Source organism: Podarcis gaigeae (assembly GCF_964106915.1).
Source record: "Podarcis gaigeae genome assembly, chromosome: 7".
Lineage (NCBI taxonomy): Eukaryota > Metazoa > Chordata > Lepidosauria > Squamata > Lacertidae > Podarcis > Podarcis gaigeae.
In genome coordinates this window covers 51,761,055-51,905,233 of record NC_139683.1, presented here as the reverse complement: position 1 = coordinate 51,905,233, position 144,179 = coordinate 51,761,055, and the positions used below count along the sequence as shown (strand labels likewise).

At 40.8% G+C, this 144,179-nt stretch overlaps 1 protein-coding gene across 5 annotated transcripts; it reads left to right on the top strand.

Moving 5' to 3' along the window:
* The first annotated feature begins 73,268 nt into the window (after nucleotides 1-73,268).
* Nucleotides 73,269-143,031, top strand: LOC310848190 (cadherin-19-like). 5 transcript variants are annotated; one of them, XM_083746935.1, is made up of 14 exons: nucleotides 73,332-73,560; nucleotides 94,796-94,928; nucleotides 95,359-95,428; nucleotides 96,224-96,451; nucleotides 99,300-99,402; nucleotides 103,715-103,816; nucleotides 104,796-104,954; nucleotides 114,985-115,169; nucleotides 116,253-116,506; nucleotides 118,388-118,524; nucleotides 121,635-121,756; nucleotides 134,145-134,262; nucleotides 140,240-140,491; nucleotides 141,671-143,031. In XM_083746935.1, exons 4-14 carry the CDS (start codon nucleotides 96,254-96,256, stop codon nucleotides 142,162-142,164), a joined length of 2,124 nt encoding a protein of 707 aa, XP_083603061.1. In that variant the 5' UTR covers nucleotides 73,332-73,560; nucleotides 94,796-94,928; nucleotides 95,359-95,428; nucleotides 96,224-96,253; the 3' UTR covers nucleotides 142,165-143,031. The 5 variants fall into 5 exon arrangements, with proteins under 5 accessions (XP_083603059.1, XP_083603061.1, XP_083603063.1 ...); XM_083746937.1 differs by having other exon boundaries at nucleotides 95,359-95,452; XM_083746934.1 differs by lacking the exon at nucleotides 94,796-94,928 and adding an exon at nucleotides 84,283-84,366.
* Nucleotides 143,032-144,179: the final 1,148 nt, after the last annotated feature.

The following is a 144,179-nucleotide window of genomic DNA, read 5'->3' as shown; positions in this document are numbered from 1 at the left end:
TGTTTGTCTTTCACCCGCTTGTGAAGATTATCAGAGATCACAAAGAAAGGAATATATGATAACAACAAGAAGATGAAGAAAATAACAAAAAGACTATCTGGACAGAACTGGATAGAACTGTTTAATCAAAGCAGCAGCAAGAGTGATGTTTGGACCCCTTTCGGAGCATGAAGTATGGGTACCCCCAACAAAAAATTTTAAAATCAGGCTGTATAATTTGGAATTAATGTGATATGGAATTAATGTGATTTGATTGGCCTGTTAATAAAATTATATTAAAAAAGATTAAGTGAGAATGTATCTCTGCTGACTCTGTCATGTGTCGAGGTGTTTAACTTAGATCACATGAAAAGAAATCAGTCACAGGTCTCCATTTTGGGTGTGTTAGTGGTTTTTGGTTCTGAACCACCAAAGAGAAAGGATGTGCTAATGATATTTCCCAGGAAGAACAGCCTCAGGTTGGAATGCAGACAGAGCTTTGTCTTTACCTCGGGATAAAGAAATCCATATTTCTGGGATCAGCACATGATATTATGCAACTATTTGGATATAACTTTATTTGTTTTAAATTTGTTTTGGAGAAAGTTCTGTTAGTAAAGCATTGAGCCATATTTTTGGACTGGACAATTTTTATTTCAAGAAGAGTCATGTTTTTCCGTCCTATTGCTTCCAAATGTGAAATATTAATAACCTCCATAGAAACTGTGTGCCCTTCTTTTAGCACCACCCCTACTGACCTCAGTTTTAAACCCCAATTAATCATTAAATTGCTTCAAGGCCCAGATCCAGGGTCAGGTCAGTCCCAAATTGGCCTAGATTGGGTCTTAGGTCAGGTGGGGGCCATGCACTGTCCTACAGTATACATTTACATATGTGTAAATCTCCTCAGAATCAATGTTACTGTCGTGCGTACAACTCTTATTAATCCATAGCTGTGTTTGTGTAATAAATGACAGTAAGCAGTAAAAGAGTATCCTTCATTTCACATCTTGCCGACCATGGGCAAGTCTCCAGAGAATTATATCCTAGCACTGGGGGTGGGGGCGGGGAGGTCCTGGTGGTACTTAAATTCTAACAAGGAAAATAATTCTTTGGTTAAAATACCTACAACATGAAATATATAAGAAGTTACTGGATACCTTATAATAGTTTGTTCTGAGAAGTAGCACATCACTCCTTGGCAAGCTCTGAAGTGAGCTATTCTGAGATGTCTCCCAGGAATATATCTTTGTGACTAAGAGGGTATTATATTCACCCTAGAGATGCAAAACACTTCCTATACTGATATGTTGAAACATAAGGATAACTGCAGTTGCTAAGGTGCCAGTACTAGATTCTTATTACACCACAGCAAAGTGAGTCAATAACACTGAAGTAACCTTCTGTCACCTGGCATATGGTTAACACATTCAGGAATGCATTTATGCCCCCAAGTGAGCTTACAGCTCTTCATCTTATGTTGCACTATCTAAGTACCTTGCATCGTGTGTCTTGAAGAAAAGATATTTTCTCCTTCCAAATGCTAGAGCTCGGTTTTGCATTTTATAAAAGGTGTCCATCTGCATGCACCCCCCCCCCCCTGAGCAACAGACATCTATTAACTTTTCAGGCATTTTTTTAAACAGAAGTGTTGTTAATATAAAGTGTCCTGTGGAGCCTCAGAAGTTGTGATAAATAACGCCCGACTCATCTTATTTTGTGATTTGAATAAAGACTATTAACTGCAATGTGAGTCTGTGCAGAACTCACACTATCTTGAGGAGAAGAGTCTATGAGAAAACAATCACCTCATTTTAGAGAGCTCAGAGGCTTCAAATATTTGGCTCGTGCTCTTGGATTTTCTTTCTCTTAGCCCCCTTTATCCCAATACACAGGGACAGAAAAATGAAATGAGTGAAAAATTAGATCCATGCTAAGGCTTGCTTAGAGTAGGCTCACTGAAATCACTTAAGTTAGTCATATAACTAAGTGGTTTAAGTGGATTTAGCCTAGGCATGGTCCTGGATTCTATCCACTGAGCTCAATCTTCAGCAGATTTCCACTCACAGTGATCAAAGGGATCAGGAAGGTGAGTTCAACAATTCCTCTTTCTACCCACAGCCCCTTGTGTCCGACCCACAGGGATACAGGAAGTTTCCACAGGATCCGGCTTGTCTCCCTAAATGGAAGGAGCCTTTCTGTTTATGGAGAAGCAAATCTGGATCTAACCGAGTATACTTATTCTTCTTTGTCTCTCTTTCCTCAGCCTTATACCATGAGCATTGGGGCATTTGCACATTCTACACCTCCAGTGCATGGTAAGAGGATATCATCATTGGTAGATCACACCTTATAAAGCAGGAATGGTAGGACAGTAGTGAACACATGCTGACCCCACAATGGAAGAGGCAAACATTTGCACTAGCGGCTGCAGCAATTGCCGATTTGCTCCCATTGGAGGTGCAGTGCTGGGTAGATTCCTCAAACGTACATGGTTGAAACTGAGGCATAACTGACTGCCATGTCTTGCCCAAATAGTAGCAGACTCCTCCAGAGTTTGACCAGTCTCCTGTCCTGGAGGTCTAGCTTTTTCTCCACTTCTGGCTTAGTGACCACCCCAGAACCAGAGCACGGGTGGACACCGATCGGGAAATTTGTAACATGGAAATGCCATCTGACTTTTCCCGCATCACCACAGTCATTGTTTTCAGATCATAATCACTGTATTTACACAGGATTTCCCAGATGTTTGGCAGTATAACCCCCATCTTTCCCAGTCAGCGTGGTCAATGGTCAGTGATTTTGGGAGTCATAGTCCAAGAGAGCTGGAGGGAACCAGAATGGGGAAAGAAGTATCTTTCAGCGATATGCTGACTTGTCTAGAGTCATCCATAGGTCAGGGTGTCTTTTGGATGTCCCCAATCTAAGTACCAAAAACGAACAAGGCTCTCAGTGTTTGCATGTTTGCTCATACCAGAATGAATGTGATGCCAGAAGCCACTCCTTTTACAGAATGTTCTCAGCCTCCATTCCAGCCCCATTTTCACCCTCGAAAGGAGAGGGAAAGTTGTCAGACAATGAAGATGTCATCAGTATTAGGATGAATTATGGGTATTGGAATTGTGCTCTGTTAACATAGAAAATGACCAAAAACAAAATTAGTAATTGTAATGCTTTTTTCTTTTCTTTCTTTCTTTCTTTCTTTCTTTCTTTCTTTCTTTCTTTCTTTTATAACAGACACTTTTCCAAATAAAATAAGACAGTTAATAAGGATGTTTTCTGACCCTTCTATTTAACTCGTCAGCATTTCATATCTTGTGAACGCCTTTGAAATGATAAACAGTTAGTGAAGAACATGATAATCATATTGATGATTTTTTAAAGTTGGATGCCACCAATCTGAAGTACACACATATTCCACAGGCTGAAACCATCACAGTAACTTTAGAGGGGGATACAACAGCTGCAGTCTGCAAGCTACTAGCTTTGCACTGCCTCCATTTATTGCAATGGGCTTGAACAGGGTTCCTCTCCCCCATTAAGGTTGTTAGCTTTTACAATGGCCTTTCCCCATGCATTTAAGAGCAGCATGTCACATGGAAATGTAGCAGGCAAAGATTTCCTAGGGATCTAGATGTGACAGTTAAAGGTGCAGCTGTGCAGTTTCTTCATCACCAGCCCCAAATATTTTTTAGACCTTTAGCTCTATTTGGGCATTCATTCTCCTTGCATGTAAGCAAACACGGGGGAGGCCGTCCCAAGATGGGCCCAACTCCAGTGCACCACTTTCCTCCTTTAACTGTGTAGGGAAATTTCCCATTTAGACTTTCACCATTAGGCTGCATACACACTATCCTGTTTATAACAGAAAAAATGCAGTTTTCCATTCATGCTTGTCCTCAGCAAGCTGCTTTCAGTCTGGATTGATTCTAGATCCTGATCCACAAGGCGGGATGCCATTCCTTGATACATATTTGAACATGCACACGCCCTCAATATGCAACATATGCAACATATCTAGATTCTGTGTCCTACATAGTCCATATGGATGCATGCAAATGTAGTTCCCACAAACATTTCCCCATAAGGATGGATACAATTATTCTTGTATTCATGGATTCTCTGTTATGTTATATGTATGTTGAGGAGTGATTGTGTGATTCTAGTGCCCCGCTGAACATTGAGAATTACTGGATATGCAAAAGTGCATAATTTAGGTGACCATTTTTTTCAAGCTGTGGACAATTAGCTGATGGCTTTCAAATACCCTGTATCTCTGTTTACTATGAAGATTTTTAAAAATAACCTAACCAATGCCCACACACTACACTATGTAATGGATGCATCTAAAAACCAGCCTTTCTACAACTTGCTGCAAATTTTCCTTGCTTGCTAGTAAAATCTAAAATGACCTGGAGCCCAAGTGTGGCCTGATAGTAGTATTTAGGTTGCAATGATAGTAGTATTTAGGTTGCAATGCAGACAAAGGACAATGCAAAACTTAAGAGAGGGTATGGAGCACAGCAATATTAAAGGAACTTCAAATTCAAGGTGAATAAATAATTTTAAAAGAAATGTAGTAGTATATACTCAGCTGAAATAGGATGGTGAACATGATCTAAAATTTCAAAGCAAGAATGTCTTTCTTGCTGTGAAGCAGGAAACTCGGAGGATGTCATTATATTCCCCCTTTGAAAGAAAGATGCAGCCAAATAGAGAAAACTAATGTAATTAGAGATGCAATATTGAATAACTGGTATAACTTCAGATCATTATTATCTCCAGGTATTTCTCCATCGGTATCTTCATTTACTTTAATTTACTTTCAACAAGCAAGAATATATTATAATTAGGATTTATGGGTTCAAAATGGTTAGCTGACCAAAAGATTTTATGAAGGAAAGAAAAATCATTAAATACTCAGAGTTGGTTCGGCAATGGATTCAGATCCGTGTGTTCTCCAACCCTGTTATACAGTGTAACAATGAAGAAACAGGCCTTAGATTTCTTATTTACTGGAGTCTAGATAAGCATTTATCATGACTAGTATAATAGGCATGAATGCAACAGATGGATTCGGATGCTGTTTTAAAATAAACGCTAGCTTTAAATTGTACAGCATGATCATACAACAGGTTATCTCTCTCATAAACACATATATGCACATCAACACAGGCGCTCATGAGGACAGTTTCATTAAAGTTCACCTTGGCTTCCCTATTACTGACAAAAATTAAACACATTGCCCTAGCCTTGAAAAATTCAGGTTCTTCATTCTCATTAAAAAGCAATTTGCACATAGACCTTGAAGTGAGTGGACCCAGAGCATGCAAGACAAAGCAATCTTTTCCTAATGACATGATGGCACACAACTTAACATTCTCCATTTACCTTTGTACCCCAGAGCTTCAACTTTACATCGATGGCATCAATTGCAACAACACAAACAAGCCTAAGAGCTTCTCTGAGAGGTCCAAGTCAACCATTGATTCATCATTCAAAGAAATATTTCTCCATCGAGCTGCACTATTAATAATGAACAGAGTTCAGTAAACTGTCAAGGCTTGAAAAGCACTGCTAGCCTCAGTGCCTTTTAAATATATTGGCGGATCCAGCTTGTACATAAAATGCTGGAGCTTTGAAAAGATGAACTGATTGTATTTGCCATGTTCTGCAGGTCTACTCATTAATTTACAAGGCTAAGAACATTTCCATCACTTTCACAGTTTTTAAAATATCATTTGAACTTTACCATCAATAGGGCAACACACACACATACACAACAAACAGATTTGAGGAAGACAAAATTGACAATGAACACCATCCTGGTTTTCTTTAACAAGCATGCAGGTTATATCAGTTCTTGGGTTCCAGTACTTTGCCAAACCAGCCCCTTTGTCCGGGCAACAGTTGTGACTGACTGTATGCCATAGGGCACATGTGTGGGCCTCCCCGTGCAGCTGGTAGGCAGGGCAACAATAGCCAGTGTGATGTGTAAGAGCTGAGCTGGAAAGTTGGAGACACAGAGACATGCGTGGTCTGGGCTGGACCCAAGGATGAGACTGATGGAAAAGCAATATCTGTTGCGCCGTTATTGCTGTGATCCTCTCCAACTCATCCTCAGCTTGTATATATGTGTAAATAAAACCATATATCAGCTTGTATATATGTGTAAATAAAACCATAAGCATCTCAAACCCCTGCAATCACTCACTGCTTGGAGAATGGGGTGATGTGTAACAGTATCATACCAAACAATATGTACCTCTGTAACTGATTTTTATTTATTTTTTTAGAATTCAGTGTTGCTGTATATATCCCAGCAACTTGATTGACTGAAAGTGTTTAAAAAAGAGTATTATCCAAATACTTCTTACAGACCACATACTCTCACCTAACAAGTGCAGGTTTTTAATGAGCCAGAACCCCTAGAAGGGAATGAATACGCACCGGGAAGTAATTCAGAAACACCAGTTAGCAGAAACACCAGCAGGGATGTGAAACTGACTCTAGCTTCTCTGTTTTCTGTCACTGGTTTCATGCTTCTTTGCAAGGAAAAAAAAAGATGTCAGTCTGATAGGATTTTGTTTTACCTTTTGGCAGAGATCTATGAAATGTTCCTGGCTTCCATCCATTGCTAGGAGAATCTACACACCTCGGGTGCAGCACTTCCATTCTCCTTGTCCCTCCCCACCTACCATCATTGTTGTAAGCTGCTAACTACAAGCCGCAGTAGACACAATCTGTGTATTTTGCTTCTCTGCTTTGTCATTTTTACTTTATGGACACGATATCCCACAAACCACCAGGAAAATTGGTAATAAATCTAAGGTCCAGTGTGGCTTTTAAAAGTCCTTAAATCCAGAAGGTGAAAATTGGCTGTGGAAGTTCCCACTTTATATTTTATTTTACAAGATTTTACTCTGTGTGTGTGTGTGTGTGTGTTTCTGGACGGGGTGTGCAAGGAATGAGGTCAAGCACTTCCCTTATGCACTAATTTTCAGTATGTGTCGGGTTTACATGTGCTAATTCATAAGTCTGTTCCATCCGGTTTCCACGTTAATTTACATTAACATGAAAATCTCTACTTATAACGAAATACACACACACAAATCTAAATGTAATTCATCATAAAGTATGCATTTTTATAGGAGGGAATTTCACAATTGGAGTGCCATTACTGAGAGGGTACTCCCTTCGTTCCAGTGTTGGGTCGCTTGCTGGTGGACCAGTTAGAGAAGCTCTGCTAAAGATTACTTTGATACAATGTATTGCTTGTTTATTTCGGTACCTTCTATACTGATTCATATTTCAAATGACTCTCTGAGTGATTACCATTTCATATATATTACACACACACACAACTCATAATTTTTAAAATACTATCAAAAACATTGATTTAAACTAAAGCAACTAGCATATGGGGTCTATAATATCTACTACCAGATTCAAAATACAGAAATACAACATAACCAGCCCTATCCACCAAATATACAATTATGCACATATGAGTTGGATCCTCATTCCCACTTATGCTCTCTCGCCAACCTAAGCACACACTAAAAATTAAGGCAAAAGTCTCACACTCCTTGTCCACTGGTACTCCCTGATCTCTCCAGAGAGCACCCACAATCATTCTTCTACCTCATAAGACCAAGATCAAGAGCAGTGTGGCATCCTTGCCCTTGTTGTAACCCAAAAAGGCACATGGGTATGACAGCACATGTTCCTTCCTGTGCCTGGGCTATTGTAAACAGTATAGGGCACTAGCACTTTAAATTATCCTTGGAAATGGACAGGGAAGCCAGTGAGGTTATTTCAATATTACCAATATATGTTCCCACTGACTGATCAAATAACCACAGAGAAAAGCTACTGTATAAAGCAACAAGAACTCATACAGATCCACTTCAAAACAGGGACAGATTCAGCAAATAAAACAAGACACTTGGTAAAACATTATCTTTCCAGTAAAGCAAAGACCTGTTGAATATATCTTATATCCTAAAACTGTCACCTGAAGTTCTTAGATAGGTACTCACAGGTTTGTCATCAGGGTCCTTCTGCTGAAGTTTAGCTATGCATCCAACTGGCAGCATAAGACCAGGATCATATTAATCAACAGAAGCACAAGGTCCATGGAATTCTAAACCTGATTGGGTGAAGGAACGTCCTCTGCATGTGGTCAAGGGTGTTAAAATCATGTGGTGTATGACCACTTCACATGAACTCCCCATGGGGCTTGAAGCCCATACAGCTTGTACTTCCATCAGGAATCATATCACCAGTGTCTGAAGCTCTAGCTTCCCTTGGAGCTGTCCAGGGTCCTGTCTGAAACCTGAATTCTGGCTTGGACATGAACACCCATCTGATTGTGCCCACCACCCAAAACAGTGTAGAGGAAAATCCCTGAATGTACAGGAAGATGTTTAATCTTTTCCTTCATTTTATGACTTGGAGACCTTTGGGGGGGGGTGCTCTTTGAGACTCAAAAAATTGGATTAGAAAGGAGCATGTGGATGTGTTAACTGAGATTCCATAAGTCTCATAAGAAGAAAGGAAATGACTTCCTTCTGTACTTAAGGCATGAACAGCAACGAAAGTGGTTCTTGTACCAGCCTTTGTACTTATGGAAATGTGCATATGGAAGTGTTTGAGTTCCTCAAGGGAAGACAATTGCATGCTTCCCAGTGGGTAAGAATTCTGGGGGCCAGAGAGAGAAGACAGGAGTGCCACAGGAGGGTGACAGGAGTGCCCCTGGGCCTGATGAGCTCCACAAAGAGTTCAAAACTATTTGTCTTGTCACAACAAGTCTCTAGTTCTTTGACTAGCTCCAGCGTACAGAGCCATAAGCCAAGAATCTCCTGTGCTTTCTTCACTGCTGCTAGGTGGCAATTACTGCAAAATAGAATTCACAGGAATCTATGATCTCTAATATCACTTTCCTGGAGGCATATTATCACCTATCAACAGGCCCTCCCTATAGCTGTGTTCTCCATTGTCACCTAGTGTATTGAAATGCAAGTAATTCTCCAAATCCCCTCTGCATTCTGTCTATTTTTACCCTCAGGCTACAAAGTGATTGGCTGAGTGCCTGGACAATGATGCCCAACTAGAAATCTCTCCCAGGACCATTATCAGCAGTGTAAGTGAAATTGTGTTCCCCCTGCTAGAGACCCCTTAACTGCTGCCAAGAGGCAACTTTCCATAAATTTTCAAAGGGGTATTACTAACGTGGCTCTGATTCATAAACAGCACATCAGAAATTGATGCAAATTATATAGTACGGTATAATCATAATCTCTTTTGATACATATGTAAAGGTTGGGGGCTGACAGCCTTCCAGCATAAATTAAATACTTATTGGCACATTTAAATACAATTAATTTGGATGGTAAATTTTCAGTGGGCTCTAAAATGCCCTATGCACATAAATATGATTATTAGCATTTATGCCATTATTTTAACATGTTAGAAGAAATAAATAGTGTCCTTTTTCCACTTTCCTGGTGACTTAAACAAAGTCATCAGACATATGTAGAAAGTGTGACACAGAATAGACAAAGGTAATTTTTAAAAAATGATGCTCTGGACAAACAATCTTGCAATCAATTGGAACAGCACCATGCTACAGACATCACAAGACAACCCAGTACAAAGAAATGCATGATTTGCCTTAGAACGAAAAAAATCCCAAAGTTCCAGATCAATTCAAAATGATTAGAGGACTTGGCTACATTGTACTTAATACATGTCAGATGATATACTTAATAATGAGGCAATCCAAAAAAAGGTAGATGCCATGTCCAAGCATAATTTCTTTGGACCCAGTACAAACTGTTAACATGAATCCCCTTCTCTATCTTCTTTCCACACTGCATGAAAGATATCCACAAATCCATGTTCATTTGGAGACTTGGTCAGGTCACTATGAATTCTAGAGACCAGAGTCCCATTTAATTGGCTGCATATGTCATGAGCACTGTAAATCATATCAGCAGCTCTCAGTGGCACTCTCAGAGCAGGTATCTGGAGCAGACATCCCAGGCACCAGTAAGTCTGCAAAGCCTTCTCTGCTCCCACAACCACAGAATGACATACCAGACATATTTTAAATTAATACACACTATTATATACATAAATACACACCCAGGAAAACTATTAAGCCCAAAGTCTAAAAATACCTCTCAACACCATTTGCAGCTGCTGTTCCTAGAATGCTTATTATGATGTTTGTCCCTTCTTGATGCTGCAAGTTGGATGATTTGTCCTACTGGCTCCTTCTCCTATCTGTGCAGAGGAAATGGTTGTAGGAATGGAAGTACTCTGGAATCTGTTCTTCAGAAGCTATGTCATGTACGGTGGCACCCTTCTATCTGCCTTTCAGAGTGCAAGTTGTACTATTTTTTATACAAGTCTGCTCTCCTTCTCTTTTCAGTCTAGGGAAAGGTCTAACCGTGCAGCTCCCACTTGAGAATATTGCTTGGTTCTGTCCTAACACTGTTTCTGATTGGCTTCAGAAAATACCACAAGTTCTGAACATCCCACAGGGAAAGGTCTGCATTTGTATCTTCAGACACAAGCTACAATTTAGCCTCAGTCCAGGAAAGAACAACCGGATAAGTGATTCATCATCATCCTGGAAAAAAGTGATGAATGGGATGCTGCAGGGTTCTGTCCTGGGCCCATTGTTTTCCACCTCCTTATAAATTATTTGGATGAAGGAATTAAGGGGATTCTCATCAAATTTTCAGATGACACCAAACTGGGACGGGTAGCTAATGCCACAGAAGACAGAATCAGGATTCAATATTACTTTAACAGATTGGAGAACTGCCCCACCAAAAAACACCGCAACAAATTTCTATAGGGCCAAATGTGGGCTTGTACACTTAGGCAGGAAGAACCAGTTGTACAAAAAAGATGAGGGACACCTGGCTTGCCAGTAGTATATGTGAAAAGCATCTAGGGGTCTTAGCAGACCACAATTTGCATGTGAGTCAACAGTGTGATGCAGCAGCAAAAAAGAGAGCAAATGCTATTCTAGGCTGCATCAACAGAAGTATAGAGTCCCGATCTGCCTTGGTTGGACCACACCTGGAGTACTGTGTCCAGTTCTGGGCACCACAATTTAAGAAAAATATTGACAAGCTGGAACATAGATAAAGGAGGGTGACCAAGACAATCAAGGTTCTGGAAGCCAAGCTTTATAAGGAACGGTTGAGGGAATTGGGTATGTTTAGCTGCATAAGAGGCTGAGAAGAGATATGATAGTCATCTTTAAATATCTAAAGGGTTGTCACATGCTCTGGAAGGTAGGATCTGAATTAATGGATTCAAGCTACAAGAAAGAAGAACCTGATAAGACATCAGGAAGAACTTTCTGATGGTTAGAGCTGTTTGACATTGGGATAGACTCCCTCCGAAGGTGGTGGACTCTCCATCCTTGGAGTTTTGGATGGTCATCTGTCATGGATGCTTTAGTTGAGATACCTGCATTGCAGGGGGTTGGACTAGATGACCCTCAGGGTACCTTCCAATTCTACAGTTCTGATTCACTGATTCTAAGAAAAATGTCACATCTTCCCCATCCTTGGGATGTGCTTAGATGTGCTTGAGTTCCTTAGAAATCAAATACTTCTTTAAAACTCAAAACTGGCATAGGGTGACATCTGACTAAGCCATTCCAAGCACAGACCCATTTAAACGAATGGATTTTAGTAATTTAGTGGATCGACTCTCGAGTATGACCTACATTGGGTATCACCTATATTTTTTTAAGATAGATAGGTGGCTGATTCTTAACTTATGCTTTTTCCAACCCCCCGAGTAAAGGCAAAACAAACAGCAACCCTGAAGACACATAAAATTCAGTTGAAACTCTCTGAAATATTCAGAAGTAATTGGCAAAGGTTATCAAATTGCCTCCATAATACAGGACCTTAAATTAAATAATAAAATCCACTGAATATTGAAAAGGATAACAAGGTGGGTGAACAATTAAGTGGAGGAATAACAAACACCTATAATGCCTAAAACATTTCTGTGCATTCTTGTGCTTTGAAACAATTCATTCAGCCATGAATTAGTTGTTAATCCAATCATTCAAAGAATGAAAATCCAATAAATTCAAAATCTGCTCGAGATATTTGTTTCAGTGCTAAACATTCCTAAGCTTCAACGTGTAAGAGTCTACCACATGGCAAGGAGAGAAAGGAGTAATTTGGCAGCGACTGCTGGTTTTTATTTCTGAATTGTTAGCTAATTTCCGAGGCCCCAGAAGTATTGTGACACATGCCAGAGGTAATGATCTAGGAAAACTGAAAAGTGTGATACTGATTAGGCAAATAAAGAAAGATATCTCTGCTATGCATGAGTCATTACCAAAATGTTTGATAATGTACTTAGGCATCATCCAGTGACAGACTTTTAGCAATGGACAATTAGAGGAATACAAATAGTGGAACAAACAGACCTCATAATTGGCTAAAAACAGGGATAGGTTCATTCTTGAGGAGAAAGAATTAAAGTAATTCTGGCACTTCGTAATTTCAGCGGCATGGATCAGAGCTTCATTTGGAAGGATGATGTGCATGGGAACTTAAATCGATACTGAAGTTTTGCTCAGAATTTCAAACAATAAAATGAGAGAGGCTCATCCTGCTTTCTAGGCCATTTATTCTTTCCTTTTGCCCTTCATGGTTCCCACCCAAATCTCCTTTTCTTAAGAACTGTTACTAGAAGCAATTTCTGTGATCACACGTATGCACCACTCCTCCTCTTACGATGCCAGGTTGGTGTGCATCAAATCATCCCTTTTTCTCTTTACACAAAAACCCAGTGGAAAAAAATTCAGGCCAACCACTGAGCTGCCTAAATTTGAACCCAGGTTTCTCCAGTCTGACGCCAAGCTAGGAAAAATGTACACTAAATATATCCACCATCCATTGTCTTTATCGGGCATTTGGCTTGGAAATACAAGAACAAAAGGATGCAGAGATTTGCTCCCACAAGAAGTGTTTGCTCCCATTGGAGGTACAGATGGCCACCAACTTGAATGATGAGGCAAACTGAAGGAGATGGCTACTAGCTGTAATGGTTATGGTGTATGTACCCTGTCGGTGTGCCTTTGCATATCAGTTGCTGAGGATTGCAATTAGGTAGAGTGCTGTTGCACTCAATTCTTGCTTGTAGGCTTGTAGGTTGGCCACTGTGAGAACAGGAAGATGGACTAGATGGGCCTTTGGCCTGGTCCAGCAAGACTCTTACATTTTTAGAGCAGGAATGAGCACCCTGTGGCCTTCCTGATGCTGTTGAATGCTGTGCATTCACCTAAATGGCACTTACAAGGTTCCTCATGATTGGCGACCCTGATAAAGCAGGAGCCCCAATCTCAAGAATGCTTGAAAAGCAAAGACATATACAAACTCCCTTCACACCTTCATGCTACATCCATGAACATCAGGCATGGTGAGGGTGCACTGTTGGAGGAAGGGGTCTAACACACTTTCCCCCACTATAAACCTTTGCATTCATGCGTCCAGGCTGAAGAGGGCTTCAGTCAAAATTCAAAGACCTCTGCAGCTGCTTGTAGCTGAAAATAAATATGTCAGATACAGGTTTGACCTTGCCATGCAGTAAGGCTGATGCCAGGAGAAAACCCACTGGAGTGAAAGGGTAGGTAGGCAAAGTCTCCCTAAAACAATAAGATTCCTTTTTTATTAATAGTAGTTTCATTAAGGAGTGCATGACTGTATACATGAGATTATAATCTCATATTTTCATAGTATTCCCTTGTAAAATAGATAAGGCTGACAGACAGTGATAGGCCAAGATCACTTCATGGCTGATCCAGGAATTCATGCCAGGTCTCCCTAATCCAACACTGCTGCTCCACAACAGGGTTTTCTGTTGCTCAGAGTATAATCCACACACACTGAGGGCTGGAATTTCATCTCTCCTACTTTAATAAACCAGTTCATTTTTAATTAAACCATAAGACATGGAGGGACATAAACCGCAGGGCCTTAATTCATTGCCTACTATACTGCTGCTAGTTGTGAGACTGAGGATAAGTCACTGCCTGTGTAACTATGCATGAATTAGTGGCACCAGGGAGCTCATGTGGCAGAACCTTATTGCCACTGTAAACTACATACATACAGAGATTCCTAATGAAAGGTGTGCAGAAATGCAGCTTCATCTTAAGTGCACTTCAGCTCATATGCAAAACCTTGGCTTATACCTACACATACACATATCTTCCGTTAAAGTGGAATTGCACTCATCGCTGAGAACATTCTTCATGAGAGCACCAGAAATTAAATAAATTGTAAGTACAACGAATAGGTCAATGTAAGTTTTCTAACTGCCACCCAGACTGATAGAGATGTTTTCACAGAATCATAAGAATGGTAGAGCTGGAAGGGACCCAAAGGCTCACCTGGCCCAATCCCCTGCAAAATAAAATAATAAAAATAATAATTTATTTATACCTCGCCCACCTGACTGGGATTCCCCAGTCACTCTGGGTGGCCTCCAACAAAAGATTGAAAATACATTAAAATATCAGTCATTAAAAACTTCCCTAAACAGGGCTGTCTTCAGATGCATTCTAAACGTCAGATAGTTGTTTATTTTTTTGACGTTTGATGGGAAGGTGTTTCACAGGGTGGGCGCCACTACTGAGAAGGCCCTCACACGAATCACAGATAATACCAAAGAATCCATTAAGAAGGACAGATTCAGTGTGGATATTAATTAGTATGGTTTTATTTAATTAGATGCAAAGAAGATAACAATTTGAAGTTAGTCAATGCAAGAAAGTTTGAACAGTATGTATCATTTTATCGTGAGCTTTACGATAGACTGCCTACTATTCAAAGATGGGACACTGTATACTATTTATAATATTAATAGTGAGTGAGAGGAAATGTAATGATTTCTGTGTAAATACTGAAAGTCCTTTATATTATATTGTAGTAATACATTGCCTTGAGCATAGTACATATATCTAGCAGAGCAAATTCAAATTATCAAAATATTTATAGCTCTTTGTGTAATAACTGAAAGTACTTCTTAATCCAGTCTTTTGTTATATTATTGTTAGGTGGGGTGAAGCATGTTTAGAGGTGTCATGTACAGAAGCTTGCATATGAATGGGTGTCTGTGGATGGGTATGTATGAAAGATACAGTGAGTAGCCTCACTACTTTTCCCCTTGGCGCTTCCCTTTAGCCCAAAGCATATTGTCCCTGGAAGGTCATTCATGGGGAAAGGTAGCCCCAAAGCTGAGAAAGGGCCTCAGCCAACATTTTAGGTCTTCTTTAGACTATCTACTTTTCTTTCTTTCTCTGATGTTGCCCTTTTTTACTCTATGGCCACATCTTTTTTTAAAAAAAAATGTGGCTAAAATATATATATATTGCACAACTCAGATATGATGTGTGGCCCAACTATCTTATATTTGTTTTTCCATACCTGAAAGTGCCTTCTGTGAATTATTGTACTGCCTCCACATCCTCCTACCCTGTGCACTGAGATCATCATACAAGCCTTCTTCTGCATATCTCCAGTGTCAGATATGAAATGCAAGGTAACTGTTTATGGAATTATCCACTCTTTCCTATCTTTGAAGTGCCAGATCACCCCTTTTTTATTTTCTCAGCCTCCTTACTGGTTCAGATGTGATGCTTTTACCACAGCCAGCCTTTGTATGTTGTTCTATGACTTTCAGTGTTGTTATTAACTCTTCGTGATTTTTTTTCTTTTTTACTGGATAACCCTGAGAAAATTATATTGAAGGGCATAATATATATGCTTAATAACAATAATGAAAAATCTGATTGTAAGCAGCCCTAAATTATCTTTTTTCCCTTCTACCACCAGATGTTGCCAGCTGTAGTTTCTTTCTACCCTATGTTTGAAAACAGATTTACTTACATTTACTTTACATTGAAGTATCCAGGAATTGAGCTGAAGTCTGTGCTGAGCTTCAACACACTACAGCATCATGTTTAGTGATCTCACTTTATCAGCCTGTGCCAAGTTAAATGACCACAGGAAGGACAGTAGCAATCCACAGGGAGTTGAGGAAGCATCCCCCAAAACAAGCTCTACTGCAATTTATGCCGCTATTATAATTCAGTCAGAGCTAGTGTTAAGAACTGCAGTGCTCTTTAAAGGCTCATGACCTCAGTCTTTGCCGGATGCTGCTTAGTTCCTATCCTAGAGCCTGCAGATCCTAAAGGCTCCTAGCCAGTGATTCACCTTGTAGATCCCCTCAAGCTCAGCCAGGAATCTTGATATGTCCTAATTCCACACTGGACAGTTCTTTCTTCATTCCCTTCTATGTACATCTAAGCATTGTAAGTAAATCAATAGATGGTCTTAATAAGAAATGTGTAGCATCTTACTAATGTAATGGATTGTGCCAGTGGCCATCTAGTCCAAAACCTTGTTCTCACAGTGGTCAACCAGATGTCTGTGGGAATCCTGCAAGAAGGACCTGAGTGCAAGAGCACTCTCCCCTCCTGCTGTTTCCAGCAACTGATACAGTTGGACCTCGGTTTTCGAATGCCTCCATAGTCTAATGTTTTGGAACTCGAATGCCGAAAACCCGTCAGCAAACGCCTTGGTTTTCAAATGTGCCTCGGAAGTTGAACAAGAAACACAGCTTCCGTTTTGAGTGTTCCATGTCGAGGCTTCCGTTTTGAGGCTTCCACTTTTCGGTTTTTGAACGTTTCGGATCTTGAACGGACTTCCGGAATGGATTACGTTCAAAAACCAAGGTACCATTGTATTCACAAGCCTACTGCCTCCAGCAGTTGGCAGAGAACATAGACATTTGGGCTAGAAACCATGTTGAAAGTACAAGGACATCCACTCTTAACTACAGAGCAACAAGTGGGAGCTCTAAGGAAATGCTGCTGTTTATCTTGACCCTACTAACAGAAATGCTCCTGTTCGGGATTCCAGTCAGCCTGTCATGCCTCTCCCAGGATATTCCATTCCATCTCCCTGCGCCCATTTTCTGTTTTTGCTTTCCTGCTATCAGTGCTTTTTTTCTGGGGGGACGCATACCCCTAAACATTTTGTGAATCTAAATTTGGTCTCATTGAGGGGCAGTATTTCAATATGAGTAGGAAAATGAGAGCACCCCTAAACATTTTTTTAAGAAAAAAAAAGCTGCCTGCTGTCATTCAGCATTCTGTGACCGCAAAGTATAGCAGATTTTTCTTGGGCTTTGGATCTAGAAGTTTGCCCCATAGGATATATTTTTTTAAAAAAGGTTTCCTTTGTCCTTCTGCAAACTTCTCTGGAGGATGCTGATATCTTTCCCTTCTTCTTTAGTGGCTCTTTTTTCTGTTGGCACTTACACCTGAGTTTTCTATTAAGGGGAATGATATAAATTTGTTCTGTGCATTTGTGCGTGGTTTGTTGTTGTTGTTTTAACTTACTAAAATAAAAAATGAAGATCCTGTGTGCTACACACAATGTATAGAAATATGGTACCTAAACCAGAACACGTATACATTTGGTTCCTGAATCTAATTAGCTACCCGCTGGGATATAAAACATGCCATCCTTCCTCACTCCATATCAAATAAATTATACTACCACTTCTGAACATTATTTCAAGGTGGTTTCCCCTCCATGCAGTACATGAAAGAGTGTTTTTGGCCAGGATTCATCACAAAGTCTGCCAAAAGTACTCTTTGGTAAGCAGTAATTCAAGAAGCAGTAAGTTTTTATGGATAATTAGCTGATTGAATGTCCACGCGAAGTAGGTACCTTTTAATATTCATTGCTAATTCACATCTATGAATATCTTATTAGCTTTCATTTTTCTGACAGTGATATTTTCCCTGTTAATTTAAAGCAGACTTATCCTTTACCTCAACACTGTCAAGGAACACAGATCAATATACAAACAGTAATGAATGAAACAACAGAATATTACTGTGAGGCCAAATAAACGGAAACACACTACACAGGACTACCATGGAGTTAAATGATCCATTAGTTCTACAGGAAATTAAATGATAGAAGTAGGAACTTCATAAGTATGATAGTGCTTACCCTCTCTTTCATGATGAAATGGGACTGCAAGAGTGTCATTATCTCCTACAAGGCTTCATCTGTACAGCAGGTTTGATCTGTTGACCCAGATTTAAACTGACACTGAGACTTGAGCTAGACTACATGTACACTAGACTTCTAAATGATTTAATCTCTTTGCAGGAACCCATAGAGTGGAGCCTTTGAAGATTCTGTCTTGTAAGAAAACTAAAAAAAAATAAAAATCAATGACAATGCCTGCATAGTTCAAAGGTATTTCAAATCGAATCCAGGTATGTGTCCGTAAAGTATATTTCCTTCTGCACTGTTTCAAAAATCTTAATTTCTAAACAAAGGCTCATGATTTATTAAAAATAGGCAATTGGAAGTGAAAATATGTAAGGTAATTTAGGATTTCTGTCTCTCGGCCTTAGAGAATTGCTGGTTCCAGAGCTGTGCTTGTGGTCCATGGACCAACTTAATTATCTCCTTTCTATTTTATTTTATTGGTCTCTGAATACATTTCAGCTACCTTTTTCCATCCTGGTTAAAATCCTGGTTCTGATTCTGCACAATGCTGGAATGTGTGCAGAAGAGGGTGACCAAGATCATCAAGGGTCTGGAAAGCAAGCCTTCTAAGGAACAGTTGATGGAACTGGGTAAAGAGGAGACTGAGAGGTGATATGATAGCCATCTTCAAATATCTAAAGAGCCAGTGTGGTGTAGTGGTTAAGAGTGGTAGTCACGTAATCTGGTGAACCGGGTTCATGTCTCCGCTCCTCCACATGCAGCTGCTGGGTGACCTTGGGCCAGTCACACTTCTTTGAAGTCTCTCAGCCCCACTCACCTCACAGAGTGTTTGTTGTGGGGGAGGAAGGGAAAGGAGAATGTTAGCCGCTTTGAGACTCCTGAAGGGGAGTGAAAGGCGGGATATCAAATCCAAACTCTTCTTCTTCTTCTTCTTCTTCTTCTTCTTCTTCTTCTTCTTCTTCTTCTTCTTCTGTCACAAGGAAAATGAAACATGCTTGTTTTTTCCTGCTCTGGAGGATAGGACACAAACCAATGGATTACAAGAAAGGAATTCCAACTAAATATCAGAAGTGCTTTCTGACAGTAAGAGCTATTCAACAGTGGAAAAGAGTCCCACGAGAGGTGGGAGGGTCTTGCCTTTTAAACATTTCATTTATGAATCACTGTGCATAAAAATCTCAAATTTAATCTAACAATAAATGAACACACACACACACCAGTGTCTTTTTCCTTTCTTTTCTTTGCCCTTCCATTTACAGTGTGTTTGTTTTTATCCAACTGTATTGCTGCCAGCTCTGGTGGTGTGGGGCAATAGCAATGGAGCTTTGACCACCATTATTTTTCTTTCCTGGAAGCCTCCCTGCTATTAGCATTCTACCCAGAGGCATTCTGGGAAGGGAAGGATGAATGGAGACATTACCCAGAGCTCTGCTGCTGCCACACCAGAACACCCAGCAATGCCAACAGCTTAAAAAAAAAAAAAAAAACTTTCCCACTTTTGTATTTCTTTATCCTAATTTATGGATTTTTTTAAAATGGTGGAGAGAAGTCATATGAAATGTGAAGAAATGTTAGCTATTTTCTTATGTAATTAATAATAATTACAGGGAGAAAAGGGGGGGGGGAAAGAAATGCGATGAACACTTTTTTAAAAAAGGGAAAAGAAAACCATACTCAACACCTTTCCACGGCTGATCAAGTATTTCATCAATCAAAAAACAATTGCCTTCAAAGAACAACAAAATAAAATAAAAAAATTCCCGTTTACAACTAATTTACTCTGGGAGTTGTTTGGAGGTGGTTTTGCACTTCAAGTATACACTGGTGGATTCTTTTCTTTTGGTTCATAATGCTGTTGAAATAAAAAGTACAGATGATCACTAACCTTTTGATACTAATGACCAAATGGTCCCAAATGCCATCTGGAGTCTTTATTGCCTTATATTCCTTTCACATTCATTGCTATTCAGTAAAGATGTGTATAAAAAGACAATTGGATTAATAATAACTCCTAAATAACAAGAATGGTAGAGGAGATAGAAAGTGAAGGAAAAACGAGCCCTGCAAAATTCAGAAGCGACCACCTGAATTTCAATCAAGGTGGGAAGGGACTAATGTAGTGAGGAATCTTCACAGACCTTTTAGCTTTCAAATTAGGGGGGTGCATCCAGCATGGTGCCCTTTTAGAAGGCTGCAGAATAGACACATTAATGGCCCCACATCTTCCAAAATTCAAAAGTCTGCAAAATTATTCGCATGCCATGCATATTGAATATTAATGGCATCTAATACTGTAGTTTATTAACCTTTTCCGTTAGTGGTCAGGAATGAAGCATGCTAGGAACAAATGCATGACAGAAGGGGGAAATGTTTCTGACAGCAATTGGGCTTCATTTGACAGTTAATAAAAACCATCAAGTTCGTATTATGTTAGATTAGCCAAGATCTGGATTCCATATGACAAGTCATTATTATTAAAGGCAAGTGGAGGGTATTTTCAAATACACCCTGGAGTGACGCATGCTGAAATATGTATAGCAAAGTCTTGAATGTCAAGGACATTTCTGTGCAGTATGTAATGGGAAGTTGCATGTAATGTGCAGTTTGGGATCTATTTTATGTGCCATTGAAGGCCTCATAGCATCATAATGAATGTTTTATTGAAAGCCGTTATGCTCAATTGAATGGCAAATATTTGTAGATAATCATCAGTTTGATCATTCACAGAAAGCATCAATTTGTTCTCCTGAACAACAGGCTGAATTTGTGTCTAACTAGAGACTAGGGGTATGCACTGACCTCAAGATTTGCTTTTTATCTTTATCTGTGGGTATTAATTTTTTAACAGAAAAAAAAAATCTGATCCATTTCTAACTCACTCTGTGCTCACTCTCTTTGGCTGTGTTTTATTCTAGAATCAATGAAGACTGAGTACTTATGTTTTGCAACCTATTACACACACATTCTAGATCTACTGCTTTTTCTTTTTTCTTGTGGACAGCAGGATCTATAATCTAGATTGAAAGTTGAGGAAAAACATTGACAATTTCAGGGGTGGTTTTTTTTTGGGGGGGAGGGGGGCTACATTTTCTGCTGTCAACAGTTTTGTGTGTAGGCAGCCTCTGCTTTTTCCTGTAATATGCGCCCCAAGCCATTTTTTATACAAAAGAAGCTCTGTATGGGAAATACAAACCAGTTACAACTTTGCCCTCCTTTTGACCAAAGTAGATAACATTTACATGCACAGAAGCACCCCCAGAGTGCATTAAGCCCTCAAAGTGACATACACATAGGTCCCAGGGGCTTTTGTGGAGGAAGTAAAAGGGATTAACTTTCTTCCTGAACATGTGGGCGAGGGCCTTTAAATATTACAGCACTGCAGCAGAGTAATCCAATGAAAAACAATTTCTCAATGTGATATCACATTTAATGGGACCTAAGTGTGCCTCAACACGGCAGTTCATTTTGAAATGAACAATGGGCTATAAGAATGCTTCCTGTTCTATCTATCTGAGTGGCTGGGGAAAACCAGCCAAATGGGCGGGGTATAAATAATACATTATTATTATTATTATTATTATTATTATTATTATTATTATTATTATTTCATCTATCTATATATATGGGAGAGGAACACAATCAGTCAATGTGAACGGGTTGTAATCAATTAATTTTAATCAGGGTAGACCCACTGAAATTAATGACCACAACTAAGGGCACAATCCTAATCTGAGATCCACTGGGATGAGTGAGTTGGGATGATAGTTTTGGGGCAAACACAGTCCTAGGTATAAATGGTACTTGGATCAGCAAGCAATAGAACAAACTTGCTCATTTAGATACCTGGGTGTACACTTCAGTGAAGCTCTCTCTTTGAAGCAGGGCTTTTCCCTCCAGAACTCGGTTCTGGCACCTCTCAGGTGAGCGCCATTGCCATTATAAGAAAACAAGGGAAGCACATACACCAATTAACAACACCATAAAAAGTGAGATGTTCCCAAATCCAGGAGGAGGAGAGGGGGGGGGAGAAACTGTACCATGTCAGGCTTCCACTTTTCTGAATAATATCCCCATCTGTGGGGTTGCAGAGGGCAGATGGTTTCAACAGTGTTTTCATCTGCATTTCCCGTTTGTTCTACTAAAGGTTGTCACCTGGCCAGAACTTTGTAGGTCTGAGCAAAGGCTTTCTTGCCCTTTGAGTTCTTTCTTTAGCCGCCAAAAATTCCATCAGCTTTCCCTTTCAACTAAAGAAGCAGGAAATAGCAAGGGAATAAGCAGATAAGAAGAGCACAGAAAGTGTTTTTTCTTGTAAGTCTGCTAAAAACACATTGTTGGGTTGATTATAGGAGGCCTTTTTTTCCTGCTTATCCTCCCCTAACTGTCAGACAGAAATGGAAGCATTCATAATCCACCTCCCTGATGTAAAAGATCTTTCATATCAACGACAGCCTGGGCTTCTGTTAAACATTAATCCATTTATCTACCAATCTCTTGTTCTCACCAGATAGTTGTGTCTGCCTTTTCTTTGAGATATAGTAGCCTTTAAATTTCTACTTTAAGGCAGTAAAGCTACCACCAGTGAGTCTCTGAAGTTCGATAACAAGGGAAAATATCAAGCAAACAGCTACTACAAGGAATGTTACATTAAAACAGCAACTTGTATGTCTGTCCTTCAAATGATCCTAGCTGCCTCTTTTGGTCTTCGATTTTAGAGAGCTGTTGCAGTTCTGTGCACTTCTATTAAATATCTTATTTCCACATGTTATTCATTCAGCAGTGACCTTTGTAATAAACCTCTTAAAATGAGAAATGTATCTCATATTGAAATTACAGAGCTGTTATTCGTAACACTTCATTTCTTGTGCTGAGGGACTTTTAAAGGGGCAAAGCACTGTTCAGATAGTCAGATAAGGCAGGGAGGACAAGGCTTGGGGGGGGGATAGTATTTCAGGGACAGACTTTCCCTGAGGGTAGAAAAAAGGACTGTTTATCTTTATTCCACAATTTGGGTATTTGATGTTTTGATTTCATAGATAAAACCCCCCACATTAATCCAAAGAAAGAGAGGTTTGTTATAAAGTGATGTGTCATTTTATTCCAAATGGCAGTTAATTTTTTAAGTGATGCCTCTGTGCAATAAATTAATATGACTGATTTAACAGATTTGCCTCGTTGCTTCAAAATCTATGTTGACATATCTATCTATTACCTTGATATCCCCCTTTTTGCAAAGGGGCACAAGATAGGGTACATGACCACCCGCTCCTATTTTATTCTCACAACAATCCTTTGAGGTAGTTTAGGGTGACAGTTGGTGACTTAACTAAGGCCAGTCAGTGAGTTCCATGATTGTATCTGTGACTTTGAAAGCTTAGTCGGACATGCTAACTAAGCACTACACCACACTGACTCTCAACTTCTTTCATGGTTGAACAGCATGTTTTTGAAGATATCAAAGGCATACTCTGACTTGTCTAAAAGAAAATGGCACATTCCAAGCCTTGGTAAGATTTTTCGATAAGGACAGGATCACTTGAGAAGGGAAGAGACTACAATTCCCCTTTTCCTCATTATCCTAAAGCTCATATGCTGCAATGTTCCAAAGCAGCTTCTCAGTTCTCAGACAGATTTTGAAGCAGGCTCCTCACTGGCCCGATCAATTTTGATGTTTTGGCGACAATTCCACCCTGTAGTGCAGCTGGCCAGAATCTCATTGGCTGGCCAAGCTTGTGATTCATGGCTGCCAGGGATGGAGTCAGACTGAAAGGGGCCGCAAACTCTGCCCACCCAGAAAGGGGCAAGCGGCCATTGCATCATCAACAATCCTGGAGTTGCATCCAATGTTCATCATACTAACGGACCTAAGCTAATGCTGTCCATTAAACTCTCACTTTTGGTGAATTCGCTTTACATAAGGGTCACAAACTGAGGCTGTCATGAAGCCACATTTAATTTCCTAAGGTATCTGGCTTGATTGATGCCATAGCTCATATCCCTAGCTAAACCAGTTGTAGAAGGGAAATACAGTGGTACCTCAGGTTACATACGCTTCAGGTTACAGACTCCACTAACCCAGAAATATTACCTTGGGTTAAGAACTTTGCTTCAGGATGAGAACAGAAATTGTGCTCTGGTGGCGCAGCAGCAGCAGGAGGCCCCATTAGCTAAAGTGGTGCTTCAGGTTAAGAACAGTTTCAGGTTAAGAACGTAACTCCAGAACGAATTAAGTACTTAACCCAAGGTACCACTGTATAGGAAATATGAGTATATTTAAGATAGGAGAGGCTGAGCCAGTTCATACAGGAACTGAGCAGGAAGAGCAAACAGTCTCTCTGTGGATTTTTAAGGGGATATTACTGTGACCTTTCATTGACACTACAGGAGATACTTAGCGTCATATGGGTGACTCCTGTGTTATATTATTCACCAGAATCTTCTACCTAGCAAATATGCATAGAATCCATGTAATAGCTTTCCATGTTTATCAGACACAGAAGCTATTCACAGCGGATGTCAAGTCCTCTTCCCTGATCAACTTTCTTGGCTTTTTCTTATATTTGTAGAAAGGGTTGGCATAAGAATGGTATGGCATGAGCGAAAAACATTATTCTAAAAATGTTTCTAAAGGTCCCTTCATATGAACAGGACCTGCATCTAGCCTCATCTGTTAGATGACATTTCGGGGGAAATGTATTTTTCTCTCCAAGGCTTTCCTGTGTGAAACAATGAGAGCATCTTCTCTACTGGGAGCCTCAAATGTACATGTTACTGCATTCTCCATTGCAAAGGGCTTTGGAGAATCATTATATTGATATTTCTCCTTCACAGTCATAGTGTGCAAAGCACTCTTCACCAGTTGATCAAATGCTAAACCATTGTCCAGAAACTGCTAGAAGTAAAAGATTGGGAATAAAATTACAGCTTAAATTTCTTGACCATCTTTTCATTTATTATAAAGGGCAAATGACCTGACCTCTTGAGATTGCATTTTTTTATGATAAAAGTGGGACAGTTCTTTTCTCACATAACGATCTGGTGAGTGCCTAATACAATGAATATCTTCAAGCACATTTATCATCTATCTGAGATATGAACCTCTTTCCAGCTGCACTCTTAGCAAACTGTAGATTAGCTGGCACTTAAAATCCTCAACAAGTTACGGATACTTTTATTTTCACGAACACCTGACTCCATATTCTCCTGCTTACAAAAGGTGAATATGCTGTTAGCAAGCTGGGCGAGAAAATGTCAGTTTTATCATTTTTATTCAGAACACCTCTCCTTTTATTTATGAACACTTTCTTCTGAAGTCATTTGTGGACTTTACTGCCTGTACAAGATGTTGGGTTGTTTTAAGATGACTCTGTAAAAACAGCATAATTGGGTTCCTTGTTTATCGCCATGCAAACGCTTTAGCACAAAATATGCTCTGTTTTTTTTTGGGGGGGGGAGAGAAAGAATAAGCCCTAGTGTAGAATTTAGAGGATTTCAACTAGCTCTCAAGGCCCAGCTGAATGTCTTTGTCTTGCATGTTGTGTGGCAAGGCCCATAGCTCAGTAATACATGCTTCACAAGCATGTGGTCCTAAGCTGCATCGCTAGTTCAAAGCATCTTAGCTAGTCAGGCTGGTAAAAAATCTCCTCCTTGAATCTTGAGCAACTGCTGCCACTAATGGTACATGGTAACTAGGCTAATGGCTGGCTATTTACCTATATCTATAGATATGAACTTGCATGGCATAAATTTCAAGATCCTTTTCAAGCTCTCCTAACTATAAATCCACTTCCTTTTGGGGCAGTTAGCACACCTAACAGTGTATGTACTGGTTCAATTAATTTACACTGGAAATAATAGGTAAGGGGTAAAAGTAAAGGACCCCTGGATGGTTAGGTCCAGTCAAATTTGACTATGGGGTGCAGCGCTCATCTCAGGCCAAGAGAGCCGGCGTTTGTCCACAGACAGCTTTTCCGGGTCATGTGGCCAGCATGACTAAACTGCTTCTGGTGCACAACACCATGATGAGTGCCATAGTGCATGGAAACACTATTTACCTTTCTACCTATTTATCTACTTACGTTGGTATGCTTTCCTGCCAACTGCCAGGTTGGCATGAGCTGGGACAAAGCAACAGGATCTCACCTAGTCACAAGGATTTGAACTGCCAACTTTACAACCAGCAAGTCCAAGAGGCTTGGTGGTTTAGACCACAGAGCCACTTGTGCCCTAATGTGGAAATAATAGTGACAACAGTACCACTTCCTTACCCTATTTTGTTTTGGGGACGATAAAACACATTCCACCAACCAAGTCCAAACATTTTTCTATAATCTCCCGCAACGTTCAGTTGCATGAAATTTATATCCATATTAAATGCTTGGGGTGCACCTAATTTCTGTGCGCAGCCAAAATTGCAATAGGGATAATCCATGTGAGATTTTCACATGCCTGAGTCAGACCGTCCCAGATCAGGGGTTCTCTAAAGTCCTGAGTCACTCTTTGGACTTGGGTGTCATTTGAAATAAAGGGATCGCTGCATTTATTTTTTTTAAAAAAGCAAAGCCAAGTTGACTCGGAAAACATTCTGATCTGAGCATCATGGACGTGGAGGTTTCCTGCTTGGCAGGGGGTTGGACTCGATGGCCCTTGTGGTCTCTTCCAACTCTATGATTCTATGAGGTGTAGGGGCAGTTTTCATTTTGATGGACAGGTCTAGGTTTTAATCAATCTGAATTATTTTCCCAGAACACTTCAATTGCTGTGAATTGGGGGAGGGATTTTGCAGTAACCTTGTTTAGCATATGTCCATTCTTCCTTTTTGAGTTCTGTCTGGGAAAGAATGGTGTTTAGAAGAGCAGTGGGCTATTGTCCTGTTTCCAAACAATTGAAACCAGTACTTTAGTCTACTTGTCTCAGTTCAGCTGTTTTTGTAACCTCCCTAACCCTATTTGCATGTCATTGTTATTAGTGTGAATCAGCTTTCCTATACTTTCCTCTTCCCTTGGCTGAGTGGTAGGGCATTTCATCCAATTTAGTTGTTTCTTAGAAAACAGAAAGATATTTGAATAAAAATAAACTGAGATAAGAATAAGAATAAACATTAATGATTCATTATTCAATTTGTTTGCCTTCTCTTATTTTTTTCCCTTAGGTTTACGTAGCCTTTTAAGAGTCCTAGCTACTGTGTGTTTATTAAAATGAATGGAAAGAGTGCTACAGCATTGTGGTAAGTGTTTTTTTTTTGGGGGGTGAGTATTTTTAAAAGTGGGGAGGGGGCTTAGAACATTTTCTAGAAGTATTTTCAATCAAATTTCAGAAATCCAGTATAATTAAGCTGTTAGACTAACAGGCTAAATTTGAACCATGTCTGAATGTCCTTCAGCAACTCATTATTTATTTTACATTTTTACCTGAAAATAATATAATTTGTAGTTACGGGAGACAAGAATTATACAACTCTTTTGCTTAGTGAATCTGTTAATGCTCCTGACTGTGTGCAGCATTTTGCCTCCAACCCTTAAAGGGCTGGAGACATGGGACACACTGGCCTGGTGATGCTGCCACATTGCAGCCTGGCCAATGAAAGTTAGACATGTCCACCCTAATTTAAGGCAATGAGGCTTCATCAAATTTCCTGTAGCAGCAGCCTGACCACTTAACTGTAAGACTCTTTTATTGCCTATTCTACTTTTCTGGGTATTAAGGACTCATTCATTTGGATCAAACCATGTACAGATCTCAACTGGCAGGTGCAGTGGAGTTGGGAGTAAATGAAAGCAGATGGGACTTTACTGAAAATGAATAATTATAATAATAAAGAAACCTATGAACTGGTGCTGTAAGAAAGCTTATCCTAAGCAACCTTGTCACCCTATAGAATCTTGGAGTCCTGAAATAGCATCAAACAGGCTTAAAGCTAATGACACTCCCTCTTCTTTTACAATTAACCTTGACTATAATATCAGTCTTTTTTGCCCTAGTCATTCCTAGAGGAGTTCTCATCAGCCTCAGCTAATTTCATATAGTAGGTCCCATCTCTTTCAGCGTCTCTCGCCCCAAGGAGAGTTGCTGAAAATGAGGGTTTGTAGCTCTAATCTTGGAAGCCAGTAGGATAATTATTTAGCCTTAACTAGTTTAGTTGCAGATATGTAAGGAAATAAAGATAAGATGGTTAAACCCACCAAGTCATTTCTGTCTTCATTCATGCAGTGTAGGGTCAATGAGAATTTATCATCTTTAACTAGTGGTTTTATTCTCACTTGTTTGAAATAATCTCACTGCTTGTTTTATTGCCTGAAAGCTATCTTTTTGAAACATTGACCTATTTATAAATCAAATAATGCTACAAGCACTGAGATTATCCAATACACTTTCCTGCAGAAACCACTTATTTCACTGCAGCTAGGAGCATCTTATTATAGAGTTGGAAAAAAGAATACTCAGCATTTAACAAGCCTTATAAAATTAAATAAGTCCTTATGGGCATGTAATAATTGCACCATATATATTATTTGCTCATATTCTTACAGTATTTTTGCATATAAAAGTTTAATCAACGAATGTGCTTAATATTATTTTATTACTAGCAATTAACCAAAACAATCAATTTTAGAAAAGTGTCTACAATACTTTATGCTGAATTCTAATTAAACAGTTACAGTTCCATTGCATAACTTTATGAGGCTATAATTTTGTTCCTAAGAAGATAAACTATGAATACAGAGGACAAACAGACCATCCTCATGAGTGTTTTTAAAAGCTGACATCCTATAAAACAGTGAAGATAAACCTCCATCTATTCTTTCTTTCTTTCTTTCTTTCTTTCTTTCTTTCTTTCTTTCTTTCTTTCTTTCTTCTCTCTCTCTCTCTCTCTCTCACACACACACAGCATCCATTTTATGTTGTTGCACACTGAAAGTATTGAGTTGTCCATTGTTTTCTCACTTGTCAACTGGCCAGTGCAATCTTGCAGAACAGCAAAATGTGACACAGCCCTTGCCATTTGTACAGTAGAATTACCATGGAACCAAATTTATTTGAAAATCCAAAACCAGCAGCAGATCATTTTAATAATCAGCCTTGAATAAGAGGCAGTGCAAGTCACTTCATTTGAGGATGATGTTTGCTTAAACACAGAGAGAAAATAAATGCAGATTATAATAAATGCCAAGGCCAATTCTTGGAATCAAACTGAGGATGAGGCCTGAATGGATCTGTGAAGAGTTCAACATGTGGTAAAGTGGTGATGAAATAGATTTACCATTGCTGAAATGCCCTCCTCTGCATTACTGCTAAAGGTACATAAGGCAATTTTAAGTGTCACAAGGCTTCGCCAATGTCTCATGAAATCCCACCACAGGCTTGGTGACATCACATGAGAATTTGGCTTTTCTGCCCATGACATTTTGCTACCTGAAGCTGATCTCAAATGGCACTACACATACAGGAGAACACTTTACAAGCCTTCCTGCACCACACAGATATCAATTTCTGCCTTAGGGAGCAATCATATGCTGAAGAAGCTGGCATAAAGCACACCGGTGTTAAGTTAATGTTACACCAGATCCAAATGCCATCTAACAGCAGGGCAGCTGCTGTTGCTCTGTCTAAGCCTAACAGAGAGCAAACAAGCCTTTAAAATAGTGTGCTTTGCTAAGTTTCCAGTACACATAACCAAACTGAACTTAGGATCCAGCCTAAGTCTTCTTTTGTTTCACCCCCATCACATCCACTGGGGGGGGGGGGTTGCACCAACCTGAAGTCAGCCTGTCTCAGCTCAGCTGGTTAAGCCCTGACTCAGTAAGTTACAAAAGTGCATCTTCAGCTGTGCCCGGGTTTGGAGTTTAATGGGCTGGGAATCAGCAAGCTGAACTGGATATCCACTGTATCCTAAGCTGCCCAGATTTTGCCCACTAAATTGACCACCACCATTCTGTGTTGTTGTTGTTGTTTAGTCGTTTAGTCATGTCCGACTCTTTGTGACCCCATGGACCAGAGCACGCCAGGCACTTCTGTCTTCCACTGCCTCCCGCAGTTTGGTCAAACTCATGGTGGTAGCTTCGAGAACACTATCCAACCATCTCATCCTCTGCCATCCCCTTCTCCTGGTGCCCTCCATCTTTCCCAGCATCAGGGTCTTTTCCAGGGAGTCTTCTCTTCTCATGAGGTGGCCAAAGTATTTGAGCCTCAGCTTCAGGATCTGACCTTCCAGTGAGCACTCAGGGCTGATTTCCTTAAGAATGGAGAGGTTTGATCTTCTTGCAGTCCATGGGACTCTCAAGAGTCTCCTCCAGACCATAATTCAAAAGCATCAATTCTTCGCGATCAGCCTTCTTTATGGTCCAGCTTTCACTTCCATACATCACTACTGGGAAAACCATAGCTTTTACTATACGGACCTTTGTTGGCAAGGTGATGTCTCTACTTTTTAAGATGCTGTCTAGGTTTGTCATTGCTTTTCTCACAAGAAGCAGGTGTCTTTTAATTTCATGGCTGCTGTCACCATCTGCAGTGATCATGGAGCCCAAGAAAGTAAAATCTCTCACTGCCTCCATTTCTTCCCCTTCTATTTGCCAGGAGGTGATGGGACCAGTGGCCATGATCTTCGTTTTTTTGATGTTGAGCTTCAGACCATATTTTGCGCTCTCCTCTTTCACCCTCAATAAAAGGTTCTTTAAATCCTCCTCACTTTCTGCCATCAAGGTTGTGTCATCTGCATATCTGAGGTTGTTGATATTTCTTCCGGCAATCTTAATTCTGGCTAGGGATTCATCCAGCCCATTCTGTAGGGCTGCCTGAAGTTGCTTCATCCCCCTGGGTGACAATGCAGACTCCAGTCTCACAAAGTACTTTTAGTGGACTTTATTCATAATCAAATGTGCACAGGTATGCCTCTAATTTGAGTGATGAAGGATGCCCAGTAAAAGGTTGTAACCTCACATACTTTGCCTCATTTCTAAACCCATTTAGCTGAATTCAGTGGAATAGACTTCCATGAGAGTATTCTTAATAACTCAGCTTTCATCAGAAAGTGTCACTTTAATCCGGGCTGTGAAGAAAACTGGAATCTATGAAAGGTGACAATGACAGAATTCTTCTGGGCTTTAGACTGAGCACTTTTAACTAGATATATAATAATATTCTAAACTTTGTACCATGTGCATTTCCCCCTAGAATATGACTGGTGAGAGCATTATTACTTTTCTCCAGTGGGCACTTTGGAAAGCAGAGCATGTTAGTCAGTACATGTTTACATCAAAAATAGGGTGACAAATATTTATATGATACAACATCATAGTTCATCATAGTTCATCAGTCATAACCAATGAGGTTTGGATCTGGACTTCAAAATACTATGAATCCTGCTGGGGAACCTTCTTAAATTCACCAGATTATAAAAACCATTTGATTCCACGGCAGTCTATTGATATCTTCGATGGTATGCTATTTGGTGTAGATGGATTGCACCACACTGAAGTGGGGGAAATGAAACATTTCTAAGAGAAGGAAGGCTCAATCTTCTTAGAGCTTGATTTATACAGGTTGGCCACCCAACCTGTATAATCTTATACATATATATATATATAGTGGGAAAAGATCAATTTCTGCTTGCAGCTTTAAATTTTTGGTTGGTTCTTTTTTCCATTATGCCGTTGAATTCAGCAATGAGAAATTCTAGAATTAAGAATTAATTCCCCTGATGGAAAAAGCACTCATGCTTTTTGGCCATGCCCATGGCTTGCATGCTTCTATTGGAGAGATTAGATAGTGACGATGAAAAGAGTACAGGATGCAGCATAAGCCCATTCCTTCCCTATGCTGCCCACATTTCCACCCCATTTCAGGTGGTCCTCTGTACATCCTTGCTGCATAATAGCTCCACTGGCAGAATCTCCACTGGTGTATTTGTCATGCTAGTGTGTCAGGGGCAGGCAGCAGTGGGAAGGGGCCAATGATTTATGGGGTTCTGAGGTGGGAAAATAGAAAGAGGCTGGGCAGTCAGAGACAGGAGAAGACAACTAGGTGCAGAAGAGCTGGAAGAAGGTACAGAGGTGGAAGAGACAGTCCCTCACAGTTTCCAATGGTGAGAAGGGGCTTAAAGCAACAGGAGTAGCTGGAGATGACACACAGGAAAAGTTGCTGGTGGCTTGAACACACTGCGTCAGAAGAAGGGGTTTAAATGTGCTGATGGAGGCATGGTCATGCTGTTGCTCCAACTGTTGAGTCGGAGAATACTGCAGAAGGAGATGCCTAGCTATTTTGCAGGAGCAGTACATGTGACTCTTGCACCTTAGGAGCTGATGTCATTGAGTGCCTTGCCAATAAAGAACTATGATTTTATTTGCATGTCCTCCTTGGGGGGCTGAGTATATTTGGGGTATAGGAATCTATATTGTACTGTAGTTTGTTTGTTTTCTTAAACTGATTGAATAAAGTCAATTTTATGGGAAAAGCTGAAGAGTTTCTTGCCACTAATTTCCAAAGGAGGAAGAGTTAACCACTGCTTCATGTCTTTGCTGTAAAATTCTCTTTGATGTATTACATAAAGAGAAATCATATTACTTTACTTTTTGGCTTTGAATATATGGAAGATAACTGGCACCCCTAATTGTCTGTGTACTCCAATCTTATCTTCAGATTTGACATGTTAAATGGTACAAAGCTCAATTCAGAAGCTTATCTTGATATTTATGACTAATGGCATTTTCAGTGAACAAAAAAGAGAGAGACTCCTGCTTCTATCCATTGCTGAAACATACAAATAGCATAATGCAGAAACAGAAGAATCTGAAGTGTTCTGTAGATGAAGTGAAATTTAACTTGTTTTTAAAACACTCAAAAATGCCTGACTTCTTCCTGATCCTCTCTTTTTCTCTCTTTCCAGACTGTATATAAACATGGAAAGAGCAGTTTTAAATAGAAGCAACATATGTCCAAATGACAGTTTTATTCATAAACGCTTTGGATTGAGCTAGTTTTTCTTCCTCCATATGCTAGCTAGCAATAGCAGAATTCTAAATGTCAGTCAATCAGTCCTCTTTTGGTTTTGATCACTAATATTTGGCACTGTTATTATGAACGGTTATTTTTCAAATGTTTGTCAAAATCAGGCAATTTGTTTTAAGGTGAGTCAGATACAAAATCTGACACTATGCTAGCAAACTTGGAATGCATCAAAATCAGCACCCTTTAATAGGCCTCTGACTGTATTACAAATGATTGAAATTAGCACCTACACACAGGCAATCAATCAGAGCCTCACAGGCAACTCCAGGCCAGGGGCGTAGGAAAGGGGTGTGGGGGCGGGTTGCCCCAGGTGCCATCATGGAGGGGGGTGACAAATTATCAAGGAACAATTACTGCCCTACTAGGGCGGTTCATAAAAAACTGTTTTTTGAAAATGCCTGCTCCAAAGGCACTAGGAATTATATATCTATATATGAAATTTCATGCATATCAGTTAATATCTTGACCCTCCTCCACGAAAATAGCTATGTACTTGACCATTTTCCTACGTCGTGAAGGCTGAAAGTTCAATTCAGTGGAGCAGGGTCAAGATATTAAGTGATATGCATGCAGTGATCAGTCACTGGCTGAAAAACTCGGGAAAATGCATTGGGGGAGAAGTCTCCCTGAATTCCATGGCAGTGGTTTACAGAGTCAGTCCATGTTGTTACTCTACCTTCTTTCTGTCCAGACTGTGAAGAGAAATCTGTGGCCAACTGAAAATAAGCCTCTGGTCACTAGCGAGCAAACAAATATTAAATATGACTGAGGGCAAAAATCAACCCTTCGCTTACGTTCTTCTTTCAGGATGCTTTTATCCTCTTTTTTCTCCAACTGGAGGAAATGTGATTAAAAGACGAGATACGGAAAAAGAATGCATAACACAATGATAAACCATGGAAAGCTGAACACTGAGATGAACTTTAAAGATTCTTACATCCTTCCCCTCCCCTCCCCAATTATAGTCATCTTAAGTGTTCTTGGCAATCTCTAAAGATAAGAAACATGACCTACTCAGTGTAATGCTGGTTTTTGAGGTGAAAATTGTTGCTTTTATGTGCTGATCTATTTAATTAACGTTCCTGGATTATACAATGACAAGCAGGCTGCTGATCCCTTAGAAATTCAAATGAGTAATATGAGCAAAAATAGCACACCTGACTCAGAAAAAACACACACCCAAACTGTTTTACATACCATCCAAGCCCAAACAGTCCTTGAAAAGCTGGCAGTTTCAGATTTCAGATATTTTGGTAGACTATTAGGCAGGATAAAGAATGGAATAATAATGCTAAGAACATGAATCATGGACACAGCTCCAGTGCTCCCTTCAACAAGGATCTTTCAAACTCTAGAATTAAGTAATTTAGTTCAGCGAAAAAATCAGCACAGTTTTAGGCAATAATGCCATTTCTTAAATTAAGGGGATGGTTTTCTTACAGAAAGATCACAACCATGAATGGTGCACTCCTGCATATTTTTTCAAGGGGTGTGTGGGTGTGGTTCTAAACCAGATTCTAGTTATACTAAGGTCTCAATGAACTCAATTAGACTTAAGTTAGTGATGCAATTATTATGCTATTGAATGAACATTTTAGGTATTTTATACTACAGTCATACCCCGTGTTGCATTAGGTTCATGTTATGTCTTTTTGGCTTGCAAACACGTGTATACTTCCATGTTTTGCCACATGAGTGTGCGCAGAAGTGTTCTGCGCACTTCGCACATTCGTAGAAGCACTCTATTGCACTCTGCGCTTGCGCAGAAGCGCCGCTCTAGTTGCAGACTTTTCAGGATGCGAACGGCACCCCGGAACGGATCGTGTCCACAGCTAGAGGTACAACTGTATACAGATTTTACCTTTTTTTTTTTTTTGTCCCAGCCAATGTTGACATATAAAGTGAAATAAAATGCCACAGGATATTGTTTTTATTCCTTCTTCCTCATAACAAAAGTGACCCAGGGAAGAAGATATCTTCTGATATCATACTCTTGGTTTGGTATTGAGACATTTTACTATCATGAGATACACTGGAGTTTAGCTTGAGGTATAAAAATGCCCCCCTCATCCATTTGTTACTTATTTTTAATGGACCTGAACTACTGATAAACATTGGTAGTAAGTTCAGTTTCATCATTTATCTCCTGCTCTTTGCCATAAAAGATGGAACCAAAACAACTCTAAACAATCAAATCACAAGTTGAAATGCAAATAGAAAATGCAAAAGCACAATTACAAAATGTAAAGGCAGCCTCGTACCTCAGGAACACCTAAAGGAACACAGTGTAGCAATTAGCACAACTCTCTGGGAAAGGCATTCAGCAAAGCTGGTGGCACTACCCAGAACAAACCAAACAAAAAAAAAAGCTCTTAAAAAGTTCAGCTGTAAAAGTTCTGTTCAGCACAGAATATATCCTCTAATGGGAAAGCTGGTTATGCAAATTAACTCTTAAGGAGATCAGAATCTTTTTTTTTTATGAATAAAAATGCTATATATTTATTATCCTATATACCACTACCAGACTCATTATCTGAATGAAGATACTTATATAGCCAAAATGTCACCACACACACATGGAAAGTAATCAGCAGGCTGTCGTGAACCTTGAAGTTTGCAGAACAAAAATAAAATAAAAATAAAGGGGAAACATCCAAACTGCACAATGATGCCTGCGCATGCTCAGAGCTCATGGAATTTTGACTGTTTTTGAGGAGTGATGATGGAATGGAGCATTCTTGAAAAGGGTATGGCTGAGTGGCTGGCACAACTAGCTTTCAACACTCCGTTTGGTAACATTTTCTTATAGGTCCCACTTGTAGCTGGGTAACATGCATCCATGCTGAACTTTTACAAAAACAATATATTATTATATATGGCTCTGCTATTTTCTGTGAACTTTCACATTCTTGTCTGCACACCACTTAAACCCACAAGAAACTATCCTGGAAAGTTTAGATTATGCTATGGCACCTTGATTTCTCCCACACTACCGTTTAGAAGAATCACATTTGCAAGAGTCCTGTGTATTTTAATGTACATTTAAAAGGAGAAAGCAGGAGAGAGAGAGAGAGAAAGAGAGGGCACAAACACAGAAGGAACATTCTTCCTAAAGCAGTACATTTCTTTATAAACACAAACAGAAATCTTGGCCAAAGTTGTCATCATTGCTTAGTGTGTCTGTTTAAAGTTTGCAAGGAGTTAGACAGATTCTGTATAATAAGTAAGTTTCCCACTTTGCTAACTCCTTAACCTAGAAAACAATAAGGAAGAAAGCTTTGACAGTTTTTTGGGGGCAAGGCAACTTGCTTTATTGGGGTCATCACATTCCTTCTGTCTACAACTGTGATGCCCAATTCAAGGAAACAGTAAATTGTTCTCTTGGGAAAACGACTTTTAAGTATATATAGATATGGGAGAAGATGGGGAGCGGTGAGGAAGAATTTTTATTATTTGTTTCAAGGACTGGTAGGTGCGAGACCTGTCAGAATGATATGGAGCCAACCTACATGTACTGAATTAATTTCCAGTGCTCTGTTGTTCTTAGCTGTTTTTGCTTGATAAGTCAACTTGCCCTGCAGTATTTCTTTTTCATTTAATTTTATTATTTCCCAGTTTAAAATATTACCTATAATTTGCACTTTTTTCCTCATTAGGGCAGAACCAAGTCACTGAACAATGTTCTTAGCCAATGAGCATGTGCAAACCTGGGGAATTGCCCTTTATTTCCAGAGGGGAGTGACACATGTTCAATGTGGTGTTTCTGTTGCCATTGTTTACAGGGCAACAGAAACCAAGAGGTGAGAACAGGGCTGGCCCAAGACATTTTGGCACCTGAGGTAAACCACAAAATGCACCCACCAGGGAAGGAGGAGTGAATGCAAATCTATACAGTCATACCTTGGATCTCAAATGCCTTGGCTCCCGAACAAATCTGCTCCCAAAAGATCAAAACCTGGAAGTGAATGTTCTGGTTTTTGAACATTCTTTTGGAAGCTGAACGTCCGACGGGGCTCTTGCTGCTTCCGATTGGCTGCAGGAGCTTCCTGCAGCCAATCAGAAGCCAGACTTTGGTTTCCAAACATTTTGGAAGTTGAACAGACTTCTGGAACAGATTCCTTTTGACTTCCAAGGTACGGCTGTTTAGGGAACAAGGGGTGGGTGTCAAATCAACCTTACCTGACAACTGAAGTGGGAATTAAAATATTGTTGCTTTTAATTTTAACACAGGGGAGGTCACACTCTGAATCATGCTGGGCAGGCGCAGAACCCAGGAGAAGGCAACTTCTGCCATTTCCTCCCTAGGGGTGGGATTTTGCAGAGGAGGCATGGGGAGACAGCCAAGGAGATGGTAGATATGACTTCCAAGGAGCTTTTACCATAGCAGCAGCAGCAGTGGATGATGTATTTGTTGGAGGCAGAATCTGCTGTCCCCAAGGTGGTCACCTCACCTTGACACATGGATGGATCAGCCCTGGTTGAGACCCATAGGGTGGTGGCATGGGGGCAGGGCCTCTGTTTATGGAACTCCTCCATCGCTGAGATAGGATTGCCCTCCCTACTGCTGAAGTTTTGATGTTGCTTAAGAACACATTAATCTTGCCAGCACTTGGTGATGCTGGTCAAGATTAACAGGAAGAGTTTATTGTTTTTGCTACTGTATCTTTAAAAGTGGTTATAAATTTGTTGTCATTTAAATGTATTTTTATGATATTTGTATGTTGTTATGACACTTGTATAATTTTTTTAATTGCTGTTAGGCATCCTGGGTCCTTTAAAGTGTTGGAAGTTTATTTAGGAATCTTATTTCTTGTTTTATCATTGTATTCTTGCTATGGCTATTGATTTTACACTTCTTGAAATCCAGAAAGAACAAAGCTGGGTACAAAAATGTTTGATATAAAATAAATCTGAAGGAAAAAAGAGAAACATAAAAGCATAAAGGTTTACTGTACCAAAAGCACTGCAGTAAAACTAGCCTTGAATATTAAACATTGCATCATATTAAGCATAGCACCATTAGTCATTGCAGTGAGAAAAGGGGCTGCTTTTTATTTGTTTAAAAAATGCCATTTTAAAATCAAGAAATGAGGAAGATAGATTATAAACAGGTCACCAGATGATGGACTGCCCCAGACTTGTCATTTACCATTAAGGCATAGGTAGCTGAAGAAAAGTATCAAAATGCAAAAGTTAAGAGGAAAAAACAAAAACAAAAAATGGATAATATAAATAAAAATGACTGGGAATGGAAATAAGCTGAAAGTAAAACCCAAGAGTCATAAAAAGATCTCAGAATAAGTCTTAAATTTCTTGAATAAAAACCATCTGAATTTCAAAATCAGAATTTATATTTGATTAAGTTTGCATATCTATGCAAATTGGGGGAAAGTCTCCTTTAAAGTTTAAGACTCCTGAATAAACATTCATAGGATTAGTCTACTTGACTGCAATCTATGGTTGAACTGTAAAGGGCTGTGTTTTACTAAAACCTTTGCAGCATCTTCTATCTACAGAATGAATTATGCATGGTGGTGTGACCCTCCCAGTTTTTTCTTGCATCCTGTACCAGCTATATTTTGGTTTCATCTGTTGCTGTAATGAACTGAATATATTTTGGTTTGTACATGCCTATTGGTGGTTAGTGCCCATTGGCACTAGCAGGCAGAAATCAGGGAGTAGGAGAAACCAGGCCCAATAACAAGCAGAGCGAACTGAGTCTAGTTTTGTGCTCCTCATCCTCTCTACAACATTATTCAAGCACAGCACTGTTTCTAAGTGGGGAAAGGAGCTTATGGGTAGCTCCATCTCATGGACTGGAGATAAGTAAGAAGGTAAGCAGGTGGGAGTTGGCATTTTGATGCTGGTGGCAATCCCCCTAATGAACATATGAATAACCTATGGAATCAGGCCAGAGGTCCGTCTAGTTCAGCATCCTTTTCTTACAGTGGCCAACCAGATGCCCATGGGAAGCCCGCAAACATGGCATGAGTGCAACACCATCCTACGCACCTCTGATTCTCAGCAGCTTGTATTCAGAGTCATGCTGCATAATGGACCAGCCTCCTCTGTGAACTTGTGGGAGCAAACAATAATTATATCCAAAGGAAAAGAACACAAACAATATGTATCCAACAGGGAACAGACCCACTGAAATCAACAGGCTTAAGTCTGGGACTGCTCTGCTCTGGGCCAGAAAAACATACATGATCATGATTCTACCCATAACATATGGGATCTCTAGTCATCCTTAGTAAATGGAGCAGCTTTGCTAATTGGAATCAGAAAGGGCTCAGCCAGCCAGCACAGGTGGAAATGGGCCAGGCAGAAAAGCAGGAGGGAGGTTTTGCCATAATATGTGATTAGGTTTCCGCAGCAACTGCAGTCTGAGGCGATCCATAAGATTCGGGTGTCAGTTTCATAGCTTAATGCCACTTTTTGTTTTCCTTATCTTGTTCTTCTCTTTTATCCTCTCTAATGGCCAGGAAGAAATAACACAATTAAATGCATAGATTTAAGTTGTTTGGTCCCTTCTCCTTCTGGAATCAATAGAACTAAATCAGCATAACTAGTTACAGATGGGGCTGCCAGTCACCTTTTCTTCCTCCAAAGAAAGTAATCCAATTTCGTGTTGCTGGGGCTCCCCCCCCCCCATTTTTTTCTGAGGACATACTAACTTTTTAAATTGAACTCCCAGAGTGAATGGATCTGAATCAAAAGAGATTAGCTCCTTCATCTGGTAACATAAATTTTAAAAGCAACCTGGAGCCAAAATGAACAGTGAACTTTGAAAATCCTAAAGCAATTGGAAAGCGACAAACTATTCCAGAAAATGTAAGCTCTACGAAGATTTTCACTTCAACGGTCAAAACTACGTAGTGTAGTTCTCTGGAAAATCTCTTTGGTGAACTGTGGGTGACATAAACAATTCATGATAGAGGGTTTTTGTTTGTTGGTTTGCTTGCTTGCTTTTTGCCTCCAAAACTTAATAAGCTCTACTTTTTTATTTTACTTTATCTCTCTCCCTGTCCTTCTCTCTCTGTTAGATACAGTTCAGGAAGATGCTGAATCCATCAGAAAAAAACTGAGTCAGATGGTGGGTACGAAGCAAAAAAGGTGATCTTTTAATCATATGGTACATGGTGGAAAACACCGCCTGTGCATTTTGCTCTGCTCGTTTCATCTTCCAATTAGCAGCTCTGAAAAAAATAGAAAAACGTCAGTTACAACCTTGGCTATTACATAATGCACTCTGCTTTACACTTTACTGAAGTACTGATGTTATGCAGACTTCCCCACACACACCTTGGTCTCTCTGAAAAATAATAACAGGCATTTAAAATCACATTCTCAGGCTAGTCCCTGTCAGTATTTCAGTTGATGAAGGCCTTTGTCCCATTTTGCTCAATGAATAAAAGCACTTGAAAGTGACTAGGTTGTACATCAAGATTTCTCAAAGGACATCTAAAGGATAAAATGCACCAGAAAGTTACTGTGACATGGTCTATTTTTTTATATTTAGCAAGCAATGGAAACTCTATGAACATTTGAATAAAAAACCCTTATTAAAGAAGGGTTATAAGAAGAAAGCTGCTCCAATCCAGGGACTGACCTAGTTCAGCATTCTGTTTTCAACAGTGGTCAGTTAGATGCTTCTAGGAACAACAGCATTCTCTACAGTAGGTATGAGAAATGTTTAGCCCTCATGATGTTGCCACACCATCAGCTCCAGCAAGCATAGCCAATGGCCAGGGACCATGGGAGCTGTAGTTTGAGAACTTATGCATACCCTCCAACATTTCTTTGATGAAAATAGGGATGTCCCATTCCATATTAATAATTTTACCATTTATACCCCACCCATCTGACTGGGTTATTTCAGCCACTCTGGGTAGCTTCCAACATATATAAAAACATAAAAAAACTTCCCTATACAGGGCTGCTTTCAGACAGCTCTGGGGTCAGAGAACTCCATACCCTCCAACATCCTCCAATGAAAATAGGGACTTCATACCATACCTTCCAACATTTCTCTGATGAAAATAGGGGCAACCTAAGGAAAAGTGGGACATTTTCAGATCAAATCAGAAACCAGGATGGTTTGTGTAAATCAGGGACTGTCTCTGGAAAATAGCAACACTTGGAGGGTCTGACTTATGGCAGGCCCAAAGTTGCCCACACCTGCCCTACAGGTAACAAGTAGCAGTCAGGAGACTACTACTGCCTCTGAAGGCATAAGAAGGATGACTGGATCAGGCCAATGGTCTCTTCTAATCATCATTCTGCTTCCAATTAAATAGGTAATTTTCTTTTTTAAAAAAATAAATAAATATGTATGCCGGTAATTAAATGTTGCCCAAAATACGAAATATTAAACAAACAACATAACAGAGTTTATATTTTTAGTACTTCTACAAGGAAATAACTAAACAATTACAAAAAGTTAAGCAATTAAATAAACCAATTTGAATCCTGTAACACTTTCTGCTGAAACCTGCCACCTTTCAAGTAACAAATGCCTGGTTGAAAAAATATCCCAATGCTGTCTAAATGATGCAACAGGAGGGGAACATCTGCTTGGGTCTAATGAACAAAGGGACATTCACAAGATACATCTTCTCTGCAGCCTTGTTGCTCCTTGAACTGTTCTAGAAGGTTGGCGGACCCTCCAGAGCATCACGAGAGGCAGTGCAGGGGCCTATAGTGGAAAGGGCAGATCAGAGGAAATGTCACCTCAACTCATGTGGTAACATCTGCTGGATCAAGAGCCCTTCCACAGCCAAAGCCATTTTATGCCCCTTGAGGCATGAAGGCTTTCCCCACATCCAGCCTCTTGAGGGTCAAGATCTCAGTGATACCTGCCTCACCTAGGCCATCTGTTCTTTTTAAAGTAATTGTTGAGATCATCTGTTGTTCTGAACCACTTGCTCTGAGATTCCAGAGCTGGGCAGGATATATGCTGAAAAATTCATACAACCTCATCCCTGAATGTGCAAGACAAGATGCAGAAACAGTACAAAACAGATTGCAGAACCCTGCTATGTTTCTCACATGCTCTCTGTTCGGCCGGCAACAAGACCACTGGATAACGGTGTTTAAGGGCAAGCTTCATTATTCCAAACTGGAAGTTTTCAGACCTTTTGCAGCTGATATTAAAGAGCTCTGTTTAGCAAGCAGGTCACTTCTGTAAAATCAGCTTTGTTTTCTTCTAATCACCATCATGATAAAATGGAAGCTGAGGTGTATTTCCATGTTTTGGTCATTGTATGGATCCTTTGTAGATAGTCCTAGATCATTAAGATAAGCCAATTAGGTTAATTAGCCATCTTAGAGCTGTTAGCCAGCTGATGTGAAAGTGCTTAACTAGAAGCTCAGCTAGAGAAGAATAGAAACTCAAGGACTCCACAAGCTGAGCACCTGGAATTAGAATGAGAAATTAATGTGAGATGCAGGTTCATTCTCTGGCATCTCCAGTTAGGGCCGAGAAAGTCCCAAGTCTGAAACTTTGGAGAGCCACTGCCAGTCAGTGCAGGTAATACAAAGGTAAATGAATGAGTTGTCTGATTCAGCTTCCTATTTCCCATGTGTCTTCCTATCTTTGTGGTGATAACCTGGTTCTACCAATAGTAATCTGAGTAAATAGATCTGGTGCTACGTGGGAGTCAATGAAAACATAGGCTGAAAATTTACCAAGTGTTTTCTGCTGTGCAATTTAAAGGGATGGGGGAAGAATGCCTACTTGCCCTTTCCTCAATTGATAAACAGCTGCAATAAAATTTGCAGCCGTCTAAGTTCCTATGCATGCAAGCAGCTGACGTTACCACACTTTAAGTTAACACAGAGGTGTCCTAGGGCATTAAAGGAAGAGCGCAAATGGTTGGAATAGCCAGAGTGTGGAGGATTGATTGTCAATATAGTTTTATGTGCGTGAAATGGAGTGGTCTTTATTAGAACAGCACAAGAAACATCAAGCTGCATTAAAAATTATCTTGACAACATGGTTTGCCTCGTGCAGACTGTTATCCAATTCCCAAGGTTGTTGCAATAGGCTCTAGGGAGTCTAAAATTAATTACTCCCATTTCATATTTAACAGAGAGAAAAGAAAAGGAAGACTGGAAACAAGAGAATCATGTCCAAGGAATATGAATGCAAAAAGCAATAATTAAATGGTTCGGCTTTCGTTTGACTCTGTACTCTGCACTCACATTCAAAATACTACAAGAGGTTCACAGTCATCCTGGTGCCACTTATAAATGCTATTTATAGTGACAGTTATATATATATATAGCTTGTAAATAAATAAAAAAAGCATGTTTGGGATAGTAGTGATTACTGGTGCACACACAGCATGGATTTGGGTGCTGTGATATACGGTTCATAATTTCTAAAGCGTCCATTCCTCCTTCTTCAAGGAAGATGGATTGCAGAGGTTATGTGTACTTGTGCAGATATATGAATCACATTATAATTGATATGTAATAGGCAGCAGACATGTAGCCTGTGCTCCACTGCATATACAGGAATGCCAGTTTCAATAATGCTTGAACTGCCCCTAAGTTGCAAATCAAATTGCTTGTTGCTTCCATACTTTTAGCTAACTTAAAAAGGTTAGGGGGAGCGAAAGTGAGTTTGGTTTGACATTTGAATAGAGACATTTGAATTCCATGGCAGAGAACTAACCCATTAGGTCATTTTCTTTATTCAAAGGGATCTCTGACTAACACAGTTTGGGCTGATAATTGAGAACAGAAATGTGATTGTGTCCCATCAAACCAGGCTTTATAATCAAGTAAATAATGCTCAGAAGTCAGCAGCAGGGAATGATACGGAATGCCTAATCCACTGATATGATGAGTTCAGATATAAATTTGGCAGCAGTCATTTTGAAAAGGCATAAATATAATTAAGTTTGCCTTAAAAGAAAATTGCATCTACTTCCCAGTGTTATGAGTACAGAGTCTGGATGATACATGGGAATGGTTGAAGTTTAGAGGTATTCAAACTGAAGTGAAGCTCAGAGTCATTTCCAGTAAATCTAAAAGTTGTTCTGCAGGATACTAGAGATGCCAAACAGGAAAGAATGAATCACCATTTGTCATAATTACTGCATATTATTATTATTATTATTATTCCTTTTATTTTTTCAAAAGTGCATAAGGTGGCTTAGTGTCATCTAAGAATCCAAATTTTAAGAATCCTTCAAGCAGCAGCAAAATCTTTATCTAGTGTAGAATCAAAAGCAAATTTTAAGGTTCTTAAACAGTTAAAACATTTGAGAACCTCTAAAGGAAATCAAAATAATTTTGAAAAGAGTGGCAATTTTTCCCAAGGTAGGATCATACCTTCCTAGGTTGTGCAACACCCATTGCACACCAGCCTGGAACCATCTGGTACTAGCCATGAATCCAGATTCAATGTTCTCTGATCGCCAATGCAAGGACTGTTGTGCTAGCATAAGAGCAAGAATAATGGCTATGCCATATGAAATCCAACAGCTGCACTAGTGGAAGTTTATCATGCAACAGGTTTCACAACAGGAAGTATTGGAGCAAAGACTTCTTTTATTTATGGTTTGGACTGATTTTATCATGATTGTGCTTGTTTAAATCTTACTGTATACCTCTTAGAGACTACTGTGTTAAGCAGTATATAAAATGTTTAAATAAAATAAAATGGAAGCTGAGATAGATAGAACCTCCCCAAGGCTGCCTGTTCCATTCACTGGATGAGCTCATATACTTGTGCACACACTAGGGGGAATTAAGCCAAGCAGCTTTTAGCATTACTGTAGGAGGCATACCTTTTATGCCTGCCATGTGCTATAACATACTGAAAAATGTAGCTGTGGTGTGTCTTCTAAATACAGGCGTTAGCACAAGCTGTAAAACTATAAAAAATAAGAAGAAACATGTTTTTTCCCCCAATTAATTTTTTTAAGTGTTTGAAATTGCTATGTGCAGCCATGCAGATGGAAGGGGAGAGAAGATAAATATTGCACTACAGATAGTTAATCTCTAGCAGAAGCATTTTAATAAATTGGAGTTACGAAAAAATCAGTGCACATCAATTGGTTCCAACCAACTCTTGTTTATCTTCCACCTCTGTCTGTGTTTGATGGATGTTGTTCATGCTCTTTGGTTTACAGTAACAAACAGGTTTTTAATTTTTCTAAACTCCATCTCTCCAGTGCCATTCTGTGATGGATGATGTGACAAAAGGTTCTTCAGTGAAGTCTGAATACTAAATAAATTAGCAGTATTAGAAGTAGCGCATCATTCACCCCTGACTGCATCCAGTCATTGCTGCTTTTCTCCTCCTTTACTTGCTTAATCTCTGGTGGTACAACTATCTGCTCAGCACATGACAACGGCCCAATCCATATGCCCTAACAACAGATGGTGTGTATGGCAAATAGGGCACAGAGTGTGCTTGCAATGAGCAAGGAAAGCACTGACTGCTCTTCCATATGTTCAGATCCCAAAGAAAACTGTGTACAAGCTACATGCAAAATATCATGAAGTTAAACCACGTCTATCTCAATCAGATCTCACTGTGGTGTGCTTCATCTGCTGATGAGAAAGAAAGAAATTGGGCTGAATCCAGTTTAATCCAGTCGGAACTTTCTAAACAATGGATTAGTTGTTTGTCCTGTCCCTGGTTGTTGTTGATATTTTGAGACCGTGTAAAGTCTTACCATTAAGTACTGATTCATATAAGTATTTCATAGTTTTATATTATTTATCTCTACATCAATGATGTAGGATTTATTGTGAAATGTGTTGGGCCTAATAAACTTTTTCCAGAGCTCTTTAAGGTCATCTTGCTTTTTCTTACTGTGATTGGTGTTGTAATATATGGAATCTGTGCCTTACCATTTGTTTCTCCTGCCCACTGAAATCAGTGGGACATGCTAGTAATGATTTAAGTCCCATTGATTTCAACTGGAAGTAAGCACAACTAAGTTTGCCTGGATATACCTCTTCACTTTTAACCCTGGGCCTTACATTCCTCTCCACAGAGATTTGTCAATATCTACCAAACCCAGGGGGGACGCAGGTGGCGCTGTGGGTTAAAGCCTCAGCGCCTAGGACTTGCCGATCGAAAGGTCGGCGGTTCGAATCCCTGCGGCGGGGTGCGCTCCTGCTGCTCGGTCCCAGCGCTTGCCAACCTAGCAGTTCGAAAGCACCGTCGGGTGCAAGTAGATAAATAGGGACCGCTTACCAGCGGGAAGGTAAACGGCGTTTCCGTGTGCGGCTCTGGCTCGCCAGAGCAGCGATGTCACGCTGGCCACGTGACCCGGAAGTGTCTCCGGACAGCACTGGCCCCTGGCCTCTTGAGTGAGATGGGCGCACAACCCCAGAGTCTGGCAAGACTGGCCCGTACGGGCAGGGGTACCTTTACCTTTACCTTTACCTTTACCAAACCCAGGAGCAAGAAACAGTATACCTTGTCCAATGCTTTTTGCTGAATAAGGGCGATGGAAGAAAGAGAGCTATATAGAGGATTACCAACAAACAAACCCTTACCCTGGAAAATGAGGCAGAAAACATGAGTGCACAACGGCTAATCCAACATATCAGTCAGGCTTGTTGAGAGCAAGGAAGAACTACCACTAATACAAAATAAATCATCTGTGGCTCACTACAGGTCAAGGTCTATAACAAACATCTGAGGAATAAAAGCTGCTTGTCTGTATAACTAAAGTGTTAGTAACACTGGAAGTTAGCCTGTGTGCTTTTTCTGCTCACTTACGCCTCCTCACCTGCCCTGAGATTTTTCATCAGCTTCGGAGTACATCATTCACTGTATTTTTCCGTGTTTAAGTCTATGTTTTTTCCCTTAAAAATTATGTCCAAAATTAGGGGGCATCTTATACACGGGGCCATCTCCCCCCATTTTCTTAAATCAGAGTCCCCCAAAATAGGGGGTGTCTTATAGACTGAAAATATGGTCTTTTCATGTTATAGTGTTCACATTTGTAGCATTCGCTCAGGATTCAATGGGATTTTTCACACAACCTTACAAACCTCTCCCATAAGACATATTCAAGTATGAAGAGGCTATCCATAACACAGAAGCTAGTGCCCACACTAGAAGCTGGCCACTTTTAAATAGGAAGGTGTGCATAATTGGAATTGGAAGAACTGAGAATGGTGAGGAAATACCCCATTTGCCTTGATAGAGTAACCTCCACTGTCTGCATCGTGCTGGCCGATGTGACATCAACAAAGTTGGTGTTCATACTTGTGTATCCCTGCACATAGTCCTCCTTCAAACTGATGTTGGTCACAAGTAGGCTGGGGGACATGGCTGGCATATGCATTAGTATCTGGATGATGAAGCTGGCCCATGCATTTTGAGTAACCGCTCTGGATAAAATTCTGGATAGCTTTCATATGGCTTATAGTGGCAATGCAATTTTCCTAGAGTCACATCAGCAATAATGGTTTCATATAGCAGAATCATTTATATGGGCTGTTGTTGTTGTTGTTGTTGTTACCACCACATTTTTTTTTTACTGAAATACACAAAAGCAGTATACAAAACCAGCAGTACAATACACAAAAAATAAGTTGCCATAAATGAGTGGGATGTGTAAGTCGGCTTCATACATGTCACTATGAAGATAATACCATGCAATTAACACTTCTATTAATACATGGATATATCCTGCCCACATGATACATCCCATTTGCCTGCAGTGTGAATAGGCCTTGGGATGGTGACTTCGTCACACAGAGCTCTATTGGGAGAGATGAACATTTGTATGACTGTTCTGTGTTCCTTTTCCCGAGTTGTGCCTCTTGGATGATGTTATGTTGTGATGTAGCCTGCTTCTGGAGAGGCTTTGTGAGTGGTACAGCACTGCTCTATGGTAGAGTCAGCCCTGGTGTGATTATACCCTCTGTGAGGTAAGAAAGAACAATTGACTGACCCAATCGGTCCAGTTCTTTCCCAAGGGTTCTATTGTTACTGATCAGTCTAATAATGAATCAGTGTATATAAAGATTTCTTATACCCATTTGCTTAAAGCTAAGCTATGTAGTGAATGGTTCACTCAACTCTAATGATGAACACATGCATACAATTCTTGTTCTCCCCTTCCCTTGTGGCCTAAACTTCTCATTTGTGAAATAGAGCCTGCCATAGCCCTTAAATTGAGTTGAGTCTCCTAGTGCTGCTTTGTAGACTAAAAAGCCAGCAATCACAGCTGGAGCCTTCCTGTATACAATTCACTGCTATTCTTACATTATTATTTTTCTGTATTAAGTCAGGGACTAGGGACATAGTCTCTCAGAACAGTTTAAAGTGCCCCAGTTCAATGGAAAATAATAATACTACACAGGCACGCGTACCCAACACTTCTCCTCACTGTAATTCCAGAGGGAGAAAATGGTCTGTGTCTCATACTGCAAATACATCACTGTACTGGCAGAAATCATGGCAGGTAGCATCCCTCTGCTCTTTGAGTACTAAAGTCTTTTGCAGAAAATGGAAGAACAGATAAGGATACAAAATATGAAGGCATAAAAATCTAAAGCACAGGGTACACTGCAGGCAGTAAAACAAGTTTTTATCATCAGCATGGAAAAATAACTTTATATTTTAAAAAATAAGAAAATAACTGCTGAAAGATAATGATTAACAGCCAGATTTTTATAGTATTTGTATGTTAATGCTGTATAGGAAAAATGGGATTTCTTTCTTAAACTGGCAGTTGGGTCAGAAAAATGGGGCATTGCCATCAATGGTTGTAATGACATTCAGGGCCAAATGCCACACTAACTAAGAAAGTTGCTCCAAATATCTGACAGCTCAAACCCAACATCACCACCTAACATTCCTGGACATCTGTCAAGACCCACAACCAATGATGATGCCTGCTAATGAGGCTCTGGGCAGCCACCATCTTAATTTTCCCCACATGCAGTGGCCCCAAACATCCTATAATTCTGTGCTACCTGGTGGTCCCCACTGTTTCTTTCTGGTGGAGACCTCACCACCCTCACAAGGTCGTGTGGTTACAGAACAGCTAGGACAACACATCCTGGAGCATCTAAGGTAGCAGCTGCAGCCAGGGTCCATCAAATTATACCATGCTGAATGTCCATTACTTAGTTCCTAAAGTGGACCCTGGGGGAGATGCTATTGACATGCAGGTGATTTGGTCATAGTTAATCAATCTGAAGGAATCAACAGCTCAACATGTTGAGTGAAATTCAAAATTGCATTGTTACAAATGTTCCAGCTTTGCAAGCATAGCAGCTTCCCAGATGGAAGCTCCTCCCTGCTGCATGCCGTTCTAGGGCTCTCCTGAAACCCTCCAAGCCAATTGAAGGGGGTGCAGGGGGGGAAAAGGAAGAAAGCCCCTTTTCATAAGTGGAATCCCTTGCATAAGGCCTCTACTCACAGGTTTATTAGGTGAATTCAATCTGTTGATTTGAGACCATTAGTTTTTAACATGCCACAGCAAATGAGACTTTGTAGTATTCTTTAAAAGTTACATGATTGGTCATTGGTGGTCACAAAGGAGCATATGCACAACCTTGCGCTGGGTGAACTTTCAGTGGATATGGCTGGAAGTGGTCATGGAATGAATAAAAACTATATCTGTCAATAGACTCTAGACCAAAAGTGGGGGGAAAGAATACGCAAAGGAAATGATAGATGTTACATGCACACACAATAACAAAATCCTATCCTTCCCACCACATTCTAGTATTTCCTATTGTTCTAAATAAACAGAATGTCACCCTACCTGTAGCTTGTTTCAGACTTAATAAGAATTGGCTGCCTCCAACATTTACACCCACACTGGGCTCCACTTCTGACCTTCAGGTGTTTAGTACAAAGGTAGGGAAAGGTCTTCTAACCATGCTCAGCTGAACATACAACAAATGGAAGCCTTTGGTAACCAGGGTTCCTGATCACAGGGAGACATTTGACCACCTGTAGCTCAACACAGATAAAAGGCCCCTTAAGACCTCCCAACTGAAGGCATAAAGGTCAGAGATGTAGCTGGGAGGCATGCTGTTGGAAAGTAGGACTAGTCCATAAGCCATACATGAATTACTAAACTCCCGTTCTGACAGTATCAGAATGCGGCTTAATTTCATTGTAATGTGGAGACACTGCCTTCAGGTAACAAATCTTTCCCCACCCTCCTTAAAGCCATTGTCTGTAATTTCACCAAGGTTGAACACAAGAGGAGATGTTAATTTTTCCATTGAAACCTCCTCTTAACTGATAGCCAAGATATCCAGTCTCCAAATCAAATATAAGGTGAGAAAACAATGGAGGACTTAAAATTAAGATGATATGAGGACTTCAAAAAAGAGAACGTCTCACAATGGCTGGTTATCACAAATCAGCCCTGCACATAAATGTTTGCTGGCTGGCAGGTAGAATAAAATATCCCTTAACTGGCAGCTGTGTGAAAGTAGGTGTTTCAACACTTGAAAGTGAGACCATTATACAGAGATGAACAACTATTTGCAATGGCTCTGGAAACTAGATTTCACCATGCTACACCTACAGTCTACCAAGGTGCTCATGTAAAAAGACTCTAAAATGTATTTACTTTTAAAGATGAAATTCTAATCTTCTAATAACATAGTAGAACTACATATCTGATCATGATGTTACCCATTTTAATCTTCGCTTTTTTAAAAAAGCAAGCAAAGGAGATACAGGTGACACAGTGAAGAACAATATTTTTTTCCAGATAATCTCTTTAAATAAAAAACCCCAGATGCTGTCAAAGAAAATAAAATTGAGAAACCTGGAAAATATTTTATGATGTCCTTATCTGTTGAAAGAGTTTCTCTAGGAGGTTGAAAGCTATGGGAGGGGAAAAAATGATCCCTTAAAGGGACAATGTCATCCCACTTAGATCTGAAACAACCTTGCTCAGCTCAGAGATGGCAGATTGCTGGCACCAGAATCAGCAGGAATGCTACTGCATTTTAAGTTGCAGGGAAGTGTTACACTTCAAATGAAGTCAGTTTTATTTGAGCAAGTAGAATGGAGAAAGATAGAAAAAGCTCAGAGGAAGGGATTTGTTAGATGCCTTTTAGATGTGAGCATTGACAGGCTAGCTTGAAAGGGACTTTGCTTCCTGTAGTTCTCTTTGGCAGGTGCATGAATCATTGCCCCACATACTTGATGGTGGCAACATGTATTCTTTACTGCCCTGGCAAATATCCACAATTTTGACATGTACACAGCACACAGGGAAATGTCTTTCCAGGTGGACGTTCAGTAAAAATAGATTTCTTAAGATTGTACAGTTCCAGAATCCATGCTAGGACAGAAAAAAATGGCCAAATTTATGGATATCTGCAAAAGTGTAACCTATGTAGGACTTCCTCTAAAGCAGGCTCCTAATTATGCCCTGAGTAATTGTCAGCTGTCATGATGCTCTATAGAAAAGTGTCTGTCTGAAATCAAGAGGGAGGGAGGCAGAGAGACTTTGAGCATATGCAGAATGCTTTTCTGTCACTTTTCTCAAAACGGATTTGAACGTTGGCTCTCACCAGCTGGCTCTCACTGTGAAAAAAATGAGGCATATTGCATGTTGTAATATGTGCTAGCTTCTTAAGGCACTGTGTAAAAGACAGAGGTACAGTCTTATGTTTTACCAGTTATCGACTTGTGTTACTCTCACTACTACTGAGCTCCTTCCTCCACTTTTCCAACTATGTTTTGTTCGGTTTTGTAGCCATTTCTGACATTTCCAGGGTATGCTTCTATAAGAGCACAAGAAGAAGATCAGACCAAAGGCGCATCCAGTCCAGCATCTTTTATTCACAATGGCCAGCCAGTTTCCTGTAGGAAACCACAAGCAGGACCTGAGTGCAACAGAACTCTCCCCACTTGTACACCCCATAACTACTAGTCTGAGGCATACTGCCTCTGGCAGTGGAAGCAAAATAAGCCATCATGGCTAATAGACATTGATAGCCTTATTTTCCATGAATTTGTCTAAGTCATCTTTAAAGTCATCCAAAGATAGATAAGCACAACCCTCTATGCTTGGTCTACACAGACTCTAAAACTCACTGGTCTCTTAGCAAAATCCCTACTTGGTCCCTTGAAGCCTTCTCAGACTTCTAAACTTCTATTTTCATGCTGAGATCCCTTGATCTACTTTCTTCCTTCATTTGCCTTTCTTCAAGTTACCTCTATGCTCCTCAAAAATATCCATGCTTTTTCCAGATGCAGCAGTGGATACAATATATATACACAGAAACATATGCATTCCTACGGCCTATACAGGCTGCTCAGGACAGTAAGGCCCCATTCCAGCACTCTTGGTATATAGCATCCATAGGGTGAAATCAGCAATGACATTAATTCCATTACATTAGCACTAAGCTTTTGTAGAACCGTGTGCTATATGCCTAAAGCAACATGTTACTATGTGGGTTTTAATTTGCATTGCAATGGCCCAAAAGCTGGAAACACTGAACAGCTATTGAAACATCCAGTGTGTCAGCAGTCCCATTTCATTTTGTAGTTAATGTCACAAAAAATGGAATATTACAATTTATAGGCAGATTTTAGTTTTGACATATTTTGACAAATCATTGTCATCACCGGATTTAATAACTGCTATTCTGCTTCCTAGACGTAACATTTCATCCATAGTTCCTTCCTGATGTTTTACTGAAACTTCTTTCTTGGCAGAATTAATATCAAATCAAACACGTTTTGTTTCTTAGTTGATTTAGATACAACACCAAACCATGGTTTGACACTAAAATCGAGTCTCATGTCAACATGCTCTGTTGTCTTTCGCTCTTGCTGAAATGCAGATGCAATTGCTCCAGCAGAGCTGTGGCCTGATGACATGCCATCACTCTAGGGACAGGAGGGAGAAATTCAATTTGCATTTAAAGGCAAAGTTACCAGTCATTTTCCAAAACAATATATGTACTGAAACAATTGTGTCTTGAAATTTGCACTTCTCTGAATCCTGCATTATTCACAGAATTCTGAATTCTGTAAAATAATAATAATAGCAACAATAAGCATATTCTACACTAAAAGTTAGAGGGACGCGGGTGGCGCTGTGGGTTAAACCACAGAGCCTAGGACTTGCTTATCAGAAGGTTGGCGGTTTGAATCCCCGCAACGGGGTGAGCTCCCGTTGCTCGGTCCCTGCTCCTGCCAACCTAGCAGTTCGAAAGCACGCCAAACTGCACGTAAATAAATAGGTACCACTCCAGCAGGAAGGTAAACGGTGTTTCCGTCCGCTGCTCTGGTTCACCAGAAGCAGCTTAGTTATGCTGGCCACATGACCCGGAAGTCATGGCTCCCTCGGCCAATAAAGCAAGATAAGCACCGCAACCCCAGAGTTGGGCATGACTGGACCCAAAGGTCAGGGGTCCCGTTACCTTTACCTTACACTAAAAGTTAAAAACATGCAGTTAGATATTTGGGTGCCCTTGCACAACAAATTCACTTTAAGAAAAGATCTGACTTTTTCCTGTTAAGAAAGTGATAGGGAAATGAACTGAAAAATGTGGGAAGAACAACTGATTAATGGGAAGAAGTGTAAACACCATAGAAGCAAATCAGTATGAGTGTTGATTGCCATATAACCTCAACCTCACCATAAGCAAATCAGAATACTCAATACAGACCAAGCATAGTTCATCCTCCATGCAAGCTTTGTTCAATCAAATCAGGAGTTTGACATTGACACAAGGGGATAAGCTGTTCTCTGGATTTGGAGGAATAAATTGAAATCTTGGAATTCAGGGTGCATAGATGCTTAAATGCTGGATCAGGGCATTTTCCTATCCTCCTTCTCTGCTAACAGGCAAATCTCTTATCACTCAACTTCACTGTTTTGCATTCTGTGTACCAGCAAATTTGGGATGAAAGACGTGATTCAGCTTAGACCCTACCCCTGCCTTGAAATCAGTTTGTGGTTTTTTGGGGGAAATCACTTGTCTTTGTTTAGCCCACTGCTTTCAACAGTGGCAACACAAAAAACTTCTGGGAAGCTGACAAGCAGTAAAGAATGAACAAATGTGTCCCTTTGTTGCTTGTCTCCAAGATCTTCTCTTCAGACAAATAATGCCTCTGAACATAGCTGTTACATTTTGCTATTGCTGCTGATAGAAATGGTTACCGTAATGGGAGGAAGTATGTTTGGTTGGGTGAAGACTAATCTAGGGATGGTAGGTTTCTGCAGTCATTAGATATCTGTGTCCTAAGAAGCAGCTGGGGGTGGGGATAGGGGGGTCCTGGAGAGTTAATGAAGTCTGGTATTTGGCACTTGAGATGTTGTTCAGGAAAAAAAAATGCTTGGGAATACATTATGTGGAAGACACTGATTGGTTTGGACAAAAATAGAATTCAGCAAAGCAAGGCAATGTTGTGATCCCAGCTGAGGAGGGACAACAGGGAAGGGGCTGAGTGGGAAGGGAAATGATGGGGTAAATGAGTCAAGGCCACTGGCAGAACTCAAGAGCGGGCCCCATGCTAATGAAATCATTTGCTATTGTTAGCCTGCATCATAAAGTGCTTGGCTTCCAGCCCACAGCAAAGCTTTTTGTATCAGATGCCTTCAACTAGGACAGGGTGATTGTCAGTTTGGGCAGAAGTGTTTTAGATCTCTCCCCCCCCCATTGGAAAATGCTTGTGTGTGTGTGTGTGTGTGAGAGAGAGAGAGAGAGAGAGAGAGAGAGAGAGAGAGAGAGAGAGATCTCCTCTGAGAATGTCATAAGATGATTAGTAACCAAATCCTCGGATAGAAGAACCCCCTCTTCCCTTGTCTTCACCTAACACTTTCTAAAAGGGGACGGGCTGCATGAATCTGTCAATTTTGGTTTCTCTGTTTCTCATTTTTTAAAGAAGTTCAATTCCCTACATTTCTGCATCAGATGGCGAGTTATTTATTGTTTTAATCAGGAAAATTTGTCAGCATTTTAGTGCACATATCTCCTAATTTTAACATATTAGTTTGCATTTTTGCCTCATATACATGTCTTTTGCAGGTAGTTTTCCCTAATATAATGCATTTTATTTTATTCTCCCCACTAACTTGCACATTTTGCTTGCATTGGTTGGAGAACTATCACAAATTTCAGCAAAGTGTGGCTTTTGAATGGTAGCTGTGTTTCATAGAATTGTAGAGTTGGAAGGGACAACGAGTGTCATCTAGTTCAACCCCTTCAATGAAAGTACCCCCCACACGTTTACTGATTTCGTCACACCCCCACCCCCACAAGTTGAAAGGTGCATTTGTGAAGCAGGGAGTTTCCTGTACTTGTGCAGCCTCCCCACATCTTTTGAGGCCTCAATTTTCAACAACTACAAGACGCCCTTCCAAGTTTGTGGGCAAATAGTATGGTGTGTGTGTGTGTGTGTGTGTAGATAGCATGCTCATCTCCAGTGTTTTCCATTTTGTTTTTAAGCAACATTAAGAATGTCCAAAGGGAGATTTAATGTGTGTGTGTTTCATTCTGGTCCACAATTTGGTTCATTCATTTTGCTTTATAACTTTTCCGTGGCTGCAGCATCTGTTCTTTGTTTGCAATACTATATCTGCCCTAATAATGCAAAGGGCAGCATTATTTTTTCTTTATTTGTTGTTGTTATTTAGACGTTTAGTCATGTTTGACTCTTTGTGACCCCATGGACCAGAGCACGCCAGGCACTTCTGTCTTCCACTGCCTCCCGCAGTTTGGTCAAACTCATGCTGGTAGCTTCGAGAACGCTATCCAGCCATCTCGTTCTCTGTCATCCCCTTCTCCTTGGGCCCTCCATCTTCCCCAACATCAGGGTCTTTTCCAGGGAGTCTTCTCTTCTCATGAGGTGGCCAAAGTATTGGAGCCTCAGTTTCACGATCTATCCTTCCAGTGAGCACTCAGGGCTAATTTCCTTAAGAATGGATAGGTTTGATCTTCCTGCAGGTCTTTATAGTAATAGTCAGAAGCCAGAGGGTAGTGGTCAGGTTTAAAGCATGACAATGTGTATCGAAAGCCAGCCATTAATTTGTCTTTGCAGCAGTGTCTTTACATCAGTAAGACTATATTAAACTTTGTCAAACATCATTACAAAAATGCTGTGAAGGGAGGAACTCTTTGACTATTGTGCAGAGACCTTCCATGCTCCCTAGTAAGTTAAGGATCTTCAATATATATATTATGATGCCATAAATAGTGTCAGTTATATGCCTGATGTCTTGCTAAGTATTACATCAGTCATGCTGTGCAGCTGGGACTCAACCAACTTTGTGTGAAAAGCCCTTTATCTCCTTTGGAACAGGAGGGATTCTTTTTTTAGACTCTGATTTTCCCCTCCCTTATTTATACTTAAGACTTGACTTTGTCAGTGGAATAAAGAGCCATGTGGGCAAGATACGGTATTTATAAGAATGACCTATCTTAACTGAAAAGCAAATCTCAGCCCCAGATACAGCATATGTGTTTCAATGGAAAGACTCTAAATGGATAAGTTATCACCTCCCTGGTGCAACACAATTGGACATAATGTATTGCCTTTTCTCTGAAGCAAATCACACTTATAGATTCTATGTTCAAGACCTGTTTTTGCCTGTAGCCGTGAGTATGGTTGTTAACTGTGTACCATGGGCCTTCAGAAGTACAGTATGTTTCCTCCTCTTTGTGAATTGATGCCAAATATGAAAGTGAAGCCCATTAGAATGCAAATAAATGAGAGAGATTCTGTGAAGCTGTTTTGTTTTGGTGTGTTGTTTAAGGCAGAAGATACATTTTTGCTTTTACAAATTCTATGATGTTATGTGATGCCCCAAAGTCGGAACATTGTAGAAAATGTTGCATTGCTAGATTTATTCAATTGCTCAACTGGTGAGGAGAGAGCTACCATGTAATAGGCTCCTCATGATGTGAATCAACTTCATGCTTGAGCTTCATGCTATAACAGGCTGAAAATCCAGCGCAAACTCATCAGGATAATTATTTCTTTTCTTCTTTGTGTGAGAGGAGTTTTCCTCCAGGGTGGCCATCTCTAGTGTGATCACTGATTACATCTGTAGTCATCCATGCCTGTGAAACAAGTGTGGCCAATCTATTGCTGTGCTGCATCACACAGAGCCCCGGTTCCTGTCCTCAAATTTGTAGCTGGTGCGGTATATAAAAAGGAGAAAAACCCTCATTCCCCCTCCCCATCCAACTATTTGAATTGCTCCAGTTTGTCCTGGTAATGGGCACCAGATGTCAAAGCATAAAAGGAAGCTGGACCCGGCAAAAAGATTGCCATTTTGACCTTCTATTGAATTCCAGAACTCTTGCCCTTTTTATTTTTTGGGTTTTTTCTCCCCTGTTTCTTCCAACCAAATCAAGCATGCACAAACATGCTGAATGGAGTGGAAAAAACAGCTTGACTTTGGTGAAAGAAGTCACAAAGAGATGGCCGTTTGCCACTTTTCCTGTCAGGGTGACATCTGCCACTGTTTGCTGAGATGTCTTTTGTGGGCGGGTGGGGGGGGTGGGCAGATAAATAAAAAGATTAACCTCAGCAGGCCTGTTTTTTCCCCTTTGCCTTTAGAGCTGTTTTATCCCTCTCTGGAATGGTTTTTATTTTGGCTTCAGTCTATCCTTTAGGAAAGATGAAGGCTGTGTCTTAGGAACCTGGTTCCCCCGCCTCTAACCTCCCTTCTGCTATGGCTAGAGCCTTGACACAATTCCTCTTCTTATACAATGAGCATTTAGTTTATTTACCACTCCATTTGTCTTGGCAAAGCAGGTTTACATCTGTAAAAACGCTCAGCAGAGTAAATCAAAGTGAATACAGCCAGATGCCTGCTAGCATTGATAACAACCCTGCCTCATGATAAAGTCAATCAGCTCCCACACAATTTATGTCTTTTAGCCTTTTCACCACATTTTTGGGATAATAGATCTCTGATGTGTGCAAGGAAATCTATGCAGGACTATATATTTCTGTTTGTGGATAGAGATAAGGTTTAGAATAGAAGGATTTTATTATTATGATTATTTCTCGGTTGCTTTTCACATTGTTTCCATTACAACACCTCACTGTAGAGTTTAAATAGGAGAATAATAGTAGAAAATAGTAGAATAGTAGAAAAAGTTTGAAAACAGAAAGTGTTGTGACCCTTTGGATAGTTAGTACCTGGTTATTTGAGCCCATGCTAGGTAGTTGTCGTCTTCAGCAGTTGCATGAAATAAAAGTAGACTGACAATGAGTTTTCATGTTATTAGGTTGTATTTTGCAATGTATCAGGGTCATCTGACCAAAGAATGTGGCAATGGGCAGCAGTTCAACCGAAATAGCAATGATAGATAGTGGCTTAACCAAAAAGAATATAGTAGAAGGCTCTATTTGTCTGAGATGTGTATCAACAATGTTATCAGGAATTTTATAGTGACTGTAGGAATAAAGTAACATAGATATTGCCTTGCTAGATCAGACCAATTAATCTATTAATCACTTTCCTGTTACTTGTGCAAAAATCTAGCAATCATTATGTAGAAGCTTTGTTTTTGATGTGATAGTTAATAGCCATTTGTAGATCAGTTCTCTAGAAATAAGGTTTGTTTCATTTTTAAAAGCAATCCAGAGTGCAATCCATACCCAGCCCCTGGGTATGGAGCAGGGTTAGGATGGCACATAGGTTTATGTTAGTCAGTCTCCATTGACAGAGAGGTGCACCACTGGGTTTCAGTTTCACCCTAGCAACTGGAATGCAGCCATGGCTGCTTCTCTCAGCGACAGTTGCCTGTGGTAGACATGGCAAGAGGACACTTTGGGTGGGAGTGAGACACCAAAGGCTTTGGAATAGATGGATCTAAAGTCCCATGGTTCCCATCAACTATGGTTGTCTAGAGCTGTTCTCATGAAAATGACAGAAAAAAGTAATCCCACCTTCCACCCTGTCCAGCACAAACTGGCAAAGCTTTGGACATGGCAGAGAATCTACTGCCTTAAACTTCCCCAAGCCCTCCTTAAGAAGGCCTAGAGGCCACCACACATTGCAGTAATAGATTTCATGTTAAATTATGCAGCATGTCAAAAAGTATTTGCTGCATAACCTCCTACCAGTTGTTTGCCCTCAAGTCTCATTGGCTAGTCATCATTGGTTTGAATAGGCAATCAGGGATTCCAAAGTAGGATCACTGATAGGTCAAAAAGAAGACTTTCGGGGCAGGGAGGGGAGTGGGTAACTGATGCTCTTTCATGCACAGAACTCAAAGTGAAAAGAAGTCTTTTGTTCCTTCTGTATAAATAAAATATTGATTTTTCTGCCTCCTGTTAAGGAGAATGAAAAACAACACAGGAAGCCAAGGTTTAAGTTAAAGACAATTGTGCCATGTTCCTTTTTAGCAATTTAAGAAGAATAGCTGACTGTATGGACATTTCACACAGGAATTGTGACTGCACTTGCACATCCAGTGATGAAAATTGGAAGGCTTGCGCTTCTGTTGCAATTTGCTTATCTGTATCAATCTACAGTATATTGAAATGATTTGTCTGTTTTCTTTTCTTCTGTGTTGTCAAAGAGGCAAGAGTGGCTTCATACGTAACCATCATAGGTATGGTTGACACTTCTTCTATGTGCAGCACAAGGGGGTCATCAGATAACTGTCTGGCAAACTCCACTGTCTGTGCAGATCAAAGGCCATTGTGTGGTAACAGTATTTATCCCACTTTGTTGTGCAGCCTCCTATAGGAAACTTTTTGCAAACAAAGGGCAGTATTCCTGAAATATACTCAGTCACATAGCTCTTTGTTGCAACTCGTAAAAGTGAATGAATCCCCCCCACCCCGCCCAACCCTCTGGCTTTATATACATTATTTACACAATGGGTCCCATCTGATTGGCTGATTCTGCTTCCTTCCTGGAGCCTGATTGGGCTGCTCCTGCAGGCGAATCAGTTGTTGCATTCTAGGATCCTACCTGCCTAACAGGCTGATTAACTTCCTCCTGGGGCCTGAAAGGGCTGCTCCTGCAGGCCAATCAGGTTGTTGCATTCTAGGATCTTACCTGCCTATTGTTCTAGGATCCAAGCTTAGTACATAACAATTCCCTTGTGAGGCAACCTTCTTAGGATCACATACCAGTGTAGCCAGAGACAAAAGTAGACAGGGGAAGGGATGTCATATTTATTCATTTATTTGTATAAAAATATTTCAGTGCCACCATATCATAAAATATCAGGGCAGTGTACAACCTTAAAGCATAAAACACCACTAAAACCAACAGAGATAATCAGTAAAGTGACTGGGTAATAAATTTAAACTGCTGATAAAGCCTGTTGGCAATATGCCATGCTCCAGCCACACAAAAGCCAGAGGTTCTTATGACCTCCCTCCAGACAAGCAACAGACAGTATCACAGTTCCAGGTCACATTCCAGCCAGGCAAAAACACTCAAGGATTGTGTGAAGCAGGGCTAGTGCGGGTTGTGACCTGGGAAAAGTCCCAAGGACTGAACAGAAAGGCCTGGAGGACTTCATTTGGCTCCTGGGTTTGAGATGCCCAACCCCTGATATAAATACCATAAAATATTCCAAAAGTAAGAGAAGGGATATGAATTTCCTGGTTAGCTTTTTTGGTCAATAGGATGCTGCTGCATATTTTAGATGAGGTTTTGATACTGCAACCATCTCCAGATTTGGGGGATCTGTGACATAGAGTGGGGAAGAGACAAAAGCAGAGCCAGGAAGAATGGTAGCACAGATGGAGAGAGATATCATCCCAATTCCCCACTCTCTTAATATTGCAAGTAGGGATGGGGGCAGAAATTCATTTGTTTTCACTTCAAGGTGAATCTATCACAACTTTCCAAAACAGTACCTGAACCAAAACACAGCTGTCTTTCAAAATTCACAATTGCACAAATATTGTGATGCAGTTCTCCAACCAACTAATGTTTAAATGAAGGGGAAAGTGTCATTTAAGCGAATGTATTAGTGAAAATACCACAGAAAATATGTTCATGTTCATTTCTTCAAGACTCTATATCTAGCCCTACAAGTAAACAAAAGAGAACGCCCAACTTCAAAAGATACTTCCGAAGAACTGTAGTTTCCCAAAGAATCAAAGAAATTATTGCAACTTTTAAAGAAACACTGGGGAGGGAGGGAAAGAGCTTTATCAGCTTTATCTTGTAACAATTAACATGACAGAGAAATACCAGAAGGAGGAGAAAAGCTTACTCATTAAAAATAACCCATTAAATCTTCATGAAGATATGTTGTGGAGGAGTCATACATCTTTAGGGATGACATAAAAAATAATCTAATGTGATGCGCAAATTTGCTCTGATATCTCTGATAGTAATTTTTCTTGATGCATAGCACTTTAGGATATTCAATAAGTGGCACTAGGCTATTTATCTTCAAGCCAAAATATGTAAAAGGTGGGGGACGTAGGGAACATTTCTCATTTAAATCCAATGAACCTGTACTTTAGATTACATCGAGCTCCTGAGCATTCAATTTGTTTTTCACCCAGAAGTATTTCATGCAAATGCATCCGTGTTTACACATTTGCACATTTAAGGGAATGCTTAAGAGCAAATAAATCTTTCTATTTCCAACTTGATATACGGTGGAATCTGTACATAAATAATGGCAGTTCATCGCTGTCTGACAGATCACGTAAACAGTCGACACATTTGGATACCATTTTCATTCTGGCAGTTGAAAAAATGAGGTCCAATGAAGTCGTTGTCAGTTATTGTTTTTATGTAGAGCATCATCAGAATATAATAATACAATGGGTGAGATCAAAGAACAGTCAAGTACTCTTGTTCTCAGACAATGGTCAGCCAGATGTCCGAAATATGATTGCAAGGCAGCGCAAAAATGAGCAGACCAGTCTGTGATCGTCTGGCCTCGGTATCTGACAATGAGAAATGTGCTGGTTTTGATCATGGGCATTTTAATTCTTTTGATAGCTAGCAGCTATCAACAGAGCCAGCCTTCATTAATAGACACACACAATGCATATAGAGAGAGCTTTTGAAATCCTTAACTCGGTTTATTTTGCAAGAATATTGACTACCTCTCTGGGTATGTTTGAACCTGTGGAAGCTGGATGTATACAAACCATGTGTATACTGGGGTCATAGTAATCCATGGGCGGCTGGGGGCCGTTGACACCCCCAAACCATAATTTCAAGATCTCCTTCCCTCCCCATCTGGTATTCTTCTTCTTTTTATGCTGTAAATGATCCTGTGATCCTTGGATGAAAGGTGAAATATACATTTATATTCTCCTTATATTGTTGTTAGGAGCTAACATGTTTGCCTTTCAGTGTTTTACATTGCCTCCTCCCTTGGAAAAAAATCCTGTGAATCCACATGACAGGGATTCTGTTGATGTAATTATAAGCTTTTGGGGAAGTGAAGGGTAGCTAGCGTCATCTCAGTAAACTCTGGACCTTTATCTTCAGTAGGAAAGCCGCCCCTTGGGAAGGAGACACAACTACAAATGCCTATTGCCAAATGTAATATATTTCCAGACTCTTCTTTGACTACTAGAGCTGAATATCTTTGAGCAATTATGTTGGTTCTGCCAATGAAAACAGTTGACATTTACAAGTAACTTAAATGCACCAGAACCATATTTCTAAGAAAACGCTTAATTTAATAGTGACTTGCTTAGTATAACATCTTCAGTCATTAATGTGGAAAGTGCCCTAGTGAAACATGTTTAATGGAGGATTTGTTTTGAGGCTGAAATGCCCAGCAAAATTAATATTGGGAGTATATTGGGAGCCAGTCTGGTATAGTGGTTAAGAGCGGTAGTCTCGTAATCTGGGGAACTGGGTTCGCGTCTCCGCTCCTCCACATGCAGCTGCTGGGTGACCTTGGGCTAGTCACACTTCTTTAAAGTCTCTCAGCCCCACTCACCTCACAGAGTGTTTGTTGTGGGGGAGGAAGGGAAAGGAGACTGTTAGCCGCTTTGAGACTCCCTTGGATAGTGATAAAGCGGCATTATCAAATCCAAACTCTTCTTCTTCTATAATTTGGACAACAGCTGAAATGTCTATTTATTTTTGTTCAGGAGCAAAATGTATGCTGGAATCACACCTGGAATACAAAGCATCTTACAGCCAGAGGTAAGATTAAGTTGCCCAGTGACATGTTGTTATAACATTAAGTTCAATGGTAAGATTACCTATTAAAACTTACTGTTTCCCTTTTAGGGACATGGGTGGCGCTGTGGGTTAAACCACAGAGCCTAGGACTTGCTGATCAGAAGGTCAGCAGTTCGAATCCCTGTGACGGGGTGAGCTCCCGTTGTTCGGTCCCTGCTCCTGCCAACCTAGCAGTTCGAAAGCACGTCAAAGTGCAAGTAGATAAATAGGTACTGCTCCGGCGGGAAGGTAAACGGTGTTTCCGTGTGCAGCTCTGCTTCGCCAGAAGCAGCTTAGTCATGCTGGCCACATGACCTGGAAGCTGTATGCCGGCTCCCTCGGCCAATAAAGCGAGATGAGCACTGCAACCCCAGAGTCGGCCACGACTGGACGTAATGGTCAGGGTTCCCTTCCCTTTACTATGTTTCCCTTTTAATTCAGCTACAATTACCAGGGGACAAAATAGACAGCTGAAGTGATAAGGTGGAGCAGAGACTTAAAGGTAAGGCTGATGCTTCTAATATTCTTTTAACATTTGTGCTTAAACAGATCATTAATTATGCAATTTTGCTACCTTTGGATTAAAGCGCCACTAATTGTGGGAGAAGAAAAAGTGCCACTATGAAATTTGTCAAACTGTCATTGTTCCTTTTTTGACAGAAACCGACCCTCTTTCCCTCTCCACTGTGGCCTTCACCACCCCACTGTTCAGCTGTCTGGTTTGACAATTGTTCAGCTGTCCACCAGCAGACGCCTCTTTCACTAGCTTTAAATTGAGAGGCAGTCAGCCTTTATAGCAGGAGGGGGCAATGCCAGCTCACTGTACAGGATTTATTCTGATGAATGGCTGCCAGCCATTTCAGTGGGAGAGAGGCACGGAGGCGTGCTTTTGCAAAACTGAAAGGAATCACCATTTCTGCAGTATGGTACTGATATTCTCTTAATTTTCCCATTTTCAAAGAAAAAGGGGGAAGAAAACTCAACCTTCTAATTGACATCACGAACACTGACTCACCACTCATTTTATGCCGACAACTTTAGCAACAATGCAAAAGGCTGGGGTGTGATTTGGTGTGTGTCCATGCAGTCATAGTTAAGAGGAACATGACACTGATTTACAAGAGCTGTTATCTACTAATTCGTCAGGCTATTTTATTGGGCCATTGACAGCGCTTTCAGAATGTCGTCTGTATATTTCCTTCCCGTTAATAGAGTTCTCATTTCCACAGTTTCTTTTGAATTAAAAGATGAATTGTACTATTTAGAACGTTAATTTAGTCCATACATCAAAAATGCACTTGATTGAGCCAGTATAGTACTTCAGACTCCTCACCACAACCCACTCAAGCCGAAGTGCTGATACCAATGACAATTGGTATCTCCTTTATTCAGCTGAGAAGACAGTGGCTTATATGCAAACTCTTCAAAATATCCAACATATGCATAAAAAGGAACAATGTATAAAATAAAAATAATAATCAAGGTACCAGTCCTTGCAATGCCACCAAGAGTGCAGTTTATGTATAGGAAAATGTCCTGATCCACAGACAGATTACTATGGCTAATGGGATATGCCACTCCTAAACGCAACTTGTTCTAAGGGCCTCTCCAGACAGGTGTTCGAGGGCAAAAGGTTGTTAATACATTAATAGTGCACCAGTGGTGGATTTATTCTGCTTTAGTTTCTGTGATGCTTCTTTAGTGCAACAAAATTATTGCTGTCTGGAGGGACTAAGGTAAAGGTAAAGGGACCGCTGACCATTAGGTCCAGTCATGACCGACTCTGGAGTTGCGACGCTCATCTCACTTTATTGGCCAAGGGAGCCAGCGTACAGCTTCTGGGTCATGTGGCCAGCATGACTAAGCTGCTTCTGGCAAACCAGAGCAGTGCATGGAAATGCCGTTTACCTTCCCGCCGGAGCGGCACCTATTTATCTCCTTGCACTTTGACATGCTTTCGTACTGCTAGGTTGGCAGGAGCAGGGACCGAGCAACGGGAGCTCACCCTGTCGCGGGGATTCGAACCGCCGACCTTCTGATTGGCAAGTCCTAGGCTCTGTGGTTTAACCCACAGCGCCACCCACGTCCCGTCTGGTGGGACTGCAGCACATCAGAAGCAGGACAAAAAAATAAACTGAACAAATTTGGCTTCTTCCAAATGTTGCAGATGCAAGGCAGATCCTGTTGATTGCTGCACACCCTTTAATCTATTTATTAGGAAGTTCTATAAGGAAAAGGAAAACTCTGATGCTAAACCTCCACTGTCTTATGGCTATAATCATTTGTTGGAAAGCCTTCAGATATAAACTCTGAGGAAAAATCTGTACCCACTGTCTTGCAGGACATCTTTGGGAGAAGAAAAGGCTAAGGAGTAAAACCTAAACAAATTCAGAGTGGGGACCCTAAGATTGTTGGATGGTGTCTTGTAGGCCAAGATGGTGCCAAATGTATTGCTTTGCTTTCCTTTGGACAACATCAGTGAGGCTGAGTGTGAGGTCTTGTCATCTGAGCAGCCCAGGACCTCCATACACACTGCCCAGGTTTGTGCCCTGTGGTGGTTACTAGAGTGCTAGCAATGTAGCAAAAACAATATGGGAGGCAGCAGCTACGAGTTACCAATCTCTGCAGCTCCAGCAATTTTATTTCATCCTCTTGAGACAAATGGATGGCAACAAAAGTTCTATATCAGAACTTATTTCTGGGTTATGATCGTTACCTTATTGAGATGTGAATGACTGTAACCCTTTGCAATTATTTAACCACTAGAAAGATAGAGCAAATTGCTGTAATGGTCCATTTGACCTAGTAATGTGAGTTCCAATAGCATGAGTTGATTGACATTGGGTGATGAAAACCAAAAGCTTTGCAAAGCACCCATAGATGCCCCAGAGTCCATGCACCTGTAACTTCTGCTGCAGCAGTTCCCGCCAATGATGAAGTGGATAGGAGCTCCAGACTCACCATCCTCCTTGAAGGCAGGAGGCAAAGGGCAGCATTATAACTCAGCCAGCCTAGCGGTTTGAAATACGGCATTGCTTTGATTGATGGTTTGCTATATTGAGTGCTATTAGAAACCACTTTGATTACCCAGTGGTGAAAAATGGCTTACAAATGGTGGAATAAATAATGGGTTGTATCTAGTGGTGCAGGTCAGCTGCACAGCAGACTTCCACTTGCATAATGGTACTTTCCCTTTGTTTCTCATGGAACCTCCCAGGCAATCTCAAAATCTGTTCCAGAGGGTTGGGAGACTAGAGTAAATTTTGGGATTCCACGAGGAGAGGAAAGGGAAGGGAAGGGAAGTCTTGTAGCATGAGTGGAGCACTGCTCATGCCACATTAGATACAGTCCAATATAAATAAGATTAAATAAGTTAAAGTTTTAAATGAATAAACACAATTTATTTTTTATTTCTTTGGATTTATAACCTGCTTTTCACCACAAAGTCCCAGGAAAGGGCAAGTACAGTTCCACAATACAGTTTTAAAATAATACAAATAACAGTTAAGTTAAGATGGCAACCAGCACCACAACATTGCAAGAAGGGTGCTACACAATAGTGCCTTTTGCCACAGCTGCAGTCGAAAGTGGCCCAGCCCAGGCACAGAATTACTTCCTCAGTTAAAACCTGAGCTGTTTTTGAAGAGTTTCTGGTTTTGAAATCACAAACTGCCATTCCTCATTTGATTTCTGAGCTGGCTCTTCCAGGAAACATCACTATGAACAAAGATAATTAAAATGTAGAGACATGTTTTCTTCCATTCTTGCATTTTATTTATTGCACCACACTTCGGTGCAACTCTATCTAGTCTTAATTGTACAATCTACAATTTAATTAAACTGTAATACTTATATATAAGCTAAGGGGAATTTTTATCCTAAGCACATTTTGTGGAATTATGTCCAGCTGATTTCACTAGGAAGTTAAATGCTAAATGAATTTTAGGAATGTCGAGGAATTTAATGCCCCAGAATTGAGTCAGAAGGCTCCTTTTAGCTCAAGTAATGAGAAGATGTGATAGTGTATGAATGAAGGGGGGCAATAGTGACCTTCTTTCTATTCTTTACTGTGTGAACTGAATTTAGCCGGTCAAAGCCATACATTGTATATGACGTTTTTACAGCCATTCTAGAAATAGTCTTCTGGGGCTCAGCTACTTTTCACATCCTCTTATTTTAAACAAACGAAGCTATTTCAGCACTCATCAGACACTCTCCTTCAGAGGTTCCTATAAGATATTTCACAGCAAATGCATTATTGCCACTGAAGAGACTGTTTTGACAGTGATGTCTGAACGTTTGTTTATTTATTTGCTGGTTGGAAGCAAGCCTTCCCCTTCCCTCAAAACAACAGAACTGAATTTCCTGAAAGATGGCATGGCTGAATAGCTGGAACCATGACCAGATACACTCCTTAGTGTGGCATTTGCAGGTGTTTACCTGAACACTCTTAAACTGTATTTGTGAATGGGAGACAGCTGTGGGCATACGAGCCCTCTCTCCGAGTTCTCATGCACATTGACTTGCACTTTTGGTGATGAAACCTTCCTTGTGTTGAGAGTGAGTGCCAGTTGTGGGAAAAGGCAAATTCCAAGCTAAGGATCATAAGTAAAGGAAAGAAAGAGGGGTTGGGTTGGTTAACCAGTTTGCATGCCTCCCATCTGAGTCACAATGCAGGATGAAGCCAGTGCCATCACTTATTAACACTAGTTGGGTAAGATATGTAAGCTAGCAGGTACTATATTTGCAAATGACTGCTTCTGGTCTAACAATCTGCTTGCACTGCTAATACCTTCCAAAATGTCTTAATTTGCTCATTAAATCATAATTATAACCTACTGTACCTTTAGGCACCTTTGGAGTTTGAAATTCTACCATTTTGCTTGTTATTTTGCTCAGTGGTCAAGCTGTTCTAGCAATTGCCTGGCCCAGGCTGACACCCAAATGGTGTCTCCATCTGGCCAGTGGGTAGCTGGTTCCAGAAATGATTGACCTTGCTGCTGGGCTTGCCAACACTTGATCTAACTGGGACTTTGCTGTTTTGCCTCTAGGATAATTTCTTTTCCTCTTGTCTGCTGGGTAAGCTAGTTCTTCAGCTGGCATCTCGCCAAACTAACCCAGTTGCAGCTTTTCCATCTGGTTTATTCTTGGAAACATCAACTGATGTTGCTTCTCAATTATAACTCTTTCATTCTCAGCCCTTTTTACATATATCCTCCGTCTACTGTGGACTGCCTTAATCCCTTCCTAAATGCAGAGCCTGAGTCTTGTGATATAACCTCCTGTGCTCAACACCTGTAGCTCTCAGTAATGTTCTGCTTTCTTTATCTTCATTGCCACACTTTCCTTGTGCTGTGCACATCATTTTTATTCCTTTGCATTCCATAACAGACCTACTTAGAGTACAGAGGCAGCTAGTTCTATACTGTAATGCATTAAGAAATACTGTGAGATAGTGATAACGTCTTTGGCAACATGTGATAGTTTGTAATGTTTGTGTACATTCTATATGCTGATAATTTTTAAACTGTATTTAATGTGGTTTTCAATATGAATAACAAAGATTTACATTAACAGAGCAAATGATGAAATATAAACTTTGTTTCTTTTTGTAAAAAGCAAACCCAAGCTTAAAGAATATATGGTCAAATCCACACCATATAATTAAATACCATTTAATGCATATGTAAAACATGTGGGGTCCCATGAACTGTAATTTGTCCCTCACAGAGCTATAGTTCCCAGCACCCTTAACAAATAACAGTTATCACTATTATTATTATTATTATCATTATTATTATTATTATGGAGCCATGTGCATTGAATGACTTTTAAATGTATGGTGTGGGTGTGACTATTCATTGTAGCCGTACACATTCAGAACTGGGGGAGTGGGAAGAGGAGAGGGGCAAAGGAAAAGTAAGAGCAACTATTAGAGCATAGAGTCCTATTGCAAATATTGTGCAACATGAAGCAACTGGATGCACAAAAGTTGACTCCTTTTGGAATAAAATTGTCCAGACCATAAATATGATTCAGAACTTTACTAACCAGAACATCATCAAAACAAGTACAAAACAATCAGTGATACACCCAGAAAGTTGTATAAAGTATAAGCATAACCAGGTATAGGTTCTTCTTCTTAAATGTATAACATAATTATGATCCAGGCTAAAATCAAGCTCTGTCTGTTCCACAGCTTACATTAGCAGCTCCTGGAGAGAATAATTTTCACATCCTTTTCTCATTGCCTGGGGAATCAAAAGACCAAAAGGGGCAATTCCCTTTCAAATGGAAAATTTGCAATTGAATACCTTAATCATGTGATCTAAGGTTAAACACCCATGTGAAGGCTAGCGGACAACATTAACAGTTAATTATCAACTTAGCTGGAAGCTCAGAGACCTCTTTCTAACTTAGAATACTCTAATGAAATTTTCCAGTGTTGAACCCTTAGCAACATACACAAAGTCATTCTCCATTTCAATGTGCAATTAAACAATTATACTTAACAAGTTCTCCTGGAATTAGGCTTGAAACCCAGGAGGGTTTGTTGTTGTTGTTTTTTACCTTCAACAGAAGAGTTAATAAACAGAAAGGAAAACCATATGGCCTCAAATGAGTCTGGTTTAGGAAGCTCCTTAAATAGCCAAACATTCTGGGTTAACTTTTCAGAGAGTGCAATCTGTCAAATGTGATTATGATAGTTGCTGAAGGAGAAATTTTATGGGGGGGGGGGGAATCCAGTAATAAAAAGTTTGCAATGGTCCATGTTTTGTGAGTTGCGATGAAAGATCAGTTACGCTGAAACACACATCCTTGAATAGGTGTGAGTTTTCATTATTATTATTATTATTATCATCATCATTAGTATACACCCCACTCTTACACTAAAAGTCCACAGAACCATGTGCAACATAATTACAAAATAAAAAATTCAAATGCAACAACCAATTTTGAAAAGCAATAACAAAGAACATAGCACAATCAATGCTTACAAATGAAACAAAGCCAAAGCTTAACAGCAGCCAGGGTAAATGGTATTACACATTAAAATTGGGAGCAATAATATGAGGTGCTAAGACATTAAAAGCCCATTGAAATTAAAGTGTTGCCTAGCAAAAGAAACAAAAAGAGGGACCCTGACAAATCTTGATTGGGGGAACATTTCATGAGGATCAGCACCACCATGTAAAAGCCCCTATTTCTCATGTCAGGTGCCAAGAGCAAATGTTAACGTCTGAAGCCTAATTTGAAACATAGCTCTTATAATGATAACTTTAGTGAATGCTGATGCACTATTTGGGCATACGTTCCCATGTTGTGAAGAGCTGCCTTAGCGTTTTTGTGCTAATAAGTAATAAGACACAATGAGGTGACTGTCCTGGTGTGTGGAATGTCCTTCTTTTGCATTGCTCCTTTCTCCTGTCCCACAGCTAAAATCCAAATGGGACACCCTGCCCAGCTGTTTTTAACCAAAAACAAACAAACAAACAAACAAAACATTGGGAGATATCACCACTGACTTCCCATGTCACAATAAATTTCATCCTGATACAGCACGGCATCTTTGCCACAAGTATCTGTGATTAAAGTCACAAACATAAATTTGGCCTTGTTTTATGAGGGAATTGGCAAAGGGCTTTCCTGGTGATTGCTTGAAGCAGTTTTGTGCTGATCCAAGCTCTTGAATGCATCTTGTACTGTAAAGTACAAGAGCTAAATTTCCTTGCACACTGCATTCTATACAGTTTTTATGTTACAAAAATTTTGCTAAAAGCTATCAGGCTGCCCGCCGGTGTCAATTGCCTTTCTCCTACCTCTTTTCTCATGGCCAGTATTGCACCATTGAGTGAACGTTGGTCACAATGATCTTTTCCAAGAAAACTAAATTGAAATAATAGATGAAGGAGTAAAGACCAAAAGTGTATCAGAAATAACTAATTTCTGCAGTCCACTGAAAGGTCAAGCAGTTCCTTGTCATACTCCACATCTAGTAACAAGATTCCACTGTGATATTTTCCAAAGAGGTAGCCATGGTAGTCTGCTGAAGAAAAAACAGCAAAAAAATCTTGTACAACCTTAAAATAAGACATTTGTGCGCCTGACATAGGCAATGCATCTGATGAAGCAAACTTGAGCTCACAAAGCTTATGCCAAGCTTATGCCATAGTAAATTTATTTCTCTTTAAGGTGCCAGAAGGATCTTTGTTGTTTTTAAAATATTTGTGGTTGTCCATGTGTTTTGTGCTACTAGTAAAACCTTGTATATGTACCACACTTGCATCTTCATTTTATTTAGGAAACTACAATGAGCATGTCACTGAAATCCAATAAAATATAAAGGAAGAAAAATGTACTGCACAACTGATCGCCTATAGCAGGGGTCGGCAACCTAAGGCTCATGGGCCAGTAGTGGCCCTCAAGGCTTGTCTAACCGGCCCATGTGCATGGGCACTCCTCCGACCTGGATGTGCACCAGAAATAGCATGTGCGCATGCATACGGGACAGAGAAGCACATGCACACACGCTATTTCTGGTGCACTTCTGGGTCGGAGGAGCACCAGAAATAGTGTGTGCGCACATGCACAGGCCCTCCTCCAACCTGGAAGAATGCGCATGCCCACACGCTCTGGCCCATTCTCTGACAGACGGAGCGTTGACCAGCCCATCCTCCAATTAAGGTTGCCAACCTCTGGTCTATAGCTTTGGATATCCTCTTCTCAAACTGTTATGTGATCCATGATCCTAAATTCATTAAAAGTTCATGGGATGGGTGGGACAAAATGAAACCCTCCCCAAAGAACTATAAGGGGAATAAATTTATCCAATTTGGGCGGTAGATGCTTATCTTAGGAAGAAGCCAATGACTTTCCATTTTTATTGCTTGAGTAACTTAAAACAAAAACAAAACAAAAAAACCAACCATGCCACTTACTGTGTTGCAAGACTCCCCCACCCCCAGCTTGCTATGAGCCACACTTCCTGAAATGCCTTGAAAGCAATGCCACATCACAGTATCATAAAACTGTAGAGTTGGAAGTGACACGAAGGGTCAAATAATCTAACCATCTGCAAACCCTCCTCCCACCCCCGCAGGTTGTATTGCATCAATCCCAATTTGTTCCAGGAAGCATAGCCAGCTGATGTAGTTTGGGCTCATTTCATAGCTTCCCATGGACCACACTTCTGGAAGGTAAGTGGAAATTGCCTTCCCAACATGTTGAGAGAATTTCTCTTTCCACATGCCAGAAAGTAGCAGAAAATCTGTCTTTGTTGTCACAGTGGGAGAATAATTTCAGGAAATTGGAAATAGAGATAGTAATGATAGTAACAATACTACTAATGTTCCAGGGCAGGTTACAACAATTACAGGTAAAAGGGTCAAGGTAAAGGACCCCTGGACAGTTATATCCAGTCAAAGGCGACTATGGGGTGTGGCGCTCATCTCGCTTTCAGGCCGAGGGAGCCGGCATTTGCCCACAGACAGCTTTCCGGGTCATGTAGTCAGCATGACTAAACTGCTTCTGGCGCAACAGAACAGTGTGATGGAAGTCAGAGTGCATGGAAATGCCATTTACCTTCCTGCTGCAGCGGTACGTATTTATTTACTTACACTGGTGTGCTTTTGAACAATTACAACACAATATTGAAAACAGCTTATTACAACGTAGAACCATAAAAATAAGATGGGTCCTTAAAATATACATTACAAGTGTCAAAAGCTGGCAGAAATTAGGGTACAGAGCTCTATGAAAAGAATAAGGTAGGCATGATCCACTCAGAGACTGGGAACAGGAAGGATTATTTAAGAATTTATAGAAAAATATATTTAAGGAAGCAAAAGGGGAGTGCTGCAAAACCAGTCCTTTACTTCATATTACTTTGTAGCTCCTGTAAAATGATCGATTGTTTTCTTAACATCTAAGTGGAGAGCATGTCTATTTCATTTGCAAAACACTCACACAGAAAATGACTCTTCTCTTTAACACATCTGGTACTTGCTAGTAAGTCCTTTTTCCAGAAGAGAGAAAGAAAAAGAAAGAAAATCCGTTTTCATTTTGCTCACTACATCCGTCTTGCTTCATTTCAATGCTGGGTTCAGCCTGAACTTCAGAGAAGCATTATGATGTTTTGCACAAAAGAGTCTATGTTTTACTAGGAACACCCAAAATAGCAAGCAGTAAGCAGTGACATACTGTGAGTTTTCAAATCCCAAAGCATAAGTGCCTTTTACTGGCAGGAAATTGTTTCTTCCCAAAGCTTTCAGAAGGCTCTGAAGTCAAAAGAACTTCTCCTTTCTTTCATCAGACGTTTAAGCCCATTTTTTTTTGTATTATTCATTCTTCAAAAGCTAGGAGGGCTTGGTGCCGCACAGGTAAGTTTTCAATACCTTTTTTTAAAAAAGAAATATTTGTACTGGTTTTAATAAAAGAATAAAATCTAAAACGACTTCAAATGGGAGTTTTGGAAAGACCAACACTCTAGTTCTGAATACGTTTACTTGGAATTGACATCTTTTGATTGAGGTGGAAACTTTACACTTCAAGAAATGTGTTTTGGATCAGAGTGCAAATCTTCTTCTTGTTTACAACAATAGTAGCTGACAATCACACTGCTATTTATTTTCTCTCTAAGCAACCTGGTAAACTCGGTTATACAGAGAAGTAGTGCTTTGTCTAAAGAGATTCATCAAGGTGGAGCGCGGTGTGATAAAGTTGTACATATATTTCTTTGGCCTCTTTGTCATTTGAAATCTATGAAGTGTTTTTAGGTTTTGGAAGCAGCATAAAAAAATCTGCGAAACATCTTTGAAGCAAATACAGTAATGGGATAAAAAAATAACCACATTTCATGATCATATCATCATTATCACAGCAATAAAACAAATGGTTTCTTTCCTGCGGAGGAGAGATAGAGAATGGGACTTTTCTGTAATTTCTCCAATACAAATATATTATTTTGTGCAAACTTGTTCAGATATTATTTTAAAAGTTTGGTAAATGTTGACTATATCACCAACAATGCAATCCTAAGCATATTTAGTCCAAAGAAGTCCAATTGATTTCAGTGGGAATTAGTTTTTAGTCACTGAGTATGTGTTTAGGATTAGTTTTCCTTAACTAAAGCTGCAGAGCTAAGCAAATCAAGCTGTTTCATGAGGGAAAAGTTTCTACTTTTATGCCAAAGATTTGTTAAAGCAGTTATCTATCTCTGGTCATAGAAGGCACCAAAAATTGATCAAAAAATACATAGAAACAATAGATTTGTTTTCATTCAGAGTATCTTCATTTGATTTTGTGGTACTGCAGAGTGTACAGTTCCCTGATTCCTTCAGAAACAGTTTCATAACTAATTTGTTCCATAATTCAGCACCTTACTACAACAGCGGTCAACCTCAACAATTCATATTTCTCTTTCATTTTGGTTTATAGTTTCAAACAACGTGCTCAGATAGCCAAGACATCTGAGACAAATTGCTATGAGTTTATTGAACTGCAGATTTGAAATTGTAGTATGCCATGAAAATATTACCACTAACACTTTCCTTTAGGAAAGAACTATTGAAAATCCTACCCAAATTAAAGCTGCAGGGATAGTTCTGGATTTATTTATATGCAAAAGTTGGTATTTTGCATGGGAGGAGGCAGAAATGTAACAGGAGAAAAAGTTCTATGTCTATACACAATGACCAGAAGTCTATAAATTAATGTAAATATGGCTTGCTCTAGAGTAAAGAAATATATGCATCTTGGAATATTTTTTTTTTATGAAAATCAATTTTTGATCATGCTGAATATACTGTTCAGTTTTTTTAAAATGTTTTTTTTTCATCTACAGCATTATAATTCACAGGTTCAAAATGTTTTGCTTATGAGCAAAGAACCTATTTTAATAATTTAATTTTTAAAAATTGTGATGGGAAAACTGTAGCTATAGTTACTCAGAAGTTTGAAGTTCATTGTATATTTTAAATGGTTTAACAAGGAGCAGTTGTTGTTGTTTTCAAATATGCCTTTTACTGTCTTTTCTTGAACTTGTAGATAAATTGAATAGACTGAGAAGTTCAAGAAAAGACTAACCTTATACTGAAGACAAGTGGAACATTAAAACCTTAAAGACAAAGACATAATTCAGCCAAAGTTCAATGTGTTCCATTTATTTCAATGAGGGAGAGAACTAAGCAAGTGGTCATTTTGATGGATTTTAGTTAACCCAAATAGCACAAATAACTGAAACTCTTCAAAATAAGAGGCAGGAAGACACTGTGAATGGAGTTATAGGCCAAAATTCAGCTTAACCCTTGCCATACAAACAGAATGTTTCACCCTAAAATGCTAGCTCTTTACTCTACACCCACACACAAATAGTTTTCCTTTAAATTTTGAAAGATGAAGGGTTTTTATTTTATCTCTTTGACACTGTGAGATTATTTCAGCTACAGTATGTTTTTAGGTAGGTTGAAAATAGATTCCTGTTTCTCAAGGTGTCTAAAGCGGAAGAAATGGTCGTAGCTCCATCAAACAAAATTACTTTTATGTTGAGAAAGATGAAAACACCAGCAGTTAAAAAACCAACTTTTCCTCTCTTGAAACTTCTTTTCTGTTTGAAAACTCTTCTACATTTTAAGGCATGGTGGATGCTGTGTTTTATTTTAAAAAGATATTGACAGTTTCTGTATTTAAACACTTCAAGTAAAGCATACAATATTCGTACCATTTGAGAGAACCAATTTGGAGCTGAATTGTGTCTTAATTTTACCAATGCCGATGAAAGAGAGAAAGAAAAGAATTGTAGCTCTTGTGTGTCTCTGAAGACTAGTTCACACATTCATGAACATAGCTTGTTTTTCTCATCACTTGAATGCTCAGTTATTGAAGCAGGTTCACATATGCATGTTTGCTTCTTAATTACTACAACATCACATATTGACATGCCCAAATACCTCTATTCTCAATGCACATCGATCAAGGGAGGGAAAGCCCTGTATTGCTTGCATATATTATTATATCTGTCCATAGCTCCCACATACATAGCTGTATGAGTGGGAGACATTGATAAATGTTCAAATTATCATGCATAAACTGAGAGCAGAACCTAACATTATTTCAGTAAACTTGGATCCTTAGCTCCTGAATAGGAATTATGAATGGCCCACTGCAAATATAAAGCCAAGGACAGAATAATATTGCTTCACATAATGTTGAATGCAGTGTCTTACAATGGCGTCAGTTCTCACAATCAGCCACACACCATCAATCCGGTATATAGCAATGAAATGTCAAGAAATTAAGCTGTTGTACCAAATCTTGCTGGCCATAAATGAATATATGGACCTATATGGGTGAACTAGCTCAAAATGATCAGATGTCAGTGTAAGAATATTCCATTGTACTTCTCTTGCATTTACCAGACAAACGAGGAAGGAGTGAAAATGCACATATTGGCCACACCCTTAAGCACAAATATGCCTTCCTGCTGCATCCATTGCTGCTGTTGTCATCCATCTGTCTCAGTGGACAATGTAAGAGTGTGCCTTTAGGGTAAACTCAAACTGCTGGTGAGTTACAGCAGCTGCTGTGGCTGTAGAGACTGATATGGGGGAGACATGTTTTATTGCAGGCGGGGCAGATGAAGGTGTCTGATTTTGCTGCTATAGGTGTGCCATGGTGTTTCTTCTCTCTGTGCTTCTCCCAGCAGTCATTCCTCTTCTTCACACTGCTGTTGATACATGACCTGTCTGTCTCCAGGCACTGTGATCATCCACAAGGAATTCCCACATGGCAAGGATAATGTTGTCAGCATTCATTTCACATAAACAGCTTTGTAATGCAGAGAGCTGGTCTGTCAATGGGCCTGGTGCCTGAAGCCAGCTCCCTGGAGAGCACATGCTGGGAATGTGCACTTGGGAGAGTACATCTTTGTTTTGAGACTCTGTCCTGCCATGTTTGACATGGCCATTCATTGACAGCCATCCCTTCAGCCGAAGTGTGAAGGGCTCCTATATATGTACTGTACATATGTAGATGTGCAGGCCTTTACTAATCCAATGGTAGCTGTGTTAGAGGAGGCTTCTGAGTGTACATCTGTACTCTTCACTCTTCCACAGGACATGTGGCCAGGATATGGCATTGGGGACAAACATGTGACCAGGCGGAGTATTGTGGGCAGGCATTCTGCATCAGCCACACATGTATGCAATGGCTTTTCAGGCATCAAGTGATCAATGTGTTTGTATGAATCAGTCCTCAGACAGGACATTTTTACATTCTTTCTGTTGGCTACAGGTAGTCATGTCTTAAATTAGGGCCAATCCACAAGGCCACAGAGTGTACGACTGGTTTATTTTCTTTGTTTAGCTTTCTTTCTAAATTCACTTTAGCTACAGAATGGTGAGTGAGTTGCTATCTGGATTATGGTGGCATTGCCATCAGTCAACCAGTTTTTTGAGAGTTCCCTGTGTCACACCAATTAGAAGAAGTCCTTACATAACCTGTTTGCTGTCCTAACCCCTTTACTTAGTTCCATACATTGATATACTAAAGGCCAACATGGAGCTTTTGCTGGAAAGCAAGAGGCAATTGAAGTGCAAGCAAACACATCTTTGATAGCTTACTCTGTGCGATAGGTAAGGAATCTAGGTATGAATTGCGAGATTAAGGAATCTAGGTATGTGAGATAAGGATGTGAGATAGGTATGTGAGATTAAGGAATCTAGGTAATTGTGAGATAAGGAATCTAGGTATGAATTGTGAGAGTTGTGAGATTAACAGTGCAGTCCAAATTTAAGATCTGCTTCAATGAGAAAGTTTGGAATAAGCAGATCTTGGTCTGTCCTGGCTCAAGTCATCTTGGCTGAACTGGAGCTATGCTGGTGGAACTTAAGCCGACAGAATTTATGCCATTGTAAATTCCCTAATGTTATGCATTAGCAAGGTTTTTGTGCCAAGTGCTCTTCAGCTGACACTATTGCTGCTGCCACTGAGTTAGAGAAAGCCATCTTGTAATTAATCAGATAGATGATACTCCTCAAGCAGAGAATAGCTGATAAAATTATGTGGAAAACCCAACAAGACTTAGAATAACAGCATCAGAAAACAAACCAAAAACTGACCAATGCTGTTGTACAGGAAGCAAAAATCATACTCAGAGAACTGAACACAAAGTGTGTTTACCAGTGGCTCCTCGTCATCCCGGAAATAAGTGACAAGTGGGGTGCCACAGGATTCTGTCCTGGGCCCACTGTTGTTTAATATAATTATAAGCAACTTGGATAAAGGAACTGAGGGGATGTTAATCAAATTTGCAGATGACACAACTGGTAGAGGGTAGCCAATGCCACAGAAAACAGAACCAGGATACAAGATGAATTTAGCAGATTAGAGCACTACCCCTAAACTAACAAAATGAATTTCAATAGAAGCAAATGTAAGGTTTTGCATCTTCATCTTTCTGAGGACTGCAATATATACATGCATCATCAATTAGATAGTTCAAAAGCATCTTATTTTCTGTCATTAACATATTTGTGTGTGTAGACACAGAAAGCTGAGCAATCGACATGGTTTACATCTGCATAGCATTTCCAAAAGCTCCTCATGGATTTCAGGAAAATGATCAGGCATTCCAGCTATCTAATGATGTGGCATTTGAATCCAATTCAATTTATATGTTAAATGTGTTGTAAGGAACCGTGAAGTGGTCTGTTAAGGACTCCCCTCCATTCAGAGGTGGAGCTAGCTGTGCACCCAGGGGCGTGGCTAGCTGCCCAGGGGGTGGGGCTAGCCACCTACCTTGCCGCCCACGGGGGCGGGATGAGCATCCAAGGGGCGCCGCCCATGGTGAACGTCCTGGGGGGGAGGCGTGGTGATGTCACCCCTCTCTGGGATGACATCCAGGTTGGAACGCACCCACCACACACCCCTTCCTCCGCTAGTGTCTCTATTTATATTTGCTTACCATCTTTTCTTTTCTTTTTTCATTTTCCAAATGGCATCTTGCCATATCATATAGAAACCTATGTATCTGTATTATTTAAGAATTGGCCTGGGACCCTTAATGACTTCAATTATGACAGACAAAACTATTCTCATTTGCTTTCCAGTCAAATGACAGAAGATAATGCATGTAGAAAATGTGAGAACAACAGCTTCTGCCAGAGAAAAGTTTAGTTCCACCCCAACATAAAATTTCAAGTTTCAGATTGAGATGAATGCCACTGTATTTTCTTTCTTGTAAAAATAAATAAATTAAATGCTGCATGAAATAGAATGAATATTTCAATCAACCTTTTATCTTAATTGTTATACATCTATATCATCTATCTTTTATCTATTTATCTAATTAATGACTGCTTTTTAATTTGTAATTTTAATTTTGAAGCTCATATGCATGAACTAATTTCCCCTTTTGTTCATGCAATAAAATGGTCACAACAGATTGCTCTTACCTAAACTATAAGTCTGTATAAAGCACTGCCTTCTTTCATAAACTCAGGGTTAAATCTACATTGTTCCAAACTACCTTGGCATTCAACTCAATTTAAGGCTATTCTGAATGCAAGTATAATTGGTTTCCACTAATAATATTTTATTTTTTCCTATCCTTCTTTGTTCTCTTCTGCATAAAATAGCATAAAACTATTACGAAGCTATTTAAGTGTGAGTCATACTTAAAACATAAAACAATATAACAAAACACATAAAAGACAATGTCTCCTAAAATTCACCATGAACAAATAGCATTTAGAGTATGCACTGCAAAGTGCAGTGTTTTTATGTGTTACATAGCAATCATAAAGCTACTTGTCTTGGGTTAGTTCCACTTGACTTATGTGAAACAGTCCAGTACATACCTCACACCAGGAATGAAGAATTGGAAAATCAAGCATTTGGGTAACACATTGTCAGAAATTATTATTTGCTATATAAATAAATAAAACCAAACCAAACAAATGTAGGCAGATACAATCTGTTCAGGCAGGCAAGAAATCTCCTCTGTCTACCTCTGAACCAAACCACCCCAGATGAATTCACACAGGTGTGCTCATAGGCAAACAGCATTTTCCATTAAAGACTTAGAATGACAATGTTCACAGGTGCACCTAGATTTAATCTGAAGTCTCAATTGCCATAACCTTTGACAGGAGATGTTTGTGGGGAGGTCTTACAGAATGGTCCAACAGAAACAGAAATAAGCTTCTCCAGGCCAGTTCTGAATTGAGGACCAAGGATCAAGTCTAACTCAGTCTAAATTGCATGTTTGGAGTTAGGCCCATTACAATCTGAATCCATGGGAGCTTGCCTGATCCTACTAGGGAGAATCAATGGGCTGATTGTGACCAAGCTTTGAGCTATTTTATTCTGCTTATTCTAGTGATTATGATTTATTATTACAAGCCAAATAGAGTCAGAGATCTAAATTTAAAATAACAGGCCCTCCAAGTGACCCTATTTTCCAGGGACATCCCTGATTTTGAGACGCTGTCCCAGTTTCTGATTGATCCCAGAATGTCCCACTTTCCCATAGGACATCCCTATTTTCATTGGAGAAATGTTGGAGGGTATGGAGTTATCTGATCCCTGAGCTGTCTGAAAGCAGCCCTGTATAGGAAGATTTTTTTTAATGTTTAATGTTTTATAATTTTTTTTATATATGTTGGAAGCTGCCCAGAGTGGCTAGGACAACTCAGTAAGATGTGTGGGTATGAACAGTAAAATTATTGTTATGGAATGGGATGTCCCTATGTTCATTGGAGAAATGTTGGAGAGCATGAAATAAATGAATGACATCCATGAGCAGGAATATGAGTTGGACTGCAGGGTTCTTCAACAGTTGTCTTCAGATGTTGCCCATCATCCCTGACCAGTTTAGTCAATAGTGAGAGATTATAGGAGTTGTAGTCTAATAGCATTAGGAAACCAAGGCTGAAGAACACTATTGGAGATACATCATACTTTTGTCATAGGGACACCACCACATCTACTGACTTTATTGATTATATTAGCCCTGGGCTGAAACTTGTTCTACATTTCTCAGAAGCTTTCTTTTGTTGCAAAAGAGGCTTCCATTTCTCTGCATTGTTTGCAGCACACTTGGGAGTTCCTTAATAATTTCCATGTGGGGTGGGGATAAGCTTACTTTATCATAAGGAATCTGATGGCCTAATCCCTGTAATATTATTGTTATGGATAGGGGAATTATCAGTCACTACAAAAGTGTGACTAACCATAAACACTTTATATTATAGAAAAGTAGTTCCATTTTATGGGCATTCCAATTCTTTAAAGTTATTTGAGAATATTTCTATTTAGATGTATTGACATTCTGCCAAATGATGAATTGTACTTTTTCTTTTTCCTAGTCCTTTTACATCTCTGCCTAGGGGATCATTTCTTTCTTTCTTTCTTTCTTTCTTTCTTTCTTTCTTTCTTTCTTTCTTTCTTTCTTCAAGAGTATTGTTACTCTTCCCTTTCCCTTTCTAGTTTTATCATCATGTGTAAAGTGATATGTGCTCAACTCGAGCTCATTATATTTATTTTACTAACAAAATCAGCCTTACTTGCAAGAATTACCATACAGTGCTTATCACAATCCCTCACCTAGGCGAGAACTTGGTCATCAGGCTCTATTTCCACTTTCCTTGTTTCCAGAAGCCAAGTCCAAGGTTAGCTGTTTGTCTGAGCCAAGAAAATACCATTATTTTCTGTTATTTAGTTCTGACACTTTCCCTTCCAGATATCGCATTGTATAATTCAGACTGTTTCACATCATGCACATTTCAACATAAGAGAATAAAATGCATCAAAATAAATGGGACATTTCATGACACACAAATGTGATGCATCAAATATTTTTCAAGCAAATTTTCCTCTCTGTCATACCACTTTTTCATTTATTTGGGCTCCAAAAATTGTATTTGTGAACTGAAGCAGAGAGAATCAGGTTACATAGCCTCATTAGCATTAAAAACTGGAAGCACCGGCATTAGCCTTGCTGTTATTGCCCTTTCCAACCTTTTTTTCTGTGTGCAGAGTTTCAAAGTGAGCATGTCTACTGTGTGAAAGGGGTTTGTGGAAGGGGTTGGTTAATTATAAACATAAAGCCATAATGAATGAAAAATGCACTGTGTTCTCCAACTCTGCCAGATAGAAAAGAGAGAGTTCTGAATTGTTTTTTCTGGTTCATCTATCATGACTTCTTGATTGCCTGTCAAACTCCAACCTCTATCCCAGCCAGCACAGAGCAATCAAAATGTTAACCCTTTTAAAGAACAGAAATCTATTTAGGATTTATTAATATTTTAATCCTGCAAATGCAGTGGCTCCATTAGCATCAAATTTGTTTTAAAGTTGCTATAATCTCTGGAATCAAGAACACTGGCTGGTAGTCAACCAAGTAATTGTGTGAGCGGAAGAACTTCCCCTTGTGCAATGGGACTTCTGCCTCTACCCCGGGCATAGGCAAACTCAGCCCTCCAGATGTTTGGGGACTACAGCTCCCATCATCCCTGACCACTGGTCCTGTTAGCTAGGGATGATGGGAGTTTTAGTCCCAAAACATTTGGAGGGCCGAGTTTGCCTATGCCTGCTCTACCCTCTCCCATTCCTCCTAAATCTGTTCTTTGGGTTCCCACTGCCTTCCAAAGGAGATCTAAGGATGGTGCAGGACATGTGCAGGGGGAGGATGGGAGAAGTCCTGTTGTACAAGGGGATGCCGTTCCACTTCTGCAGTTATTTAGTTTAATACCACCCAATATGGAAGCAACCCAGTGAAATAAATCATAATACTTACAATGGTAAACATTTGGCCTGCTGGGCTGGGATCTATGAGTCAAGGGATCTGGCTTCAGCGAACAAGTCACTTTCATTATGCATGTTTTTGAAAAGTGAGAGAGGGTGTGCGGGGGAAAGAACAGTCAGTAGTTTTGTTTTTGTCATGAGGATCTTGCGAACAAAGCACCGGATGAAATCTGTCTCCATGTACCATATTGGCCCGAATATAAGCTGCACCTGCAAATAAGTTGCACCTTTAAAATTCAAGAAAAAAAAGAAAAGAAAATACCTGAATATAAGCCACTCGCCGTGTGTGTCTGTCTGAGGTACTTTCTCATGCACGCTCTTCACACCCCCTCCAGGCCGGTTCCTCCTAGCAAGCAGCACAGGCACACACTCTCCCACCACCACCGCTCCTTCTCCTGCCTTGGCTTCTTGTCTTCCCTATAAGCTCAAGGCGTCCAGGCATCACTGGAGAGAAAGACTGAAGGATGGGGAAATGAAAGAGCCCACCATTGACGGGAGAAGTGGGACTGCTCCCCAAAGAGGAGAACAAACTTGGGCCGCCCATGAGGTTTCTCTCTCCCTCTCATACAACGCCCGCCCTGCCCCACTCACTTGTGGCCCCACTTCTTCCCTGCCACCCTATACCTCATGGGCTGCTGTGGTTTGTCCACAGCAATTTTTGTAAGGTCGCGAATTTAAGCCACACTTTTTACTGTTTTAATTTTGAAAAAAAGTGTGGCTTATATTTGAGCCAATACGGTATTAATCAAGTTCATACAAGAGTTCATTCACTAATACTTTTTCACTCCGTGCACATTTCATTGTGTGTGTGTGTGTGTGTGTGTGTGTGTTTCTTTATGCATATCCTGATTTACTTCTTGTTTCATAACAACATAGTGTCTCTACATCTATTCATCCTTTTGATGGGTATATATTGTATATCCAGTGGCACAGGACAATCAATATATTCTTTACCACATACTAAGAATGCAGACTGCTCCACAGGGACTTTATCTCAACTGGATTTTATCACTGAGAGAAAGAAGGCAGAAACACTTAGCACTGTTTCATAAAAATATGTTATATATGCATATACAGATTGAGAGTGTTATCAAGAGGGCGGGGAAGCAAATGCAGAGGCAGCATGAATTTTTAAAGTGATATTAGTATCGTGACCCCCATAGACTCTCTCCATGTCTCTTGCGGAAGCTTTCAAGGACTCTCATTGTTGTTATTCCATTGCATATGGACTCTGGCCAGCTCAGCAGATTTATAGAGAAGTAGAAACTTCTCTCTTTCCATTTCCTTCTGGGCAGCAGAAGGAAGAAGACTCCAGAGTGAAAGCCCCAGACATCTGCTGTACCCAAGGGCCTGTATTGAGATATGTACCCTGAATAAGCATGGTAAGATTGTTATGAAATGCTTTGAGAGATTGGTGCTAGATTATATTAAGGCTGGTCTTCCATCCACTCTAGACCCGTTCCAGTTTGCATACAGAAGAAATAGATCTACTGATGATGCTATTTCCATCGCTGTCCATACTGTACTGAGTCATCTAGAACGACAGGGAACCTACGCAAGGCTGTTGTTTGTGGACTACAGTTCTGCCTTTAATACAATTCTACCAGACAGGTTATTCCTTAAAATGACCAATTTGGGTATACATCAGAAGATCTGTTTGTGGGTAAGGAATTTCTTGACCGATAGGCCGCAGACAGTGAGAATGGGACCTTACTATTCTTCTACTCTAGTATTAAGCACAGGAGCCCCTCAGGGGTGTGTGTTAAGCCCCTTTCTCTATTCCCTGTACACATTTGATTGCACCCCACTGTATAAGTCCAACACAATCATCAAATTTGCGGATGATACAACAGTGGTGGGGCTCATTAGTGAGAATGATGAGGCTGCTTATAGGAAAGAAGTACAGGGGTTAATTCAATGGTGTAAAGAAAATAATCTTATGCTTAACACCAAAAAAACCAAAGAACTCATAATTGATTTTAGGAGAAAGAAAAGTGTATTTTTACCATTGCACATAAATGGCGAGGAGGTGGAGAGGGTTGGTAGTTTTAAATACCTGGGCATTTACATCTCTGAGGACCTCTCATGGACTGCAAATATTAATATGGTTGTGAGGAAGGTGCAGGGGAGGTTGTATTTCCTGAGAATGCTCAGGGGATTGAATCTATCTCAGCACCTACTTCTGTCCTATTATCACAGTACCATTGAGAGTGTCTTAACCTATAGTATATTATCGTGGTATGGGAGCAGCTCTGAAATGGATAAAAAAGCTTTACAGAGAATAATTAAAATTGCCCAGAATGTTATTGGGCTCCAACTACCAACCCTGGATGAGATCTTCACGTCTCGCAGCTTGAAGAAGTCACACAATATCCTGAGAGATCCCACCCATCCTGCTCACAACCTCTTTGAACTGTTGCCTTCGGGCAGAAGATACAGGACAATGAAAACACGAACCACACGCCTTCTGAATAGTTTCTATCCAAGAGCTCTGATTGCACTAAATAATGATCTCAGGGCCAGTTGTAAGAAATAGCAAGCAGTGAGTAGTAAGGAATGAGATAGGTTTTAGGTTATGCTATGCTTCTAATAGGTTATGTTATATTCTGGATTATGTTATGTTTTAATAGATTATGTCTGAATAGGATGAGAGTGTTGGAGATACGTGCAAATGTGTATGTATGTGTGTATGTGAATCCGGTCTTGGGTGTTTGATTTTCGTTGTTGTGTATACTGTGTATATACGGACAATGACAATAAATTTATCTTAAAAAAAAAGATGTGGTATTGGAAGCCAATAAAATATGGGTGTGATGCAATGCCTAGTATTTCCCCATCTCTGTCTCTTTGCCACTCATATATTTATAAAGTGGTACCTCGGTTTACAAACTTAATCCGTTCCGGAAGTCCGTTCTTAAACCGAAACCATTCTTTAACCAAGGTGTGCTTTCCCTAATGAAGCCTCCCACCGCCGGTGCCCTTCCACCATTTGGATTCCGTTCTTAGACCAAGATAAAGTTCTCAAACCAGGACACTGTTTCCGGTTTTGTGGAGTTTGTAAACCGAATCGTTCTTAAACCGGACTGTTCTTAAACCAAGGTACCACTGTATATAATAGTTCAAGAAAACATGTAAACATATCACAGGTACCACAGTTCATAAACATACAAGCACAATATCATATTGAAGTAGCCAAGGGGAGAAAAGCTCATTCTCATTCATAACTGTTGGAACATAAGGCAACCTCTCTGGCATGAAGTGTAAGTGTCTGGAGGGTGATGGTTTCACATTATGTAAACAGAGCTGATAAATGGGAACCAAATTTTGTCAAACTTCTCATGTTTTACCATTCCCTTTACTCTATGATGACAGCTTAAGTGTTCATAAAGTGCTATGTCCCACACTCAACACCACTGCTAGCTCTTAGAAGGCCCATTTTGGGTTTTCCAGCTTGAGCAACTTCTGCCAATACAATGTTTGAGAGGAATGGCATTTGTGATGGATTGTGGGGTTTGTTGAACTATCCACTGGAAAGAGTGCTAGCAGGGTGTCAGAGAGAAGGGACTAGGTTGAAGTTTGAGAGAATTTAAGGTACCTGACCCAAAACCATGACTACCCTGCTATTGCCATCTGCTCCCTACCATTTTTTTTAATTTTTAATTTTTAATTTTTGCCAATAAACTGAATTCACAGAAGGAAAGGAAAATCCGTCCTAAACCCAATATAGGGTGGAATTGTATCCTGCCCACTCCACACCTCTTGCTGTAATTATGTGGACTATGGATTGATAATCACTGACACATAGACAATGCTAAGTGATAGCAAACACAGCCAAATGGCTCTGGCACTTCTGAACAACCGTGGCTGAATATCTTTTCAAAGGGAAGAAGCAATTCAAAATAGCTAAGAAAATAATGCCCATGTAAATAAATCTGCATAAGGATGCAAACCATATTCAGCATCCTGATTAAATCATGAATAGTGATGAGGAAGTAGCAAGGGACAGTGGAATCTTGGCATTCTTCCAGCAGTTAATAACCACATTGCCATTCAGGAGCAGTCAGAAATAGTATTGCTCTAGTCTCCGAGAGTCAAATGCCTTGACTTGGAACTAAGAAAATGATTCGTGATGTTGACAAAATTCATAATTGCCTGGTTTGCTGCACAAATTTGTCCAGCTCAAAGTGCTCAGCTGCATTAGGAATTGCAGGTTTCTATTCCCCCCCCCCCGCCCCCTGTTTCCTGACTTGGAATGTTAAATGAGGTTCTGCATTTGGGTGCTCAGCAGGGTTTTCCTATTAACAACTTACTCTTAGGACTTGCCAATCGGAAGGTCGACGGTTCGAATCCCTGTGACGGGGTGAGCTCCCGTTGCTCAGTCCCTGCTCCTGCCAACCTAGCAGTTCGAAAGCATGTCAAAGTGCAAGTAGATAAATAGGTACCACTCCGGTGGGAAGGTAAACAGCATTTCCATGCGCTGCTCTGGTTTGCCAGAAGTGGCTTAGTCATGCTGGCCACATGACCTGGGAGCTGTACGCCGGCTCCCTCAGCCAATAAAGCGAGATGAGCACCGCAACCCCAGAGTCGGTCACGACTAGACCTAACGGTCAGGGGTCCCTTTACCTTTACCTTGTTAACGGCTGTGAGTAACAACAACAACAACAACAACAACAACAACAACATTATTTATACCCCACCCATCTGGCTGGGTTTTCCCAGCCACTTTGGATGGCTTCCAACAAAATATTAAAAATACAGTAATCCATCAAACATTAAAAGCTTCCCTAAAGAGGGCTGCCTTCAGATGTCTTCTAAAAGTCTGGTAGTTGCTGTTCTCTTTGACATCTGGTGGGAAGGTGTTCCACAGGGTGGGTGCACCACCAAGAAGACCCTCTGCCTGGTTCCCTGTAACATGGCTTCTCACAGTGAGGGAACTGCCAGAAGGCCCTCGACGATGGACCTCAGTGTCTGGGCTGAATGATGGGGGTGGAGACGCTCTTTCAGGTATACTGGGCTGAGGCATTTAGGGCTTTAAAGCTCAGCACCAACACTTTGAATGTTGTGACAAAAAGGAGTGACATGATGAAACCCCCTGACTGCTAGGGCTGGGTTAAGCCATGTGGTTGCCGAAAGCAATGGACAAGATAGCCCCCTCTCCCCTAATTCTCATGCACAGAAGTTGACTGGACTAGCAACTAAATATTTTTCCAACACTAGCAAAGAGAGTGTCCTCTGCTGCAGCTGAGGAAAGCCTGATGATTGCAAAACAGGCTTTGTAGCACACCCAACACTTCTTCTTGCACTCATGCAACAAATTCACTTAAAAAATAAAATGGATTTTTATTTTTTTGGATTTTGAAAAATGACAGGGAAAAGTTTTGAAAAATGTGGGGTGGACAATTGATTAACTGGAAGTCAGGTCAAGACCTTGCAAGCAAATCATGATCAATGATTATTGTCATATAACCACCCCATCAACAAATAAGTATGAATGCTCAGTAAAGACAGGACATAGTCTAAGCACTGCATCAGCTTTTTGCAAGCAAATCAGAATGAATGTTGTGTGAACAGGTCATTGGATGGAGTCCTTACTCTGTTACGCCTTGCATAAATATGGGTGTGACTCACATTCTAGTTACTTGGAACAACTAAGTCTGCCAGAGTTCTTTTTATCTCATATTATTGAGACATATTATTGCTTAGGAAGAGCAAATTCCCATGGTAGGAACACCTGACTCTCAACATTAACTCAATATCAAAAAATAGTAAGGGCACCAGAAGCAAAGATTGGCATGCACTCCCATTTTATAAGTCCCAGCACAATGACTCTGTAGATATATTTGTTCAATTGAGTACAAGGACTGAGACACATAAATAAAACACATTTGCCACAGTTATTAAATACCTACAAAATGAATGCAATTTGGCATAATATCCAATTTTCAGATAAATATTCCACCCCTGCACCCTTTCCCTGCTTAGCTTAGTGGTTGCATTCAGATGCAATTTGACTGGAAAAGAATTTTGCTGTGTTCAAGCACAATCTGCATGGAAGAGAAAGTGATAATTATTCATGAATCAAACAAGCACATTTCTAAATCAGAAGCATAATCAAATACATTAAGCTGCTTCTTTTCCCCCAGATTTGAATGGCTGCTGACAAGAGCAGTGTAAACCAGGAGGGATTTGGCCCTGAGCACTTTCCTAGGTATCAAGCCGCAGTTATAAGGTCTGTGCATAAGCTCCTTTGTGTAGCTTTTGTGAGGCACTGCATCAGTCACAGTGCTGACTTGGCAAGCAAATGTTGTAAGCATCCCATTTCTTCAAAACTGGTGTTTAAACATTAACGATGGCATTCAACTCATAGCAGTTCTGTTGAAAATAATGATTATGACTAAGTTGAGTGCCAGTCCCCCAACAGCAGCATTAGTATAATGGTACCTCAGGTTACGGCATGCGGGTGGCGCTGTGTGTTAAACCACAGAGCCTAGGGCTTGCTGATCAGAAGGTCGGCGGTTCGAATCCCCGCGCCGGGGTGACCTCCTGTTGCTCGGTCCCTGCTCCTGCCAACCTAGCAGTTCGAAAGCACATCAAAGTGCAAGTAGATAAATAGGTACCGCTCCGGTGGGAAGGTAAACGGTGTTTCCATGCGCTGTTCTGGTTTACCAGAAGCGGCTTAGTCATGCTGGCCACATGACCCAGAAGCTGTACACCGGCTCCCTCGGCCAATAAAGCGAAATGAGTGCTGCAACCCCAGAGTCAGCCACGACTGGACCTAATGGTCAGGGGTCCCTTTACCTCAGGTTACGGACGCTTCAGGTTACAGACACTTCAGGTTACAGACTCTGCTAACACAGAAATAGTACCTCTGGTTAAGAACTTTGCTTCAGGATGAGAACAGAAATCATGCAGCGGTGCAGCGGGAGGCCCTATTAGCTAAGGTGGTGCTTCAGGTTAAGAACAGTTTCAGGTTAAGAACGGATCTCCAGAACAAATTAAGTTCTTATCCCGAGGTACCACTGTACTCCCATTTTTACTCCTGGGACAGATGCACATTATACAAGTAAAGTGTATCCAACACACTTTTATAACACGTGACTTCCCCTCCCCAAATCCTGGGAACTGTAGTTTCATACCGATGCTGGTAATAGTAGCTATAGCCACAGTTCTCAGGATTCTTTAGGAGAAGCCATGTGTGTTGAATGCACTGCGGATGTATGGTATGGATTTGTCCTTACTCTCTTGTCTATGATTTGTTTTCACTGAACTTAATACCTCCCCACTTGTACACAATCAGCACACGTGTGACCGCTGACACGCGTGCCATTTTTGGTGTTGAAAGGGGGCGAGGCGGTGCAGAGACAGAACAGGCACCACAGCAAAGAAGGACGTCTCTGAGATTTTACCCACCTCACCTGGTTCCCAGGTTGAAGTTCGTTCAACCAATATCATGGTGCAGAGAACAATGGCATCTTGTTAGACTCCAGTAGCCCAAGCCCACATGGCCAATAGTCAGGGTTAATAGGAGGCCATAGGCTGCCCATCCCTGTTTTAGCATCTCTCTGTGGGAAGCTAGGCTGTGTACACACTACAACATTAAAGCACATTCAAAACACATTATTCTTTCCCTCAAAGAATTCTGGGCACTGTAGTTCACCTTTCACAAAGTTACAAACCTCAGCAAACGTTAACAAATGAGAGTGCCCAGCATTCTGTGAGAGAAAGAATGTGCTTCGATGTGCTTTAAATGTGTAGTTTGTGCACAGCCCTAGAAGAAGAAGAAGAAGAGTTTGGATTTGATATCCCGCCTTTCACCCCCCTTCAGGAGTCTCAAAGCGGCTAACATTCTCCTTTCCCTTCCTCCCCCACAACAAACACTCTGTGAGGTGAGTGGGGCTGAGAGACCTAGAGCGAAAAGGTGCACAGCATGAATGAATGCTGTATCTTCCTCATTCCAGAACTGAAGCACCACCACTGCAAGGCCTTTATTTCTGATCAGCACATCTCTGGAGGTGAGATTACTGAGGTACAGGGTTATGTATTCCAGGCAAGTGTCAGCCGTATGTTGGGGTCATGCAATGTGCCTCAATCAAATGAGCAGAAGCACTAGAGATTACCCAGAATGACACGAGAGTGAGCATAAAGGAACCAGGTAATTCAATGTGGGGAACCTACACAACACCCATCATCTCTGGCCATTGACCAGGTTTGTTAGAGCTGATGGGAGTTCATCAATATATGGAAGGCCCAAGATTTCCCACTCCTGGTGTAGTGCAATATGACAGATAAGCCCTTACAGAATTGCAGTTGGCAGGTTTTCTGCTGCCAACCCCCATTTTAATACTAAATTGCTCAATAGTCTTGTGAAATCTTCAGCTGAATTGAAGCACTTTGTAGTGTGATGTCTCTCATCTCTCTTGGAACTAGCTGTAGGGTCTTGTGGTTACAGAGCAAAGCAAAAGAATCACATCAACATAAAAATACCTTACTTTTTTGTAAACTACTTTGAGTTTTGTTTTTGTGTTTTACGATTAAGTGGCATATAAATTTTATGAAATACCGTAAATATATTTCCCCCTGCTGTGATGAAGCATCTTCCTTCTCTTAAAAAAAGAGGATTTTAAAAAATAGAGCTTGGTCACAAAACCAGTAGTCTTAAAAACTACTTTCTTCTGATGATATTAATGATTTGTGCAACCATCTTCTGCAGTTTAATGAACAGCAGCAGCAGCAACAACAACGCTTTTCGTTCTGCCAAGTTGTGTTAAAGGCTTTCTCTGTTCACTGAGACTCTAAAATGCTAGCAAATAGCAGCAGGGTTATGCACTTAATAGATGGTTATTCACAAAATATAAATAGAGTATGGTATCCTATATTGTGGTTGATTCATGTTTCAGGACTACTGGGGGGGTGGATGGCTGTCAGTTACAGAGAGGTGGACCACATTTATCTGCTCGGTGGAATACATCCACCATGCATCTGAAATGCAAGCTAAAAGTACATTCATTCATTCATTCATTCATTTAATAAGAATACTTTATTGATTGATGCTCAAGGTGGTATACATGGGTCTCCTCCTTCCCAGTTTATCTTTTCAACAGCCCTGTGAGGTAGGTTAGGCTAAGAGATGGTGACTGGTCCAGGATCACCCAGTGACATACGTGGCTGAATGGTGATTTGAACCCTGTTATCTCAGGTCCTACTCCAACAGTCTTAACCACTATACCATATTGGCCCTCTTTATAAATTGTATTTTCAATAAAATTGAAACCACGTTTTGTGTCAGTATGAAATTGGCAATAAAATGGCTAGCACATTTTCAAAGCTAAGCAGGGTCTGGTATGGTTTCAAATTGGATGGGGGACCATGTGTTGAGTTTTCCTGCATTGCAGAGAGTTGGACTAGATTACTATGGGGGTTCCTTCCAACTCTGTGATTCTATGATCCAGCCAAATGTCATTCATGCTGATTTTCCACTCAGCATGGGTGGGTGGGTGTTGGTGTACATGTGTGAGAGTGAGAAATGTGACCATCAGATGCATATACAGCAAGTGTTTGAGGAGGCTGAACCTATAGGATTAGTTACTGGATATCCAGTACACATTGCTGTGGTGAGAGAACCTTGCATTTTATGGATTATCAGGCAGAAATTCTTAGTTTACTTAGACATCAAGTATTTGGAAAAGTAGAATTTTTGCCTGAGTATTTTAGATTCCCCATTTTTTCCTCAAACTGTTTAGTGCCAGTGTGTCTTGTCAAACAAGTTAACTCATTCAAAGTAAGCTGTTTCTTATCCTTTATACCTCAAATGCAGCATGCTCCATGTACAAGCTTTCTTCTCATGATGTTTCAAATCAATCTGTTGAACCATTTTTAAGTATAAGCCCCATAGCCTAGGAAAAAGTACAAGTAATATCATGTAAAAGAAAACTATTTATAGGGCTCATCCTGATAGCTTTGCCCTAAATTTGCTTCCCTAACAAACAACAACAGCAGAGTGACTTACCAGCATGACATGAATAAAGAAACTCATTCAAAATGACACTACTTTCTAATATGCATTTATCCAGCTCACTGTGCAGAATATTCTTAATCTAAACTGAGAAGACAATGGTACATCAGTCTTTCCTTCACAGTGACTGCAAAAAACAAACAGTGTGTTTGAAAAGCAATCAGATGGATAATTAATCAGCACCACAAATTCAGTAATTGGTGTGTACTATCCTTGTGGAATTCACCATACAATTTTAGTAAGAATAATGTTATAGTCACTGCCTGGCATGCAGTTCCAGATTTCCTCATTGATCTGTAGCTTCTCCTAAGCATGTTGCAAAGAAAACCCGCTTAACAAATGCATTAATGACATGCTTTGATTTATGCTGGTGTCTCCCCTTGGGTATTATTGAGATAATGAATATGACATTTACAGCATAAATATAAGCATCTTAAATCATCTGCAGGTGTTGTTAGATAATAGGTGAGTTCCACCCCCTGCAGTGTGAAAGCTTTTTTTTAAAAAATGAGACTTAATGCTGTTCCATTAAGTTTTTAAAAATTGCTAGAAAATGTACAAAGTGTGATCCAAATGTCTGTGCTATTTTAGTTGATACATTGGATTTATTGTTGATGGAGTGGTGTTTTGTGATGGGGCTGCTCTGTATTTATGGATGAGAAATCTTCCCCCACCCCAGTTCATTGATGACATTTTTCTCAAGTCTGAAGTTGGTGATCCCTACATAACTGCCCATGGCAAGACATGTATGTAGAAACACAAGAAGCTGTCTTATATTGAGTCAGACCATGTCACTCAGTACTGGCTACAATTTCAGGCAAGGAAATCCCTTATCCTACCTGGAGATTCTACGAATTGAACCTGGGGACCCACTGGTGGAGGAAGAAGGGGGCGGGGGGAGCGCACCACCCCTGGCAGCACAATCCTGGTGGGGTTTCATTGTGGAAAGAAGATCTACACCTTGGAAAGTGGTGTGAACTTTAGGACCACAGCTGATTATACTAACACTTACAGCAAAACATACAAGTTGCCTCAATGGTGTCCTGAAGCAACTGAGCTTTATAGCCTAGACTAGTTATCCATTGACTAAAGACCTCAAACCCTGAATGTTGTATCTGCCTGTTGAGGGGCAATACAACCATTTGCCTTTTCTAGGCCCTGGGATTTCAAGCTCTGAGGATTTCAGAGGGTGCCTTTAGAAGGGTCTGTGAGGTCTAGCCTAGGGAGGCCTATATTCATACAAGCTTGTAGCTCCTGGAAGAAACACGCATGCAGCCCACAAACACACTTTGCAAATGGGGAGCAGAGAGGTTTGCCACATGTATACAAGGCAGATCTTTCCTTCTAAGAACTGTAAAACTCTAAATGCCTACCACTATTAGATTTAGCTGTTCCTTGTAATAAAATAAAAATGTGTGAGTGGCTGGGTATTATGAAACATTTTATTTACATCATGGAAGGTGGGAAGCCGTGCTCAGTCATTTGAAGCTTTGCCTCTGATACTCAGGTTTATTAACCTTGTCTATAAAGAAACCACTCAGAACAAATGCTGATTGTGTACATCTTCCAAAAATGCTTGGCTCACCAAGTGCATCGTTTGCATCATCAATTTATCATTCATGCATTTTAAACCAGGAACCTGCGGGTCACATTTTCCTTTTACTGATAGCATGAAAGGACATAAAAAGGTTAAAAAGAAAAACAGAGAGAGAAGTACTGTATCTTTTGTTAGGGAGCTAGTCTCTTCCACATGCTAGTCTCTTCCTCTAAAATCACACAAGATGCTGTTATGTTTTCAGAAAAAAGACTTGCTGTGATTCTATCATGTTCCTGAAACTCGGGATGCATATACACACATATAAAGCACATGACTTTCCCCAAAGAATCCCAGGAATTATTATTTGTAAGGATGCAATTGTAGCACTGTGAGAGGTAAGCTATAGTTCCCATGATTTTTTGAGGGAAGACATGTGAAAATGAAGTTCATCCTAATTCTATGATACTCTGTTTCTGAGGAGGCAAAAAGATCCTGGAAACCATGTGACTCACACATAGGGCTGTGGGGAGGATCTCATTCTGGTTGCACTTTAATGAGAAACAGCTACTACCACCTTAGAGTGGAGGTGAATTTGCCACAACCCAACTCCCCTGGGAAGAAGACTCAGAATGGTTTTGCCCTGGGAAAGAGCTGGGGAAGGGTCCAATAAATGCATGCATTGATAAAAAAACAAAACAGAAATGCGCCTGGGTAAAAATTACTTGCAAAAATATGTGTATTTTTCAAAACCAAATACAAAACTATTTATTAGGAGAAATTCACTAACGCTGTAGGTTGGTTTTTTTCTTTCTTTCCCCAAAACAGATCAAAAATTTCGATGGAAATGTGGAGAACCGAATTTAAGATCACAAAAATGAGGACCTGAAATTAGAAGGTACATCCATCTTTACTCAAACATGTGGGTAATATTCTTCACATGTTTCTGATATAATCATGGTGCCAGGGACTATATGACTGCCTCCACTGACATCATTGTGCCCATCATAACCTCTGCCAATAGGGAGCCTGCTCTTTGCATGAAGTCTCCTTGCCCATTGTTGAACCCTAAAGGATCAAGGTTCTAAATCATGTAGTAGTTCTGCTGAATAAGTTATGGTGAATACAGTGACTGAGAAGTCAGGAGCAGTGGGAGGCATGTGGATGTGGAGACAGGACTCCACACCTCCTGGCTTCATGTTTAGTCTTTTCCCACGTGCAACACATAAATGAGACTTCTGAAGTATTTCTTTTCAGAACAGAGAATGTGCATTCCAACCACAATTTTTAGGATTCCTGTTTCTTGTTGCACTCATTAGAATCAGCAAATCATTCATGTCCTAGGCACCTGCATCTCAAAATGAATTTTGGGTAGGTAGAATGTGACAATGGAATCTACTTAAAGCATAATGGCTTGGTTGCACAATAGGCATTACCAAGCTTAATATGTAAGATTATTTTCCTTTATGTGGCAAATGTGTCTGTGTGGCGTTTACACATTTCCCAAACAAAGAAAGGCAGGGGGAGGTTGACTTTATGCGTTTTGTGTTTCTAATCAAAAACCTGCGGCTTTATTCTACTTCCTTTCTTTCAAGAGTAAAAAGTCTTTCTAATGGCGAAAATTGAGCCTTCAGTTTGACGGAGAATCAATATTTGTTCTGCTTTGTAAGAGTTACTTTTTGTCTTCCCACAGATGCATATTGATTGAAAAGGAAATTTCAGCATGCATTGTTACAAATGGCTCTCACTCGCACTGACCCTGGCTCAGCTTGGGCCCTGTTTTCCCTGTACGCACAAGTGTAACCCCGATGACTTGGAGCAAGCATTTGTGAGACGTCAGAGAGTGAAACATGGCGGGGTTCGGAACCTGCTGGTTGTACAGGAAGAACTGATGTTAACACATCCTTTGAAATCAGTCCAGGTACAGTAACTCTTTCTGTAGGAGGTTTAACATCTCATTGAGGTGTTGATTAGTACCTGCTTGCTTTTCTAAATCTTCCCTCAATCTGGCTTTGTGAAAGAACAGTCTCCTTGAAGCCTTTCTTCTGAGATGTGCAGCAATATACAGCAATGCCTGAAGAATAAGCACCATCTTTGCCCTTCTTGCACTGTTTAACAATCTGTTCCATGTTTTCAAAGCTGCTTTAGCATCAAAGAATCTGAAAGATCTCCTGTCCAGGTTTTACTTGGGACTGGAGGACTTGGTCAGAGAGCCATGTAAGATTCTGTGTTAGGACTGTCAGACAGGCAGGATCATCCACAGGTCAGAATGACTTCTCAAGATTCAATGTGCAGCCAGCTTTTTCATTCAGAAAAGGAAAACACAGCAGAGTTCACTCAGGCTCAACTGCCCTAGTTGAAGACGTTGTTGTGGCTGACATCCCTCTTTAGCCCGTTGCCTCTGGACTCCTCCCAAGCAGACATAAACTATGGTGAGGAGGAGGGACCCCTCCTCTGGGCCTGTCTGGCCTGTTGCTCAGCAATGTGCAAGGCTCTTCATGATCTTGGTGTCAGTGGAGGAGGACATGCCACTGTAGGAGGACTTGCCTACTGATATGAAACTGAGGCAGCGTCTGGCTCCTCTCTGTCAGAGTCTGCACTCAAACTGACATACTTGGCATCCCACCTTGTCTGTGGACAGCTTCCTTCTTCTGACTCTCTGTGTTCACTCAAGCCTCCTGTTTCTACCACCTCCCAGCTTTCTTCCTCAGTGTCCCACCACCACTGTCCTGGTCTAAGTCTTCTTCCTCTGTGTCATCTCTAAGGGGTTCTTGGGTTGGCACCTCCCCCCACTCTTCATCATCCAGCCTGTCCTTCAACCACAAGTACGTGTTTGACACTAAAGTTGCTATCATAAACTTAAAACCGTATTTGGTTTAGGCCACTTCTCAGCATTTCCCTGGCTCCTTGAAGGAACTTACAAACTCAGAATCAAATTCCCTATGGGCTGAGGTATCCAATCATAGGAGTTTAACTTGAGGATTGGTATGTACATATTTCTGGACTTTTATCTGGGTTACAGCACAGGGAAAGGCACTGTGCAATTAAAAAATAGTATCATGCTGTATTGACAAAAGTGTTTTGAAATTCCCTTCCATCTTCTGAAAAGAAAGAAAGGACTCATTTATCAACATCTGGCAACTTGCTTAGGCTTTTTCTTTTTTTGGCATTGCATCAGAACAGACACACTGAGCAGCAATGTAGTTTACCAACACTATTTAGATTGATATTCTGTTACGTTAAGTGGCATTTGATTTACCCCTCATTAATTTTTAATGAAGCAGATTAATACTAAATCCCTTTTACCAGTAAGAAAGCACCAGGAACCGGCACAGTTCATTACGTTAACGTGACTTGGGCACAATAAGCAATTATTTTCCACCCTGTTTGAAAATGCATACGATGCCCAGTAATTTTCTTAATGATTCTTCTCCCTTCTTCTTTATTGCTGTTATTTAGTTACTTAAAAAACAACAACGCCAAATCAAAACAAGAGAAGAAAAAACACACACAATGCTAAAGCCATTTTTAATCTCTCCATCTTGCATCCTTTTCCTGTAAGGCAACTTTTGAGCTGAATGAATGAATGGCAAAAAAAAGTTTAACCACTAATTAACTAGCACTAAAATTTAATTGGGCCCAAAGGGTGAAGTGCTCAAAATTCATTAATTACTTTTTACAGCCTTTCAAAGCAAAAACTCTGGAAGTATGATGTGTCATTTCAAAAGGATACAACAAGACAATCCCTTTATATTTTGTGAATCTGCAAATATGGGTCACTTTTTTTTTAACAGAAAGGTCACAAAAATGTGATCAGCTTTCAGAAAGTTTGCTTTTTAAAAACAAAACAAAACATCAAAAGCAAATATGGATTTAATTTGCAGAATGTAATGTGATGCATTATGTTTCTAGGAAGCATTTCCTGGGTACCTTTGCCCATCCTTTTGTCATCAATGCATTTAGAAACTGCTTATTGAGGCCTCATGTGCACTATAGATTTAAAACAGTATTGTAGCACTTTAAACAGATATAGCTTCCTCCAAAGATCCATGGGAACTGTAGTTTGCTAACGGTGCTGAAAGTTGTTAGGAGACCACTGTTCCTTTTACAGTTCCTAGAATTCCCTGGGAAGAGTGATTGATTATTAATCAAGATGGCTGGTGTTTCTCAACTTTGGGAACTGGAGTTGAATATATCAAGATTGTTTGATAAATATTTGAATTTTCATTAGCACCTCATTAGCACCTCATGCCAGATCCAAATATTTGTCATTTAGTCCTTGCAAGAATTATCAATTAATTAATTAATTAATTAATCAATCACACTCCAAACAAGCATTTCTAGATGATTTACAATAAAGACAACCAAAACAGCAAATACATTTAAAACAAAATTAAAATCGTACAAAATAGACATTCATGGCAAAGACCCATTTATTCAGCTGTCTGTCAGATCAAAAATGCCTTTAGTTATTTCCAGATATTGGACACCTTTTGTATCTCAACTGCTGAATCATGGGGCATTCGTGAAATTCTGCAACTGTTTGTTTCTATTACAAGGAGAAAATTCTGCTAATTACGAAAATAAATTGACTCCATTTGCTTTGCAATCAGAATGACATACTACAATCTCATTCAATTTGGTATAAATCAATACATGGAAGGGATTGCTGACCTTATTGGGGAGAAACCGACTTGACATTAAATTTGATAAGGTTTGTTTGTTTGAATCCTATCTTGAAATCAGCTTGTTATTCATTATTCTCACAGCTGAAATCTGATGTAGATAAACAAGACAATTCCCTGGCTGATAATGGACCACATTTCTTGGATGAGCCCTATGAAGCCACTGTTCCTGAAATGTCTATGAGAGGTACTGTGTGCTGTACTTTGACCTTGTATTGATTCTATATGTTTGTGTTTATGAAGTAGGCTGTTGCAGCTAGATTATTTCATTTTCCTAAAGCATCAAAATTTGAAAAGATTCAGGACTTTAAATATGTACAAACCAATGGGGTTTCTCTAAACCAGCATTTCTAATCATCACATCCCTCTCATTCCTATAAACCTCGTACCATGCCCAATAATCATGGGATGCCTTTGGCCAGTGATGCTGTGGCCTATAGATTGCAGCAAAATGCTAGGCAAAGTTACATAAAAATACCAAATGAGAACACAAAACACGCAAGGTTATAGAGAAACAATATGTAATGAAAGTGCCAGAAGAGCATTCCACAAATGGAGAGCCACTGCAGAAAAGGCTCTTTGCCACATAAACTTCCCACAACCAAATCAGAACAAATGCTCAAGAAGAGTGGACATTGTATGATCCTTGAGTAAGCAAATCAGTATGAATGCACAATAAATACATTGTCTGCACGAGTCTTTAATCTCTGATTTGGTTTTATTTTTCTGTTTTCTCCATCTGAACATCTCTTTTGGACTAGCTTGCTTCCTGAGATCTAAATTGTAGCTTGTCTAGATCACATCCTTCTTTTTGGGAGTTTTGCAAAAGGATAGGAGATATACCAATTTAAATCTGGTTTAACTGGTTAAATTAAGTTTTAACTTCTTTTTTAAACACTTCCTTCCTAGCATTCAGTTGCTATCTCACATTCACACAGTCTCTTCAGGGCTCTTCAAATTATATAGTTTCTTCAGCAGAATATTTAGCTCTAAGTGAGATTCAAGAATCAATATCTGTATTAACACGAATGCACATAAATTTATTATTTAGTACACTTTCTTACTTACCCACTAAAGACAGCATTTACATTTTCTTCAGGTTTTAAATACAAGTGTTATACTAAATTAAAGTGTAACAGGAAATGCAGTGGTACCTCGGTTTTCGAACATAATCCATTCTGGAAGACCGTTCGAGTTCTAAAATGTTTGAAAACCAAAAACTCAATAGCCGACAGCTAGGCCTCAAGATCTTGCACTCAGTAGAAGCTGCGTGGCATGTTTGACTTCCAAGGTGTGTTCGAAAGCCGAAGCATTTACTTCCAAGTTTACGGCGTTCAAAAACTGAAATGTTTATCAACTGAGACTTTTGAAAACCGAGGTACCACTGTAGACTCTTCTGCAAATACAATGCTATGATCTCTGTCATATAGTTTAAATGTCTATAGACACAATACATTTATAAAAATGAGCAAGATTTGAGTGCAGTGGTCATACTTTATATTTCAGTGGGTTTGAGATCTGATTTAAAACTTTATCCATATAGTTTTTCTGCAGTTTCCTTGGTATTATTGTTTATACTGCTGTCTAGTAGCAAATTCAGGACACATTGTATTATTATTGCATTCTTATTCCATTCATTCATTGCTTCCATGGTTCTTGCCTTCCATCAACTCTGACAAGTTGTTGTACTTGTGAGAGTTACATTTCAGTTTAAACACTGTAGCCTAATAGTCACACGTGAAATCATTTTTAATTAGTTGAAATCATTTTTGAGTACACAATCTTGAAGTCCTATAGTATTTGGAAACTATTAAATGTAATATGTGGAAGCTACTGAAGGAACAAATTCCATGGCACAACTGATTCATCTTTGCCAACCTTTTGAAATTATTATGTTGCCACATTTCTAGCATTTTCCTGAATGGCCTTATAAGTCTGCAAAAAGCTGAATATCCATCTGGTTATTGTAATGCAGATTTCAGAGTTGTTCTTCTTGTATTACCTCAGGAGCATATAAACATATATACGTAGCAATCCAGTTTATGTGCCATATGTCTAGCCTCATGAGCTATTCAGTGCCTCATGGGCCATTCAAAAAAATCACATGATTGAAGCCACACAATAAGAAGATTATAGTAGTGGGTGTTACCTTAGGATTATCTTCTTAGTAGTGACTTCCTTTTTACTTAAACCAAGTCACAGCCGAAATATACTAGGGATGGGGAAACTGCAGCCTTCCTGAAGTTATTGGACTCCAATTCCCATCCGCCCCAACCATCATGGCCATTGGTCAGTGATGATGAAAGTTGTAGTCCAACAACCTCTGAAGGCCCACAGGGTAGACATAATTGACTTAAATGATGTGGTCTGAAAGAAGCTTCCAAGCAGATAAATTTAATACTCTGTGCTGCTTTCTTAAGTAATAGTATAAAAATAAGTTTGCAGGTGAGATACAACACACAAGCCATTAGTTTGGGACATTTCTTTTGATGCCATGAAAACAGCCAGATTCCCTATCAACATATTTACAGATAATGTTACAGCTTTATATAGGCATCTAAAAGTCCTCAGGGTGCTGCTGACTAATTTATCAGAGAAACATGCCGTTGTAGTGGAATGTCTTGGGATAAGATGCGATAATGTGATTCTATGATAGAAAGTGGCTGGAGGTCTTGCGTGCCCCAAGAGAGGTCGATTTGTATTTGTATTTAGGAGTTAGGAAAGAAATGAGTTAGACATAAACACTGCATTATAAAATGAGAAGCTCTGACGAATATTTCCTTCATGGGTATAATCTTATGAAAGGCCCGTGGGGATGGAGTCAGATTTAGATCTAGGATATAGCCAGCTCCCAACCAGAGACAAAATTGTCTTCTCTAGATGGATTGCACTATCTGTTATTCAATGGAAAATGCTCATTACCAACCTCAAGGATATAAAAAGCTATCAGAATCCTGTTGTGTGTCTTGCCTGCATTGCTTGTTTTGAGTTTATTTCTTTTAAGCCGCACCACAGGCATTAAATTAAGGACTGATGCAGTGCTCCTGGTTTGGTGGGGTTTTTTGTGTGTGGTTTTTTTAATATGGAGGCCTTTATTATCTCTTAAACCTGTAGCCAGTGAAAAATTAAGAGAGCATCTCGCATATGTACACATGTGTGCGGAAAACAAAGTGTAAAACAGGAATGGGGGAACTGTGGCTGTCAATATGTTGCTGGACTTCAGCTCCCTTCAACAACAGCCAGCATAGTCAAAGGCCAGGATTGATGGGAGTTGTAGCTGAGCAACATCTAGAGCGCCACAGGCCCCATACTCCTGTTTTAAAAGTATGGCCAATTAAAAACAACTGCACTGGTTGCCAGTTCATTTCTGGACTGAATTTAAGGTGCTCAAATTAGTGTTTAAAGCCCTAAATGACTCAGGCCCTGAATAGCTGAAGACCACGTCATTTCCTACAGACCCCTTGGTGTTCAGATCAGCATAGGCAGGCTTCCTCAAACTCGGCCTTCCTGATGTTTTGAGTCTATAATTCCCATCATCCCTGACCACTGGTCTTGCTAGGTAGGGCTTATGGGAGTTGTAGGCCAAAAATATCTGGAGGGCTGAGTTTGAGGAAGCCTGGCATAGGGAGTACTCTTGGCTGCCCAACCACCCTCAGAATTTCGGGGGGTGGCCCTGGGGAGGGCATTTCCTGTGGCAGCCCCTATAATGTGGAACTCCCTTCCCAAACAGGTGCATCTTCATTATATAGCTTGTGGTGGATGTGTCTCTTTAGACTGGGTTTTGAGATGTATATTTTGAGAGGGTCTTGAAGCTGCTGAGCCCTGGCTGAGGCAAGGCTCAGCCAGGAAAGCCCAAGATCCATCAGATCCAAACTCTAATCCAACCAGATCATGGGTCTGGATTACATTGTTATTTACCTTACTTAAATTCCACAGAAATGCATAGGATTGTGCTGTCGGTTGAGTTTTATTTCCATTTTGTCTAACGGCCATAGTAGAAATCTAAAAATGAAATACATAAAATGGTTAGTTTACACATTGTTACCATGGGTAAAATGTAATCCAAAAGTAGCTGTCCTTGCAGTGATATGGGAAGCATTCACAGTGAAATTCAGTAAAAAGGAGGACAAGATTTAGATTCTGCTAGGCTTTGCAATCTCATAAAAAATGAGACAGGTAGCTTTTCAGATGAATATTTCCAAAAGCTGGTGTCTCTGTAAAGAGATCCACTATACTTTGGTAAATAAAGGGTCACACACAAAAGAGGATTTCATCTACACTTTAAAGGAATATGGTATTTATTTATATATTGAATAAAGCATGTAAACTAACCCTAACCCTCACTTTCCCTAACAGGATCTTGAAAAGAAAGTATCTTTATGTTGCCTATATGTCTATATACATATAGAAACATTAACAAACATTGAGTAACTTTTCTACATGGCTAGCTATAGTAATGCTCCCATAAGAACTGTGCTTTTCACTTAACACTTCCACAGGTACTTCGGTGATTCAGGTTACAGCTACAGCTCCAACAGATGCCCGTCTGCTTTACAGTATCCCTTCCGAACAACCCTATTTTTCTGTGGAGCCAACAACAGGTATTGCTGGTTATGGATATAAGACTCTTGAGTATCAGTAATGCACAACATGAGTGTGAAAAACCTGTATAACCAATAATTTCCCTTTGATGTTGTATCTGTATTATAATTAAATTAAAAGAACTGGGTTGAATCCAGATTTCATCTAAGATTAAATGCACATAATGGAGCTGCAGGAAGATGCTGCCTTTTCCCCATGGTGGCCCCCGCTCCCATGCTCCATTGATGAAAATAAAGGTGGGAAGAAGAATGATTCTTCTTCTTCTTCTTCGTACTGGGACTTTGTGTGTTTGTTTACAGGGCCCATAGTAGCAGCCCACCCAGTGATCCCAGCTGTAACAAGTTGTGGTCGTTTTCAACCCACATCAACTTCCATATATGAATTGCTCTTCAAAATGTACCCAGTTGTGTGTGGTGCACAGCTTCTAAATCAACAGACACTGACCCAGATTGCTTTGACTACACTTCTCACCAGCTGCAGGAAGAGAGTGGCTGTCTTTCCCAAACAGGCAACTGGGCTCTTAGAACAGGGAAGGGGAACTTGTGGTCCTCCAGATGTTATTGGATTCCAGGTCCCATCAACACAAGTCTATGTGTTCGGGGATGATGGGAGTTGTAGTTCAATAATCTCTGGGGTGTGTGTGTGTGTCACAAGTTCCTTAGCCTTACCTTACAGGTCACAGTACTAATTCAGAAGTACCTTCAGATTTCAAAACAGCTGGGGCCATCAGAATACTGTCCTGTAGGCTTCCTTTTCTTTTTGTCCATACAAAGGCAGGGCCAGAGGCTATCCAATCATGGAAACCCTCTGTGCATGTAAAGTGTCCTTCCTAGACTGGGGCAATGGTATGATAAAATATTCTCATGTGTTGGTGTGAGAAAAATAGTTTGAACTTTAAGACTCCAGTGCTGTACATGCTTGCCAGGCTGCAGGTCTCATTGATATCTAACTATGCTGTAAATATTGTATATTTTTCAGGGGTAGTAAGAACAGCTTACCCAATGGATAGAGAAACACAGGATCAGTGCTTTGTTGTCATTCAAGCCAGAGTTGGTGAAGCAGGTGTCCCTACAGCTACCACAACTGTAACTATCAACCTCTCTGATGTTAATGACAATCCTCCTCGATTTCAGCAGAGTGAGTAAAATGTTTCCTGGTTCATTTTTTAAAAAAATGTTGGGAGCAAATTCAGACCAACTAATTCTGATAAATAAAACATACGTTATACGTGAAATACTTTTGTACAAAACTTAAAAATTAATGCTTTTATATTGCATATGTTCCTTGATTAAATGCCATTGTCTCTTTATAACCCATTCAAAGAAACATTGCATTGATAGTATAATTAATGCCAATGGAAGGTAAACCCAGTGTGTCCAGACTCCATAAGCCATTTCGTTGGAACGTTTATAATTTAGATAAAGGAACTTTGAGAAATGTACTTCTGTGAATTCTTAACTGAGGCATCTAGAACTCTACTACTGCTACAAATTCAGTCGTTTCTCACTGCTTTAAATTTGTACTGTCAATTTTGTCTTGGTGACATAAATGTAGTCACTATGTTTAAATAGCTATAAAAAATAAAAGCATTGAGCAACCTGTAAAGAAAACACAGTCGGAAAAATGCAACTGTTTCTTCTTTTAGCTGCATGTCCATCACCAATGCAAGCAGCTTCTTCATTTGAACAAACAGTTCTCCCAATAGTCACCCTGTGAAAATGTTTAGAGTGTACATGGAGAATCCTGAAAAAATATTTTTCTTCCCTGTTGCTTTAGTGCCATGTACCTCTCCACTATGTCTTCCCCTTCCTTGAATGAACCTAACCAAACAGGGATCGCCTAATACAGTGTTTTTCAACCACTGTTCCGCAGCACACTAGTGTGCTGCGAGATGTTGCCTGGTGTGCTGTGGGAAAAATTGAAAAATTCGAAAGATTTTTTTTTTTAAATGTCAAATTTTCGCCCACTAGGTGGGCGCCGGACTGTGTCCACCCTATTTTCCATCCATCCTGGGTGGGGATCAGATCAGATGGGATCGGATGAGAGCGGACAGGCGGTCCGCTCTCATCCGATTCCCCATAGAGAGCAGCGGGGCTCTGACATCTCTGACACATAGTGCGGAGACGGAGCTGTCATCCGCCGGCTCAGTGGGGATCAGCGGATCGAACGGTCCGCAACCTTTTTGTTTGCCATTAAAGAAAAAAATATTAAACATTTTCTAATGGTGGTGTGCCTCGTGATTTTTTTCATGAAGCAAGTGTGCCTTTGCCCAAAAAGGTTGAAAAACACTGGCCTAATACATCTGATTATGTAAAAATACCACAGAGCCACTTAGATTTTACTGCATCACAAAGGCAATTCAGAATAAGGTCCAGGAGCATCACTTTTATCTTGAATGGGTGTTAGAGAGAGAACCATGCTACAATTTTTTTTTTTCCCATATTGGTATTTCCCATTGCTGAAAGAGGGAGCATCTCTTTTTGGAGAAGGTAAAACTCACACAAAACATGTTCCCTGCCATTTTGTCTCAGCCTTATCACTTTCTATACAGATATTTAAAATAGAAAGAAACTCTTCCTTTGAACACCTAATACAATTTCCACCTCTCTTGGGGATAGCAGCCTATATTTTTGTAATACTGTTGTTATACCGACAAGGATAAAATGAGGTTTTGCTAAGGACAAAAATCCTCTGAGGACCAACTAATTAAGTGATAAATATAAACTGAGTAACTTGGGACCAACACATCTCAGTGCAATCTAGCAGGCAAGGCATAGTACACCTTGGATTTTTAATAACAGAAAATCTGTAATTTATGGTCGTGGTTTTCACTACTTGGATTCTCTAAAAGCTTATCAGGTGTTCCTCAGTTAAAAAAAGCAGTCATGGCAAATGTGTTTGCGTGCTGAGGTCCCCAAGACACCCCAAACCCAATAACTCAAACTTCACACATTATTTTTGTTTAAGGTTTTTGGCATAATTTTGGCCACAACTTTATTATCAATACAAATTGTGAGTGGTTGCTTAGGCATTGGTTAGACTATCTGTCCTCCCCGCCTTGGGGACAGCCCTGACTCCGTAGTCAGTGCGGAAGAGCAAGATCAGGGTCAACTGGAGCTGCGAAACAGACCCTCAGCTAATCCCCGCATGCTCCTTGGAACTTACACGGCCCGCACCCTGCACCAAGGGTTTGGACGAAGGGGATGGTAAGTTCCAGAATTCCTTTAACGGAATACCCGTGCAGCATTGGAGGGGCAGGCCCAGCCTATCCATACCCCTCCACCAACCAATTTTAACCAATGCCTAACCGCCAACCTTACAAGTTGTGACGATTTGCTACGCAGTAGGCAAAACCCAATTGGCACACACTAATCAGCCAAGAGGTAAATTCCTACTGGGCCCCCGCACCAAGGCGAACGACCCCATGACAGGCATAGCAAGGTCAAGCGAAGTCCAACAAGGGAGGGCGGGCGGGAGATCCGATGTCCACAGCAAAAGAGAAAGAGAAAGCTGTGGACCTTGCTTAAATAGCCACTGACCCCACCCCTAAGTTTGCAACATCAACTTTCCCCAGATAACCAGATCCTCCCATCTAAACAAGCCCTGGCTTTAACTTGCCTAGCAATCATGGGGTGCCTTGTATAGCCCCATCCGCAACCCGTGCTCTCCTTTTAGTGAGAACACGCTTTGCGTGCTGAGGTCCCCAAGACACCCCAAACCCAATAACTCAAACTTCACACATTATTTTTGTTTAAGGTTTTTGGCATAATTTTGGCCACAACTTTATTATCAATACAAATTGTGAGTGGTTGCTTAGGCATTGGTTAGACTATCTGTCCTCCCCGCCTTGGGGACAGCCCTGACTCCGTAGTCAGTGCGGAAGAGCAAGATCAGGGTCAACTGGAGCTGCGAAACAGACCCTCAGCTAATCCCCGCATGCTCCTTGGAACTTACACGGCCCGCACCCTGCACCAAGGGTTTGGACGAAGGGGATGGTAAGTTCCAGAATTCCTTTAACGGAATACCCGTGCAGCATTGGAGGGGCAGGCCCAGCCTATCCATACCCCTCCACCAACCAATTTTAACCAATGCCTAACCGCCACCCGAGCCCTTTACGCTCGCCGCCAACCACTCACAGACTAAACCACACCCTCAACTTGGACACCACTGCATCCAACCAGACATCATTCCCCAACGGGGAAAGATGCACCCCATCATCCCTGAATAATTCAGAGGCCTTGAACGAAATCAGAGGGTGAGGAATCACAAATCCGCCCAAACCAACCACCAATTTGCTTGCCGCGGAATTAATCCGCTTCCTAACTCTTTCGGTGGCCGCCGGGCAAGGGCTACCCCTCCAAATGCGGCGTTTCAGCAGCTGCGACCAAATTAGTGTGGTTGAAGGCACCAAGGCCGCCAAATCCCTCAAGTCCAGTAATATGGCAGCACGCAGCCCAAAGCAGGAAGAGGAAACCATATCATTCTCCCCCAGCTGCACCACTATCGCTGTAGGGGGGCCAGCGTGGAGGACCCGTCTGTGCATGAGAGGCAATAATTCTCTCCACTGCATCCCTCGTCTGGAAATCCAGGACACCTGCACGTGCTGCGGAAGGCCCAAGCCAGCTCCCAGACCAGATTGACGAGCTCTGACAGCGGCCCAGTGCACAATGCTGTGTCCCACTATCCAAATACGGATAGCGGCCAGACCTAGGGTTAAAACACAAAAATGTCAGTACACACACCACCATTATTTCCTCACATATACTTTGAATGCATCCGATCTCCAACGACCCAGGTCCTTTATCCTCCTTGCAGACAAACCCCAATGGGCAGCTGTCGTTGCGGCACCAATACGGAAGGAGTGAGGAGCAAATTCCGATGCTTTGCGGCCGCAGGCCACTACCACCTTGCGCATCACCTTAGTGAACTGATGCCGGACTAAAGGGTGCCCATTTTCATGAATAAACAAAGGCCCCTCGCCTGCCGGCCGCAAGGACAAGTATCTCTTAAGATCCTTTACGGGGCAAGGACCCTTCTCTCCCGTTGCCGAGAGCCGAATGACGGCTCCCCTACCCACCTGGTCGGTCTTCGAATTCCTGATATGCACCCTCAGGTCCGACTGTGACATGCTCACGTCCTGCAACAGCAAACCCCTGGAACCTCCATCCCGTTTTTGCTCCAGGACCACCTCGCCTACCCTCAGTGCCCCAAAGAATGCCAAGGAAAAGGCTGCTGAAAATAGACGGGCCTCAAACTTGGACCAACAGATGCTCCGCAGTTTACTGCGCATCTGTATCAGCAACTCAAAAGTGATGGGACTTCTGGGAACAGTCCTCGATGGGGTGAGCCGTCCCCATCCCTCCAATGCCCGGCGCACCACAAACTTCCTACATGGGTCCTTGTCAAAAGTGGCCCTGCTAAAGAAAGAAATTGCTGCCGAGTGAAGTCGCAGGGTCCTAGCCGCCCGGCGCATCTGGAACAAATGTGCCAGATACTTAAGCACCTGGGCAGTAGAATGAGGGGTGATGACCGCCCCCGCCGATTGGCCATTAAAGGACAGAAAATCAGCCCAGGCCTTCTTATAGGACCTTAGCGTGGAAGGGGCGACTGATGCTGCTACTCCCTGTGAAACTAAGTGTTGCCAAGGTTCCAGAGATGATCCGGGAAAATCTCCGGACGGTCTCGAGCCTCTGGCGCCAATGACCTGAATCGTTCCATCTGAAAACGGGACAGAGCATCAGCAATCTCGTTAGAAATACCCGGAACGAAGCGAGCAGAAAATACAATATTAAAACGCAGACAGTGCAAAACAAACACCCGAAGCAAGGCCGAAACCCTAGACGACCGGGATGACTGCTTAGCTAAAACAGTCACTACTGCCTGGTTATCGGACCAAAAACAAACCCGATGGTCCTTAAAATGCTCGACCCACAAGTGTACCGCAACAACTATGGGGAAAAACTCAAGAAATGTCAGGTCTCGAGTTATCGCTTCCCCACACCAAGCCTGGGGCCAAGGTTCAGCACACCACCTGCCGTCCCAAAACAAACCAAACCCCAGTGACCCTGCCGCGTCCGAATGCACTTGAAAATCATTGTGGAGGTTCAAAGTGTCCTGCCACAGTGATACGCCATTAAATTCTTCCAGGAATTCCAGCCACACACGGAGGTCGGCTTGCACTTGGGCGGACAAACGAACCCTATGATGCGGTGCCTGCAGCCCCGAGGTAAGTTTGGCCAGGCGAGAGCAGAACGGGCGCCCCGGCGCCACCACCCTGCAAGCAAAGTTTAAATGACCTAGCAACGACTGAAGCTGTCGCAAGGTAACCTTCCTCAATGGGAGCAGTTCTTCAATGACCTTCCTTAAAGCAACTAACTTATCTGGCGGCAAACTAGAGGTTTGGGCCACGGTATCCAACAAGATACCCAAATAGGTAAGTTGCGTAGTGGGACCCTCAGTTTTCTCTGCCGCTAATGGAACCCCCAGGTCTTCAGCCAGGGACGCAAAGGCACGCAGCAGAACCACGCAATTCCCCGTGTCCCTCGCGGAGGCCAGTAAAAAGTCATCCAAATAATGCGTAACCCCGCCCAAACCGGTTCTGTCGCGCAAGGCCCATTCCAGGAATGAGCTGAAACACTCAAAAGCCGCACAAGCTACCGAGCAGCCCATGGGCATAGCCTTATCAAAATAGAATCCCCCGTCAAACTGAAAACCCAGCAGCCAGAAATCCTCAGGATGAATTGGCAACAAACGAAAAGCCGACTCAATGTCGCACTTGGCCAATAGGGCACCAGGCCCAAACTTCCTTATCATCTTGATCGCATGATCAAGAGAGGCATACTTCACCGAACAGAGCTCCGGGGGAATTACGTCGTTAACCGACGTACCATTAGGATGAGAGAGGTTATGAATTAGGCGAAACTCCCCCGGGGCCTTCTTGGGAACTATTCCCAAGGGTGAAATGTGCAAATTAGGAAAGGGGGGGGGTGGCGAAAGGACCAGCCATACGACGTAAAGCCAGCTCCTTTTCAATTTTCTTACGCGCCACACCAGGCATGTCCTTAACGGATTTCTGGTTCCTAGGATTCTGGGCTACAGGGGCCACGACCACTGGGATCCTAAATCCCAGCGAAAAACCATTACTCAAATACGACGCTGACTCTCTGTCTGGGTAAGATTCCAGTAACGCCAGTAACGGCTGTAGCCGAACCGGAGTATAGGCCAAAGAAAAGATATCACTTTCCTGCTCCGGGAACAGGAGGCTGGGCAGGGACCTTGGGGGGCTGCTGGGAGCCCCCTCCCCTGCGAAAGGGCCGCCTGGCCGCGGAGCAAGCAGAAGCCGAGTGGCTCCCAGAGCATTTGTCACAAAGGTGTGCGAATTTACAGGCTTGACGTTGGCAAATGCCCTTATTAAAGTCCCAGCAGAACCACTTGCGCCCAACTTTTTGGGTGGCAGGCTTGAATTTTTGCAACTCAGAAGCCTTCTTCTCAATACGTGGTGCCACATAAGTGGTCCACACATCCAAGTCCTTCCTGTCCCAGCGGGCCGTCGGTATCTTGGCCGCCCTACGCCTAAAGTTCTGGTCATATGATAATGCAGCAGTCTCGCCAGCCATCGTAAAAGCTGAACGGACAATAGACAGATAAACCCAGAGGTGCAGAGACCTCTTGGGATACGCTGCAGAAATCACACCAGCAAAAACCTGGAAACTATCCATCCAACGTTCAAAAGTCCTGTCAGCCTTTGCTACAATTGTCCGTCTTTTGGGAACGGAAAGGCCCTTGTCCAGCGGCTCCCGACCATCAAGCGGAGGAGCCAAGCTGAAAATATCCACGTAGCGGCCATCCAGAATCCTAGACCGCAATTTGGAAGACAAGTGGGCACCAGGAATAATATCCCTAGCAGAATTGGTGGAGACTCTTACGTCAGGCACCAGGACCCCTTCTCGACACTCCTGTACGGCGCCATACCTGGCCCTATGAGAATTTGCCCTACGCTCCCAAACCCACTTTGGCAGCCCCGACGACTCCCCGTAGCCCCAGTAAAGCTTAAGGGGGGCCCCCTCATCACTGCTAGAGCTGATGGAGGAAGTACCTGAAGTGGAGGACGATGTGTCCCTCCGTCTCTTCTTAGAGTGCCTCCTGGAGCCCCTTTTTCGGCGACGATGCCCACCGGAAGAGGACCTTGGAGGAAGAGGAAGACTGTCTTCAATCGAAGAATCTGACGCTTCACCCTGTTGCACTGCACCTGGGGCTGACTGAACAGAGACAACTTGTGAATGAACTGGATTAGAATGCCCCAGCGCTGGGGGCCGTACAGGTGAGCCCCGTACAGCGCGGCCCCGGGTCGATGCGCTTCTTCTGGCGCCGACCCTGGCACGACCACGGCCCCTAGGCACTGCATCCTGCGATACAGGCAGCACCGAAGGTTGGACCTGCGGAGCATCAGGTAAGCCAACTCCGGCTAACAGTGGCTCCCCTTCTTCACTAGATGATGATGCAGGAGAGGAAACATCCACCGGGGGAGGCGGGAATGCTGATGACGTTGACGGGGTCGAGCAACGGTGTAGCAGGCCATCCATCTCCGCCTCTACCCTTGCCAGTGTCACCGGGTCGCCAGACAAACTTGAAACCATAGCCTGGATGCGTTTCAAGGACTGACCAGGCTGCGGAGATCGCAAGGCCTGGGATGGGCCTTTTATAGGCCGCTTCGAGGAGCGGGCTGGAACAGGCCTTCCTGCTGCCTTCTTAGGAGCCATTCCTACTACTGGTGAGAAAAGAAAAGAAAATAAAATTAAGTAGAGAGAAAAAAAAAAAAAAAACCAACTAAGTTCTTTAAGACGCTAGAATCTGCAAGAAAATGAAGCAGAATGAATTAAATAGTTAATTAAAACTAAGACCTAGACTATAAAATGATGCACCAGTAGACAGGAGGCAACCACTTGCTTACAGATTATGCAACAGATCGGTAACCCAGGAGCAGCTGGGAAGAGCACCAGCCACCAAATCAGAAGCTGTCCAATACGGAAACAAACCACAACCTTGTGCTCTTTACCAGCACACACACCTACACTAGCCGTCCAGGCTGCGTGCAATTGAAGAAATTAATTGCCTGCAAACATATCAACTGCCACAAGAGGTCGCAGTAGTACCAATTATACTCAGCCTAGGATAAAGCAACCACCAGGCCCTGCAATTACTAGGCCTGAACGCTAGAGGCCGCCACGTGGCCGAGAGGAATCAAAATGGCGCTCCCGCCTAATGAGGCTGCAAAATGGAGGCCTCACAGCTCTCCGCTCAAATCAATGCACCTCTGGGGACAACCAGCGGCACCCAGCCCCCCAGCAACACCAGGCCGGCCTCCCAGGGCCTGCTACAGGGCAAGGTAAGCCACCCCTAGCCAGGCAGCCAGCCGCAGGGAAGCAAAGGCCCTGAATAGCGTTTTCGCGGGGGGGGGAGGGGGGGAGGAAAAAAGGCCCGAAAACACAGGCCGCGGCACGTCGCGGCGCGAGCGCGCCCACCCCCCCACAAAGCGCGCACCCCCGGCTCTCACGGGGAATCGGGGCCCCGCTTGCCTTCGGAGGCCGATGCAGGCCTCTCCGGAGCCTCCGGAGGCCCAGGGAGCGCCAAATCGCAGGGAGGCCCCCGGCACCTGCAGGCCCAGGCGGCGGCGGGGGGGGGGGGGGGATCGCGCGAAAGCCGCCCAGGAGGCCTACTCCGGCACCAACAGAAGCCTGTGGGGAAGGGAGAAGCAAGGACAAACTGAGAAGAAATGTTCCCTTGACTGGGGATCGACCCTGCAAGAGGGCAGGGGAATTGAGGGAAGCCCTCCCCACACGGCCCCTGGGCCCAGGCCGAGCACCCCCCCCGACTAAATTAAAGGGAATCAAAACAAACAGGAAAATTAAATAAAGTGGGGAAGGATCTTTCAGCAACAAATTAAAGAAAGAGGAGAAAATGGAGGAAGAAAAACAAAGGGAAAAGGTATACGACCCAAACTTCTGCTGTAGTCACTCAGAGATCCGATGAGATCCGATGTCCACAGCAAAAGAGAAAGAGAAAGCTGTGGACCTTGCTTAAATAGCCACTGACCCCACCCCTAAGTTTGCAACATCAACTTTCCCCAGATAACCAGATCCTCCCATCTAAACAAGCCCTGGCTTTAACTTGCCTAGCAATCATGGGGTGCCTTGTATAGCCCCATCCGCAACCCGTGCTCTCCTTTTAGTGAGAACACGCTTTCCCTAAAAGACAGACAGCCTGCAATTTTCTCTCCTCTCCTACAATGCTGCAAACACTTTTCTCATATGCAGGGTGGTGCCGAGTATAATTTTGGGTGCACTTTCAGTTCAAGTAGAGCCATGGTGAGGTCCAGCAGTCCTGATCAGTACAGTGAATTGTGTGCCCATGTAATGACATTTCCTTCAAACCTTCTCCACAGGTTCCTCAAAAGACAAAGTGATCTGGAATGAGCCTCAGAAGGTGGAATGTTTGAAACCCCCATTGCTTTAGGGGAAAACTTTCATTTTAGTGGGTACTAGGTTGCTACTGTACAAGGAAAAACATGCTAGACATGAGCATCATAAAGTGACCTAATGACCTCTCCCAGTGTTTTCCTGTAGAGTTTACACTGAACACATCATTAGAGGATGTAGAATTCATGGCTTTCAATACGAAACAACCTACAACTGCTTAGGGACAGTTTCTGGATGCTTAGCTAATGAAATATATTGAGGTATTGTGTTGAAAAGCATCATACATATTTCCAGTCTCCCTTAAAAATGAAGTCAGTCTTGGATGTTTCAGTCACAATTAGTTGTATTTTTCATCTCCCCTCTTTGAAATTGGTGGTTGGACAATTGATATCTCATTGTTCAATTGAGTTTTTGTATTGCATACAAGCAAGCAAGCAAGCAAGTGAACTTATAAACAACTGGAATGTTGAATTGGCTCATGAATGTTGAATCTCATGAATGGATGATCCAAGTCAAGGCTGCCAAGCTTAACAAAAGAAAATGAGCTTATGACATAAGCTCCCCCACCCCCAAGCCATACATCTTGTGTAACTGGGCAATTTTCAGAATAAAAAGTGGTCTACATTTAGTTGTTATGTCGACGATCAAGATTGTGTTGGCAACTTTCTCTGATATTTGGTTGTTTCTTTAAGAGCGTTATGAAATGTATGCATCTGAGGCAGCACCTGTGGGCACCATCCTAGGCAAAATCAAGGCAGATGACAGTGACCTGGGAGAGAATGCTGCCATGGACTATGTAATAGAAGGAGACACTCCTCACATTGTTCGCATCGTTACTAACAATGAGACTCAAGAAGGAACTGTCATATTAAACAAGGTGAGACGTCAGCTATTACTTGACAAAGAAATATCACAGAAATCATTGAAACAGACAAGATTAAGTATGTTTGCTTGTTATAGCCTTGTGTTGTTGGTCATGATAAAATATCACTGCAATATAAAGGGCTGTTTTGAAGAAGAAAATCTTCTCTCAGACGTATGCCAAACTCCGGCATGATCCAGGATAGATCGGCTATATGCAGAAAAGTATGGCCCTAGACCCACACAAATTCATGAGACCAAACATGGGACAATGGCATTTTAATTAATACAACACCTTGCAGGAACAACAAACCAAATTAACCACATTCAGAAACTGTGATCAGCTGAGAATTTTGTCTATGGTAGGGAAGCATCCCTCCAGACTCCTGGGCACATGATACAGCTGCAGGTTGTGGATCCCCAGCAAAGGATGAGGAGGAAACAATGCCTTTTTTTCTGGGTGAGCCTTGAGTATGAGCTCCCCATGTGTACCCAGGCCCTGTTGCCCAGTGTCCATCCAGAATATGTATGTCAGGTATACAGGGCACCTCCCTAATGCCACCACACCTAAAACACTGGTGGATCCCTAAAGTGGGCCCTTAACCTGGTAATGCCTCAATAAACCTAAGATTTTTTCCCTCAGCTTCCTCACATGCCCAGGCTCAATGCTCCATGAGCAGCTAATCTATGCCACTCCCCAGAATGCCAGCCAAATTGTTCCCAGTGTGGAGTAGGCAAACAAGGAGGTACCTTAATGGGCAATGAAGGACCCCCCCCCAAAAAAAAAAATCCTGCTCAGCCTCTTCTAAAAGGCACCTAGCCAAAGCCCACACTGCATATAGGGAGGGAGCATACAGCAAAATGCCAAGAGGAAGAGCTATGGGGAGGAGCAGACTCCTAAAGCCAGGCTCCAGCCCAATGATTGATCATCAAAAACACCAGGAAACTAAAGGAGTAATCTTAATAGTAAAAGCAAAGAGAGGTAAGGCAAAGATGAACAATTAATATGTTTATTGTCTTTAATTCTACACTTATTATTGGTTTCCTAATGCTGAATGGAAAATATTCTACTTCCCCTCCTTCCTTTTCTTACATACAGATATTGGATTATGAGAATCAAAGCATATATAATATGAAAGTGAAAGGTTTCAACAGGCACATAGATGAGCGCTTCCTGAAAGATGGGCCATTTGAAGACACAACTTCTCTTAGGATCAGAGTGAAGGATGTTGATGAGCCTCCCATTTTCACGTTAGATGAATTTGTGATGGAGATTGATGAAGGGGATCTGAATGATTCATTTGTAGGAGTTGTGAGTTCCAGAGATCCAGACAGTGTCAACAGTTCAATCAGGTGCAGCTTCAAGAGATCCTTCTACAGCTGAGATTGTCATAGATTCTTGAATAACACGGAAGACAACAGCTCAAATCTAGACCTGTATGTTCCAACTGAGAGGTGTATGGCACTTCTCCATTGATTCAGTTGAGGCTCTCCTGTTTGTGTTTAAAATGGTACATTTATGGAGCTTTGTTTCCCTTAAATACAATGGCAAAGCCTTGCAATAGGGGGACCTCTGTGTGCATATCCAGACTCTGCACATTCAGTGTTTAGTTGCACATTTGCTGTTTGGAAAGAACTGCTGATTTTGCTGATTTATAAATATAACTGCTTTTATAGTTTGTGAAGTAAAGTGAATCCTGGGAAAGAAAATGGGATTATTAAACAATGCAAACATTTCGAAACAATTACTTCTCATGTTTTCTTGGCTGACACAAATCTGATAAGAATTACTTATTTGGACAGGTATTCTGGGATGTATGATTTCTTTCAATAGCAGCTGCTTTGAATGGGTTATCTAATCAGGAGTAGCATATCCCATTTGGCCATCCAATTTAGGTAAAATGGGAAGTGCTGCCCTGCTGCTGCCCTGCTGCTGCCCTGCCCACCCCACTGGCAGAGAAGCACTAGCAGCAGCGGCACTGATTTTGAAAAGATCTCACCCAAATTTCATAAGATCTCATGCACTCTGCAAAATCTCATTGTAGGGGCCCCTATCATGGGACCTGTCAGCATTTCCAATAGTATCTGCAAAAGATCTCAGTAAATATTTCCTCAAAAATCCACAACATATGAGACTGTTTGCCGTTCCTGCTCAGTTCCTGTTTGCACTGGCCCAGCCTCTCTGCCAATGAACATGTCATCTGAACAGAGAAGTCCCAATAATTTATCTCAGTGTCTGAGATGAATTGTGGTGGCTGGTGTAGGTGCCTTTTCTTCATTGATGAGGTGCATGCCCACACCATTTTATGGTCTTGTTCCATTTTTTTTCTGTTGTTTTAGTTGTGGCAAGCATTATGCCATATCCCCATGGCAGCCATTTTGTGTTACGCTTTGCACCTCTCTGCAAACAACAGCATTTTCTCAAAATGTCAAATGACCCCATGTTTGGTGACGCCTGCTTTAAAGTAAGCCATTTTTTAAAAAATGATCTTTGAGTGCCCCCTTTCCAAGGGTACAGAATAAGTATATATTAAATATATATATAAAAATTCCATCTATTAAATATCCAGTTTTTTGTTTTTTGGGAGGGGGTGCTGGAAGACTGTAGGGAAGCTAAATAGGAGTTCTTTTAAGTAGGAAAACCTTATTCTGCTCTACAAAACAGTTTGTGAAAAGCAAGCCCAAAGGTCTTTCCCCACACTTTCCGGCAACACCATTTTCTGACCTTTTCTTTTTATTTAATGGAAGTAGGATACATACTATCAAAGGGGCTCTTTTCAGCTCTTCCTCCTTAGCTCTGTTTCTTTGACACTGCATCAAGCCAACCATGATGAAATAAATGTACGGTTATATCCCAACTAAGTTGCCAGTGTTACTCATTTCACAAGTGGCACTTTGCTGTTTCTTTTGAATTGAGTCACTCACCTGCTGTGAGTCTGCCTGCGCAATGAGAATGAATAATGCATTTTAAATTTGGTTCACATTAATATAGGTCTGAGGCATATTTAGTTTCATAGAAAGAAGTGCTTTGATCTTGGTAGCAGTGAATTTTAAATGTTTATCAGTGTACATTTTTCATGATTTCTGAGCAGCTGGAGAACACATCCATATTCATATCTACACCACTCTCCTTTCTTCACTGACAATAGCTTATATAGCCTTGTTTCAGAAGTACCATTTTTGTTTAGTTCTTAAGAAAGTCTCCATCTCCCCCTTCCCTACTTTGATGTGCAGGTATTCTATTGTCCACAGCAAGCATTTAAAGGGATTTTTCAGCATCAATGCACACAATGGAACAATCAGTATAAACAAACCTCTGGACCGAGAGATAGCGGCTTGGCACAACATAACCGTCTCAGCCACAGAATCAAGTGAGTAAGACTTTAAGGAACCCTAATGTTTGAGCGATGGCATGAATTCCTTGCAATTATCTTCAGTATATCTCTTCTTTCTGAACTGAGAGAATAAGCTACTTTTTCATTATTTCACCTTTGCTAGCTAACATTATGTAGCATTGCTAAAATTATGAGTTGGAAGCCAAATAATGTTTGATCTCTCAAGTCTTGGATTCTAATAAAATATTATACCATTTTAAAAAAAAATAAAATAATGGAAACTAAAACAGTTTTAAGTTACACCGAAGCATATAAAACTGCTCTCCTGGTACAAGATCTTATGTTAAATTAGACCCCAGTTAATTTCACAGCAGATTTTTTGACTGGTATGAAATTAGCCAGGGTTTAATTTAACACCAGTCAGAAACCTGTGTCTCAAATTAATTGTGAAAGCAGGGCTTTAATCAGCTAGACTTCCATACAGTTGCAATTAAATCAGGAAAGCATACCTTATATAGATATCACCTGTCAGTTTTGTCTCAAAATCAAATGCAAATTGCCTCGTTTGTGCTCTCACTTACAGGTCACCTTGCCTTAGGGAGGTAATTCCAAAAAATCAAAAATGTAAATCTGGAACAGTGTGCCAGAAACTTAGTGCCTAGCAATAAAAAGAGTAAATGAAAACCACAAGGGAACAATTTCAGATAACTTGAGATTGTCTTGTCAAAAAGATGAGCTGTGGGCTTTTCATTATAAAGGATAATGCACACACAAATTAAATTATACCAAAATAAAAATTACTTACAGCATGGAAAAACTATACAGATTTTTTAAATAGAATCCTAATAGATTTTAAACTGAGTTCAGTTTAACTCAAAATAGTATGGCTCCTTTTTCCCCTTCCACCTTGCAACATTCCAACATATCACGTGAAATTTCGAGTCATCATTTCACTTTTGTTCTGTTTCCTTTAAAACAACAACACAGAATGACAATAAAGAGATCTTCTTTGTGCAATATCCCAAATAGTACTCAGTAGTCTGTTATCTTTCTCTACATATCTCTCATATTTTTTTCTGAAATCACAAATTCTCACAAAATTTCAATTTTAGAAAATCTCGGATTGCTGTATGCAATGATTTATAGGAACTGAAAATCAGAATAGATTTAGGGAGCAATCCTATGGACAAGAAAAGTGAGCCAGCGTAAATTTACACCAGATCCAGACCCCATTCAGCAGTGGGGCTGCTGCTGCTGCTGCTGCTCTGCCTAAGCCTAACAGAGGTGAGAGACTTCCAGATAGCATTCTGTGCTGGGTTGCTCGGTCTTGTGACTGAGCTGAATGAGCTTAGGTTGCAGCCTAAATCCTCCCTTTCTGGTCCCACCCCACCATGCCCCTGGAACATCCCTTTTGGAGGACTTACTGAGTCTTGAATAGGATGAGCAAGTTACAGTGGTGTATCTTTGGCTAAACCAGGCTTGGGGACTTAACCACTGCATGCTAAACTGCTCATCCCAGAGGATCTTGATGCAGGATTGCCCCATTAGTGACAGACATCTTTAATAAGTACAGTTTCCCGATACCTGTGGCAGAATTAGGATATTAGGAAAGTTGGTTGTGCAGCATGCATACAATTTTCATCCCTTGCTGACCAGGAAAGCTACAGATTACTGAGAAAAGCCTGGTTGTCTGAAACTATCTAGAGATAAACTATCCAGAAAGAAGTTCTATACCTGTATGCTAGCTTTTATTTGTTGTTCAGCTGGGAAGTGATAGTTGCCATATTAATTTGGTCAATATAAAAAAAAATGCATTACATAAGATAGAAAATCTAGTTTGACATTTTTGTTCTCCAGAGGTTTTTCAAAAAATATTGAATTAATTTCTGTAATCCTACCCTCATTTCTTAAAAGCAAGTCATGTTAGTTGTTATCAAGCACTGGCACAGCTAATTGGGGAGAAGAAGAAAATTCCTCTTTGGAACAGCAGGTGTTATGATAAAAGAGCCTAAAACATTTTGTTCAAAACAACAAAACAGAACTATTTGGCATTATTTGTTTGTCAAAAAATGTCACAAAGGCCTTTATTCAAAATATGGGTTTTATTTTTGCTTTTAATTTTATTCATTATAAATTTTATTCATTTTGTCATTATAGCAGATTTCCATTCGCATGACTGACCTTGTTAACATGTCCAAGTTTTACAACCACTTCCTGCAGTCCCTTTCCTCTTTTCAACATAAGGGAAAATTAGCCTTTTCTGCTTTTTCTAAACAATGATATGTTGACTTGTGAAACAATATCCAAAGACTAAGAAAATCCCATGAATAAATAAAACTGTTGAAGATAGCCAATGGAGAGAATTTTAGATTTCATTTACTTGTACAAGTAAAGACAAAAAAATGGCTTTATCAAGTAGTTCTTGAAAATTAAGCTTATTTAAGTGTAGGATTGCGAATACTCTGTCATACCTGTCTTAAGCAAAAGATTCATTTGTTCAAAAGCATTTAAAATTATCATATCTTCTGTAAAAGAATTGCTAGAAAGAAGGAAAGTAAGACAGTAAATTCCTTCCTTCAGTGGTTCTGGTTTTCAGTTATTTTCTTTCACATTTGTCCATATCTCAGTTATTGCCTACTCAGTTCACTTACCTACAACATTTGTCTTAAGCCACATCAGGGAATATTTGTTTGGGGTGTTTATTCTTTCGCGGCTCTTTCAAATAGGCAATTTGCCGCTTGCGCTGATCAAAGGAGGAACTTGCCTAAATGAACTCGTCACATGCTCTAGAATGTTGTACTGTATGTGACTCAGTCACAGGTAGTCATGGAATGCTAAGTGGTTACCCCTATTGAAAACACCATATCAGCACAGTGGATAATGCTATGCAAAATGACTATTATTTTTATTATTATTTCATTGTGACATATAATAATATGTAACAGTCATACTATTTGTTCCTGAAATCAAAGGCACAGTATGTCTCACAGGAGAGGTGTTCTCTTTTTTACAATAGTCACGTCTTCTAGAGCTGAACAAAGCATTTTAATGACAAAATTATATATCATACTACAGGCTTGCACAGTAGACTATGAGCTGCCAATTTTGCCTTTTATTTATACTTACTTTTGTTTCCTTTGCTTCAGTGAACCCAAAACAAATATCGAAAGTGAATGTTTATATACATGTTCGTGATGTTAACGAACATTCGCCAGAATTTTCGGATTACTATGAGACATATGTGTGTGAGAATGCAGGTTCTGGACAGGTAAGATGAAAAAGTCTTGTTGATCTCTTTTCCTTCCTGCTGAGATCTGCCAGTGCTCATCCTTTCTTGGCTGCCTGAAATTGTGTAAGATTTTTCTTATTTGGACAGGTACTCTGGGATGAATTATTTCTTTCAGTGGCAGCTGATTTTAGTGGTTCATATCACTGGAGTACTTCTCCTTTCCAGTCCACCACAGGAGGTAAATGGAGAGTGAAGCCTTGCTTTGACCTCAGTCTTGTTGCATCTCCTCATCTGCATTGCTTTCTGTTTCACTTTTGTTATCACTGTGGGTGTTTGTTGACTGCTTCTTTGGATGGCCATGAGGTAAAAAATCAGTCATATGATCCTGGGTTTTTCATCAGTGCTTGGCATCCCTTTAGATGGGTCATTGCTCTGGACAGGTGTTTCATTGTCCACCATTGAAACTGGAACTGATATATTGGGGCAGGTATATAAATTTTGAAGAAGAAATGGAACTGGTAAAACTGTGAAATGAGACAAAAACAGAAACAACTGACTGTAATTGATCTTCTTACCTTCTACCTGCTTCATTCCCTGTCCTCTCAGTGCCAGGTTTCTATAATGCTTGTTTGTGTTGTTAATAAGAGCTGTAGTCCTTTTCTTTCTGTGTGTCTGCCTGCTTCCCTCCTCTCGTATTCTCTCCTGCAAGCACAATATTACTGTGCAGGTTCAAAGTTGTGGTTGACATTCATCAGCTGTGAAACTGAAATATAATGTCATAGCTCATTTTAATCAGATACAGTTGATGAGAATAGTTCACGTCCACCATCACCGGCTACCATTCCAATTACTGTCACTGAATCCAAGAGTACCCTAGACTACTCACCAGATATCTAAAGGAGGTTGAATCTAATCACTAACATGAATCCTCCTATCTTCTGTATATCTCCTGCTTATGATTCACTCAAACTTAGGACTAGCTACTCAGGATGTTAAAGGGGTGGCTTGCAGGAATGTCAGGGTTTTTTTAAAATTGGAATTGGAATCAGGATTGAGACCACAGTACATAGAAAGGGGAGGTTTAACCCTTCTATTTTGACCAGAATCCTGGGGGGGAAAGTCCACTATTCAGTGGTTTAAACTTTTAAAATGAGCCAGTCACTTTTATGATCATTCTATACCAGTTATTTACCTCCTTTTGTTAATCCTGGTGCATGCCACCTTGGGATTTTTTTAATGAAACGTGGTATATAAATATTTTGATTTAAACATATAATGTCCTGTGTACTAATTCTGTACTCCAGCTTCTATTGGTTCACCAGCTGTATCCAGACTACATCTGGGACAGACTTTTTAAAGAAAGAAGTAAGAGCAGTATATTAAAGACATACCACTTAGCAGCCTCATGTTTATCTTGTCTGCAAAGAGGGACATGATAAGATCTCTCAAATGCCTGTTAGCTTCCGCAGAAACATCACCAGCATCTCATAATAACCCATGGTATTGAAAGCTGATGTACAATGAGCAGGGAATGTGTATTGATCACTCTATAAGGGCAGAAACCTCATACGAGTGCCATCGTGATGAAAACAAGAATTGTGGGGGCCCTAGAAACCAATAACAATGCTATTCAGGTGAATCATAAATGCCAAGGTCACCACACAATACATCAACATTGCCAGACACGCAGCAGGTGGGCCAGAAAACTGCAGGTTTTAGACTGTCTAGCGTTCTCCCTTTTAAACGGGTAGCACGTATATTTTCAGTCACTGTACCAGTTTCTTTCAAGCAAATCCTCTCCTAGTGTCTAAATAATGTGAAATTGGGCCTTATGAACAGTCAGGAACATGTCCCATTTCATGTATGCTCTTCCTGACCAATTTCTGAAAAGGAGAAATAATGTGAACTGGGCCTTCATAGGCTGTGTGTTCAAATAGAGGGTTTGTTTCACACTGAAGACTAATTCCCTAGTGAAGGGGATAGACTCACGCCCAGTGGCAACTGACGTGCACTAGATCTGTTGGGACTTCTAAGAGATCATGTGGTGTGGCAAGTGAGAGGTCACAGGGACATAGCCAGGTCCTCAGCTTCCTCCCTTGCAAATATATTCCAGACACTTAAGCATTGCTGTTTATATATAGGCAGCACCTAATCAAACGGAAAAATGTCATATATATTTTTCAGAATTTAGTTTGGTCAGACTAAGCCCTGGTTGCCCTACCTAATGGAACAGCATCTACTGATATTTCTCCTACAATATCTCAGCACTAATCCTGACCAAATATATGAACCTGGGCTAAGATTTCATAAAGCCCTCTACATAGTTGTGCTTCGAGCCCCAAAACCCATCCCGAATGGAAATAAAGACACAGTAGAGACAGAATTTAGTTTAAATGTTAATGGGCAAATTTTGGCCACAACTTTATTAAAATACACAAATGTGACTGGCATTGGCTTAGGCATTGGTATCAAACTATATCTGGCTCTTGCCCCAGCCTGCAGGAAGTCTGGAAGGGTAAACAACCAGCAGAGGGATCTCCGTCAGTGTATATTGACTGGTGCTCACCCCTGGGGTTTCTGGGGGTCCTGGCATGGCCCTAGCCCCTCTCTGGGCTTCGGACGAGATCCAGACCCCCAAATTCCTTTAATGGAATACCCTATTCATTGGAGGAGCAGGTGATGGCCACACCTCCCCTCCCCACATTCCCCTAAACCAATGCCTAACTGCCAAACCTTACAAAGTTTTGACGATTGCAAAGAGGTAGGCAAAAACCAAGTGGCCACAGCCAATCTGCCACATTGGAAAAAATTCCTACCTGGCCCCCATTCCAAAAACAGGCAACCAACCGAAGTCCAAAGCAAGGCCGAACACGACCTAATTAACGGGTGGGTGGGTGTTCAGCAGCGCAAAGCAAAAGGAGGTCCCTATGTCGTGCTGCCAAATAGATACCCCCAACTCCCAACCTTGCCACGCTGCTAATTGGATAAAGGCCATTGGCATAACTGTGGCACCACTGGCTTGGATCGGGGCAACCCCTGCCCACAAGCTGGTTAGGGAAGAGTTTCAGGGCCGAGCACAACATGGACCCTCTGTTAGGAGGATCCAACTTACCTTAAAAGTAAAAAGAGATTCTTTGTTAATGTGGCTTACATCTGTTCAAACCAATGTAGGAGAGTCTATTTGTAAAATTCCCAATAAAAATCACTTCCATAGAAATTTTGTTTAGTATTTATCAAGATTCTGGAAGGAAAGCTGCATTTGGTAAAGTGATTGCATCCTCTTTTTGCCTTTATTGTGACTTTTGGGTGCTCTTGAACTTTTTGATTTACCCTCTGGCAATGGGTCTCTCTCTATATGTAAGTCCTTGGGACTATCATATGAAAACATAACTTGGTAATAAAAACTAAATGTAAAAGGAGATTGATTTTTCCATAACTCTATCCATCATGCTTACCAGACACTTTAAATAGATTTCCATTATACTTTTCATGTCAGTGCTCTACACCTTCCACAAACCCAGGCATCAGCTGCACAATAGCTGACTTTTTCTTACACAAACCAAGTCCAGTGCACTCCTAGAGTTGGATTCATTGGTCTGTAAAACACTTCATAACAGGATGTGCATGAAAGGAACTCAATAAAATGAAAGTCTAATCCTTTGATAGCCATCAGATGTAACAGAATAATACCAGTAAATTGTGTGTTACATTTACATGAATTTACACTCCCTCTCTTCAGCTCTCAGAGCAAACTATAAAAGCCTGGGCAATATGATCAGATTAAAACCTGACAAAACAAAGATCTTTTTTAATTAGCTCCACACTGTACTTTAACTGATTTATTATTCCCTGTCATTTCTATAGTTCTTAAAGTGCAAAGTAATTATGCCATTCACCTACACAACACACACATGTAAGACTCCCATTTTATAAATTATGCTGGTTGCTAAGATTCTCATTTGATAGATGCAGGGTTTAGGCTGACAGAATGTCTTTCCCAAGTCCTTGTGCAGCAGAACTTTGAATTAACATCCAAACAACCTGTAGAGTATTTATCGCTTATAAACTGCTCCTAAGGTTCAAACTACATGCGGGGTCACAAACTTGGATCTGCCTAAGTGGCAGAGTGTGTGATTTAAAGTACCAAGTGGAGAAATGGGTGAGACAGAGTGAAGGAACATGCACACAAAACACACCATTTTACTATGTACTTTCCTTTCCCAGGTTACTTTTTTTCTAGTAAAATGTCTCATATCTGATCAGAACTAGGGTAAAAATGACTCTGGGGTGGACTAAATTATCTCTTGCCCTTTCCTTTAACATGATCAAGGTAGGTTTGAGTCTGCTGTTATTTGGAGACACATGTCTTTGGCTCTCTAGTCCATTCTGGGATAAGACTTGCCGCAGTAAAGCATAAACGTTCAGGACAGAGCAGTTGTCAGTTTGCAAATAAATCCTATTGCTTTTAGTTGTGCTTACTTCCAAACAAGGGTGCCAGAATGGCGGCAATATATCCAGCAATATAAAAGGGGACCAAATTTATCTTAGACGCTACAGCAGAATTAATCTGACTCAGTCAGAATTACCACAACCTGGTTCTGACCTAAAGAAGATTGAAACGTTCTGCTTCAAATGTGTTTGTAGAAAAGTAAGTAAGCAAGCCGAGCAACATTTGTTATTGTGTATTATATGTAGGGCTGAGCCAGAAGGGAGTCTCTCTCTCTCTCTCTCTCTCTCTCTCTCTCACACACACACACACACACACACACACACACACACACAACTTTGCTAGAATTGGAAGAAGTAATACACTTTCATCATTTGTTCAGGATAAATTAAAAAAAGTTTCACTTTTGATCGCTGATAGTTTGTGATCCCTGACTGCTTAGGATTGTGCAAATGATTTGTACAGTGAGCATTGCTTAAATGACCTTCATTTGCCCTTAGGGATGTCAGATAATAACCCAAAAAGGTTGGCTGCCTAGTATTTTGGCATTCAATACATGATCCCAGATGGCTTGGATTACTTGCACTGGAATGAAATGGGGGGGGGGGGGGAGAGATATGGGCAGCAAATAAGCTGCAAAGTGGAATGCTGAGGTGAATGTTTTGATTAGCCAATAAAAAAGGATCACAGATTATGTGGGGCATTGGTCCTCAAACCATGGCTTTCAAGCTGAAAAAGAAACATGAGGGACACCTGTTGTTGGTGGTGGTGGTGCTGTTGCTGTTACCAGTCACATTTTATAACTGTTTGATTTCAGGGCCAATTTAAGCATTATGTTATTGCTCTTTAAAGCTCCCAATGGCTTGTAAGCAGTTTGTGTGCCCAGGCTGAAACCCCCTGACCCCATGCAACACCTGGGTGGAATAATGACTCGTGACAATGTGTTATGGGATTAAAATTGGCCGCAACTTTATAAAACTTTCAGATGTCGGAAGACCTTGGCTTTGCCACTGGGTGATTATCCCTCCCAGTCCCCGTCCGGGGATCTGGGGCACATCAGGGTTAACCAATCTGTCTGGGGATTGGGCTGGCTTTGGAAGACGTATGTTTAAGCAGAGAGCCCCCCCCCCATTTCATCGCAACACAGGGGAGTGCACTGACAACCTTTCAGCGTATGGCCAGTGAATCTCCTCAACACAACCCATTTAATGGGGAACCATGGGATTGCCGCCACGGGGGGGGGCGGCATGTGTGTCACCGCTTCACACACACACCATTTAGGGAAGATAGATTAAAGGATTCCGGCCAAGGCCTAAAACTGCCAAAGTTGTGACATTTTGCTACGGGGAAGGCAAAACCTGCCAATGCAGGGGAAATTCCTTCCCAGTCCTTTAATGGCAACCATTCTAAGACTGCAGCAGCGCTCGCATACCTGTAAAGAAGAAGCCAACCTGCAATAAAAGGCCTAAATGAAGGGAGGATAGGGTGGGTGAAGCTCTGGAGCCGACTGAGAGCTCCCAGTTAGGCTCCACCCTCTTTTATGCTTAAAGAGCGGACCCTGCCCTCACTTGGTCCACTCCCCTGGCTCCGCCTCCCCAGGCGTGATTGGTTATTTGAACTGAGGTTTGGCAGGAACCTAGAGGTTCACGACTTGGGAAGGTGGTCCAGGAGTGCTCTGCCAGAAGTCACATATGATCAGGGGTACTGGGCGCGGGCACACAAAAGGCGCCCTCCGTTTGATTTGGAGAGCGCTCATTATTGGAAGAACTGCTTACATCCATATGTACCTGACCAAACTTGTTCATCACCATATGTTGCTAGTTTACTAGTGAAAATGATTCAGTTTGTAAGTAACATGGATCAAGCCTTCTTCGTGGTGGCTCTGTTTTGCCAGAGTGCCCTCCACCCTCTCCATTGCCTTTTATGGTTTTCGTAAAAACTTTTTAAAAAAATTAGTTTGCATTGGGATGATTTTGTAGTTGTTTCATCTAATAACTGGTTTATCTGCTGCTGTATTTTAATCATTCTTACTGCTATTTCAGAACTTGAACTTTTATGTACAGTGTATTTTTTTAAAAAAACCCCAGCTTGAAGACAGTATTCAATGTTCACACACCCTTGGATAGCATGAAATCCATGAAAATGGTTTTTTATAAAAGCATTTATATATTATCCTCTCAAAAAATATCAGGGTGGTGCATATCAGTACAGTAACCTTTAAAAAACCCCTTTAGAAGTATTACAGAAGAATCATTAAAATGAGTGGCTACTCAATAATTCTTCTAATAGCCAACAAAAGAAAATAATAACAACAATAATAGTAATGTATCCCTGCTATCTCGTGGACATTACAGTTGCTTTGCATGAAGGAAGAATAATATTTTTTTTCTGAGGGTGATATACTATGTTTACTTGTATCTTTGTGAAATAATACTGTCCTCTCTAATACATATTTATTCTGGCACAAATACCTGCAATTTGTGTATCATCTGTGAATTGACTTTGATGCAGCAATTTACTTGACCATTTACTTATTAGCTCGTAAAGTGGATGAATGTGTCTTTTGCACTTTGAAACAGAGATAGCAAGGCAATACATATTTACCCAGCACTTAGCATAAAATAAAATAGTCAGCAATTACAGTCAAAGTGAAAGCTACTTACTTGACATTAGTTCTCTATAAAAGATAGATAATGCTACAAATGCCAGGAAAAATAGCAGCTTGAATATAATTCAACCATTTTTAAAAAAATATATATAACTAGGGAGGCATTCTGTATAAATTAAAACAATATTGATAATCTATATGTAGTGGATCAAGAAAAAAAGAAACAATAAGTGAAAAGTATTGGAAAATGTCAGCAGAGACCACTTGTTTTATTTACATGCACTTCTAGACCATGGCAAATTTGATCCCTAATTGTGAAATTCCTACCTGTTTTTATGTAGGAAGATGAGAATGAAGATAATATTTTATAAAACAAGCAAGGGTCCATATGAACAAGTGGAACATGAAACAAAATGCTGCAGACTGAAGTGCTATTATTCAGAGCAGGGATAGATTTAGGGGAGTGTAACCAGTTTGGTCACTGTAGGGGATGTCACAACCATTTTTGCCATTCCACTGTTCTTCCCCTTTTGGGGATTTCCCCCTCCTACACACCTTAGTGTTTTTCTAAAGATCGCTATTGCTGTTGTTTTTCTGCAAGGTTTGGAATTTCCCCCAGACCTGCTAATACCGCTCTCTTGTGTGTGGATGTTGCATCTTTGGCTATCAGAAGATCTACACATTGCCTTAAATGGCTTGCTGTCTTCTGGCAAATCCTATAAAGTCTTAGTGAAGCCAATTTAAGGAGGGTGCTCATTTGAATATGTGAGGGGCAAATGGAGTCCTATGGCTTCAGGCCATGTTTCCTCACCCACCCTGCCGCCAGTGTGAACGTACCTTCTGGCCCTGCCCCCAGTGGCTGTGCATTTAGGTTTAGTGAAGAAGGGACCCTACAGAGATTCACACGGAAGACTCCTCCAGTTCTGAGAACCCTTAACAGCAGGCTTCCTCAAACTCAGCCCTCCAGATGTTTTTGGCCTACAACTCCCATGATCCCTAGCTAGCAGGACCAGTGGTTAGGGATGGTGGGAACTGTAGTCTCAAAACACCTGGAGGGACAAGTATAAGAAAGCCTGCTTAACAGGTTCCCCAAAGGGTATGGGAGCTGTATTCATCTAAAGCATGGGTTGGCAAACTAAGCCCCTTGGGTCGGATCAGCCCAATTGCCTCCTAGATCCAGGCAGCCAGCATAGTGCACATGCACGGTGGTTTTTGTGACTCAGCCAGAATGGGGGCCAAAAGTGAGACGGGCGGCTGCTCTAGACAAGTCCCTTCTCTGTCTATCGCATGCGCACAGCAATCTTTTCTTCTGGGGTGGAGGTTGGGGAAGAGGGGAAAGGAGCCACAGTTCGGATTTCCACCATGGAGCTGCCAGTGACTGACCTCAGAAAGGGCAGTTGTGGCAGCAGGGGCTTGGAGGCGCCTCAGGAGTAACGCCTGCCAGTGTCTGTAGTGGCAGTGCTCCCCACCGGAGGAAGCGGGGAGCGCCTGGGCAGCTGCGCTCCAAAACAATTAGGCGCTCTGCTGAGGAGGCCACTCATTATCTACACAGTGCAAGCCATGGAAAGGTAAATAGCCGCCGCCTCATCTTCCCTCAAATTGGGAAAAAAAGTTTTAGCTTGAGCAGCACCAGCCTGACTTAGCATGGCCAATGGCTTTTCTCTTCACCCACGCATCCACACATGCTCTCCAGGGCTGACAGGAATGGCATGCTTACGTCAACATGAAATAATAACTGTCAACACGAAAAATGCAAAGGAAGCAGCATGGGTGTATGAGGCACCCCCCCAAAAAAAATAACATTTGGGCAATGTGGGGGTTGGTCCCAATAAGGGTTTCTACAAAAAATGTGGGCCATAATCATGGCAACATATAGTCCAGCCCCCCACAAGGTCTGAGGGACATGCTACAATAATCTGATTGGTGGAACCTCGGGGCCACAGGATGGCATCTGACAATTGTTTGTGACAGTATATTGGCAGCCATCTTGTATTTAAAGAAGTTCTTATGTGGGGTTGATTAAAAGAGATGGATAGATCATTCTGTTTCTGATTTGTGTCAGTTTCACATGTTGTGTTAATATTTCTGTTCCATTCCATTTTTGCATCCATCTGCATTAAAATACAAAAACAAACCATGAATGTATTGTTTCAGAGTATATCAGTTTCTGTGTGCATTTTGTTTCTGTTTTAACCTAAAGTATATATTCTGTACACATTTTGGTATGTTCTTTGAGCTGTGAAGTATAATGCAAAATTTGAAGTGCAAGAAAACGGCAGTTTGAGCCTGAGATGTGAATCAAGTAAAAATCTTCAAGTCAAATGAAATCCTTGAACATCACTAACCATCCTTGAAAAGAAAAATGAAGTGTGTTTGAAGCTCCCATGTAATACTAATGAAAAGGAGACAGCTCAGATGAACAGGGCTTTTTTCAGTGAAAATCAGCCACTGACAAATCAGCAAAACAGACCCTGTCAGAGACAGAAGGAATAAGAAGTCAAAGCCCTCTACAGCTATTCAGCTTGACCATGCAAGGATGAAGACAAGGGGCACATGCACCACACTTGCCCACAGAAACCTCCCCTGCATTTTTTGCCTTCCAATGAGATGACATAATGCCTAAGAAGGGTTCAAGTTCCTGTTGCATTAGTGCACAGCTTCTCTTCCCAGTTTGGAAATTCATTTTGTGTGGTAGCTACTGATTTTATCTTTACCTTTGGCTCCAGTGCTGAGAAAGAAAGTGGGAAATGAAAAGTGGGGAAGTGATAAAATGTGCATATTAGAAATGCACACTAAAATGCTGGCAATTTTTTTTTTATGAAGACTCCTTTTAAAAAAGAAATACATTATACCTGGCTGCATAAATGTGGCAATCTGATCCCAAGACTGGAAAAATATAAAACTGAAAGAAACTGTAGTTGACCATTTCCTCCATCCCTTGCCACATTAATTTCAAGGCCTTCTGGTTGTATCAGGCAGACTTCAAGCTGTAAAGATTCAGTTTGCTTTCAAGGTTTTTAGGAGGTAGAGCTGCTTCCACTCAAAGGCTGACCTAAGGCACTTTGCTGCTGCCTAAGGTTGAGCATTAAAATCCTCATCCCCGAGTCAACATGCAGAATACCCAAGGCCAGTCAAGTTACGCTGAAAGCTCCCCATCCTCTATGGCAGTACAAATATAATCATGATATCCAATGCAGCTGCCTGAAGTAGTTGCTTCACTATGTCTAGTGCCAGGGCTGACCCTTCTCTGAAGCCTGGATTTTTACTCAATCCAATTTCATTTTTAAACAACGACCAGGCAAGTTCCCCAGTTAGTAGTCTTCCCCACTGACTTGTAGATCGTTAAAGTTTTCAGATTAATGAGCCTTGATATGACACAATTCTTGGCAATTAGATTTCAGCACAATCAATAAACCAACCCATGCAAGCTTTCCAAAGTAATATCCTACTATGTTACCTTTGTTTTAACATAAAGCATGAAGTCATATTAGACCCTGGTCCAGAAACAATTAGTGCACTGTTTTATTTTTATTTTTAAAGGAGATGATGGTTTAACTAGTGAACTGCCGTCTATCAGGTAGTTTCGGACCAAAGTAGAAACGATGTGGGAGATCATTAATTGTTTTAAATTTACACTCCTCTGAATCTTGTGAGACAATTCTCTAACCAAATAAATGCTTACAAAAATGCACATATTCAGGGGAAATTGTTCACAAAACCCCATATATTACAGAAAATAATATACCATGCATGTTAGAGGAAATGGCTTGTAAAAATGTATTTGTCATGCAAAATTGCTTATGGAAATGTGCACAGGAAAAATTTGCATTAAACTACTGGTGAATTTTCAAGAGGATTTTTTTTTTTAAATGCAAACTGATGCAGAACACTTAACTTGAGTCTTGAAAAATGAGAAACTGGGTGGGGTGGATGACACTGACATATGGTCCATTCTTAAATGGCACCCACTATTGTTTCTGAAGGGGAAGAGGGAGCAAGGGGAGTTTGCCTACCCAATCTGTCCATGAGTATTCTGCCACCATGGAGTTGTATCTAATGTAAAGTTAAGTCATTACAAGGAGCTGCTGCTACTGCTTGAAGAGTCAGCTGACAACTTATAGTAGCTAGAGTTAGAGGACCTGCTGTTGCAATCCTGTTATGATTAGATCAGTAACTTAGGGTGTCATAGGTGTAATGTGAAACAGTTTGTTTTTATGTCAGGTTGATGCAGAAGCTTGCATCTCATCCTAATAACTAAAGCAGCAGATGATAGAATCAGGCTGTTATCAATGAAAATAAACATTTAAAAATCATTTCTTTAAAAAACTCTATTAGCCCATCATTGCATTGAACTATGGTTGTGTCATAATCACAAAGTAATTTCTGTGGCTGTCTGTTGGCTTCTCTGACCCTGTACTTGGCAAGGCTGGGTTTTTAAGCCCCAATTAGGCATTAAACAGCATTTTAGAAGACTTACTCTCTTAATGAAAATAATGAACTGGTAGTGCATTGAAATGGCAAGATAATGTGGAGCTGAAATAGTAAGATAAAAAATGTTGTCACTGATAATGTAGATCTGCCCAATGGTATCAACCGATAATGGTAACAAATATTTACTCTTAGCAAGCAGAACAACTGTTCATTATAACAACTGCAACATGGCTTGTTTATTTGAGGTGATGGAATCAATGATTTCTGAATGCAAAGACGCTAATTTTGACTCTGTTTTCCTGCAAATGACAATCTGGTTCAATAGGTTTGGAAATTTAGGCTATTTTGTTTCTTTGAAAACACAACCAATGGTTCCCATAATCAATCTGTTACTATCTCAAAGAATCAACAATTCAGCACATGAACTTGTCACAATCTTGCGGTCACGGCAACTATAATACATCACTTGAGTGACGCCTATGATGTTTGTGGGCTGGAAGGAAATAGGTTTTTGTATTGAAGGATGTGTTCAAATATAGAATGATATACTTTTCACCTTGGAGAACAAAGGAAGGGCAGAATACTTTATACATTATTCTTTTTTTTCCCCTTATGGAAACTTTATTTAACCTTTGCATTTTCAATTCCAGAAGCCATTTGCATTAGCCCATGACTTTAGTGCTTATCTCCTCCCAATCAATACAAAATCAAGTGGCATAATTGTAGGACATTAGAAAATCAACAAGCTCAACAGGCTTGTGTTTAGTGATGTATATTTGCTGCTGCAGCTAATACATTTCCTGCCCTTCAGAGACAAGGCAGGGGGATTTCAACCTTACTAATTGAATGGAATGTCTTGCACGCAATTTTGTTGCATTGCTTTCAAAGGCAGCCAATAATATTTGGTGCTAAGCATATTGTTTGCCATTGTTTGCTTTTAGGTTATTCAGACCATCAGTGCAGTGGACAAAGACAATTCTGTGGAGGACCATAATTTCTTCTACTATTTGAATGAGGAGGCCACAAACAGCTCTGGTTTTGCAGTCAAAGATAATCAAAGTAGGTATTGTGTGCACAGCCCTTGAAATATTTCTGCAAGGAATTAATGCTCAATTTGCCACTTTAATTATGAAACTTTCACTAGACCTGTTCAGACATTCACCTTCATGTGTTCTCAGAAATTGTGGAGGGAGGAACTAGTTGTGCATACCCTGTTTGTGCTGGCTGCAGCCTTAGATCTTGAATCTAAAGATGGAATTTTCATGTGTTCATTTGAATGAACTTAGAATGAACTTAGAAAGCCCTTAGAAGCCTTTATGCAGGTGGAAACCCTGAGCAATTGTGGTTCCTGTTCACATAGAAAATTCTAAACACGTTCAGCTGAATGTGCAAAGTTTCTCTCTGCTGACCTTCCCACTCAGTTGCAATAGTAAGAGCCAGTGTGGTGTAGTGGTTAAGAGCAGTAGACTTGTAATCTGGTGAACTGGGTTTGTGTCTCTGCTCCTCCACATGCAGCTGCTGGGTGACCTTGGGCCAGTCACACTTCTTTGAAGTCTCTCAGCCCCACTCACCTCACAGAGTGTTTGTTGTGGGAGGGAGGAAGGGAAAGGAGATTGTTAGGCGCTTTGAGACTCCTTCAGGTAGTGATAAAGTGGGATATCAAATCCAAACTCTTCTCTTCTTCTACAATCGAGGGTGGAAATTTTTTTCACATGTAGACACTGGGGGGTGGGGGCAGTGCATGTGGTCCTCTCTCCATATGTTCTGAGAACTCTTGAAAGCTAACATCTGAGCAAGTCTATTGTTCATCCGGTAAATAGTACAAATTGTGGTGTATAGCTGAGAACCACTGTGGGCCATACAACGGCTTAATTTTCAGGATTTAGAATGCCAGGCTCAACTCAGAGCTCAGCTATGAACATCAAAGATGTCATTCTCTTTTATTACCTCACAGGAATATTAATGAGATTAACTTGCTGTCTGTAAATTTCTTGCTGTTATGGCTGGATAGTTATCCAATGAATAAAAACATACCACATACATAATTATATCCTAGTGTTTAGAACCTGGGCTGGTGTCTTCATCTAAAACGAATCTGCAGCATACTCTCACAGTTAATCATGTCAAAGTTGTCAGGAACAGTCCCTTTCAGTCATCCTGGTTTTGGTTTTACACCTGGATAATCAAGTGGTGTCTGTGCTTTGCTGTCCCTTTGGTCAGCTGAGGCTGCTGTACCCGCAGTGCACACACCTTAGGAATTAAACCTGGTCTGTGTAATGCACTCCACATGGTATTACCTCTGTAGCTGTTGGTGAATACTAGCAAATAGGGTCACTTTGCACCAATACATCTGTACTATGTACCAGTTTGCTTACAGGCACAATTCGTAGAGATGGTGTTTACCGTTAAAGTCCTAAACGGCTTAGCCCAAGACAATTTAGGGAGCATCGCATCCCTTATTATCCTGCCCATTTCCTTTGATTAGAAGAAGTGTCTCCTCTGGTAGAGGCATAGTCGGTGAGGATACAGCCTTCTCCAGACTGGTCCCATAATATGAAAAACCAATGAAGTGTAGTTCAATACTGTCCCACCCCACACTTGCTGCTTTTTGCAAGGCATCAAAGAAAGTTTTATTCTAGCAGTCCTTTAATTTTTTATGATTTTTTATGATTTAAAAAAAAAACTACAACTGATGATGCTGTCTCTTTGAGGTTTTTAATGAAATTATAATTTTTATATGTTGCAAACTGTCCTGAGAGATGTATTTACACTAGAAGTATGGTGTATAAACACACTAAAAACAACACCACTCATATATATATATATATATATATATATATATATATATATATATATTAAAATGAATAAGGATGTTTGTGATCATTGGTTATTTCATGTGTTGAGCAGAATAACTATAGAGTGTTGGAGCCATTTCCTTTTTTAAAATGTGTTTTTACTGAGCTGTTGTAAAGCACAATACCGAAGACAGCATACTCAACAGTCAGGAACACATTCCACAAGACACAAATCTTATATACTTGTCATCAGGCCAGGAAAGCATTGCTTTAAGAATTCCGCTATGTCTGCTGTTTCTGAAACCTTTATTAGGCAGTGATCTCATGATGTCATCCCCTCCCCAATTTAGCTATTTATAATTGAGCTACAGCTAATAAGCAAAAATTAATCTGGCATGCTTGGCTTTTATCTAATTATAAGAATGCAAATAAAATAACTCATAGATCAAATAAAATATTCTATTTAAGGTGCAGGAAGTTGATAAGTTATTGCTTCCAAGATTTTTCAGTTCCTGAATTCCTCCACCAAATGTGGAAGAAATTGGGTTTGTATTTATGGCATATCTATCATTTATCTTCTGACAAATTAATTACATCTCTTTTCCATATCTTAATGATAAAATATAGTGCTGCTTTTTGCTGAATGGGACATAGATCCCCACAAGCATTTCTACTATCATATTCAGTCTCGTCTTTTTCTTACTTTGTAGCTTGAGACCATTATAAGAGTTCTGCTGGATCAGAGCAAAGGCACATACAGTCAAACATTCTGCTCACAGGAGGCAACCATATGCTTATAGGAAGCCTGCAAGCAGGACCTGAGTACAACAGTGTTCTTCTCAGTTGTGATTCCTAGGAACTGATACTCAGAGGCATATTGCCTCAAACAGTGGAGACAGAACACAGCCAACATGGCCGGTAACCATTGATGGCCTCCAACTCTATGAATTTTTCTACACTTCTTTTAAAGTTGGTGGCTATCACTACCTCTTGGAGGAGCTAATGCAATGGTTTCACTATGCAGCTTTCTTTTGTCTGTCTTGAATCTTCCAACATTCAGCTTCAGTGGGTGGCCCTGAGTTCTACTATTAGAAAAACTTCTCTTGGCCTGCTTCTCCACACCATTACCTTAAGCCTTCCACACCCTGCTTGATCTTACCATCTGCAAGTCTCCTATCAAGGGTGGGTATATTTGCCCCCACCCAGGGACAGAATATTTTGTCCCTAATAACATTTGTGTTTAATTCTTGCCAGCTGTAGTCACCTAAGTCTGTGTAATCTCACGGAGGTAAAGAACTATAGCCAGAGTCATATAGAAATTATAAGTCCTACCAGAGTCACTATTCTTGGTGTAAAAAAAAAAAAGCCTATTAAGCACTTACTCAAATAAGCAACTATCTGGGCAGTTGTAGCAGATTGTTAGGAATGGTTGACTTCTGATTTAGATGGGGTGGGGGAGATGACTGAGGACTAAGGTGATGCTGAATTTCATGAGGTTTCTCCTCAAGGGTCCTTCTCTGCAGCAAAAGAAACTGCATTCTGACTTAGAAAGCCTATAGAGAAATACCAAGGCAGATTGCAGCCTCTTCTATGCCAATAGTCCAGGGCACTGGGAGACTGCACACAGTTCAGTAGCAACATCTTTAGCTTGGTTCTGGTGGGGCGGTGGGAATGGTAGGGTTGTTTATAGAAAGTAAGGATAGCATGAGGAGAAAGAGGAGATGTTCCTCATCTTATAGTTGTTTGTTGTTTAGTCATTTAGTCGTGTCCGACTCTTCATGACCCCATGGACCAGAGCACTCCAGGCACTCCTGATTTCCACTGCCTCCCACAGTTTGGTCAAACTCATGTTAGTAGCTTCGAGAACACTGACCAACCATCTCGTTCTCTGTTGTCCCCTTCGCCTTGTGCCCTCCATCTTTCCCAACATCAGGGTCTTTTCCAGGGAGTCTTCTCTTCTCATGAGGTGATCTCACAGTACTAGGAGTCAACCAATAAAATTGATTCAAAAGGAAGCACCGTTTCATACAATACATAACAAAATGTGCAGAATCAATGGTGAAATGGTGCACTAGCTTTGACAACGTTGCAAAATGTTAAATAAAATTAAGGATAGGGTGAACAGTAGCTGTTAGCTAGGACAAGTGGGCTCTACAACAAACTGTTGCAAAGTGGAGAGCTCCTGTTCTATAAAGTTCAGCCTTGCCCAACTCAGTGCCCTCCACATGTTTTGGACTCCAATTTCCATCAGGCCCAGCCAGCATAGCTACTAGTCAGAAATGATGGGGTTTATAATCAGCAGTGGAGCAAATGCCTAGGGAGGCGTGAATACCCTATACCCAGGGGTGGGGCCAGCTGCCCATGAGGGCAGGGCAAGTGGGAGCAGGGCACTCCATGGGGCCTCCAAGGTATCTACCTTCCTCCTCACCCAACAGCTGAGGAGGAGGTGGTGGGCAGACCATTTGGGGCAGTGCGGAGCCTGTGGGCGCCCAAGCCACTGCATCACTCACAGGAGAGATGTGTGGCTCAGGCACACTGCAGGCCCCGCAGTGAGTGCCACCTGGCATTTTGTCACCCCTCAGTGGTGACAACTGGGGTGGTCAGCCCCTACCACACCCCCTTCCTCCACCCTGATTATAATCAAACAACACCTGGAGGGCACATGGTTGGGGAGGCTGATGTAGATGACATGTAAGTAGAACTTCCAAGTTCAGGGACAGTAAATCACTGAGGGTGGCCTAGTGCCTTCATGCTCTTCTTGATTGTTCCTGATAAATATGGACTGGCTACTGCTGAAAACAGGAAGCTGGATTAGGTAGTAGGATACTAAATTCTTTCCCTCTTATGTAGAGCACCTCTGGCAGATTCTTATTCCAGCAGCTCTTTCACAGATCTGCAGATATAGTGCTCTGAAATAATAAAAAAACCCTCAGAACAAAATCTCAAAAGCCAATTTTATCTCTTAGTAATTGCTTTCTAAATATGGCAGATTGTAGGAGTAATAACTTCCCCATTATCTCTTAAACTGCCAAACACTGGTAGTATTAGAAAAGGGAAGAGTGTGCAAGGGAGAGAGAAGGTTTTTAAAATGAAGTGAAGATTTAATATTAATAAAAGCTTCTGCTTTGTATTTAGTTCTGCTAAAACACAGTTAAAGACAAAGGCACAGTTCATAATTATTTAACTTTGTTTCTTGTTCCCCCATTACACTGTTTTCATCGATAGACAGATGACATCATATGAATGACTTTTCTGTGCTGCGATGTTATGCAGCATTTGTATTGATCCCTTAGGCTGAGAAAGAATCGTAAAGGGGGGACACCAATCGAAACTAATCTGAGGGGAAAACCTAAGTTCAACAGCTGATGAAATTGCAGGAAAGGAGACCACTTAAAGGCAGCCTTCTGAGACTTAGAAGAAGAGCTATTTCAAATTCAACTAAAGTATACATTGCTCATATTGACTTTGCTAATTATTTGAATGTTCTGGCTAGGTGAATAAATCAATACAGCTAACTTTTGGAAAGTTCACTGTATTCTGAATAAGAAATTGCTTGGTTCAGATGCTGCCTGGCCCACAAAATATGTGGCCTTAGACTAACCACTGCCTCTCAGCCTCACACCACCCAGGTGCACATAATACGAGTCTACCTTATTGAGTTAGTACTGCAAGGGTTGCTGAGATTATGAAGGGATTATGATGATAGCAGTGCATCTGAACTATTCAGATTTTAGCCAATGTGCAGCATAATCCTAAACACACTTATGAGGAGGCAAGCTCCACTGATCTGAGTGGGACTACCGTATTTTTCGCTCTATAAGATGCACCAGACCATAAGACACACCTAGTTTTTGGAGGAGGAAAACAAGAAAAAAAATATTCTCAATTTCAGAAGCCAAAACAGCAAGAGGGATCGCTGCACAGTGAAAGCAGCAATCCCTCTTGCTGTTCTGGCTTCTGGGATAGCTGCGCAGCCTGCATTCGCTCCATAAGACGCACACACATTTCCCCTTACTTTTTAGGAGGGGAAAAGTGAGTCTTATAGAGCAAAAAATACGGTAAATTGTCCCCTTAGCATCATGATTTCCAACTTTCTTCCCACACACCTCTTTATCTGCACAAAATATGGCACAGTGTTTCTCATAAATAAGATATTCTAACTGAACATGAATTGTTGGACTTGGAAACCCATAAGCAATGTCATGAAACAAAATCATATTTTTTGTTATTATTTTTTAAAGATAATACAGCTAGAATTATCACCACACGAGGGGGATTTCATCGTCGAGAACAGTTTATTTTTACCTTACCAATCCTAATTGCTGACAACGGAAGTCCACCCCTCACCGGCACAAACACTTTGACCGTCACTGTGTGCGATTGTGACCATGAACCTAGTCTCCAGTCATGCAGATATGGAACAATGCTCTTCTCAATGGGCATCAGTGTACAAGCTTTAGTTGCTGTTGTAGCTTGCCTACTAATAATATTAGGTAAGAAAAACAATCCTTTCTTCATTTCATACTATGTCTTCTTGGTTCCATGGATTTGTTGCCCAGAACCTGGTCTGTATTACCCAAATTAAAACCTGACAGAACTCATATATAAGTCAATGGCACCCTTTTTTTAGACAGAGGACCATACAGTGGTACCTCAGGTTTTGAATGTCTCTGTTGATGAACATTTCAGTTTTTGAATGCCGTATACCCAGAAATAAATGCTTCAGTTTTTGAACACACCTCAGAAGTTGAATGTGCCACGCAGCTTCCGCTGAGTGCAAGATCCTGAGGCCTAGCTGTTGGCTATTGAGTTTTCGGTTTTCGAACATTTCAGAAAATTCCGGAACAGATTACGTTAAAAAACCGAGGTACCACTGTATTCACTTCTGGGCAATCTCCTTAGAGCAAGATGCCAGTGGTGGACAAGGCCAGAGGCAAAAATAGCCCAGAGGAATGAATGTAACTTTTATCATTGTATAATAGTCTAGTTTCTACACACATGCACAGAAATACATCCTCACTATCCTTGTCCAGACAAGGAAGAGAGATGATTAGAGTTAAAGAATGCATTATAGCCAGACAGCTGGTGTACAAAGTAGAACCAGTGAGGGGTGTGGGCTGATGAGATAACGCATAGCCTGGGGAGAGTTCCAAGGTCCAGATAGACATGCCTGGAGGACTACACTTGACTCCCAGCCCTGAGTTTCCCTTACCCTAATTTTCAACACCTTCATGGTGATTATATCCTGGACGCAACCTGTGCTTTTGTATCTGTGATAGTACTCACTGGTACAGGGTGCCATCATCACTTTCCTTTGCTACGATGACAACGATTTTGTGCTGGTGCTTATAGCACTTTTATCAAGATATGAGTACCAACACCTCAATTTTTTAAAAAACTAAAAAAGCACCAGACACAAAACCCCATTTACAATAATTCATAGACCCCATTTATCTACCCCAGTTCTAGACACATATATGTGCTCATAATACTACCATGCTCATGATCCACACTCTTCCTATCTCACCCATGAAACCAGAGTCTATAAAACTGGTCACACTGCAGTAGCATCAAGATTAGTAAAAACTGTGTGTGTGTGAATTTCTCAAGTATTGTGTGTGAATTTCTCAAGTATTTCACCAGCACCACACTTTTATTTGTTTGCTTGGCAGTTTTTATTCTAGCAATTGTGGCCTTGAAGCAGCAGACAAAGCAATCTCTATTTCACAAGAAAGGAGGAGAAGCGTTCAGAGAAAACATTGTGAAGTATGACGACGAAGGAGGTGGGGAGCAGGACACGGAGGCTTTTGATATTTCAGCCCTGAGGAACCAAACTGTCCTCAGAGAACACAAACTTCGAAGAAATATCACAACACAGATCCAGAGCCTTTACAGGCAATCTCTGCAGGTTGGCCCCGAGAGTGCTGTTTTCCGGGAATTCATTACAATGAAGTTAGAAGAAGCCAACTCTGATCCCGATGTCCCCCCTTATGATTCCCTTCAGACATATGCTTTTGAAGGTACTGGGTCAGTGGCTGGATCGCTTAGCTCCCTGGGATCAAGTTCTTCTGAACAGGATGAAAGTTATGACTATGTTCCTGAACTGGGATCTCGATTCAAGTATGTAAGAAGCCCCTGGGGCTCTGCAAAGAGGGCAAAGCCATAGGCACTGCTAATTGTGACATTGTGGGAAAGTCCAGCAGACATGACTGTGGCAATAGTTACAAAAGACTGCAACTCTCTTATTGTATCAAAGAAAGTTGGAAATATCAACACAGATGGCAAAGCCAAGCCGTTTTGAAATACAGCACAAGTCTTATTATTTAAATTGTATTTTTGGCATATGGTTGTTAGAAATATATTTGTGTACTGGCAGCATCTTGCAGAAACGATGCTAGAATATAGGCTACCCACCTTCCCTTCAAAAATGGAAGATTCTGATATAAGCAAATTGTGAGTTGGTGCACCTGTTGTTGAGACATTATTTTCTGTGCGCAGGGATATTGCATTTGAAAAGACATCCTTGCTTAAAATGATCATCTCAGATTATCAGTATGTGCTATTTTTTCCTCTTCAGGAAAAGACATTCAACATTTCAAGTACAAAAAAGCTTAATTTTCTTTCAGTATTCTGTGCAGTTTAAGCTTTTCAGCTATTTACAAAGTTCTGCTGGCTACAATTTAATAATCACAATCAAAAATGTATATGTATTTCATACAGTATGGAATTTTGTACAGTTTATAGTGAATACAGAAACACCTGAAATCTTGGAGAGAAAGAAAAAAACCAATGTGTTTCACTGCCAATTCTAGAATTATCTAGAGAAATCTGAAACTCGGTTGTGACAAACATTTTATTTTTCACATTTTTCTCTCTCTGATACTTTCACCTACATTTCCTCAGACAAATTAATAGGTGCACATAATTTGTGATTTGTCTTTGTTGTGGCTGTACATATACTTTACTCTCAGCAAAAGTATTTATTTTGAAATAGCAAATTGAAATAAATCTAATTTATCTGTGTAAAAACATAGATCTCTGTAGCAGCCGATATCTATTCATAATTATGTGTGACTTCTTGTTAAACTCCTAATTAATTTTCTCACTGGCAGAACCTGAAAAAGTAAAAATATAGCAGGTTCAAGTGTGAATCAATATTCAACTTAACTATGGTAATCAAGCATGTTGCAAAAAACCAAATACTATTCACATCTGGGCATTTTCCCTTTTTATTAAGAGCTTAAAAAATGAGTGATTTCCCAGCACAGATTTATTTTTTTTATTATGGAATATAAAATTAGCTGCAGCACTAAATTTTATTGTCACAGTATTAAAGATCTTTAAAATGCTAAGCTGGTGGACATAAAACTTTATGTATAACATTAGATAATAAGATAGTAAAACACTTTAATGTTAATCCAGCTCTTCAGAAAATGATCCCATTCCATTTCATCTTTCAGGAATAGAGTCAGTCTTCCAAATTAAATTCCCCTGCTGTATTTTTGTTTGCACAATCTACAGCCAGTATAAAATTGGCTCAGAACTATTATTCTCTGTCACTTTATCCATCTGGCTGATCAGCACAAAATGTAGTGATCTAAAAGCCATCAAATGCATTCAGATGGCATCCGGTGCAAAGAGAGCCCTGCCTCTTATTTATTTACCATGTTTCTATTAGGTGTTTATTTTATGGCCTCCGCGTCGTGTAATCAATTGAAACATTTCAATACCCGAAAGCTGGCATTGTGATAAGGAAAACAAGTCCATCAGCTACTTTGTTTTTAAGAACAAAAGCAAAAGAAACAGCAGACAGGAAATCTCAAATGAATTACCATTGAGGCAAAAATGGAGAAGCAAAAAGTAAACGGAATTGCAAATATCAGTGTTTGTACTATTATACTTGCTTGTTAGACAGAAACAGAAACCTGAAGAGTATAGGCTAAGTGGAAAGCTGCTGGTAAAGGGACAATTTGCCTGCCATCTTAACTATAGTGTAGTAGAATTGGTAAGAGACAATATTGGTAATTTAATTCAATCTTTATTTAAAACAAAATAACCTGCACTTAAAGCGTCTCTGACAGTTTTGTACCCAGGCTTCCTCTGCAAATCCTCCACAGCCCCTTTCCGCCAATTTGTTCTATAGCTTGAGTTTCTTAGGGCCAAAATTAGTTGTTCTGTGAC

Excerpts from the sequence above, each read along its gene's own strand:
- LOC310848190 (XM_083746933.1), top strand. The coding sequence starts at position 96,254 with ATGCATTGTTACAAATGGCTCTCACTCGCACTGACCCTGGCTCAGCTT. Across the intron at positions 118,525-121,634 it reads CGTCTCAGCCACAGAATCAA|TGAACCCAAAACAAATATCG; the intron begins GTGAGTAAGACT and ends CCTTTGCTTCAG. Across the intron at positions 121,757-134,144 it reads AGAATGCAGGTTCTGGACAG|GTTATTCAGACCATCAGTGC; the intron begins GTAAGATGAAAA and ends GTTTGCTTTTAG.